Raw genomic sequence first — 123029 nt, 5'->3', positions numbered from 1 at the left:
ACGCCTTAGGCAAAACAACTGTTTTAAAACATCATATTAAATTAAAACCAGGGACACAGCCTATTTACATACCCGCCTACAGTTACTCACTATAAATTAGCAATAGTAGATAAACTGATCACTGAAATGTTATCACAGGATATCATTGAACATAGTAAAAGTGAGTGGAACTTGCCTTTGATTTTGGTGCCAAAGTCAGATGGAACTATGCGCCCAGTTATTGATTATAGGGAATTGAATAAGCACACCATTCGTGACAGGTTACCATTACCAGTTATCGGTGATATTTTGAGAAGTTTAGGAACTGAAAATAAATATTTTAGCACAATAGATATCAAATAAGCTTTTTGGCAAATAGAGGTAAATGAAGACTCAAGAGAGTTCACAGCATTTTCTACTCCAACGGGACATTATGAGTTCAAGAGAATGCCATTTGGGTTATTTTATAGTCCATTAACTTACATGAGATTAATGAATACTATTCTAGATGGCTTGTTAGGAAACACTGCCAGTGTATTTCTAGATGACATTTTAATAGTTTCTCGGACTGCAGTGGAGCACTTTAAGAAATTATATATTCTCAAGACTAGTAGAAGCAGGATTGATAGTAAAACTTGAAAAATGTAAGTTCTTGCAAGACAGTGTAATCTATTTGGGACATAAGATAGACAGACATGGACTTAGTACTGTGAATTCAAAGATTGAAGCAATTTTAGGAAGGGATACCGGACAGAATGTCAATGAAAGCCAAAATATCAAGATAGGATGTAATGTCAGTGGAAGACAAAAGATCACGATGGGATGTAATTATAGTGGAGGAAAAAATATCATGTACTTTAATGCTCGTAGTATTAGGAACAAATTTCAAGAAATACAGGCGTATGTCAAAAGCGAAAATCCCGATATGATAGGAATAACTGAGACATGGTTAAATGGTACAGAGTTCGAAGCTGAATTTAATATTGCGGGATTTAAACACTTTCATCAGGATAGAAAGCACAAGAAAGGTGGGGGTGTTCTGTTGTACGTTAAAAACAATGTCCATGCTTGTGTTTCAGAGAAAGTGAAACAGGATGCATATGATAGTGTGTGGGTTGAGTTAACCCAAACAAATGGATAAAAAATGAATGTAGGTGTAATATATAGGCCAAAGACATTATCATTAGCAGACGACAAACTGTTATTTCAAGAACTGTCTAGTTTCTGCAACCGGGATTTATTGATAATGGGTGATTTCAATTTTACTGAAATTGATTGGATGACCCTTGAACATGGCCATATAGGTAGTCGCTTGATTGATTTTCTTAGTGACAATTACTTAGTTCAGCATATAAAAGAGCCCACAAGATATGGAAACTTCTTCGATCTATTGATCACTAGCCGCGAAAGCATGGTAACTGATGTAGAAGTCGGTGAAACTGTTGCAAATAGCGATCACAACTTAGTTAGATTCAAACTCCTAATTTTTTTTAGAATAGATACTTGTGTTTCTAATATACCCGATTTCAGTAAAACTCATTTCATAGGAATACGTCAGGAGCTTCAGCTTAGAGATTGTGAAGCAAAATAAAGCGAAAGACCTGTAGATCAGATGTGTGAAATGTTTCAAAATACGCTCACTCAGATGATTCATACTTACATTTTTTTTTTAAGGACAGACGTCCCCCAAATCAGGCTCGCCCAAAGTGGCTCGACAAAGAAACTGAAAAAAGTATTGCTAAAAAGAGGCAGGCTTATAAGAAATATAAGTGCTCGGGTGCATCTATTGACTATGAAAGTTATGTATCAATACAGAGGGATTTAAAAAAAAGAAAAACGAAAACGACAATACGAAATGAATATCGCTAATAAATGCAAAGAGAATCCCAAAGAATTCTATAGTTACATTAGAGATAGAAAAGTTGTTAGGAATCACATTAGTCCACTATTATCTGCTGACGGTCAACTTGAATATTCAAATAAAGGAATGTGTAATATTTTAAACAATTATTTTAGCTCGGTATTCGTAAACGAATCACCTCAAAGTGAACTCCAAACTGAAACCTGTGAAAAGTCTTGGGTAATCTTACTCACTACGGTAAATATAACAAAAGAAAAAATTAAAAGGTGTATAGACAAACTCAAAGTTAATAAAACAGCAGGGTCTGACGGTTGGCATCCAAGAATCTTAAAGGAAATGAAAAATGAGATTGTTGTTCCATTAGAAATTATTTTCAAGAAATCCATCATATCCGGAGATGTCCCAAAAGAATGGAATCTAGCTAACGTTACTCCCATATTCAAAAAAGGTGAAAAAAAAACTATAGGCCTGTAAGTTTGACTTCAATCGTAGAAAAAATGATGGAAACTAGCATCAGAGATGCTATCGAACATCATTTAGAAAGTAACTGTTTGATAAATGATAGCCAGCATGGTTCTAGACGGAAACGTTCTTGCGTGACTAACTTACTCGAAGTCTACAACACAGTTATCTCGAATTATGACAAAAGAAATAATATAGATTTAATATATCTAGACTTTGCAAAACCTTTTGATACCGTCCCCCACGAAAGACTACTTACTAAATCAGCTTAACACGGAATAAGTGGTAGCCTATTAAGTTGGACTAGTATTGAGTGAATGATCGAAAACAGAGAGGTGTTTTAAATGGAAAAACTACTAGATGAAAAAATGTTACAAGTGGAGTTCCTAGGGATTCCGTTCTTTGGCCACTTCTATTCATAGTATATATAAATGATATAGACCATTACTAGGTCATTAGGGAGAATAGATACTATACTCCCTATGAATTTGTTTCTTTGACAGTACTTCGATATACTTACGAAGGTATTCGCAGCATTGATAATCAAGATGTGCTAGATAATATGGAAATTATCTAAACTTGCGCAAGAGTTGAAGAGACCTATATTCGTACCAACATTCACATAGGGGGGGGGGGGCACACGGTAGCCCAGTGGATACCGCCTTGAACTCATGATCAGGTGGTCATGAGGTCAAGTCCTGAAACCCTCTGTGGACTTACTAAGTTGGTTCTCGACAGCCCTGGCCAGGTTGGTTGGCGATCCAACATCGGCCTAAAACCCACACCAGGTCAGGCCATAGGCCTACACCTGAGGATGGTGAGCTGGTGAGCAAGTGGGCATTACAACGGAGAGTCTAGTCACATTGCCGGGAGCCCCTGATGTTCTATTAACTGATATTGGGTTACATGCTTGCTTGATAAAGGGGCTGTGAAATATTTCAGAGATTAGGTGTATGGTTGCCATATCGGCCTTCGCTCATGGATATGGCGCCTCATTTCCTCCAGTTATTATCTTCTGTCTACGTGAATCAAATCTCCTTTTTATTCTGATCTCTGTTAATTCTTATACACAGCGCCCTCTATGAAGTTCTTCTAAGGAATCTCTCGAGAGACGTATACAAGATCCTACGTGAGCTTTGCAGTGACATAGTGGTTTTCTTAATACAATGATCTTTAATTTTATATTTAAGATCTTCCCCAAAGTGCGTGATCTTACTTTCCTAAACCAGTTGAATTTTCTCCTCCACCGTTTCACCAATCAGATTCTTTGTTTCAAGTCTTTACGGCAATATTGTTTACTTAGAATAATCTCGAGTCTCTGCATAATTCTCACTTAGGTTACAAAGAAATGTCATCTCAACAACATACAAATATACATTCGAGCTCGCGGTCTGTTATTTACAAGGAATATCTTATTACCTACACAAAGCGGAAAAGCGAACTCGGAAAGCTCGCTCGGGCTGTTATTAACAAACAACCTACTTGTAAGATGCAACACCCGTCTTCTACCCCTCTTTCTACCACCTTTTCTACCAGCTTCTTACAGGGCGATATAATATTTTTTACCTGTCTCGCAAATACTTTGGGTATTTATAAACATGCTTTCTTTGTATAGTAATTTTACCAAATTTTTTCTGAATCATATTTTTCACGAAGAAAATAATTTTTTTGTTTCCTTCAGTTCAAATGCAACAATTTGTTCAAGAGGATAATATTCGTTGTCATCATTATCATCTATGGATACATGACATAATTTCATTTTTGGCATAAACATCGCACTTTGTTAAAAAAAAACCTCTGTTTTTCTAAATCTTCTGTTTATCATCAAAGCTCGGTATCAGATGTCCTTTCCAAGTTTGTTTTGCCTTTTCTATATAGGTTTGAACTTTACCATTAGGACGCTTTTGTTGTTGTTGTTGTTGTTGTTGCTTACATTTTTCAACTATTATTCTTGCAAACATGTTCGTTTTCATCATTAGTTTATTATCATTTGTATTTTTTTTGTAGTTCTCCTCCATTCTTCCAATTATCTGATATTTATTTTTCATCCCGTGGACCAATTTATTGATCTCTTAATAGATGTCTATTGAGCTGTGAAAGATCATCATCGTTTGTTGCCAATGAGTGAATTAATTTCCTTTCCAGTGACCCATTGTTTGAATTCATAATTTTATTTTCACTATCTGGTGCGTCCTTATGCGTATTACCATAAATATATATAATATGAAATTTATGATATATAATATATAATATATAATAATATATATAATATATGATATATAATAATATATATATAATAATATATATAATATATAATATATAATAATAATATATAATATATAATATATAATATATGATATATAATATATAATATATAATATATAGTATATAATACATAATATATAATATATAATACATAATATATAATATATGATATATAATATATAATGTATAACATATAATATATAATATATAATACAAAATACATAATACATAATACATAACATATAATATATAATATATAATATATGATATATAATCTATAATATGTTATATAATCTATAATATATAACATATAATATATAATATAATGTATATGATAATATATGATATACAATATATGATATATAATATATAATGTATAATATATAATGTATAATGTATAATATATGATATATAATAATATATAATGTATAATGTATAATATATAATATATAATATATAATATATAATATATAATATATAATATATGATATATAATATACAATATATAATATATAATATATAGTATATAATATATAGTATATAATATATAATGTAAAATATATAATGTATAATATATAATATATAATATATGATATATAATATATAATATGAAATCTATAATATATAATATATAATATATATTATGTAATATATAATATATAATATATAGTATATAATATATTATATATAATATATAATATATAAAATATAATATATAACATATAATATATAATATATAATATATAATACATAATATATAATATGTAATATATAATATACAATATATAATATATAGTATATAATATATAATGTATAATACATAATATATAATATATAATATATAATGTATAATATATAATGCATAATTTATAATATGTAATACATAATATATAATATATAATATATACCATATAATATGTAACATATGATATATAGTATATGATATATAATATATAGTATATAATATATAATGTATGATATATAATATATAATATATAATATACAATATACGATATATGATATGTAATATATAATTTGTATAATATATAATATATGATGTATAATATATAATATATGATATATGATATATAATATACAATATATAATATCTAACATATAATATATAATATATAATGTATAATATATAATATATAGTATATAGTATTTAGTATATAATGTATGATATATAATATATAATATATGATATATGATATATGATATATGATATATAATATATAATATATAATATATGATATATGATATATAATATATAATATATAATATATAATATATAATATATAATGTATAATGTATAATGTATAATATATGATATATTATATATAATATATAATATATAATATATAATATATGATATATGATATATGATATATAATATATGATATATAATATATAATATATAATATATAATGTATAATATATAATATATAATGTATGAAATATGATATATAATATATGATATATAATATATAACATAATATATAACACATAATGTAATGAATACATATAATATAATATAAAACACGTTCTTCCACTTACTAAAATGTTGTGTTATCAGTAATTGTCAAAGATATATTTTTTATTTTTTCCAGATCATGAGTGTACGCCTTATCATACATTCAAATCAGGTGGTTGCTAAGGTCGTTATATCGCCTCGCAACTCGCCGTATATATAGCAGTGGAAACGATTCGAGCATCAGTCTTGGTGGGGTCTTCAGACGGACACCATGGCGCGCTTGTTCCTAATCACGATCCTTTCCTTCGCCTTGGCTGCTCGTGCGGGTAGGCTTACAAAACTACTGCTGAATGCTGCTGTTCAAAGCAGAATCAGCATCGACACTTTTTGTTATGAGCTTAGTTACTCGAAAATATATTCTATGATAGAGGGAAGGGTCTAGGGTGCCTTTTAATGTGGTCTCAAGTGACACTTTTCTCAATACTTTCTTTCAGCCACCTATGAAGGAGTGCGTTGCTCCACAGAGTGCCCGGTAACTGGCACTCAAAAGCTCAGCTACGCCCCTGGACACACTTATGTTTACCAACAGCATGGGGAGTCCAACCTTCGTTTCGAGAATGTGGAGAACGCAAACACCCGGGTCGAATGGAACTCCAAGGTCGAACTGTCGATGCTCACGCCCTGCGACGTGGCCATCACCATCAAGGAGTTCCAGATGAACGGAAAGGACGCGAGCGTCGTGCCAGAGATGGGCAAGGTGTCTGAGCGTCCCCTCATGATGGCCATCATGGACGGGCGAGTGCAGCACGTGTGCGTCGACCCCGAGGACGACACGTGGTCCGTCAACGCCAAGATGAGTGTGGCCTCCTACCTCCAGAACACTCTTCCCTCCTTCTCTGAGGTCAACAAGGAAACCACCATCACAGAGGTAAGGCTAACTACAGCTCTACTCTTCAATTTTTCAGTCAACTACATCGGAGATTGCTCCTCTCCAAGATCTAACAAGATTGTAGCTCTGACCGATCTCATTCTTCTTTCCTCAGAGAGACATCCAGGGTAAGTGCCCCACCAGCTACACCCTGACTCCCGTCTCCGAAACTGATGTGCAAGTGGTCAAGGAGAAGGACAACAAGAGGTGCGAGGACCGTTTCTACCGTCCGTCTGAAACGATGAACAACCTACCCTGGCTCAACATGCCTCTTCCTCTCGAGGAATCCAGCTCGACTTGTCAGCAAAACATCCAGAGTGGTCTCTACACCTCCATCGAGTGTACTGACACCAACATCCTCAAACCCATGTACGGCGTCTACAAACACATCAAGGCTGTACAAAAGGCCACCCTTCAGTTCGAGTCCCAGGTAGAGGTGGACCCTGCCCTCCTCACCTTCTCGTCCGACCACCTGGTTAAGAAAGAGCTCAAGTTCGACTTCACCACTCCCAAGAAGAGGGACACTGTTGTTCCCAGACTCGACGCGATCACCAAAGACATTTGCGCCAAGGTCGAAAACACTGTCGAGTCTGAGACAGCCGCCCTTGTCTACCATGGAATGACTCTGCTCCGCCATGCTCCTGATTCTCACGTCAAGGCTATCCTCGACAATATTCGTGCTGGCGCCTACTGCCCCAACTGGCACAAGCTCGAACAGATGTACCTCGACGCCATCGCCTTCCTCAGTGAGTCTGGAGCCGTTCCCGTTATAGTGGAAGAGATTTCGCAAGGAAGGGCCTCCTCAGGAAGAACTGCCCTTTACGCCGCAGCCCTTCACATGATGCCCCGTCCCAATGCCTTCGCCATCAAGTCACTCGCCCCTCTAGTCACGATGGACCATCCCCCTAAGACCGTCCTTTTGGCAGCTGCTTCCATGGTCAGTACCTACATCCGCCAACACCCTAGATACAGAGAGGAAGGGCTCGTCGATGAGATCATCATGCTGGCCACCAGTAAGCTTGCCGAGACATGCCACGGAGCTACACCCGAGGAACGCGAACATGCCAAACTCCTCCTTAAGGCACTTGGTAACGTAGGATACATCCCCGAACCTGTATCTTCCACAATCAAGCAATGCATCCATGATGTCAGTGTTGAAACTTCGGTTCGCGTCGTGGCCGCCCAGGCCTATAGGAAAGTGCCCTGCAACTTATGGGTAAGTTCCAAAACAATGGCTTTCTTCACACATTATTTACTTATTTCAATCCAGTTATGAAAGAGGAAGACGCACACTCAGCTTTACCCACCTTTTCTAGTACCCACGTGAGTTGTTGCACCACTACTATGACAAGAAGGAAGAAACCGAAATACGATCAGCAGCCTACCTTAATGCAATCCGCTGTATTGACGATATGACTGAGATGAGACACATCATCGACTCTGCAATCAAGGAAACCAACATTCAGGGTACGTTATATCAGATTTCAGGGTTACATGCATAAATTTTATGAAATGGTGTTCTTTAGCAATTCTAGGTTCACTTTTCTTATCCACAAATAGGACACTATATCTTCTTGTTGTGTCCTTCAGTCATTTATCCACGCTGTTGAGGAACTTGCTTCCTGAACCCGGCCGACGTAGTACTTGTACCCGTATGTACATACATACATATATATATATATATATATATATATATATATATATATATATATATATATATATATATATATATATATATATATATATATATATACATATCCAAAGTAGACCACTTGCATGTACATATATATATACATGTACATATCCATATACATATAAAATATACATATATATATACATATACATATACATATACATGTATATGTATATATATATATATATGCATATAATTGCATATACACGAATATATATATAGTTATACATAAGCGTACATCTATACAATGTGTATGTAGACTATATATGTATGTATGTACAACATTTATGTATACATGTATGTGTAAATGAGTGTAAAACATATCGAGTTAACATGAAAATTGTATTATATTTTTTTTTACAGTGCGCAGTTTGGTGCTCACTCATCTGAAGAATCTTCAGGAAACAGATTCTCCTAACAAGGACCACCTCCGTTACCTCCTCTCCAGTACTGTCCTCCCCGGTGACTACAGTGAAGACATCAGAAAGTTTTCGAGAAACACGGAACTCTCTTATTTCTTCCGAACTCTTGGTCTGGGAGCCGAAATCGACTCCAATCTCGTCTATTCCCGCAAGTCGGTCCTTCCACGCTCCCTTAACTTCAACGTCACGGTCGACACACTTGGAAACATGATGAACTTGGCGGAAGTAGGTGCCAGGGTTGAGGGCTTCAACTCACTTGTGGATGATGTATTTGGTCCCAAAGGATATCTGAAGTCTACTCCCTTCAACCATATCATCGGAGACATTTCGAACTTTGTTCAAGGCAGAGGATTCAAAATTGCTGATTATTTGATGGAAACATTCAGGTCTAAGAGGAGCGTCGAATTCCCAGCTGTCGAAACTTTCCTGGAAACCAACGTGCGCTCTCGCAAACACGAAGACAAACAGCCCCATGTTGACCTGTACCTCCGTCTCTTTGGTCAGGAAGTCTCTTTCGCCTCTCTGAACTCTGAACTCAAAAACATCGACGTGGATATGATTATTAGTGATTTATTCGCCTTCTTGGACCAAGCTATGTCCAAGACTCAGATAAAGACGGCCAGGACTCTTCCTTTCGATTTGGACTACACCATTCCTACCATGCAAGGAATCCCACTTCACTTGGACCTGGGTGGAGCAGCAGTTCTTAGTCTGGACGTGGATGCTGAGGTCGACGTAAAGAATATAATTTCCAGTGACAACCCACAGGCCTTCATAGAACTTGTACCAGGCTTAGATGTAGAGCTCGACGGCTTCGTTGGATTCAAGTCTGTACTCAAACATGGCATCAAGATGAAGAACAATCTCCACATCTCCCATGGTGGAAAGATCAGGATCGATCTCAAGAAGGGAGAAGCCCTATCTATCAAGTGGGACCTCCCCGAAAAGTGGGACATCATTTCATTCAAGAGTCAAACTTATATGCTCAATGAAAAGATCCAAGTACTAAACGAAAACCCAGAGCATAAAATCCTTCCTGAAGGTATCAACGATGTTCGTCTTGTGGAAAAGAATGAGTGCACCGATTTCTTTGAAAACCCACTCGGTCTTCGGTTCTGCTATATCCTCAATCTCCCCGATCCTCTTCATAGCAATTCCATGCCATTTGGCAAACCACTTGAATTCAGTCTTACTGCAGAAAAAGCCGAAGCTTCGATGGAAGGCTACGCAATTACGGCAACCTTGACCAACGAAGTTGAGAACAAAGCTATCGACTTCGTCGTAGATACTCCTGGATCTTCCATCCCTCGTGAATGTAAGGCCAAGATATCCTATACGAAGCAAGACAACTCTCATATTGCACTTGTTTCCATCACTTCCACACTCTTGGAGTATTCTGCTCAGACCACCTTTGTCAACGATGCTGAGAACAAGGCCCTGGAAATGTTGTGGAAGTACAAGCTAATAAATATGGCCGACGAATACGCCCACGCTTTCAAGACTGACCTCCAGATCAAAAGAACGGATAATCACAAGAAGCTGGGTCTCATTCTTTACTACAGCCCCAGTTGGACCTTCCAGCCTGAGTCGCAAATATTCGAAGCGTCTTGGCTTACTGCTACTCAAGACAAATTAACTAATATCGATGTCACAGTCAGAACCAACAACATCTTGAGGGATTTCATTCAAATTGATATTGAAGGTAGGCTGATTTGATTCTAAATTTCTATGAATATGATACAAAATAATCCATTTATACAAATGGAGTCACAGTCACATCTTTTCTGTTTTCTTTGCAGCCGGTATAGATGTGCGATTCTCTTATCTCCTTCACATACCGAGCATAGACAACATTCGCAAATGGGAAGTAGATATTGAAGTATTAGCCTGGAAACTACACGAACACATCAGAACTATAGAAGAGTCTGAAGACAGTGCCCAATGGTCCACCAAGTGTAGCCTAATGAAGGGAGAACGCACGTATATTGGTATTGAAACTATTACTAAGAAGAGCGGTACTTTCCCCATGAACTTCAACATTGATATGGATACCACAGGTGAGGCTATTGTATGGTAAACTGGTAGACTACTCTATTGCCTTGCTGAAGGTGAAAGTACATTCCGAGAAGTAGAAAGTCATCATGACATTCCTTCAATTTTTTTTTCATAGTTATCCTGGGTGAGGTCGAACTGCGATCACTTAATAAGGTGCAACATGGTGGAACAGAAATGAAAGTCACTTGGGATCTTGAAAATAGAAAGACCACTGAGCAAATCATTTATATTTTGGCATCATTCATGAAGAATGAGGCTGAGAAGTTATCCTACGAAACCAAACTACAGGTAAAGCATTTTCATATTAACGATTATGCAAATATATGTCTACAAATCTTTTGAATTTGTTTAGAGGTGCTAGGGAATATTTGACCAAAATGTCGATAACAGCTGTAATTCATGAACTAGAATATGACGTTATTTCCTAAATGTGATCGAGTTTCCATTTTTTTTTCTCTCTTAGTTCCACATACCCAAACTAACTGAACGTTTGGATATTGTTGGACATATCGATCCCGTTGAGGAATCCAAGTACGACGTCGTGACCACTTTTATGCACAATGACCAAGTTGTATACGAAGTCAAGGGCCCTGTCACGCTGATCCTGAATAACAAGAAGTGGCTTCAGGAGATGGAGCTTGAAATCACAGGGTTCAGCGAGGGACCTCATAAATTTACAACTGTTATGGAAAATTCAAACAAAGTTAAAAAAATGGTCGTCGATTTGAGGGACCCCACCGGCATTCTTCTCAACTCCATGGTTGATAGGACACTCATTTCTGAGGAGGAGAGTGACATAAAAACTAGCTTTGCATTCTTCTTGCTAACAGACACCAAGGCAGATTTCCATCTATCTAAGGATACGATTCATATCAATTTTAACAGTGTCATGTTCCCACAAGAAAGCTACCGACAAAGGATTAAAGGTTTCATAGATCAAGACTTTAGGGGTAAAGTTATTAAATCTGACCTTCTTTGGGATGCCGAAAATGATGAGTCAAAGAAGATCAGCATCGAGACTAATTACAACTTCCCTGAAGGCGGTCCTCTCACTATGCAGTAAGTTGATTAAAAGTGCAGGTTTGATGATCATCTTAAAGATCACCTTTCTTGTGCAATATAATCAAGAGCAAAGGTAGTTTTCCCTTAATGTCTTCTCTCCATCTGTTTCTCTTTACAGTGGCGGTGTTGTTTGGAGAGGCGAACCCCATCAGTACAACCTGAAGGTGCAACTAGCTTCACCTCTTCGTATATTTGAAGGCCATAATGAAGTTGATTTGGTTTGGACCACACCTGCCCAGCAAACTTTGAATATCCGAGCTCTCCTCGACAAGCACACTCATTCTAACGACAAATCATCTATGGGAACTCTCATTCACTTCAAGACAATACATGACAACATCTACGAATGGAAAGGAGAATATAATGATGAGTACTTGCATGAACCTATGAACTACAAACTGGATGCCGGTCTCACACTGAAGTCACCTGAGATTGAAGAAATTGTTTCCGTAATCCATGCGCATTACAAAAATACTGAAAATGAAAGAGAAGTCCTTTTCAAGGTATGCAACTCTGCATGTTCTAGACCTCGTCGAATGTAATTTCCTTCTCTAATTACTTGTGTATAAGTCCCCATCTAATACCCCTCTTATTTCTTCCTTGCACAGGCTGATATCTCTAAGAGCAAACTGCCGGAGCCCATAGTGGCCATCTTGAGCAAATTTACGGAAAACACTTTCGAGGCCAAAATTACTTTCGACTACGCAGGTAAGATTAGTAGTATCGAGTCCGAGAAGAAGGAAGACGGTTCCATGCGTCTTGAAATGGTTAAGAACGACGAAACGTACTTCAACATAAGGATTTCCCAGCCTGAACCTCTTGCATGGAACGTGCAAATCGAGACACCTTCCCGCACTCTGGAGGCCTTGACCAGATTGGATTCGACCAAGGCATCAGTCCAACTCTGGACCAACAAGGAAAAGAGTGAAGACAAATTTGAGGTTTCCGGTAATGTGGTGACCAAAGAAGTTCGAGGCACACAAGGAACACGAATTGAAGGTAAAGTCAGCTACCCTGGCCTGTCCAAGGATATCCTGGTTTCTGCTGAGTATGGATTCTCCCCACTGGCCGTAGTAGGCTCTCTCGAGCTGGACATCTTCCAGACTCATGATGATATGATCGTCCTGACTCTGCAGGGGACCAAGAAATCAGAAGGAAGCTACAAAACCGAAGTATCCGTATCTGCAAAGGTAAGCTCATCATACAAGTGAAACTCTTAGTTTTTTTTGTTTTGTTTTTTGTTTTTTGAAAAATAAAATTCAGTATAACTTTCACCCGTAATTACTAATGTATGTTCTTTTCCTATCAATTCAGGCTCTGAAGTTCAGCCCTACAATAGTTCTTGACACTGCACTGACACCCTCGACAAAAGGCATTGAACTACACTATACATATGATCCCGCAGTACCACGAAAATCCATTGCCCTGAAGTACCAAAGAGTCGTCCCAGAAGAAGGTATTCTATCGGCCAAACTGAAAACACCTTCCATTGACATGGAAATTTCCACCAACCTACGATCCGAAGAGACAAATCACTGTCATGGACTCAACCTTGACACACATTATGTCCTGCAGTCTCAGGAATACGAAATCAAGAGCCACCTCTGTTATCCCGCTCATGCAGAAATTGTGGCTTTCAAGAAAGGCGACGAAAATAATAAAAAGTACTTCTTGAACGCCGGATGGAGGAGTCCTGGCAAAATTGAATTGGACCTTAAGGTCGAAAAACCCTGGGAGAATCAACTCGACAGGTTTGCTAATGTCGTTGGTATCAAGGCCGAGCTAACGTCCCCCATTACTCTGGATCTGGAGGGTCATTATCACCACGAAGAAGTAGAAGAAAACATGGTTTGTATCTACGTGCTCCGATAATAGTATCTTTTGATGATATGTAGAAATTTATTCTATATTGTCCTATTTATCTGACCATCTTACTCTCTTATTGCAGAAGGAGATTATGGAAACGATTAAAACTCAAGTAGAAACTTTCATTCAGTGGTGGCAATCCATTTATCATCAACTGGAAGAAGATGCTGCAAGCCAAAGTGTAGAATTGCCTATTGTTGAAGCGGACAAGGTTTTGCTTTATTTCCGCGACGAATTTTTGCACATTTATGAGGACCTTCGTAAGGATGAAGTGATTCCCGACTTTTATCACGTTTTCCAAGTTTTAATCAACGAATTACACACAATCATAACTCAGTCTCACGAGGCTTACCATTATGCCAGCGAGGTCATAACTCAAATCTACACCGAATATGCGGAATTTATGTCCAAAATCTCAAAAGCTTACCAATCTGAAATAATGGAAACCCTTGTGCAAACCAGAACGGGTGAGTAAAAGAATGTGCAACAACTCTTAGTGAATGCTTGCAAATGTCTCTTTAAGATAATCGATCTCGGTAAAATGCTTAAAATCACGATTTTCTTTTCCCAGTTCTAATTCAACTGAAGGACCTGTACGAGAAAAACCAACTGACCCCAGAGACCATGATGAAGACTCTTATAGGCACCTCCCTATGGGAGAAGATCGAGGAGTTAGCGAAAAGATTGCAGGAGGAATATCCACAAGAATACCAAGCTATCGTCGATGTGTGGAATGTCGTCAACGGTGAATATAACCCAGTCGATAAAATGAACAACATCAAGACTTTGTATCACAAGGAATGGGAAACTGTCATCGACATCCTGGGTCATGTTATACAAGACATCAAAATTGATGCTAACAAAGTATACAGAAGGCTTATGCAGAGACCATTAATCCGCAAGTTCATCGAGTCGTTCCTTCACAGCTTTGGATTCGTAAGTGTTACTTCACTGGTTCTAAAATTTTTGGAGTAACGAGATTAAATGTGAACACTGTATTTGTTTTAAGCGTGAATATTGATTTTCATTTTGTAAGCTCAACTCTCATTCTCTTCCAGGAAAACATCCCTCAAGCAGAAGAAGTGCTTCGTTTCCTGTACCAACTTCTCGAGGAAACTCTTCAACTCAACTATAGCAAGAAGGAAGGAAGACTTCACTTGGTTCTTCCTCTCAACCGTCCTGTGTATTCTTTAACAACGGTCCCCTACGGAGTTTCTCCTAGACTTCCTGTATGGAAGAACTTGATTGGCCTCTTCCAAACCTTGATTCCTATGCAGTACAAGTTCTTCAATGCCCTCACATCTTCTCCTGCAATATACTATGGAGATGGGAAAATGTACACCTTCGATGGAATGATGCTGAAACTGCCCGTGACCCCATGTCAATATATCCTGACTACTGATGGCTACGATCATGTTACTGTCAGAGTCTTGCCTGAGAACAAGTACGAATTTGGAATCACTGTCGACAATGGGCGGCACAAGATTATCATCGACAGCGAGTACAAGGTTTACTTCGACGATCAGGAGCAAACAGAAGAAAGAGCGTCAATCGACTCCTACGCCACTGTTTCGCAACATACCGACGAGGTGACTGCAAGAGGAAGAAGCCTTTACCTGATCGTGTCCAAATCCTCGCCAACCTTCCAGCTCTATGCCAGCGCTGAGCTTCTGGGTCGCCTGGAAGGTCTAATGGGTACTTTGAACAACTTCCAGGGTGACGACATGATGATGTCCAACGGCGAACTTGCACCCGATGCCCCTACTTTCCTCAAGAGCTGGCAAGTGGACTCATGTTAAGCCTTTTGCTTCACACCTATGATGGAAGTCAGTAATGATCAGCGTTAAATATCATACACAAAAAGATACCTTGCCATTTAAATTATTAATCAATAGGCGAAATAGAAAATATATAAATGTACATAAAAACTAAAACCAGCAAATAAAAAAACGAATAAATACTTTGTATATAATCCTTTTAGCCTAATGTCGTGCATGCCGAAAGGTTTCTTATAAGCTGATTGTTGAGAAGAAGTGTATTTTGGTCACTGAGACGATACATTGAGAGCACAATTGCCAGATATATAAATATATTTCATACCGGAAATAATCTTAATATACTTTCATAGACGTGATTCAGTCTGATACTACTTTACCATTCTTAAGCATTTTTGACGGCCTTAGTTTTATTTTCTATATAGTAAATACGTAGTAGATTTTTCAACAAAGCACACTATCATCCTTCATTAACATCCACGTTAGTCAATTTGATTATAATATTCATATCTCTAGAATCTTACCTCCATCTTTGGCTTTAGAATACAATAAATGCAATAAAGTTGTACTACAACTACATAAGAACATAAGAATGAAGGAGACTGCAAGAGACAATAAGGCCTACACTAGGCAGCTCCATATCCATCACCACCTATCATCCCCATCAATAAAGCTGTCTAACCGCTTCTTAAAACAACTAATAGTTTCAGCGCTTACTACATGGTTACTAAGTTTATTCCATTCGTTGACTACCCTATTAGTAAACCAATTCTTGCCTATTTCCTTCTTAGATATAAATTTGTCCATTTTAAATCCATTACTGCGAGTCCTGCCCTGTTGTTTTATTATTATGACTTTGTTTGCGTCACCCTTATTAAAGCCTTTGATCCACATGAACACCTCTATTAGATCACCCCACACTCTGCGTCTTTCCAGAGAGTGTAGGTTAAGGTGCCAAAGCCTCTTTCGTAAGGCAAATTTCTGAGTCCATGTATCATTTTGGTCATTGTTTTCTGTACTGATTCTAGTGAATTGATGTCCATTATATAGGACGGAGACCAAAATTGTACCGCATAGTCAAGGATGGGTCTAACTATCTCTAGATAGAGTTTAATAGTTACTTCTGCACTCCTGTTCGTTACCGTCCTAGCAATGAAACCTAATGCTTTGTTTTCTTTACTCCTGGCGCTAATGCACTGTTTCCTGGTTGTAAGGTCCGGACTCACTAGCACTTCCAAGTCTCTCTCGTGTTCAGTTTTCTCTAAAAGAACATAACATAAGAACATAAGAATGAAGGAGACTGCAAGAGACAATAAGGCCTTAGCTCCATATTCATCACCACCTGTCATCCCCATCAAAAAATTGTCTAATCGTTTCTTAAAACAACTGATAGTTTCAGCGCTTACTACATGGTTACTAAGTCTATTCCATTCGTCGACCACCCTATTAGTAAACCAATTCTTACCTATTTCCTTTTTAAATCTAAATTTGTCCAGTTTATAACCATTACTGCGCGTCCTGCCCTGTTGTTTTAGTATTATGACCTTGTTTGAGTCACCCTTGTTAAAGCCTTTGATCCACTTGAACACCTCTATTAGATCACCCCGCACTCTGCGTCTTTCGAGAGAATATAAGTTAAGGTGCCTAAGCCTCTCTTCGTAAGGCAAATTTTTGAGTCCATGTATCATTTTGGTCATTCTTCTCTGTACTGATTCTAGTGAATTGATGTCCATTCTATAGGACGAAGACCAAAACTGTACCGCATAGTCAAGGATGGGTCTAACTATCGCTAGAGAGGGTTTAATAATTACCTCTGCATTTCTATTCGTTACCGTCCTAACAATGAAAACTAATGCTCTGTTTGCTTTATTCATGGCGCTAATGCACTGTTTTATGGTTTTAAGGTCCGGACTGTAAGAGGCCGGTAGATAGAGTGTAGACAATTGAGTAGATCGAGGGGTAGAAGGACAGGAAGGAAACATTTCTTTCGGCCGACGTGCCCGTGCCGTCCCGTCCCGTACCGTCCGTTCCCGGCCGCGGACGGGCTAGGTAATGTTAGCCGATTGCTGTTTTCTGTCCAGGATGGCAGGAGGTAAGGTGCCCACTTCTTGCGGCCGACGTACGCCGGACGCGGACAGTGGCGGAACACACCTTCGGACGGGCTTAGTGATGTCGGCCGACTGCTGTTGTCTGTCCACAATGTCCGGGGGTGGGGTGCCCACTTCTTTCGGCCTACGTGCCACGGCCCGACCCGTACCGTCCCGTCCCGTCCCGGCCGAAAACGGACTAACGGATGTCGGCCAAGTGCTGCTGTCCGTCCACGGTGGCCGGGGGTGGGGTGCCCACTTCTTTCGGCCGACGTGCCCTGGCCGAGGATCGTGGCGGAACACACCGCAGACGGGCTAATTGATGTCGGACGACTGGTGTTTTCTATCCACGGTGTCCGGGGGTGGGGTGACTACTTCTTTCGGCCAACGTGCCCCGGCCATTCCCATCCCGTCCCGTCACGGCCGCGGACGGGCTAAGTTATGTCGGGCGACTGCTGTTGTCTGTCCACGGTGGCCGGGGCTGGGGTGCCCACTTCTTTCGGGCGACGTGCCCCGGCCGCGGACCGTGGCGGAGCACCCCTTCGGACGGCCTGAGTGATGTCGGCCGACGGCTGTTCTTTGTCCACGGTGTCCCGGGGTTGGGTGCCCACTTCTTTCGGCCGACATACCCGGGCCGTGGACCGTGGCGGAGCACCTCTCTGACGGGCTAATTGATGTCAGCCGACTGCTGTTGTCTGTCCACGGTTGCCGGGGTTGGGGAGCCCACTTCTTTAATGCCGACGTGCCCCGGCCGCAGACAGTGGCGGAGCACACCGCGGATAGGCTAAGTGATGTCGGCCGACTGCTGTCGTCTGTCCACCATGGCCGGGGGTCGGGTACCCACTTCTTTCGGCCTACGTCACCCGTCTGCGGACCGTGGCGGACCACCCCTTTGGATGTGCTGAGTGATGTCGGTCGACTGCTGTTGTCTGTGCACGGTGTCCAGGGGTGGGGTGCCCACTTCTTTCGGTCGACATGCCCCGGACGCGGACGGTGGCGGAGGACACCACGGACGGGCTATGTGATGTCGGCCGACTACTGTTGTCTGTCCACGGTGTCCAGGGGTGGGGTGCTCACTTCTTTCGGCCGACGTGCCCCGGCCGCAGACCGTGGTGGAGCACAGCGCGGACGGCTAAATGATGTCGACCGGGGGTGGGGCAGGGAAAAAAATACTTTTTTTTTCAGAGCCATTTTTATTCTTTTTTTTTTTTTAATTTGACCAGAGCCATTTTTTTTAATTACCAGAGCCATTTAGATACTTCCAGAGCTATGTTTTTGCAGGTTCGATTTCCTTCAAACTATTGGAAGTCTAACTCATTACTCATGTCGGAGCGAGTTTGCATATGGTGGGGTGATGTTGGCCGACTGCTGTTGTCTGTCCACGGTGTCCGAGGGTGGGGTGCCCACTTCTTTCGGCCGATGTGCCCCGGCCGCGGACCGTGGCGGAGCACACCTTCGTACTGGTAAGTGATGTCGACCGACTGGTTTTGTCTGTACACGGTGTCCGAGGGTGGGGTGCCCACTTCTTTCGGCCGACGTGCCCCGGCCCGGCCCGTCCCGTCCCGCCCGTTCCCGGCCGCCGACGGGCTAGGTGATGTTGGCCGACTGTTGTTGTTTGTCCACGTTGGCCGGAGATAGGGTGCCCACTTCCAACTTCCTTCGGTCGACGTGCCCCGGCCGCGGACATTGGCGGAGCACACCTTCGGACGGGCTAAGTGGTGTCAGCCGACTGCTGTTGTGTATCCACAGTGTGCCCGGACGGTCCCGTCCCGTCCCGGCCGAAAACGGACTAACGGATGTCGGCCGACTGCTGTTGTCCGTCCACTGTGGCTGGGGGTGGGGTGGCCACTTCTTTCGGCCGACGTGCCACGGCCGTGGATCGTGGCGGAGCACACCGCAGACGGGCTAAGTGATGTCGGACGACTGGTGTTTTCTATCCACGGTGTCCGGGGGTGGGGTGCCCACTTCTTTCGGCCGACGTGCCCCGGCAAGGCCCGTCTCGTCCCTTCATGGCCGCGGACGGGCTCATTTATGTCGGCTGACTGCTGTTGTCTGTCCACGGTGGCCGGGGCTGGGGTGCAAACTTCTTTCGGGCGACGTGCCCCGGCCACGGACCGTGGCGCAGCACCACTTCGGACGACCCGAGTGATGTCGGCCGACGGCTGTTTTCTGTCCGCGGTGTCCGGGGGTGGGGTGCCCACTTCTTTTGGCCGACATGCCCCGACCGCAGACCGTGGCTGAGCACCCCTCGGATGGACTAATTGATGTCAGCCGACTGATGTTGTCTGTCCACGGTTGCCGGGGGTGCGATACTCACTTCTTTAATGCCGACGTGCCCCTGGATAGGGACGGGACCACGTACGGACACAGTTGGGTGCACATTTCTTTCGGCCGACGTGCCACGGCACGGCCATGCCCGTCCCGTCCCGTCTCGTTTGTCCACGGTGGCTAGGGGTGGGGTGCCCACTTCTTTCGACCGACGTGACCCGTCCGCGGACCGTGGCGGTGCACCCTTTTTGATGGGCTGAGTGATGCCGGCCGACCGCTGTTGTATGTCCACGGTGTCAGGGGGTGGAGTGCCCACTTCTTTCGGCCGACATGCTCCGGCCGCGGAACGTGGCGTAGCACCCCGCGGACGGCTAAGTGATGTCGACCGACTGCTGTTGTCTGTCCACGGTGGCCAGGAGTGGGGTGCCTACTTCTTTTGGCTAACGTGCCCCAGTAGCAGACAGTGGCGGAGTACACAGCGGACGGGCTAAGTGATTTCGGCCGAGTGCTGTTGTCTATCCACGGTGTCCGGGGGGTGGAGTGCCCACTTCTTTCGGCCGACATGCCCCGGCCGCGAACTTTGGCGGAGCACAACGCGGACGGGGTAAGTGTTGTCGGCCGAGTGCTGTTGTCTGTCCACGGTGGCCAGGGGTGGGGTGCCCACTTCTTTCGGTCGACGTGGCACGGCCGTGGACCGTGGCGGAGCACCCCTTCGGATTGGCTAAATGATGTCGGCCGACTGCTGTGGTCTGTCCACGGTGTCCGGGGTGGGGTGACCACTTCTTTCGGCTGACGTGCCCCCGCCCGGCCAGTCCTGTCCCGTCCCTTCCCGGCCGCGGACGGGCTAAATGATTTCGGCTGACTGCTGTTGTCTATCCAGGGTGGCCGGGGGTGGGGGTGCCCACTTCTTTTGGCCGAAGTGCCCCGGCTGCGGACCATGGCGGAGCACCCCTTCGGACGGGCTCAGTGATGTCGACCGACTGCTATTGTCTGTCCTCGGTGTCCGGGGTTGGGGTGCCCACTTCTTTCGGCCGACGTGTCCCGGCCCCGGAGTAACACCCCTTCGGACGGGCTAAGTGATATCGGCCGACTGCTGTTTTCTGTCCACAGTGCCCGAGTGTGGGGTGCCTACTTCCTTCGGCCGACGTGCCCCATCCCGTCCCGTCCCATCCCGTCTTGGCCGAAGACGAGCTAAGTTATGTCGGCCGACTGCTGTTGTCTTTCCACGGTGTCGGGGGTTGGGTGCCCACTTCTTTCGGCCGAAGTGCCCCGGCCGCGGACCGTGGCGGGCACCCCTTCGGACGGGCTAAGTGATGTCGGCCGACTGCTGTTGTCTGCCCACTGTGTCCAGGAGTGGGGTGCCCACTTCTTTCGGCCGACGTGGACAAACCCGGTCCGGCCCGTCCCGGCTGCGGACGCGTTAAGTGATGTCGGCCGATTGTTGTCTCTCCACGTTGGCCGGGGGTGGGGTGCACACTTGTTTTGGCCGACATGCCCCGGATGCGGACCGTGGCGGAGCACCCCTTCGGACGTGCTAAGTTATGTTGACCGACTGCTGTTCTCTGTTCACGGTGTCCAGGGGTGGGGTGCCCATTGCTTTCGGCCGACGTTCCCCGGCCGCAAACCGTGGCGGAGCAACTCTTCGGACGGGCTAAGTAATGTCGACCGACTGCTGTTGTATGTCCACGGTGTCCGGGGGTGGGGGTACCCACTTCTTTCGGCCGACGTGCCCCGTCCCGGCCGTCCCGTTCCGTCCCTTCCCGGCTGCGGACGGGCTAAGTGATGTCGGCCGCCTGGTGTTGTCTGTCCACGGTGGCCGGGGTGGGGTGGACACTTCTTTTGGCCGACATGGTCTGACTATGAACCGTGGCAGAGCACCCCTTCGGACAGGATAATTGATGTTTACCGACTGCTTTTGTCGTTCGACGGTGTCCGGGGGTGGGGTGCCCACTTCTTTCGGCCGACGTGCCCGGCCCGGCCCGGCCCGGCCCGTCCTGTCCCGGCCGCGGACGGGCTAAGTGATGTCGGCCGACTGCTGTTGTTTGTCCACGGTGGCCGGGGTTAGGGTGCCCACTTCTTTCGATCGACGTGACCCGGCCTCGTACCGTGGCGGCACACCCCTTTGGACGGGCTGAGTGATGTCTGCTGCCGGCTGTTGTCTGTCCACGATGTCCGAGGGTGGGGTGCCGACTTTTTTCGGCCGACATGCCCCGGCCCCAGCCCGTGGCGGAGCAACCTGCGGACTGGCTATGTGATGTCGACTGACTGCTGTTGTCTGTCTACGGTGGCCAGGGGTGGGGTGCCTACTTCTTTTGGCTAACGTGCCCTGGTCGCAGACAGTGGCGGAGCACACAGCGGACGGGCTAATTGATTCGGCTGACTGCTGCTGTCTATCTACGGTGTCCGGGGGGTGGGGTGCCCACTTCTTTCGGTCGACATGCCCCGGCCGCGAACCTTGACGGAGCACACCGCGGACGGGCTAAGTGTTGTCGGCCGAGTGCTGTTGTCTGTCCACGGTGGCCGGGGGAGGGGTGCCCACTTCTTTTGGTCGACGTGCCCCCGCCGTGGACCGTAGCGGAGTACTCCTTCGGACGGGCTAGGTGATGTCGGCTGACTGCTGTGTTCTGTTCACGGTGTCCGGGTGTGGGGTGCCCATTTCTTTCGGGCGAAGTGCCCCGCCTCGCCCCGGGCCGTGCCATCCCATCATGGCCGAAGAAGAGCTAAGTGATGTCGGCTGACTGGTGAGGGCTCTCCACGGTATCCGGGGGTTGAGTGCCCACTTCTTTCGGCCTCGAACCGTGGAGGAGCACCCCTTGGGGTAAGTGATGTCGGCCGACTGCTGTTGTCTGTCCACGGTTTCCGGGGGTGGGGTGCCCACTTCATTCAGCCGACGTGGACCAACCCGGCCCGGCCCGTCCAGTCCCGTCCCGTCCCGGTCGCGGACGGGCTAAGTGATGTCGGCCGACTGCTGTTGTCTGTCCACGGTGGCCGGGGGTGGGGTGCACACTTCTTTCGGCCGACGTGCCCCGGCCCGGCCCGTCCCGTCCCGGCCGCGGACGGACTAAGTGATGTCGGTCGACTGCTGTTGTCTGTCCACGGTGGCCGGGGGTGGGGTGCTCACTTCTTTCCAACGACGTGCCTCGGTCGCGGACCGTGGCGGAGCACCCCTTTGGACGGGCTAAGTTATGTCGATTGACTGGTGTTGTCTGTCCACGGTGTCCGGGGGTGAGATGCTCACTTCTTTTGGCTGCGTGCCCCGGCCCTGGTCGTCCCGTCCCGGTCGCGGACGAGCTAAGTGATGTCGGGCGGTTGCTGTTGTCTGTCCATGGTGGCCGGGGGTGGGGTGCCCACTTTTTTTGAACGACGTGCTCCGGCCGTGGACCTTAGCGGAGCACCCGTTCGGACGGGCTAAGTGATGTCCACCGAATGGTGTTGTCTGTCCACGGTGTCCGGGGTGGTGTGCCCACTTCTTTCGGCCGACGTGCCCCGGCCCGGCCCGGCCCGTCCCGTCCCTTCCCGGCCGCGGACAGGCTAAGTGATGTCGGCCGACTGTTGTCTGTCCACAGTGGCCGGGGGAGGGGTGCCCACTCCTTTCAGCCGACGTACCCCGGCCGCGGACCTTGGCGGAGCACCCCTTCGGACGAGCTAAGTGATGTCAACTGACTGCTGTTGTTTGTCCACGGTGGCCGGGGGTGGGGTGCCCACTTGTTTCGGCTGACGTGACCCGGCCGCGGACCGTGGCGGTGCACCCCTGCGGACGGGCTGAGTGATGTCGGCCGACGTCTTTTGCATGTCCACAGTGTCCGGGGGGGGGGGTGCCCACTTCTTTGGCCGACATGCTCCGGCCGCGGACCGTAGCGGAGCACCCCGCGGATGGGCTATGTGATGTCGACCGAGTGCTGTTGTCTCTCCATGGTGACCAGGGGTGGGGTGTCTACATTTTTCGGCCAACGTGCCCCGGCTGCAGACAGTGGCGGAGCACACAACAGACGGGCTAAGTACTTTCGGCCGACTGCTGTTGTTTATCCATGGTGTCCGGGGGGGTGCCCACTTCTTTTGGCCGACATGCCCCGGCCGCGAACCTTGGCGGAGCACATTGCGGACGGGCTAAGTGTGGTCGGCCGAGTGCTGTTGTCTGTCCACGGTGGCCGGGGGATGGGGTGCCCACTTCTTTCGTTCGACGTGCCCCGGCCGTGGACCGTGGCGGAGCATCCCTTCGGATTGGCTAAATGATGTCGGCCGACTGCTATTGTCTGTCCACGGTATCCGGGGGTGGGGTGACCACTTCTTTCGGCCCACGTGTCCCTGCCCGGCCCTTCCCTTTCCGTCCCGTCCCGTCCCGTCCCTTCCCGGCCACGGACGGGCAAAATTATTTCGGGTGACTGCTGTTGTCTGTCCATGGTGGCCGGGGGTAGGGTGCCCACTTCTTTCGGCCGACGTGCCCCGGCCGCGGACCGGGGCGTAGCACACCGCGGACGGGCTAAGTGATGTCGGCCGACTGTTGTTTTCTGTCCACGGTGTCCGGGGGTTGGGTGCCCACTACTTTCGGCCGACGTGCCCCCGGCCCATCCCGTCCCGTCCCGGCCTCGGACCGTGGCGAAGCACCCCGCTGACGGGCTAAGTGATGTCGGGCGACTGCTGTTGTCCACGGTGGCCGGTGTGTGTGTGTGTGTGTGTGTGTGTGTGTGTGTGTGTGTGTGTGTGTGTGTGTGTGTGTGTGTGTGTGTGTGTGTGTGTGTGTGTTTGTGTGTGTGTGTATTTACTTAGTTGTATTTACCTAGCTGTATTGTATAGGAAGGGGAGTTATACCTGTGGTGACCTGCCTGTCTTTGTATCTCGCAACATCTAGTTTGTTGATAAATGATGGAGACTGACTCTGGATGGCCCAGGGTGGCCGGGTTGCCCGCGGAACTTGTAGCTTAAATACTCTTGATAGGACTCGGAATTTCAACTTCACAAATGCTTACTTGGCATGGCTGCGTACCGGCACCGGTCCGCGCGGACCACCACTTTGAGTAGAACTGGTTTAGACTGATTGCTGGTCTACGTCACGGTAGTGGGGCGGGCCGGGCCGGGCCCGACCGACCGTCCTCGAGGAGCAGGTAGGGGGATTGTAGGTTGGTGTGGTCGGCGTATTATTTGGACGCCAACCCAGAGGTTGATTCTGTTTTTCCATATTTCGCGTGCGCTCCCCCTAGACTCCGCAGTGGCCGAGAACTCCCGAAGGGGTTAAGTGATGTTGAGCGAGTGCTGGGTGACGGTGGTGGGCATACCTCGATAGTTGGCGGGAGGCCGGCAAGGTAGCGGGGGAGTGGATCGAAGCTGGCTCAGCCGGCTCGTTCCGACGTGAGCCTCGTTGGGCCCAATTTTGGGACTGTTGGCCAAGATTGGGACATGGAGGGCCGGTTAAGCCCAACTTCTCGGCGTGACGGAGGACGAAGTGAAGGCGAATTTCCACTTCATATGAGGTCGGCAAAAGAAATCCGGGACCCGACATCCGCAACTCTGGCATCTTGCGTATGAAAGTGAAGGGCGAAATAAAAGTGAAGGGCCTCACCCGAAGGGGCCCGAGGGCCGATCCGCCTCGCGGCCGGCGCAAGCTCGTGACTTGCACACCCCACCGTGGATGGTGAGTACCAAAAGCAGACATGTTGGGACCCGAAAGATGGTGAACTATGCCTGGCCAGTACGAAGCCAGAGGAAACTCTGGTGGAGGTTCGTAGCGATTCTGACGTGCAAATCGATCGTTGGAGCAGGGTATAGGGGCGAAAGACTAATCGAACCATCTAGTATCTGGTTCCCTCCGAAGTTTCCCTCAGGATAGCTGGTGCTCGCTACAGAGTTTCATCCGGTAAAGCGAATGATTAGAGGTCTTGGGGACGAAACGTTCTCAACCTTTTCTCAAATTTTAAATGGTGAGAGGTCGGGTTTGGTTGACTGAAGCCTCGACAGTGAATCTGGAGTACCTAGTGGGCCATTTTTGGAAAGCAGAACTGGCGCTGTGGCATGAACCAAACGTCGAGTTAAACAATTATTTTAGCTCGGTATTCGTAAACTAAACACCTCAAAGTGAACTCCAAACTGAAACCTGTGAAAAGTCTTGGGTAATCTTACTCACTACGGTAAATATAACAAAAGAAAAAATTAAAAGGTGTATAGAGAAACTCAAACTTGATAAAACACCAGGGTCTGACGGTTGGCATCCAAGAATCTTAAAGGAAATGAAAAATGAGATTGTTGTTCCATTAGAAATTATTTTCAAGAAATCCATCATATCCGGAGATGTCCCAAGAGAATGGAAGCTAGCTAACGTTACTCCCATATTAAAAAAAAGTGACAAAAAGAAACCAAATAACTATAGGCCTATAAGTTTGACTTCAATCGTAGGGAAAATGATGGAAACTATCATCAGAGATGCTATCGAACATCATTTTGAAAGTAACTGTTTGATAAATGATAGCCAGCATAGTTTCAGACGGAAGCGTTCTTGCGTGACTAACTTACTCGAATTCTGGAACACAGTTATCTCAAATTATGACAAAAGAAACAATATAGATTTAATATATCTTGACTTTGCAAAAGCTTTTGATACCGTCCCCCACGAAAGACTACTTACTAAATTAGCTTCACACGGAATAGGTGGTAGCCTATTAACTTGGACTAGTAATTGGATGAATGATAGAAAATAGAGAGTTTTTTTAATGGAAAAACTTCTAGATGGAAAAATGTTACAAGTGGAGTTCCTGAGGGTTCCGTTCTTGGGCCACTTCTATTCATAGTATATATAAATGATATAGACCATGGACTAAAATCTAGTTTCCAAATTTGCTGATGATACAAAACTGTGCGGAGTGGCAAATGATCACTTAAACCAATTAGATATTCAAGAAGATTTAGGTAAATTACACCAATGGTCTGAAAAGTGGCTAATGAAATTTAACACGAGTAAATGCAAGGTAATGCACATAGGTAAAAATAACAGTAAGTACGATTACAAGCTATTTGGAAATTCATTAACAAATGTGAATAGTGTAAAAGATCTCGGCGTAATTATCAGTAACGATCTAAAATCATCCAAGCTGTGTATTTCAGCCTCTGAGAAAGCAAATAAGATTCTAGGACTGATTGCGCGATCTTTTGACTTCAAAAGCCCATCACTCATCAACAAGCTATATAATAAATTGTTAGTTCGTCCACATTTGGAATATGCTGTTTCTGTATGGTCACCGAATCTCATTAAAGACATTGACAGACTGGAAAATGTACAACGACGAGCCACAAAACTGATTCCAAGTATGAAAAATAAATCATACGAAAATCGACTAAAACATATGAATCTGTTTTCCCTAAAAAAGCATAGACTCAGAGGTGAGCTGATACAGGTCTTTAAAATTCTAAAGGGAATTGACAACATCAAAAGTGACAAAATTTTCACACTGAATGAGAGTCAGACAAGAAACAATGGTCTCAAACTGCCCGGAAATAGATTCAATTTGGAAGTGGGTAGAAACAATTTCGCCAACCGTTTAGTTAATGAATGAAATAAACTTCCTGCAGAGGCAGTGCAATGTAGTTCAGTTCGAAGCTTTAAGAATCATTTAGATAAACACATAAGCAAGATGCTGTAGTGATTATAATTTATTTTATATTATTTGTTTTTGTTTTGTTATAATTCGTTTGTTTGATTCTCATTTATTATTAGTCATATGTCAATTTATTATTATTTTCTAATTACCTGTTTGTTTATTACTTAACTATGCCTATGTATTTATTTATGGATTTTATTTGTCATTTACATTATTATAGTTTTTATCTATTCATTCATTATTATCATGATTTTTTTTCGCATCCGACCTAGAAATGGACCAAAAAGTCTCTTGTCGGCATGCTCAGCTTTTGTAATCTTTTGTAATACTTTGGAGAAACCATGCTGTGTGTCACGAATTAAATTATGTCGCTCGATGTGTTCTCTGTGTCTATTTTCTATTATTGATTCAAGCATTTTACCTATAACTGGTGTCAAACTGATTGGCCTGTAGTTGCATATAGACGATATATCTCCCTTCTTAAAAACAAGAACAACGTTTGCCTGCCTCCAAGCAGTAGGCACAAAACCAGTGTCTACCGATTTATGTAATATTTCAGTTAACTGGTCGCAGATTTCAAATTTACACTCCATAAGCATTCTCGGAAAAAATTCGTCAGGTGGAAGAAATATATATCTAAATATCATTGATATTAGACAATGATGTTAGAGCATGTTATTCTACTCCTAGGTATACACACATTTTTTGGATTTAACGTCAACATCATTTACTAAATAATTTGGAAATTATTGAAACTCGCACAAGAGGGTCCCGTGTGGTAGCCCAGTGGATAACGTCTTGTGCTCGTGAACAGGTGGTCGTGAGCTCAAGTCCCGAGACCCTCTGCGGGCTTGTTGCATTGGTTCTTGTCAGCTCTGGCCAGAATGGGAGGCAATCCAACGTCGGCCTAAAAGCCCACACCAGATCAGGCCCAACAGAGAGTCCACTGTAGCCACGTTGCCAGGAACCAAGGAAAAAAAAATGTACTTGGTCCTTCTTTGAACCAGAGCTGGTCTTGAAGTCTTCGTGGGCTGATGGGGACGTGTGGAGCAGCCGCAACTGTGGTCTACCGCTAAAAGCTGTTAGAACAGTGTCAAATAGTCACTTCGGATTTTGAGGCAGCGGTGAATTGTGTAATTCCTTTGGGTAACTGCTGCAATTGGTCGCTATCAAGTTTTCGGGACCCCCTCAGCTGAATAAAAGTGCCTGCCAGAATGATATTTCAAACGAGCTAAAACGAATAGAAATACAATATCTTATAAAATCCTCTTTGCCCATTTATCTTCCTATTTCACTTATATGGGGAAAGAATATTTTTGGTACGCAGAATAAAACATATATGCATATACATATATGTGTGTGTCTATGATGTGCTTGTGTATGAATCACTTCAGGGGCGAGGTAATGAGTATACGATTAAAGATAATTGTTTTAGTTGCCACAACACACACACACACACACACACACACACACACACACACACACACACACACACACACACACACACACACACACACACACACACACACACACACACACACACACACACACACACACACACACACACACACACACACACACACACACACACACACACACACACACACACACACACACACACACACACACACACACACACACACACACAGAGAGAGAGAGAGAGAGAGATAGAGATGTAAAGTATGCTAAAACATATGCACATTATTTTAATACGTAGTAGACTTAAAAACAAGCCACTCTATTATCCCTCGTTACCATCCATGTTAGTTAGTTTGATTATAATTTTTGTATATCTAGATTTTTACATTCATCTTTTGACTTTAGAATAAAACTATGTAATACGATTTTTGTCTTTTTTGTGTCTTTTCAGGCAGACAAAGAAGAACTGATTAGCGATCTGCAAGATCCAACATATATATTTTCAATCAGTACTCTAGAATATTCTTAGCCTTTCTAGAATATGTTCTAGGATGTTTTCAATATGTTTAGATTATTCTAGAACCTACTTTAAAATACTCTGTATCATTCTAGAAAATAGTTGTAGATTCTAGAAAATTCTCGAATATTATACATATTTCTATTGTACTCTAGAAAGTTTTAGAATGTTCTGGAAATGTATACTTTGAATAGAATGTCTAAAATGTTCTAGAAACTTCTGAAAAATAGTATAACATTCTGGAAACTTTAAGAGGGTTTCTGAAATATAAGGAAATTCTTCTAAATATGAAAAATTTCTTGCTTGATCTGGTCAGTTCAAGAATTTTCTTATTAAGATAAAAAGTCTTTAGAACATATAAGATTAATTCTTTAATTGTCTTAATTTATTTGCAATATTTCAAAAGCAATTAGATAGGCAATTAAGATTTTGCAAAGGTCCTTACCGGATATGAAAACCAATAGCAACCCATACTATAATAAAAGAAGGCAAAAATGTAAATTTATTGTTCTAACCACAACAGCAAATTTTTAGGATTTTTTTTTTTTTTTTTTTTTTTTTAGAAGGAGATAACTGGAGAATTATGGTTTGGGGCCAAAGACAAGACAAAAGTGAAATGGTGTTACCCAGTGCAATAAGAAGTAAAGTTGTACTACAACTATCTTAAGCTCGTCTGGTGGAAGAGACATATATCTAAATATCTTAATATTAGAAGAGAATGTAAGAGTATACTATTCTATTCCTAGGATTACACATACTTTTGGATTTGACTATAACACACTTTACTAGGTAATTAGGGAGAATATATACTATACTCCCCATGAATTTGTTTCTTTGACAGTACTTCGATATACGAGTATTCGCAGCATTGCTAATCAAGATGTGCTAAATAATATGGAAATTATCTAAACTTGCATAAGAGTTGAAGAGACCTATATTCGCACCAACATTCACAGAGGGGGGGGGGGCACACGGTAGCCCAGTGGATACCGTCTTGAACTCATGAACAGGTGGTCATGAGGTCAGGTCCTGAAACCCTCTCTGGACTTACTAAGTTGGTTCTCGACAGCCCTGGCCAGGTTAGTTGGCGATCCAACATCGGCCTAAAAACCCACACCAGGTCAGGCCATAAGCCTACACCTGAGGATGGTGAGCAGGTGAACAAGTGGGCATTACAACGGAGAGTCTAGTCACATTGCCGAGAGCCCCTGATGTTCTATTAACTGATTTTGGGTTACATGCTTGCTTGATAAAGGGGCTGTGAAATATTTCAGAGATTAGGTGTATGGTTGCCATATCGGCCTTCGCTCATGGATATGGCGACTCACTTCTCCCAGTTATCATCTTTTGTCTACCTGAATCAAATCTCCTTTTTATTCTGATCTCTGTTAATTCTTATACACAGCGCCCTCTCTGAAGTTCTTCCGAGGAATCCCCCGAGAGATGTATACAAGATCCTATGTGATCTTTGCAGTGACATAGTGGTTTTCTTAATACAATGATCTTTAGCTTTATATTTAAGATTTTCCCTAAAGTGCGTAATCTTACTTACCAGTAGAATTTTCTCCTCCTCCACCCTTTCACCAATCAGATTCTTTGTTTCAAGTCTTTACGGCAATATTGTTTACTTAGAATAATCTCGAGTCTCTGCATAATTCTCACTTAGGTTACAAAAAAATGTCATCTCAACAACATACAAATATACATTCGAGCTCGCAGTCTGGTATTTACAAGTACTATCTTATTACCTACACAAAGCGGAAAAGCGAACTCGGAAAGCTCGCTCGGGCTGTTATTTACAAACAACCTACTTATAAAATGCAACACCCGTCTTCTACCCCTCTTTCTACCCTCTTTCCTACCAGCTTCTTACAGGGTGATATAATATTTTTTGCCTGTCTCACAAATACTTTGGGTATTTATAAACATGTTTTCTTTGCATATCAATTTTACCACATTTTTTCTAAATCATATTTTTTACGAAGAAAATAAAAATTTTATTTCCTTCAGTTCAAATGCAACAATTTGTTCAAGAGGATAATATTCGTTGTCATCATTATCATCTATGGATACATGACATAGTTTCATTTTTGGCATAAACATATACCGCACTTTGTTACAAAAACAAACCCCTCTTTATTTTCTAAATCTTCTGTTTATCATCAAAGCTCGGTATCAGATGTCCTTTCCAAGTTTGTTTTGCCTTTTCTATATAGGTTTGAACTTTACCATTGGCACGTTTCTGTTGTTGTTGTTGTTGCTTACATTTTTCAACTACTATTCTTGCAAACATGTTCATTTTCATTGTCAGTTTATCTGTAATTTTTTGTAGTTCTCCTCCATTCTTCCATTTTTCTGATCATTTTGAGTATCACTGAATAGATCAAGGCTTTCAGTTTTGTTATCGTTATTATTCATCTCGTGGATCAATTTATTGATCTCTTGATAGATATTGTCTAATGAGCTGTGAAAGATCATCATCGCTCTTGGCCAATGAGTGAATTAATTTCCTTGCCAGTGACCCATTGTTTGAATTCATAATTCTATTTTCTCTATCTGGCGTGTTCTTATGCGTATTTGATATTTGTGAACATACTTCGTTGCAATGGTATCATCTACTACAAAATGACATCATATTGCATCTTGTTGAGCTTGCTCTCTCACTTCATTTCTGTTTTAACCACTACAGCTTCGTTTACTTTCTTAGTTTTCCTACCTTTCTTTATATTCTGACTATGTCATATTGCTAGACCTAAGATATCTCTAAAAAGGGTTTTTTAATATCTTTATGATTATTTAGTTTGCCCATTCCATTGTATTTTCTCCCTCTCGCCTGCACTATTTGATGACAAACTACGGGAATTTCACTCCTTATCAAAGTAAACAGTTGAAATTCAAAACGTACAAGATACCTACCACTAAAGATCAGTTGTTACATTTATACCCTCACCACTATTTAAAAACCAAAAGAAATGTATTGATAAGTATCTCCAAGCAATCGGGGCTTGCAATGACGTCGCCACAAACCTGGCTCAGTTATTTAATGCTAGCAACATGGAATTATTATGCAAACCAGGTACACAGACAAACTTTTTAAAAAACGAAAGAGAGAAAGAGAGAGAGAGAGAGAGAGAGAGAGAGAGAGAGAGAGAGAGAGAGAGAGAGAGAGAGAGAGAGAGAGAGAGAGAGAGAGAGAGAGGTTAGGTTAGGTTAGGTTAGGTTAGGTTATATATATGTATATATATGTTATATATATATATATATATATATATATATATATATATATATATATATATATACGTACCCAATGTGTGTGTCCTATCTGAGAGTTGACACACACACACACACACACACACACACACACACACACACACACACACACACACACACACACACACACACACACACACACACACAAAAATATATATATATATATATATATATATATATATATATATATATATATATATATATATATATATAGTCACGTACCTAATGTTCACGTGTTTTCTTTCTTTCTTGTGATGATCGTAAGTTGTCTGCAAGCACACAGTTTTCATCCCCCCTCCTTATTGGTCAGCTGTGTAGACCAGTTGACACACCCAGAAGGTCAACATGGTCAGATCAGCTGCTGTCTTTTGTTGTCTTTGCCCTCACGTCAAGTAAGCGTTAGTATTGGAGCGTAATTTTCCAAGTAGTAATTTTGGTTATATTTCTTTTATTTGTATTTCACCATTTCTCTTTTATGTAATGCAATCAGGTTTCCTACAGCTTGTTCTTGTAACACAGCTACCATATTTCAGTACACTGCGACGTACTCGATTTTTTTTGTATTAATATCTTAAGTGAATTTAACTTGAATACGTATGGTAACATTTTCTATCGGCGGCAGGCTGCGCATATCGAGTTACCTAGTAAACCCTATCATACTTCTCAGACATCTCATCTCAAACACATTCAAACTCCTCTATTCCTCTCTTATGTTCCATGTTTCTGCCCCATACAGTGCTGTCGGTACAATCACTCTTTCATACAATCTCCTCTATTTCTTATTACACTTTTTAGTCCACCAAGGCATTTACTCGCTTCTCTCAATCTACATTCTACCTCCACCTCCACTCCTCCCTTTCCTGCCACATTCGCACCCAAGTATCTAAAACTATCCACTTCCTCCAGTCTACCTCCCCTAATACTCACTTCCAATATGCTGCCACTTTCACCCCTTGTACATCTCATCACCTTATTTTTACCCATATTCATCTTCAACTTTCTTCTTTCACACACTTTCCCAAACTCCGTCACTAACTTCCTCAGTCCCTCCTCTGATCCTGCTACAAGCGAAGTGTCGTCCGCAAACAACAGCTGGCTTACCTCCCACTATTCTCCATTTTCTTTAACCATCTCCAATCTCTGACCCACCACCCTTGCATTTACCTCTCGCACCACCCCATCAATGTATAAATTGAACAGCCAGGGTGACAACACATCCCTGACGAAGTCCCACCTTTACCTTCAACCACTCACTTTCTCCATTTCTAATCCTGACACACGATCCATAAAAGCCCCCAAAAATCCTTACCTTTTCCTATAGCTTTCTCACATATCTGTTTACCACAAAAATCTGATCTACGCAACCTTTACCTGTCCTAAACGTACACTGTTCCTCACCAGTTACTCCCTCTGTTCCTCTCCTATAATACATATAATATAAAATATACCGGTATATTATATATAATATAATATATATAATACATATAACATAAAATATATAGTACATATAATATAAGATAAATAATACATATAATATAAAGTATGTAATAAATATAATATCGCATATTAAATATTATATATTATATATTACATATTATATATCATATATTACATATTATATATCATATATTACATATTATATATCATCTACTATAATAAAGTAGTAGCCTCTGTCTGTCTCTTTGTTTCTATGTTTGTTTGTTTACAAACTCCTCCTAGGGTTTTGGAGATAGACCACCATAACCATATACATTCTGATACCCTATCACTCCAGGTACTTGGATAACTATATTTTATTTTAAAGAATCATTTTGGTTAGTGTCAAGGGTTAAAGTTAGGTGGTTTATGGTGTGGGAAAACGTCACTACTGTAGTATTCCCTTAAGTTACGTAGCATTTTTGTGACATAGGAATTAATATGATTATACAAACCATTGTATGTGTTCATAAACATTATTTATATTTGTGAAATTAATGTTGCTACAAACCATGATATCTTTTGTAAGAGGAAAGCATGTAAATGTAAAATGATTCTATAATTTTACCAAAATGTTGAAATATTGGTTATTTTCAGTTAACTTTAGTGTGGGCGGAAATTGTTTATTCACAAACTCCTCCTAGGTTTTTGCAGATAAACCCCTATAACCATGTATATTCTAAAGATAAATAAACGAGATACATTTCTTTATCTTTTAGTTGTAGACATTTATTGTCAATCCACACACACACACATACACATGCCCATACACACGCACGCAAAAGAATGTATACATATGATATTTGTGTTTGTGTATGTATGTATTTTCAAACTAGGATTTCCGAACTTTGGGGGGGGAGCGCACACCTGGAAGGGGGAGTGCTTAAAGCTATATTTCATTAAAAAAGTAATAATGATATTGGTTAGGGTTAAGGGTTAAAGTTAGGTTGGGTATGGTTAGGTTAGGAATTATTCACGAATTCGCAGCAATGCGCGGGTAATTTGGCTAGTATATCATATATAATATATCATATATTATATATTATATTTTACATATCATATATTATATATTATATATTATATATTATAAATTATACATTATATATTGTATATTATATATTATATATTATATATTATATATCACATATTATATATTATATATTATATGTTATATATTATATATTATACATCATATATTATATATAATTTATTATATATTATATATTATATATTATATACTATATATTATATATTATATATTATATATGATATACTATATATTATATATCATACATTATGTATTATATACTATATACTATATATTATATGTTATATATTATATATTACATATTATATATTATATACCATATATCATATATCATATATGATATATCATATATCATGAATAATCCCTAACCTAACCATACCCCACCTAACTTTAACCCTTAACCCTAACCAAAATATTTTTCTTAATGAAATATAGCTACCTAAGTACCTGGATTGATAGGGTATCAGAATATTTATGGTTATGTGGGTCGATCTCCAAAACACTAAGAATTCGTGAAAAAAAAAACAGACAGACAATGAGAGATATTTATCCACGTACCTTGGGTTATAAGGTTTCAGAATATATATGGTTATAGGGGTCTATATGCAAAAACCTAGGAGGAGTTCGTGAATAATCCTTAACCCAACCATTGTAGTGGATTATTAATACTACATGGTGAACGGTACTCGCACGTAAGAGAAGAACTCCAACAAACTTTAGATATTTTACAGGTCGCCCGCCAGCGATAAAATCAAATAAAAATAACCAATTCTTTAACATTTGGTAAAATTATACAATCATTTTTCATTTACATGCTTTCTCCTTACAAAGGCTATCAAAGTTTCTGGCAACATTAACTTCACAAATATAAATAATATTTATGGACACATACAATGGTTTGTTTAATCATAGTAATCTTTATGTCACAAAAATGCTATGCATGTTAAGGGGACACTACAGTAGTGGTGTGTTACCACACCATACCCCCACCTAAATTTAACCCCTAAACCTAAACAAAATTTCTAATGAAATATAGATATTCAAGTACCTGGATATGGGGGTCTATCTACAAAACCCTACGAGGATTTCGTGAACAAATAAACAAACAGGCAGACAGCAGAAGCTACTACTTTATTATAGCATATAATATGTAATATATAATATATGATATATAATATATAATATATAATATGTAATATGTAATATATAATATATAATATATAATATATGATATATAATACATAATATATAATATATAATATATAATATGTAATATATAATATATAATATATAATATGTAATATATAATATATAATATATAATACATAATATATGATATATATAATACATAATATATAATATATAATATATAATATATAATATACAATATACAATATACAATATATAATATATAATATATAATATATAATATATAATAAAAATATATAATATATAATATATAATATATAATATATAATATATAATATATAATATGTAATATATAATATATAATATATAATATATAATATATAATATATAATATATAATATATAATATATAATATATAACATATAACATATAATATATAATACATCATATATTATATATCATATATATCATATATATCATATATCATATATCATATATCATATATCATATGCCATATAATATATCATATATAATATATGATATATTATATATAATATATCATGCACAATGTACAATGCAGAATGTATAATGTATTATATACAATAAATGACATATAGCTCATAATGTATAGCATACATAATATATATTATGATAGTCACTTATCATTGCCCTCTATCAGAATAAGGACCTTTATCATATGTTTACCCATATCGGTTGCCAAGGTCCTTGTTCCACATAGTAACTCTTGGAGACGATGACAGAGGTATAAATACTTGCAAGGAAGTCCACAACAGCAGTCGTGGTGCAGTCTTCAGACAGACGCCATGGCGCGATCACTCTTTCTCCTCACGACCCTTTGCTTTGCCTTAATTGCTCATGTTTGTAAGTTCTTTTGGCTATCCTGAAGATTTTTTTCTTCTATCCTCTCAATAACAGTATAGAGTTTGCTTATAAACCACACACTTCGAATGCAAGTTGTGCCGATATTTTCAGTCATGTATTCGAAAAGGTTGGCGCAGTTTAATCTTGTGACTAGAATGTACAGAAACACAATTGTTCCTTTTCCATTCACACAGATTCCTACGACGGAGTGCGGTGCTCCACAGAGTGCCCGGTAACTGGAAGCCCCAAGCTCAGCTACGCCCCTGGACACACCTATGTTTACCAACAGCATGGGGAATCCAACCTTCACTTCGAGAATGTGGAGAACGCAAACACCCGAGTCGAATGGAACTCCAAGGTCGAACTGTCGATGCTCACGCCCTGCGACGTGGCCATCACCATCAAGGAGTTCCAGATGAATGGAAAGGACGCGAGCGTCGTTCCAGAGATGGGCAAGGTGTCTGAGCGTCCCCTCATGATGGCCATCATGGACGGGCGAGTGCAGCACGTGTGCGTCGACCCCGAGGATGACACGTGGTCCGTCAATGCCAAGATGAGTGTGGCCTCCTACCTCCAGAACACTCTTCCCTCCTTCTCTGAGGTCAACAAGGAAACCACCATCACAGAGGTAAGGCTCACTACAACTCTACTCTCTATTTTCTTTTTATTCAACGACATCGGTGATTGCTCCTCTCGAAGATCTATTATGTTGGTAGCTCTGACCGATCTCATTCCTCTTTCCTCAGAGAGACATCCAGGGTAAGTGCCCAACCAGCTACACCCTGACTCCCGTCTCCGAAACTGATGTGCAAGTGGTCAAGGAGAAGGACAACAAGAGGTGCGAGGACCGTTTCTACCGTCCGGCTGAAACGATGAACAACCTACCTTGGCTCAACATGCCTCTTCCTCTCGAGGAATCCAGCTCGACTTGCCAGCAAAACGTCCAGAGTGGTCTCTACACTTCCATCGAGTGTACTGACACCAACATCCTCAAACCCATGTACGGCGTCTACAAGCACATCAAGGCTGTACAAAAGGCCACCCTTCAGTTCGAGTCCCAGGTAGAGGTGGACCCTGCCCTCCTCACCTTCTCGTCCGACCACCTGGTCAAGAAAGAGCTCAAGTTCGACTTCACCACTCCCAAGAAGAGGGACACTGTTGTGCCCAGACTCGACGCGATCCTCACAGACATTTGCGCCAAGGTCGAAAACACTGTCGAGCCCGAGACAGCCGCCCTTGTCTACCATGGAATGACTCTGCTCCGCCACGCTCCCGATTCTCACGTCAAGGCTATCCTCGACAATATTCGTGCTGGCGCCTACTGCCCCAACTGGCACAAGATCGAACAGATGTACCTCGACGCCATCGCCTTCCTCGGTGAGTCTGGAGCCGTTCCCGTCATGATGGAAGAGATTTCGCAAGGAGTGGCCTCCCCAGGAAGAACTGCCCTCTATGCCACAGCCCTTCACATGATGGCCCGTCCCAATGCCCTCGCCATCAAGTCACTCGCCCCTCTAGTCACGATGGATCATCCCCCCAAGACCGTCCTTTTGGCAGCTGCTTCCATGGTCAGTACCTACATCCGCCAACACCCTAGGTACAGAGAGGAAGGGATCGTCGATGAGATCATCATGCTAGCCACCAGTAAGCTTGCCGAGACATGCCACGGAGCCACACCTGAGGAGCGCGAGCACGCCAAACTCCTCCTCAAGGGTCTTGGCAATGTCGGCTACTTCCCTGAAGCTGTAGCTGCCACAGTCAAGCAGTGCTACCATGACATCAACGTGGAAACTTCCGTTCGCGTGGCGGCCGCCCAAGCCTTTAGGAAAGTGCCCTGCAACTTGTGGGTGAGTCCCAGTGCAGTACCCTCTTTACACTACACCCGTTTTTGTTTTCAATCTGAACACAAAGTAGGAGGGTGCGTTCTCACTTTTCCATTTTTTTTTATTCCAGAATCCACATGAGATGTTGAACCATTACTATGACATGAAGGAAGAGACCGAAATCCGAGCAACCGCTTACCTGAATGGCGCTAGATGTGTCGAAGATATGGCGGAAGTAAAGCGCATTATTGACTTTGCAAGGGAGGAGACAAATATCCAGAGTAAGTTCAATGTGCGCGTTATAGCTTTCTATAATAATTTCTTTATTCAATAACCCCTCCTCTCCATCTACTCATATAGTAAATAAAGAGGATGAGAAGTATATGTCAAGAGCCTTGTACGTGCCGCTGTAGCCTTCACTTTGGTCAATGTATTTGCTTCCCACACCATCTTACGAAAAGGATAAAGTGCCTCTTTCACTCGAGGCTTTATATAGGTTCTCAAAACTTTATGCCAGGTGTGCCTAGAAGAATGCATGTTTTTTCTGTACCCTTAGTCAATTTCTATAGAAAATGTCTCTCTATTTGTTGTACTGTTCCCCCTTTGCCCAGGGACCCATAGTTCTCCCTTATCATGGAGAGCTGCCTTGGTTCAGCCCAAACCAATGGAAGATGATAGATCTCATCCTTCTAATGCAGCATTTTGCCCTCGATCTATCCTTCAAGATTAGTGTTGAATTCGATGTCTTCCATGTACAATTTTTCTTATATCATATCACATAGGGGTAACCCATAGAATGCAGCAGGAAAACGACTTAAATTATATTTTTGTCAGATACTTTAAGCAACCTATCTCCAGTACCCCACAACACACCCATCCAAAACGCATATGTACACTGATCACAAAACAAACGTCCTTAACTTGATAAAAAAAAAGTCACTACCTCACCAGATATATACCTATAAGGGAGATCACTCTCAAAACATGCAAGGGTTGCACTAGTACGCCTACGATCAGCTAATCACTCGGCAGTGTAAAATTTATCTGGCAATAGACACCAAGTAACCTAGGTGCCATCATCACACAGAAAATACAACACCCTCATCTTACACTTTTCTAGATTCAGTCGAGATAAATCCACAAAATATTTTCACTAAGTGAGCTTTAGGATGAGTCGGTGAGCAAATTCGGTTTCCTAGGCCCATCGGGTTTTCTGCAAAAGAGAACTGGGGCGATGAATTGATTGATACAACTGACTTTTCCCTTATATTCATCTGTAGTCATACAGTCTTCCCTTCCTTCATATTTGATTTCATCTCCCTACGTATTGCTCCACTCCCAGAATGTGGTCAGTCCCGATAGAATCATAATCACTAGATATATAGTTTTAGTCAGTAGAACCCGTGAATACAGTGGCTTGCCCCTTTTTAATTGCTTGCTGAGTATGGATGGATATATACTTTATGAATTTACCTATATACGTGTGTACACATGTATCTGTGTATGTATGTATGTATGTATGCATGTATGTATGTATGTATGTACGTATGCATGTATGTTTGCATATATGATAATGTGCGCGTGTATATTAACAAAATGTACGTATGTGTATAAGTGTACGTGTGAATTTATTTGTGCCATATCCTTATTCATTCTGTATAAAATTACAGACCTATTCTATATTTCGTTTCAGTACGCAGCTTGGTACTTACTCATCTGACTAACCTTCAGGAGACTGATTCACCACACAAGGAGCACCTCCGTTACCTCCTCTCCAACATTGTTCTTCCTGCTGACTACAGTGAAGACATCAGAAAGTTCTCCAGAAATACAGAAATCTCCCATTTCTTCCGCACTATCGGTTTGGGAGCTGAAGTCGATTCCAATCTCATCTATTCCCGCAGGTCTACTCTTCCACGATCTGTCAACTTCAACGTAACTGCTGATATCTTTGGAAACATGATGAACTTGGCTGAAGTAGGCTTGAGGCTAGATGGCTTCAACTCACTTCTGGAAGAAGTCTTTGGTCCTAGAGGATATCTGATGTCTACTCCTTGGAACAAGGTGATCATGGACATCGCCGCCTTTGGTCAAGATAAGGGATCCAAGGTTGTCCAGCATTTGGCCAGCTCACTTAGAGCCAAGAGAAATGTAGAATTCCAGGTTGCCGAAGACTTCGTTGACTCCAAAGTGCGTTCTCGTAACCACCAGGAAAAACAACCTATGATTGATCTAGCTCTTCGTCTTTTCGGGCAGGAGATCTCTTTCGCTTCTCTCACATCTGACCTTAAGAATATCGACGTTGACCAAATCATCGGTGATTTCTTCGCTTACATGGACCACAACATGGAATCTATGTCCAAATACCTCATAAATACTGCCAGGACTCTTCCCATCTCCTTGGAATATACAATCCCAACTATGCAAGGAATACCACTTCATGCTGACCTGTGTGGTGCTGCAGTTCTTGGCCTTGATATGGATTCCGATGTCGACATCAGACAAATCTTATCCGGTGAGAACCCACACGCTTCCTTGAAATTGATGCCTAGCCTATCTGTTGAGTTGGACGGTTTCGTTGGCTTCAAATCTGTACTCAAGCATGGCGTTAAGGTTAAGAACAATCTCCACATTTCAAATGGTGGAAAGCTTGACATCGATTTAAATGGTGGACTGAATATCAAATGGAGTATACCAGAAAAATGGGATCTCATTTCATTCAAGAGCGAAACCTATATGGTCAACGAAGAGATTGAAATACTGAACGAAAACCCAGAACACAAAATCATCCCTGAAGGCATCGTCGACGCTCGTTTGGTAGAGAAGGACGAGTGCACTGACTTCTTTGATAGCCACCTGGGTCTTCGCTTCTGTTATAAACTCAACTTGCCCAACATCATCAGCAGCACCTCTGTACCATTTGGTCATCCAATTGAGATCAGCCTGACTGCAGAGAAAACCGAGGCTTCCATGGAAGGCTATAGACTGGCAGCCTTATTGACCAATGAACCCGACAACAAAGTCATCGACTTCACCATTGACACTCCAGGATCCAGTGCTCCTCGCGGCGCATCTGCCAAGGTCTCCTACGACAGGAAAGAAAACACCCAAACTCTCTTCGCTTCCATCACCTCCTCTTTCTTGGAGTATGCTACTCAGACTACGCTTACCACCGATGCTGACAAGAAGGCCCTGGAAATGTTCTGGAAGTATAAGATCATGCATGAGTCCGGCGAATATGCCTATGGTTTGAAAACAGATATGATGCTGAAAACAGAAGATCCTCACAGGAAGCTTGACTTCAACATTTACTTCAGCCCAAGCTGGGAATTCCCTGCCGAGTCTCAAATGTTTGAGGCCTCTGTCCTTTCTGAGATGCATGAGGGTAACACCGGCATTGATGTAGCAGTTAGATCTCATAACGCACTGAGGAACTTCATCGTATTGGACTTTGAAGGTAAGTATTAAGTTTTATAATTGAAGAAAATTTCTGTTTTATAGGTATAGTAAAATGACAAAGCTTTTTTGCGGTAATCTTAAAACAAGTGGTTCATTTTACAGCCGGATTTGATTTCCATTCCACGCCCCGCATTTACTTCCCACTTATCGACAAGCTGCGTAAGTGGAACGTCAATGTCGAAATTATCGATTGGAAACTCCACCAACATATCGCACCCACAGCAGAGGCCGAAGACAGTGCAGAATGGTCCGCTAAATTCAGCTTGATGAAGGGAGAGCATGTCTACTTTGACATCGAGTCCCTCGCTAAGAAGAACGGCATCTTCCCCGCCAACTTGAACGTTGATGTGGAAACAACAGGTAAGATTACCAAGCCTACGGACATCCATTTGAAATGGAATTGATAGTTTAATTGATACACACTGTGGCAACTTATTTTGTAACATCTGTCCTTAGCCATTGTGGGAGACATTGACCTGAAGTCCCTTAACAAGCTGCATTATGACGGCATGCTATTGGAAACCTCTTGGGAACTTGAAAACAGGAAGACTGAGGAAAAGATCGCCCATGCATTGCTGTCAATCACGCGAAAGGAGGAAGGGAAGCTGTCTTTCGAAAATAAACTGGAGGTAAGCCCTCCTTATTTTCAAACTAATAGTTTTCTAATAGATAATCTAGCCTTTCTAAGGTTTGTTGATGAGCTACTCATATAATGTCAATCCTTTAGAATTCAGTGGATAAAGAACCATCCTTATTCACAGTGTTTGTAACTGTACTCGTATTTCTCTCTATTTAGTTGCAGGCACCCAAGCTTATGGAAAGACTGGACGTCGTGGTTCACATCGACGAGGTCGAAGAGTCCAAGTATGATCTCACAGGCACTGCTGTGTACAATGAGCAAATGACGTACGAGGCTAAAGGTCCTGTCACACTGGAGCTTAAGAAGAAATGGCTCCAGGAGATGGATCTTGAGATCTTAGGATTCAGCGAAGGACCACATAGATTGACAACTGCTATAGAAACTTCGCCCAAAAAGAAAAGAGTCCTTCTTCAATTAAGTGACTCCACCGGTATTCTCCTCAACTCTATGATCGACAGAACAATCATCTCTGAAGAAGAGAGTGATATCAAGACCAGCTTTGCCTTCCTCAAACTTACAGATACCAAGGCAGATTTCCATCTTTCCAAGGAAGCACTCCACATCAACTTTAACAGTCTTCTCTTCCCTCAAGAAGAGTACCAACGCAGGATTAAGGGCGTTTACGATCGAGATTTTACCACTAAAACTATCAAGGCTGAGGTCTTCTTCGACGCTGAAGGTGATACTTCAAAAATGATTGGCACTGAAAGTAACTACGATCTCGCAGAGGATGGACTCTTCAATATGCAGTAAGTAAAAATAAATCAATAAATATATAAATGAATAAGTATATAGATAAATCAATAAATAGATAAATAAATCAATCAAATAAAAGATGAATAAAAATATATACATTATACATTTTCTGTTATATGTTTCACATTTTTTTCATTGATCTTTTTTATAGTGGTAACTTGGTTTTGATGGGAGAAGCTCATCAGTACAACCTGCAAGTTCAGCTAGCTTCACCTCTTCGTATGTTTGAGGGTCACAACGAAGTTAGTTTGATCTGGACCACACCTGACCAGAGAACTTTCACTTTCCAAACTTCCCTAAATAAGAATACCCTTGCTTATGAAAAGTCTTCTATGAATGGTCTAATCTATTTTAAGACTCCTGATGAAAATAACTACGAGTGGAAATGGGATTATGTTTTTGAAAACTTACCCGAACCTCTCAACTATAAATTAGATGCCATGGTGACTCTTAAATCTCCTCAAATTGAAGAAGTCGTTTCCCAGATCCACGCCTATCATAAACTGACTCCAGAGGCAAGGGAAGTGTCATTCAAGGTAAGAAGGATTTCGTGCCTCATACTATCTGAGATGTGTGTTTATTTCTTCTTGTCTAAACAAATGTTAACGATTTATTTCTGTATTTTATTTTTATTGGCAGACGGAGATCTCCCAGAACAAATTGACCGAGGCAATGTTGCTTGATATCTTCGGTAATCTCATGGAAAACTCTTACGAGGCTAAGATCGCCTTCAATCATGCAGACAAGCAAACAAGTATCGAGTCACACGGTACACGGACGTCTGACGAAGAGAGCTGGGTGAAGTCTGGAACGATCACCATTGAGGCTGTCCTGCCCTTCGAAGCCATCAGTACCTTCAAGGCCAGTTCTGCGAAGAATGATGACGGATCCATGCATCTTGAAATGACCAAGAACGACGAAACCTATTTCAACATCAGGGTTAATCACCCAGAACCTCTTTTGTGGAACGTGCGTGTCGAGACACCTTCTCGTACTTTGGAGGCTGTAAGTAGTTTGGATTCGTCAAAGCCTTCAGTTGAGGTTTGGACCAACAAGGATAAAAGTGAAGACAAAATCGAGGTTTCCGGTAATATGATTAGCCAGGAGGTGAAAGGCACTCAGGGAACTCGTATTGAAGGTAAAATCAGCTACCCTACCCTATCTAAGGACATCATGATTTCAGCAGAGTATGGATTCTCACCACTAACTGTAGTTGGCTCTCTGGAACTAGATATATTCCAGTCCCATGAAGACATGGTGGTCCTGACACTTCAAGGCATGAAGAAGGCAGAAGGAAGCTACAGGACGGACGTGACCATGTCAACAAAGGTAAGCCTTTTTAGGCAAAGACAACACGTAGATTTTTTTTAAGTAACCTTCAACATGGGTCAATTTTTCACGACAAAGTCAACTCCAGGGTTTGTTATATTCTTTCTATTCAAGAGTATTTATGTCATATCTAATGATGTTTTGTATTTCCAATTAAATCAGGCTCTCCTGTATGACCCGAGGGTAATATTGGATACCGCATGGACAAAATCAACAAAGGGCATCGAATTGCACTACCTGTACGATCCTTCAGTTCCTGAGAAAATGATTGCTCTCAAATATCAAAGAACCATGCCAGAGGAAGCTGTTCTTTCGGCAAAGTTGAGGACACCATCCATTGATATGGAAATCTCCAACATCTTGCGACCTGAGCAGACAATTCACTGCCACGGTTTTAATCTGAATACCTACTGGAGTTTACAGGCTCAGGAGTACGAAACTAAGAGTCACTTCTGCTATCCTGCTCACGTGGAAGCTGTAACCTTCAAGGTTGGTGAAGAACAAAACAAGAAATATCATTTGAACGCTGGCTGGAAGAGCCCTGGTAAGGTTGAACTTGACATTCGCGTTGAAAAGCCATGGGAGAACCCTCTCATGAGATTTGCCGATGTCGCTGGAATTAGGGCCGAGCTCACTTCCCCCGTTACTCTTGATTTGGAAGGTCACTATCATCATGAAGAAGTTCAAGAAAACATGGTTCGTATTTGCAGTGAAATAGAAGTTCATTGTTTGAAAATCCACCAAAGAAACATTCCTTTTCATTTAATATTTCTATCTAATTACAGAATGAAATCCTGGAAATCATCAGATCTCAAGTAAACACCTTCCTAGGATGGTGGGAATCCACTTACCAGCAGTTGCAAGCTGATGCGGCAAGCCAGAGTGCCGAACTGCCCGTCATTGAGGCGGACAAGGTCTTCCAGTATTTCCTTAGCGAATTCGCACATATCTACGAAGACCTTCGCACGGACGGTCTGATCCCCGACCTTGTTCACATCTTCCAAGTTGTTATAAGCGAAGTTCAAACGCTTGTATCTATGTTTAGGGAAGTTTACCATTATCTTGATGAATCTGTAGTCAACATCTACAGCGAATATGTGGATCTCATGTCGAAAATCACAAAAGCTTACGAATCCGAGATCATGGAAAGTCTGATGGAAATAAGGACGGGTAAGTTTAAGTTCCATTAGGTAATTCCCATCCTTTGCCACACCCTAGATAAGATAGTTGATTGTAGGAAGTTTCGTTATAATCACTGTTATTTTTATTTCCCCAGTCCTGCTTCGCTTGAGAGAATTGTACGAGATGAACCAATTCACTCCAGAGGAAATCGTGCGTGCCCTCAAGGAGACTCGCTTCTGGGAGAAAATTGAGGGAATGCTACTTAGGCTGCAGGAGACACATCCTCAGGAATATCAAGCAATCATCGATATCTGGACTACAATGGAACACAGATTAAACCCAGTTGAGATGATTGGAATGCTTAAAGAAAACTTCCCTGAACAATGGGAAGCTCTGACTTACGTCACAAGACACATCGTTGAAGACGTCAGGAAGGATGCCCATATCATATATCGGCAAATCATGAGGAGACCATTCATCCGTCAGACTGTCGACTGGTTCCTTCACAGCTTTGGATTTGTAAGTGCTGTTTTGCTCTGTATATTCTCTCACGAAAAGATTAGACATGAAAGTAAGTTTGCTTTGGCTCATTCCTCTTTTGATTTTCTTTACAGGAAAATATCCCTCAAGCAGAGGAGGTACTTCATTTCCTGTACCAGCTTCTTGAAGACACCTTACAACTGAACTACAATGCCAAGCAAGGAAAACTTCATCTGGTGCTTCCTCTTAACCGCCCTGTGTATTCCTTAACAACTGTGCCTTACGGAGTCAGCGTCTCTTCTGGAGTTCCCGTATGGAGGAATTTTGTAGGCCTCATGCAAACCATGATCCCTATTCAGTACAAGTTCTTTAACGCCCTCACATCTTCTCCTGCAATCTATTATGGAGACGGGAGTCTCTACACCTTCGATGGGAAAATGATCAAACTGCCCGTGACTCCATGCCAGTACATCCTGGCTACTGACGGTTACGACCATGTCACTGTCAGAGCATTACCAGATAATAAGTATGAATTTGGAATCACTCTCGGTAACAGGCTGCACAAGATTGTCATCGACAGCGAGTACAAGGCTTATTTGGACGACCAAGAGCAAACAGAAGAGGAACAATCTATCTACCCATATGTTACCGTTTACCAACGCCCCGCTGAGGTCATCGTAAATGCCAGAAGCCTTTACCTGTCTGTGTCCAAAACCTCACCAACCTTCCGACTCTATGCCAGCGTTGAGCTTCTGGGTCGCCTGGAAGGTCTGATGGGCACCTTGAACAACTTCGAAGGCGACGACATGATGATGCCCAACGGTGAACTTGCACCCGACGCCGCCACTTTCCTTAGTAGCTGGCAATTGGACTCGTGCTAATCACGCTAGGTGTCGCATCGACTCTGGACACGAGTCGCGATTATTATAATATCAAATATCATGTTTTCGCAAAAATATTTTCTCATGTAACATTTGGAAATACCAAATGCTGTTCAAATAGAGCATACGAGCAACCAGAAAAAACGAACAAAAATAAAATGCATTGTTTATACACTTAGCTCTTTTATAACCTAAAATGGACAGTTTCAAGGACCTAGGAGACGATAGATATGTCTCGCATTCCGTCCAAAACATACAAAACATTCTCGAAAAAATTGTGATCTTATTTTCTTTTCTTCTAAATACGTAAACTCGATGAAAAAAAATCATATGCATAGAAGATGTTGAGTGAGGAGTCAACAATTTATGAGTCTTGCAACGGTCCACCGACTGTGAATTAGAGTCTAGGGCAAGAGCTGACCTTACAAATGGTGTAAGGTCTTAAGTAAACACAATATAGTTTAATATCAACTATTCTTAACTTAATCCTTACACATATAAACAAAAAACAATAACAAGTGAAAATGTAAAGCAATTAACATTCCTTAATCAGTGAACGAGTGCAAAATGTAAGATACGTAATAACCATAATAACAACTACATGTCAAAATAAACCACAAAAGAACAAGATATATTTTATCGTCAGGGCGGAGTATAGGTTTGCTGATCACCTGGGGAGGAAGGATACCTTTCCAACCATAGGTGAGTTGAGACTACTTTTTTAGTGGTCTCGTGTGACATTTATATGTTTTTGAAGCCCGTAGCTAGGTATGAGTAGTATCTAACGCACAACGAGGTGATTAGGGGAAACCTAGCGACGGCTCAGCAGGTTGGTCGCTTGAATGGCTGTAGAAAAAATCTTGAGGAAGCAGCAAGGTGGTTAGGGAAAACCCATCGATGGTTTGGTAATTCGATGGTAGACGGGGATGGTACAGAATAATCACACCGAACAAAATTTCTTCACGAGCAATGATTTTTCATATATTTCGACCTAGTGTTGAAGTCAATTCCGAAGCACATGGTTTATGCCACATGATTAGATATTTTTTCAGGACCAAAATACTATTTCCATTATCTCGTGACCCGCAAGGTGTTGTCTGCCGTGTTGTCACGTACTGAATCAAAACATTCAGAATATACCGGAAGCTATCCACTACCCCGATTATGTTAAGATGGACTATTCTAAATGCATATTGCTTTTTTCATTAAATGGTAGGTGATATGAGTAATTGTTATACATGTAAAGAAAAGAAGAGACTTCTTAAACGATGTGGCATCTCAGGTCAGGCAACGTTTCCCATGCTCCCACCCCAGGAATTTCCGTGAAGTTGGGGGGGCGGGGCGGTGATGTATTAATTACATGGAGAAGTTGAATGCGGGTCTTCGGGCCGCTTGCAGTCTATTCAATTATAGCGGTCATACATGCAAATATAAAGAAAACGGTGTTTCCCTCATTTTCTTTGGAGATGGTTTAGACGTGGCTACGCTGCTGGTTTTGCCGGCCACATCCTATGGGTCACCAGATAATGGAAGAAGTATAACAGATATATTTTCACAATGTCACTACCATGCCTCTCAGGGAAAAGGTTTCCTTAATGTTGTTTAGAAGTCTGCAGACAAAATGCACACTTCAGACTTATATTTGATCCATAACCCTATCCAGTCTCTATTATATTAGTATGCCATTTCATATCATATAAACCCCTGGTAGAGCACAACTCTGCCAGTTACTGAAAGCCGCCAGGTTAGGTTAGGTTATGTGTGTGTGTGTGTGTGTGTGTGTGTGTGTGTGTGTGTGTGTGTGTGTGTGTGTGTGTGTGTGTGTGTGTGTGTGTGTGTGTGTGTGTGTGTATCTGTGTGTCTGTGTGTTTGTGTATTCACCTTGGTCCTTGGGTCAAGTGCCGGAATCCTGATCGACAGGTATTTCCCTCCCGGAAGAGAGCTCAGAGCTCGTATGATCGATCTATGGGTAATGTTGTGACTTTACACACACACACACACACACACACACACACACACACACACACACACACACACACACACACACACACACAAGGAAACAAGGAAGAACCCACCAACTATAGACCAGTATCACTAACAAGCACTATAGCCAAAATTTGTGAGAAAATCATCAAGAATAGATGGGTAAAACACCTGGAAGATAACAACATATTAAACCCAAGACAATTCGGGTTCAGACAAGGTAGATCATGCACCACAAACTTGATATGTTTCTACTCAAGACTAATAGACATAGTGCAAGAAAGAAACGGATGGGCTGATTGTGCATTCCTAGACTTACAAAAAGCATTTGACAAAGTACCACACAGAAAACTACTAAAAAAAACTGGAAAACAAAGGAGGAATACAAGGGAACCTACTAAAATGGATGGAGGACTTCCTGACTGGAAGAAAAATGAGAGTAGTACTCAGAGAAAAATATTCAGATTGGAAAGAGGTGATCAGTGGAGTACCGCAAGGATCTGTACTGGCTCCAATAATGTTTGCTATCTATATGAATGATATGGACGAAGGCGTGAACTGTTACATGAGCTTCTTTGCTGATGACGCCAAACTGTTAAGGAAAGTAGAGACTGATAAGGACTGTGAAGCACTGCAAGAAGATCTGAATAGGGTATGGAACTGGAGTCAGAAATGGGAGATGGATTTTAATACTAAGAAGTGTAGCATAATGGAGTTTGGAAAAAGCAAAAATAGAATATCAAGAAATTATATAATTGGAGCCAAGGAAGTAAAGAAAGTAGGATCCGAAAAAGACTTGGGAGTTATTATCACAAACGACTTGTCCTATGATACACAGATTAACAAAATTGTCGGGGAGACTTACAACTTGCTAAGATCAATAAAAGTGGCTTTTGTTTACCTGGACGAAGACATGATAAAAAAAAAATTGGTTACATTGATAAGGCCTAGACTAGAGTATGCGGCGACATTGTGGTCCCCCAGTACCAAAAAGAACATAAAGAAAATAGAAATAATCCAAAGAGCAGCTACAAAAATGGCACCTGCAATTGCAAACCTATCATACGAGGAAAGATTGGCTAAACTGGAGCTACCGACACTGGAGCAAAGAAGAGAGAGAGGAGACCTACTGACCATCTACAGAATCATGAAAGGCACAGAGATACTTGATAGAGAAGAATTACTAAACTGGGACAAGAGAAACACAAGAGGACATGGAAGGAAATTAAGAAAACATAACTATAGAAGAGAAATGAAGAAAAACAATTTTCCACATAGAGTTTTAGACACTTGGAACAAACTGGATAATGAAATAGTAAGCGCAAAAACCATTCACGAGTTTAAAAGCAAACTAGACACTGAGAGATACAATGGCGGGACAACACGAGCATAGCTCCCCTTCCCGCAAAATACAACTAGGTAAATACAACTAGGTAAATACACACACACACACACACACACACACACACATCTCCCCGCCCACGAGAGTTGGAGTAACGACTCGAAGCGCAGCGATACTAAAATAATTTCAGTCCTGGGTGGGATTCGAACCCGGACCTCCGTAGTGGCAGCCGGGAACTATACCAAGTAAGCCACGAGTTGTGTGTGTGTGTGTGTGTGTGTGTGTGTGTGTGTGTGTGTGTGTGTGTGTGTGTGTGTGTGTATGTATGTATGTATGTATGTATGTATGTATGTACATACATGCATACGTTTTGTGTCATCATGACATTTGGAAATGTACTCTCCTACTGGGATTCGAACCCTCGCCGTAGCGTCTTGCATATTATAAGACGAAGGCCGTACGATCGTGTCACGACGACCCTTCAAATTGGAACGACTTAATTCACGGCCTCTCATTCCACCGAGGGCGCACATGTGAACACGGTATGTACTGTATTGGATCAAATCCTTTATGGATTTGATGCAATACGGTACACCTTTATGCCAACTCAGAACCCTCGCATACCGCTTTAGTGTTTATCTCCCTCACCACCCTATCCATATACCCGCTGAACAGCCACGGCAACACTACAGAACATTGGCGGCCCACATTCACCTCAGGCTATTTAATCACTCTCTTCATTCCGGACCCTCACACAAGCATTGCTACTAGTGTAGAAAAAAAGGGCATTCGTCAACACTTTCCTCCATTTCTCTTCACTCAGAGAGGGTAGAGAGTTTCATCTATTGGTGGCTCAGTAACTGTCACCCGAACACCAGCCAGGGAAAGCTGGCTGCTCGGAGGGACAGTCACGTGTAACTTCTTGAAGAACTCGGTCCATCAAGCTCTACATCTATCCATTTCTGACATTAGTTGTCTATTAGTTCTTGGGACAGTGCACACCTGTGTCACATATTTGGAGCAGAACTTCTACAGTGCTCGATGACCACAATGCTTCATGGGAGGTATGCCAGGAACATGAAATGCAAAAGACTATGGGAGTTACCTCTGTGCTCTTGGGAAATGACTCGGATTAGATGGACCAGATTGATGACATGCTTGGGTTAGGTAAACACAAGAGAGATGGCATACGTCCAGTGAAAAAGAAATTAAAGTCTCAAGCCATGGCAAATGAAACAATCAGCAAGTCTTGGATGTTAGGTTAAGAAGAAAAGTTTAAAAAACATTTAGCTTGGGAAAGATGCAACTTAGCCTCTTCGATAAGATGACGTCTGCGTCGGCGTCATGAGGCACGAGTGTGTATACGAGGATCCCTGCGTCGGCGTGTTGGTTATATTTATTTTGTAGTTGTAGTGAGTTACTCCCTCATTCTGTGAACTGGTTTCATTATGTTTTCTGTGTTTATTATTACTTAGAATGAAAGAGAACGAGTAATACAATAGTAACTTTATATCTTATAACGCGAGCAGTGTAATACATCGTACATTAGGCATTCGATGCTGCGCGCAAGAATTTGAATCAAGAGATACAAGTATACTAGGCCCTGTGTTAGAATGGGAAATGGAAAGAGCAAGTAGTTTGAGGCAAAGGTGGGGTTGTGTCAGGGGTGTGTCGTGTCACCATGGCTGTTCAATATGTACATGGATGGGGTGGTGCAGGAAGTAAATGCAAGGGTAATGAACAGGCGACGGGAGATTGTTTAAAAATGGAGAAAAGTGAGGGGGGGTGTGAGCCAGTTGTTGTTTGCTGACGACAATGCGCTTGTAACAGGATCACAGGAGATATTAAGGGAGTTAGTGACTGAGTTTGGAAAGGTATGCGATAGGAGAAAGTTGAAGGTGAGTGTGGGTAAAAGTACTAGATGTACTAGAGGATGGCAGTGAGTTGGAAGTAAGTCTAAAATGAGAGAGGTTGGAGCAAGTGGATAGGAGGAAAGGAGTAGGAGATAAGTTGTAGATTGAGAGAAGCAAGTAAACGCCTTGAGGGACTAATAAGTGTCAAGAGAAAGACATTTGGGAATGGATGCAAAGAGGAGGTTGTATGAAGTGGTGATTGTGCCGATAATATATAATATATAATATATAATATATAATATATAATATATAATATATAATATATAATAATAATATATAATATGTAATATATAGCATATAATATATGATATATAATATGTAGTATATGATATATGATATATAATACTTAATATATAATATATAATATATAATATATAATATATAATATATAATATATAATATATAATATATAACATATAATATATAACATATAATATATAATATATAATACATTATATATTATATATCATATATATAATGTATATGATATATCATATATCATATACCATATAATATATATATTATATATTATATATTATATATAATATATCATGCACAATGTACAATGTACAATGCAGAATGTATAATGTATAATATATAATAAATAACATATAGCTCATAATGTATAGCATACATAATATATATCATGATAGTCACTTATCATTGCCCTCTATCAGAATAAGGACCTTTATCATATGGTTACCCATATCGGTTGCCAAGGTCCTTGTTCCACATAGTAACTCTTGGAGACGATGACAGAGGTATAAATACTTGCAAGGAAGTCCACAACAGCAGTCGTGGTGCGGTCTTCAGACAGACACCATGGCACGATCACTCTTTCTCCTCACGACCCTTTGCTTTGCCTTAATTGCTCATGTTTGTAAGTTCTTTTGGCTATCCTGAAGATTTTTTTCTTCTATTTTCTCAATAACAGTATAGATTTTGCTTATAAACCACACACTTCGAATGCAAGTTGTGCCGATATTTTCAGTCATGTATTCGAAAAGGTTGGCGTAGTTTAATCTTGTGACTAGAATTTACAGAAACACAATTGTTCCTTTTCAATTCACACAGATTCCTACGACGGAGTGCGGTGCTCCACAGAGTGCCCGGTAACTGGAAGCCCCAAGCTCAGCTACGCCCCTGGACACACCTATGTTTACCAACAGCATGGGGAGTCCAACCTTCACTTCGAGAATGTGGAGAACGCAAACACCCGAGTCGAATGGAACTCCAAGGTGGAACTGTCGATGCTCACGCCCTGCGACGTGGCCATCACCATCAAGGAGTTCCAGATGAACGGAAAGGACGCGAGCGTCGTTCCAGAGATGGGCAAGGTGTCTGAGCGTCCCCTCATGATGGCCATCATGGACGGGCGAGTGCAGCACGTGTGCGTCGACCCCGAGGACGACACGTGGTCCGTCAATGCCAAGATGGGTGTGGCCTCCTACCTCCAGAACACTCTTCCCTCCTTCTCTGAGGTCAACAAGGAAACCACCATCACAGAGGTAAGGCTCACTACAGCTCTACTCTCTATTTTCTTTTTATTCAACGACATCGGTAATTGCTCCTCTCGCAGATCTAACATGTTGGTAGCTCTGACCGATCTCCTTCCTCCTTCCTCAGAGAGACATCCAGGGTAAGTGCCCCACCAGCTACACCCTGACTCCCGTCTCCGAAACTGATGTGCAAGTGGTCAAGGAGAAGGACAACAAGAGGTGCGAGGACCGTTTCTACCGTCCGTCTGAAACGATGAACATCCTACCTTTGCTCAACATGCCTCTTCCTCTCGAGGAGTCCAGCTCGACTTGTCAGCAAAACATCCAGAGTGGTCTCTACACTTCCATCGAGTGTACTGACACCAACGTCCTCAAACCCATGTACGGCGTCTACAAACACATCAAGGCTGTACAAAAGGCCACCCTTCAGTTCGAGTCCCAGGTAGAGATGGACCCTGCCCTCCTCACCTTCTCGTCCGACCACTTGGTCAAGAAAGAGCTCAAGTTCGACTTCACCACTCCAAAGAAGAGGGACACTGTTGTGCCCAGACTCGACGCGATCCTCACAGACATTTGCGCCAAGGTCGAAAACACTGTCGAGCCCGAGACAGCCGCCCTTGTCTACCATGGAATGAATCTGCTCCGCCACGCTCCCGATTCTCACGTCAAGGCTATCCTCGACAATATTCGTGCTGGCGCCTACTGCCCCAACTGGCACAAGATCGAACAGATGTACCTCGACGCCATCGCCTTCCTCGGTGAGTCTGGAGCCGTTCCCGTCATGATGGAAGAGATTTCGCAAGGAGTGGCCTCCCCAGGAAGAACTGCCCTCTATGCCACAGCCCTGCACGTGATGGCCCGTCCCAATGCCCTCGCCATCAAGTCACTCGCCCCTCTAGTCACGATGGATCATCCCCCCAAGACCGTCCTTTTGGCAGCTGCTTCCATGGTCAGTACCTACATCCGCCAACACCCTAGGTACAGAGAGGAAGGGCTCGTCGATGAGATCATCATGCTGGCCACCAGTAAGCTTGCCGAGACATGCCACGGAGCCACACCTGAGGAGCGCGAGCACGCCAAACTCCTCCTCAAGGGTCTTGGTAATGTTGGCTACTTCCCTGAAGCTGTAGCTGCCACAGTCAAGCAGTGCTACCATGACATCAACGTGGAAACTTCCGTTCGCGTGGCGGCCGCCCAAGCCTTTAGGAAAGTGCCCTGCAACTTGTGGGTGAGTCCCAGTGTAGTAGCCTCTTTACGCTATACCCGTTTTTGTTCTCAATCTGAACACAAAGTAGGAGGGTGCGTTCTCACTTTTCCATTTTTTTTTATTCCAGAATCCACATGAGATGTTAAACCATTACTATGACATGAAGGAAGAGACCGAAATCCGAGCAACCGCTTACCTGAATGGCGCTAGATGTGTCGAAGATATGGCGGAAGTAAAGCGCATCATTGACTTTGCAAGGGAGGAGACAAATATCCAGAGTAAGTACAACGTGCGCGTTATAGCGTTCTATAATAATTTCTTTATTCAATAACCCCTCCTCTCCTTCTATGCATATAGGAAGTAAATAAGATGAGAAGTATATGCCAAGAGGCTTGTGCGTGCCGCTGGAGCCTTCACTTTGGCCAACGTGCTTGTTTACCAGGCCATCACGTCTCTCTATTTGTTGTGCTATTCTACCTTTGCACAAGGACCCATAGTTCCCCCTTATCATGGAGAGCTGCCTTGATTTAGCCCAAATCAATGGAGGATAGTTGATTTCATCCTTCCAAAGCAGCATCTTACCCTCACTCTATCCCTTTTTAATGTTTTTTTTCTATGTGTTTCTGTATATTTTTTACAATGATCACAAAATGAACACCCCTAATTTGATCAACAAATTTAATACTTGACTGAAGACCCCAGATATCAACCTACAAATGAAATCCCTCTCAAAACACACAAGCATTGCACTAGTACACCTACGCTCAGTTAATCACTCGGCACTAAAACAGTACCAGTGTAGAATTTGTCTGGCAATAGACGCCAAGTGCCCTAGGTACCATCATCACACAGAAAACTCAACATATCATCTTTCACTTTTTTAGATTTTCTCCAGATAACTCCACAAAATGTTTTCACTAAGTGAGGCATGGGAGGAACCTGCGACGAAATTCGGTTTCCAAGGGGCATTGGGTTTTCTGCATAAGAGAACTGGGCTAATGAATTGATTAATACAGTCTTCTCTTCCATCATTTTTGTTTCATCTCCCTGTGCATTGATCCACTCCCAGAATGTGGTCAATCCCCACAAACTCATTATCATTATGTATAAAGTCGAACCCGTGAATACCGTGGTTTGCCCCCTTTTTGATTGCTTCCTGGGTATGGATGGACATATACTTTATGAATTTCCATATGTACGTGTGTGCACATGTATATATGTATATATGCATGTACGTGTTTATGTATGTATGTACGATTATGTACGTATTTATATTGATAGAATATGCGAGTGTGTATAAGCGTGCGTATGGTTTTATTTGTGCCATATCCTTAATTATTCTGTATAAAATTACAGACCTATTCTATATTTCGTTTCAGTACGCAGCTTGGTACTTACTCATCTGACTAACCTTCAGGAGACTGATTCACCACACAAGGAGCACCTCCGTTACCTCCTCTCCAACATTGTTCTTCCTGCTGACTACAGTGAAGACATCAGAAAGTTCTCCAGAAATACAGAAATCTCCCATTTCTTCCGCACTATCGGTTTGGGAGCTGAAGTCGATTCCAATCTCATCTATTCCCGCAGGTCTACTCTTCCACGATCTGTCAACTTCAACGTAACTGCCGATATCTTTGGAAACATGATGAACTTGGCTGAAGTAGGCTTGAGGCTAGATGGCTTCAACTCACTTTTGGAAGAAGTCTTTGGTCCTAGAGGATATCTGATGTCTACTCCTTGGAACAAGGTGATCATGGACATCGCCGCCTTTGGTCAAGATAAGGGATCCAAGGTTGTCGAGCATTTGGCCAGCTCACTTAGAGCCAAGAGAAATGTAGAATTCCAGGTTGCCGAAGACTTCGTTGACTCCAAAGTGCGTTCTCGTAACCACCAGGAAAAACAACCTATGATTGATCTAGCTCTTCGTCTTTTCGGGCAGGAGATCTCTTTCGCTTCTCTCACATCTGACCTTAAGAATATCGACGTTGACCAAATCATCGGTGATTTCTTCGCTTACATGGACCACAACATGGAATCTATGTCCAAATACCTCATAAATACTGCCAGGACTCTTCCCATCTGCTTGGAATACACAATTCCCACTATGCAAGGAATACCACTTCATGCTGATCTATGTGGTGCTGTAGTTCTTGGTCTTGATGTGGATTCCGACGTGGACATCAGACAAATCTTATCCGGTGAGAACCCACACGCTTCCTTGAAACTGATGCCTAGCCTATCTGTTGAACTGGCCGGTTTCGTTGGTTTTAAGTCTGTACTCAAGCATGGCGTTAAGGTTAAGAACAATCTTCACATTTCAAACGGTGGAAAGCTTGACATTGATTTAACTGGTGGATTGAATATCAAATGGAGTATACCAGAAAAATGGGATCTCATTTCATTCAAAAGCGAAACTTATATGGTCAACGAAGAGATTGAAATACTGAACGAAAACCCAGAACACAAAATCATCCCTGAAGGCATTGTCGACGCTCGTTTGGTAGAGAAGGACGAGTGCACCGACTTCTTTGATAGCCACCTGGGTCTTCGCTTCTGTTATAAACTCAACTTGCCCAACATCATCAGCAGCACCTCTGTACCATTTGGTCACCCAATTGAGATCAGCCTGACTGCAGAAAAAACTGAGGCTTCCATGGAAGGCTATAGACTGGCAGCCTTATTGACCAATGAACCCGACAACAAAGTCATCGACTTCACCATTGACACTCCTGGATCCAGTGCTCCTCGCGGTGCATCTGCCAAGATCTCCTACGACAGGAAAGAAAACACCCAAGCTCTCTTCACATCCATCAGCTCCTCTTTCTTGGAGTATGCTTCTCAGACTACTCTTACCACCGATGCTGACAAGAAGGCTCTGGAAATGTTCTGGAAGTATAAGATCATGCATGCATCCGGCGACTACACCTATGCTTTCAAAACAGATACGATGCTGAAAACAGAAGATCATCACAGGAAGTTGGACTTCAACATTTACTTCAGCCCAAGCTGGGAATTCCCTGCCGAGTCTCAAATGTTTGAGGCCTCTGTCCTTACTGAGATGCATGAGGGTAACACCGGCATTGATGTAGTAGTTAGATCTCATAACGCACTGAGGAACTTCATCGTATTGGACGTTGAAGGTAAGTATTAAATTTTATAACTGAAGAAAATTTCTGTTTTATAGGTGTAGTAAAATGACAAAGCTTTTTTGCGGTAATCTTAAAACAAGTGGTTCATTTTACAGCCGGATTTGATTTCCATTCCACGCCCCGCATTTACTTCCCACTTATCGACAAGCTGCGTAAGTGGAACGTCAATGTCGAAATTATCGATTGGAAACTCCACCAACATATCGCACCCACAGCAGAGGCCGAAGACAGTGCAGAATGGTCCGCTAAATTCAGCTTGATGAAGGGAGAGCATGTTTACTTTGACATCGAGTCCCTCGCTAAGAAGAACGGCATCTTCCCCGCCAACTTGAACGTTGATGTGGAAACAACAGGTAAGATTACCAAGCCTACGGACATCCATTTGAAATGGAATTGATAGTTTAATTGATACACACTGTGGCAACTTATTTTGTAACATCTGTCCTTAGCCATTGTGGGAGACATTGACCTGAAGTCCCTTAACAAGCTGCATTATGACGGCATGCTATTGGAAACCTCTTGGGAACTTGAAAACAGGAAGACTGAGGAAAAGATCGCCCATGCATTGCTGTCGATCACGCGAAAGGAGGAAGGGAAGCTGTCTTTCGAAAATAAACTGGAGGTAAGCCCTCCTTATTTTCAAACTAATAGTTTTCCAATAGATAATCTAGCCTTTCTAATTTTGTTGATGAGCGTATTAGCTACTCATATAATGTCAATCCTTTAGAATTCAGTGGATAAGCAAACATTCTTACTCATAGTACTAATAACTGCGCTTATACTCCTCTCCTTTCAGTTGCAGGCACCCAAGCTTATGGAACGACTGGACATCGTGGTTCATATCGACGAGGTCGAAGAGTCCAAGTATGATCTGACAGGCACTGCTGTGTACAATGAGGAAATGACATACGAGGCTAAAGGTCCTGTCACACTGGAGCTTAAGAAGAAATGGCTCCAGGAGATGGATCTTGAGATCTTAGGATTCAGCGAAGGACCACATAGATTGACAACTGCTATAGAAACTTCGCCCAAAAAGAAAAGAGTGCTTCTTCAATTAAGTGACTCCACCGGTATTCTCCTCAACTCTATGATCGACAGAACAATCATCTCTGAAGAAGAGAGTGATATCAAGACCAGCTTTGCCTTCCTCAAACTTACAGATACCAAGGCAGATTTCCATCTTTCCAAGGAAGCACTCCACATCAACTTTAACAGCCTTCTCTTCCCTCAAGAAGAGTACCAACGCAGGATTAAGGGCGTTTACGATCGAGATTTTACCACTAAAACTATCAAGGCTGAGGTCTTCTTCGACGCTGAAGGTGATACTTCAAAAATGATTGGCACTGAAAGTAACTACGATCTCGCAGAGGATGGACTCTTCAATATGCAGTAAGTCAAAATAAATAAAGAAATATATAAATGAATAAGTATATAGATAAATCAATAAACAGATAAACAAATCAATCAAATAAAAGATGAATAAAAATATATACATTATACATTTTCTGTTATATGTTTCACATTTTTTTCATTTATCTTTTTATAGTGGTAACTTGGTTTTGATGGGAGAAGCTCATCAGTACAACCTGCAAGTTCAGCTAGCTTCACCTCTTCGTATGTTTGAGGGTCACAACGAAGTTAGTTTGATCTGGACCACACCTGACCAGAGAACTTTCACTTTCCAAACTTCCCTAAATAAGAATACCCTTGCTTATGAAAAGTCTTCTATGAATGGTCTAATCTATTTTAAGACTCCTGATGAAAACAACTACGAGTGGAAATGGGATTATGTTTTTGAAAACTTACCCGAACCTCTCAACTATAAATTAGATGCCATGGTGACTCTTAAATCTCCTCAAATTGAAGAAGTCGTTTCCCAGATCCACGCCTATCATAAACTGACTCCAGAGGCAAGGGAAGTGTCATTCAAGGTAAGAAGGATTTCATGCCTTATACTATCTGAGATATGTGTTTATTTCTTCTTGTCTAAACAAAGGCTAACGATTTATTTCTGTATTTTTTATTGACAGACTGAGATCTCCCAGAACAAATTGACCGAGGCAATGTTGCTTGATATCTTCGGTAATCTCATGGAAAACTCTTACGAGGCTAAGATCGCCTTCAATCATGCAGACAAGCAAACAAGTATCGAGTCACACGGTACACGGACGTCTGACGAAGAGAGCTGGGTGAAGTCTGGAACGATCACCATTGAGGCTGTCCTGCCCTTCGAAGCCATCAGTACCTTCAAGGCCAGTTCTGCGAAGAATGATGACGGATCCATGCATCTTGAAATGACCAAGAACGACGAAACCTATTTCAACATCAGGGTTCATCACCCAGAACCTCTTTTGTGGAACGTGCGTGTCGAGACACCTTCTCGTACTTTGGAGGCTGTAAGTAGTTTGGATTCGTCAAAGCCTTCAGTTGAGGTTTGGACCAACAAGGATAAAAGTGAAGACAAAATCGAGGTTTCCGGTAATATGATTAGCCAGGAAGTGAAAGGCACTCAGGGAACTCGTATTGAAGGTAAAATCAGCTACCCTACCCTATCTAAGGACATCATCATTTCAGCAGAGTATGGATTCTCACCACTAACTGTAGTTGGCTCTCTGGAACTGGATATATTCCAGTCCCATGAAGACATGGTGGTCCTGACACTTCAAGGCATGAAGAAGGCAGAAGGAAGCTACAGGACGGACGTGACCATGTCAACAAAGGTAAGCCTTTTTAGGCAAAGACAACACGTAGATTTCTTTTGAAGTAACCTTCAACATGTGTCAATTTTTCATGACAAAGTCAACTCCAGGATTTGTTATATTCTTTCTATTCAAGAGTATTTATGTCATATCTAATGATGTTTTGTATTTCCAATTAAATCAGGCTCTCCTGTATGACCCGAGGGTAATATTGGATACCGCATGGACAAAATCAACAAAGGGCATCGAATTGCACTACCTGTACGATCCTTCGGTTCCTGAGAAAATGATTGCTCTCAAATATCAAAGAACCATGCCAGAGGAAGCTGTTCTTTCGGCAAAGTTGAGGACACCATCCATTGATATGGAAATCTCCAACATCTTGCGACCTGAGCAGACAATTCACTGCCACGGTTTTAATCTGAATACCCACTGGAGTTTACAGGCTCAGGAGTACGAAACTAAGAGTCACTTCTGCTATCCTGCTCACGTGGAAGCTGTAACCTTCAAGGTTGGTGAAGAACAAAACAAGAAATATCATTTGAACGCTGGCTGGAAGAGCCCTGGCAAGGTTGAACTTGACATTCGTGTTGAAAAGCCATGGGAGAACCCACTGATGAGATTTGCCGATGTCGCTGGAATTAGGGCCGAGCTCACTTCACCCGTTACTCTTGATTTGGAAGGTCACTATCATCATGAAGAAGTCCAAGAAAACATGGTTCGTATTTGCAGTGAAATAGAAGTTCATTGTTTGAAAATCCACCAAAGAAACATTCCTTTTCATTTAATATTTCTATCTAATTACAGAATGAAATCCTGGAAATCATCAGATCTCAAGTAACCACTTTCCTAGGATGGTGGGAATCCACTTACCAGCAGTTGCAAGCTGATGCGGCAAGCCAGAGTGCCGAACTGCCCGTCATTGAGGCGGACAAGGTCTTCCAGTATTTCCTTAGCGAATTCGCACATATCTACGAAGACCTTCGCACGGACGGTCTGATCCCCGACCTTGTTCACATCTTCCAAGTTGCTATAAGCGAAGTTCAAACGCTTGTATCTATGTTTAGGGAAGTTTACCATTATCTTGATGAATCTGTAGTCAACATCTACAGCGAATATGTGGATCTCATGTCGAAAATCACAAAAGCTTACGAATCCGAGATCATGGAAAGTCTGATGGAAATAAGGACGGGTAAGTTTAAGTTCCATTAGGTAATTCCCATCCGTTGCTACACCCTAGATAAGATAGTTGATTTAAGGAAGTTTCTTTATAATCACTGTTATTTTTATTTCCCCAGTCCTGCTTCGCTTGAGAGAATTGTACGAGATGAACCAGTTCACTCCAGAGGAAATCGTGCGTGCCCTCAAGGAGACTCGCTTCTGGGAGAAAATTGAGGGAATACTACTTAGGCTGCAGGAGACACATCCTCAGGAATATCAAGCAATTATCGATATCTGGACTACAATGGAACACAGATTAAACCCAGTTGAGATGATTGGCATGCTTAAAGAAAACTTCCCTGAACAATGGGAAGCTCTGACTTACGTCACAAGACACATCATTGAAGACGTCAGGAAGGATGCCCATATCATATATCGGCAAATCATGAGGAGACCATTCATCCGTCAGACTGTCGACTGGTTCCTTCACAGCTTTGGATTTGTAAGTGCTGTTTTGCTGTGTATATTCTCTCACGAAAAGATTAGACATGAAAGTAAGTTTGCTTTGGCTCATTTCTCTTTTGATTTTCTTTACAGGAAAATATCCCTCAAGCAGAGGAGGTACTTCATTTCCTGTACCAGCTTCTTGAAGACACCTTGCAACTGAACTACAATGCCAAGCAAGGAAAACTTCATCTGGTGCTTCCTCTTAACCGCCCTGTGTATTCCTTAACAACTGTGCCTTACGGAGTCAGCGTCTCTTCTGGAGTTCCCGTATGGAGGAATTTTGTAGGCCTCATGCAAACCATGATCCCTATTCAGTACAAGTTCTTTAACGCCCTCACATCTTCTCCTGCAATCTATTATGGAGATGGGAGTCTTTACACCTTCGATGGGAAAATGATCAAACTGCCTGTGACTCCATGTCAGTACATCCTGGCTACTGATGGTTACGACCATGTTACTGTCAGAGCATTACCAGATAATAAGTATGAATTTGGAATCACTCTCGGTAACAGGCTGCACAAGATTGTCATCGACAGCGAGTATAAGGCTTATTTGGACGACCAAGAGCAAACAGAAGAGGAACAATCTATCTACCCATATGTTACCGTTTACCAACGCCCCGCTGAGGTCATCGTAAATGCCAGAAGCCTTTACCTGTCTGTGTCCAAAACCTCACCAACCTTCCGACTCTATGCCAGCGTTGAGCTTCTGGGTCGCCTGGAAGGTCTGATGGGCACCTTGAACAACTTCGAAGGCGACGACATGATGATGCCCAACGGTGAACTTGCACCCGACGCCGCCACTTTCCTTAGTAGCTGGCAATTGGACTCGTGCTAATCACGTTAGGTGTCGCATCGACTCTGGACACGAGTCGCGATTATTATAATATCAAATATCATGTTTTCGCAAAAATATTTTCTCATGTAACATTTGGAAATACCAAATGCTGTTCAAATAGAGCATACGAGCAACCAGAAAAAACGAACAAAAATAAAATGCATTGTTTATACACTTAGCTCTTTTATAACCTAAAATGGACAGTTTCAAGGACCTAGGAGACGATAGATATGTCTCGCATTCCGTCCAAAACATACAAAACATTCTCGAAAAAATTGTGATCTTATTTTCTTTTCTTCTAAATACGTAAACTCGATGAAAAAAATCATATGCATAGAAGATGTTGAGTGAGGAGAGGAGTCAACAATTTATGAGCCTTGCAACGGTCCACCGACTGTGAATTAGAGTCTAGGGCAAGAGCTGACCTTACAAATGGTGTAAGGTCTTAAGTAAACACAATATAGTTTAATATCAACTATTCTTAACTTATTCCTTACACATATAAACAAAAAACAATAACAAGTGAAAATGTAAAGCAATTAACATTCCTTAACCAATGAATGAGTGCAAAATGTAAGATACGTAATAACCATAATAACAACTACATGTCAAAATAAACCACAAAAGAACAAGATATATTTTATCGTCAGGGCGGAGTATAGGTTTGCTGATCACCTGGGGAGGAAGGATACCTTTCCAACCATAGGTGAGTTGAGACTACTTTTTTAGTGGTCTCGTGTGACATTTATATGTTTTTGAAGCCCGTAGCTAGGTATGAGTAGTATCTAACGCACAACGAGGTGGTTAGGGGAAACCTAGCGACGGCTCAGCAGGTTGGTCGCTTGAATGGCTGTAGAAAAAATCTTGAGGAAGTAGCAAGGTGGTTAGGGAAAACCCATCGATGGTTTGGTAATTCGATGGTAGACGGGGATGGTACAGAATAATCACACCGAACAAAATTTCTTCACGAGCAATGATTTTTCATATATTTCGACCTAGTGTTGAAGTCAATTCCGAAGCACATGGTTTATGGCACATGATTAGATATTTTTTTCAGGACCATCGAGGTACATAAACACATAATGGCCTGTGAAACCTACAAGCACTGTGTGCATAAGTCATGTTAACACTGAAGAAGCTGAAACGAGACCCATGGCTAGTCATTTGAAGTAATAGTGTCTCGTACGGGTATTGAAGGCCGTCAGGGGTCTAGGCTCTGGAGCAAGGAGAATTTGGAAATATCCCGACATAGGGTCCAAGGTCGTGAAAACTACGTCGTTTTCACCGACGAAGTGTAAGAGATCTTGCAATACAGGGATAGGATGTCTATATGGGATAGTTAACTTATTCAATTCCCTTAAGTCTACTGCTGGACGGAAGGAACCATCGTGTTTAGGGACAACAGAGGGAAATTCCATTAATTGATTGACGGTTCAATAATATCCTGAGTAATCATGTCTTGGACAAGGTTATCTACAATTATGCGTTTGCTGTATGGCATTCTGTATGCGGGAATGTAACGTGGTTTTGAGTTCTCACGAAAGGATATGTGATGCTGAATGAGGTAACTCCAAGGGGTTCACCTGGAGTGGCAATAGTTTGTCTGAACTTTTTGCAAAGTGCAACCAAGTCTGCTTGTGCACAAAGAAATCGTGTAGGGTTGAAATGTGATGCATCAATTAGTTCCAATGCCATGGGCACGTCGGAAGTTATAGTACAAACTTGAGAAGTAGGTAATTGGTCATCCATGACTTCGATGCGTGAGAGATATGTTTCAAAATAGCAAATGTTTGTACCAACTGTGAGATGGAGGGGTGCATTAGTGTCATTGGCAATACAAGTGCAAGTGTGACCTTTCTTTGACGTTGAGGTGATGGCTGAAAGGCAAAGGATGCCACTGACACGGCAAGCTCCTAGCATAGAGAGTACACCGGTGTCTGAGGCTGATGAGCACTGTGTGTGTGTTTTTGAATGCAGATAACACTTCTGAGACTGGAATGGATGTGGTGTTGAATTCCTCAATGAGGGGCAAGAATTTTTCCTCAGTCGATGAAAAACCAAAGGTATTTAATGTGCGTTTATTCCTGAGTTTAGCTGATTTGGTTATGCGGGAGGAGTCAGTACATCTGTTACGTTTTGAATGCATGTCCACAGCTATCAGTAATGTGAAAGAGGTAGAGTCCTGGGGAAGGTTTGGAGTAGTCAGTCTGCTTTGTGACCTCAGCTTGAGAACTCGTCCTCTGTTGAGACACCAGCTAGCGAAACTTTGTATTAAGTTGATTACTTCTTATGAAGTTTATATCTTCAAATAGTGACTAGTGATTGTGTTGTGTTTTTGTAGTTGTATACGGATAGCGCTATACAGTTACAGGTATAATATAAAGTGTAATGTAATGTTCTAGTAATTTAGAATCAAAACAGTACTCCAAATGTAAGAGTAATAGTATAAGGTAAGCTTCGTGTGTTTAGTTTATTTAGTGACCGCTTTTGTTTTCTTTTGTTGTCTTATATTTTCTCTGCCATTTGTATTGCCGAAGGAGGAGCGAAATGGTTTGTGAAGGTTCTGTGAACCTGGAGGACCGTCTCAGGAAGTGTGAGGAAGAAATTCGTCTTCTCAGGAGTGCGCTCTGTGAGAAGAGTGAATCTTCCCCGCAGCCCAAAGAGCGTTCCACATCTTTTACTTCTGACACTGCCGTGAGGGAGTGGCGCTCCGTGGGGTCCCGTTTGTCGAGCCCGCGTTCGGTAAGCGGGTCCCCTATGGAGCAACCGCTGGCTCTAGCCAATCGTTTTGCTCTGCTGGAGGATAAGGTAGCTGAAAATCAGGATGGTGGGGGACTCCATGGTGCGAGGCTATGACGATATACTGCAGCGGAAGACTAAACGACGTTGCAAGCTTGTATGTCAACAGGGCCGTGGGATCGCTGATTGTACCCAGACCATCAGGGAGCAAAGGCGGACGAATACGGTTACGATTGTTCATACGTGAAGTAACGATGTGGGTGGGGTGAGATCAGAGGAACTTGTTTGGAATTACAAGGTCCTTCTTCAGGAGATGAAGGAGCGTGGGAGCCGTCACGTAGTCTGTGGGATCCTTCCGAGGATCTACGCTGGCACGTGTTGGAACAGTAGAGCCATAGGGACCAATGAGAAGATATCACGATTGTACACGCAACTGGGATACCACTTTCTTGATCTTTGGTATCTCTTTTCCAGGCGTCATGACCTTTATGCTTCTAATGAGATCCACCTTACTCGCAGAGGCAAAGATGTTCTTACAAACCTCATTGTGGGAGTTTGTAATGAACAAATTCTTTTTTTGGGGTAGGAACTCAAAGGGAAGGGGAAATAGAGTGTATTGGGGAAAACAGACTAGGATATAGTAATATTGTAGAGCAATATTATATATTTTTTCGCATCCGACCTAGTTATGAACCAAAAGGTCTCCTGTCGGCATGCTCCGCTTTTGTAATCCTTTGTTAAACACTGGAAAATCTATTGTATGAGGGTGATGGAATAATTTGTACTAGCAGCTAGTGCATCCTTGTGTGATGAAGCGGACTGAATTTGAAGAGAGGAAGTACAAGCAACTGACAAGGGTCATGGTCTGACTGTGCCTGCTCGGCCATATGAATGTGATTTACTTTACGAGGAGTTGCTGATGGCAATGCAGGGAGGAAATGGTTTGTATAAATTATACCTTTTTGAGCAGAGTGAACATCAGCTACATAGGAAATAGCTGGAATAGATGGGCACCGAACTCTGAAGCTAATGTCTAGGGAGAATTTACCGACGGTAAGGAGTGGTGCACCATCTACATTGCAAAGGTTGACGTCGGTGGTTCCAAAATGGTGACACGCTTTCTTGCAGTGCGGAATTTATGGAAACTCTGAATTGACATTATGTTGACTAGGGAACCCGTGTAGAGAAAGATTTTCACTTTGGTGTTACTAGAAGTTGCATTTAATGTTTATGAAAGGGAAGACATGTCTGGGATATCGAGGGTATGAAGAGGTAGGGTTGACGAGGGAACTTCAGGGTATGGACTGATTGGCCTTGATGCGCGCTGAATCTTGGTGTTCGTTAGTCATAATGATGCATTACGTGAGTGTCTTCCGGGAGAGTAATCTGGGGAGTTTGGTCTGTGTTGCCTCTGTGCTAACAGCACACGACAACGATGACTCGTGAGGAAACATGTTCCTTGATAATCGCAGTGACGGTTTGGTTGTGAAGGTTGTCTATGGTAACATGTGTTTCCAAGGTGTCCTGGTTTGTGACAGTGTGTACAAACCAGTTGTATTCTTGATGGAGAGCATTGGCATGAGCGATGTCGAGTGCGAGATGTATGTCTTGACTTCATGTTATGTGGTGTGGACTGTGTGACTTGGGCTATTGTGTGGCTGGGTGTAATGGGTACTGACTGGCTCTGGATCTGGGTGATTATGCTGTTATTGTCAGAGAATTTCCTCGAGAATTCGTCTAGCGTGATAACTGATGTGAATGAAATAGTACCAGCTTTCAGAAGTGTGCCTAGATAAAATTGGGATAGTAGTCGAAACTACGCCAAAAGTGAGACTGCGTGTTCCAATAAAACTTTGTTGTCTAAGACCCATTCGGAGTTTTTGAGGCTCTCTCTCAGTTTGCTTTTAAATATGGAAGCAATTTTGACAACTTTCTCTTTAGTGTGGTGTGGACTAAGTATGTCATAGCTAATGAGTATAGAGGGGAAGGGATCCAAGTGGCTCAAGATGATGCAAAGGACTTCTTAAAGTGCTATACGAGATCATGATAAGACTTAGTTTCCTCAAAAAGTTCAAACTGAATGACATCACCAGCTCATATGTTATATTGGTCTATTCTTGATGCTAGAATGGATATTTTACCTTTGTCTTCTGTGTTGTTTCTACCTGTTACTTCTGATTCAACCTCAGAGAGGAAATTGTGTACAGGAATGTTCCTCCCGTTTAATATAGGTAGTATTATCTCATCATCAATAACGGTGATAAGATTCTGTGTTGTCGTGATGTTTTCTGCGGTAGGTGAATTATCCGAAGAGCTGTTAGCAGAAGAGAGGACATGTTTGGTGTTTTGCAATTCAGAACAGAGCGACTGCGTGTACAAGGTCCGTATATCGTGTTAGAAAGAGGTTTGGACAACTTCATTAAAAAATAAAGAATAAACACACATGCACAGAGTAATTTATATTCCATGAGTCTCACTGTTTTGGGTGATTAGGGCGAGTCTTTGTTTGTAGGTTAGCGCGTTGGTTGCTGCTGGCAAGGTTGAATCTCGTCGGCTGGTACGATGCGCTGATGGAGACTGGACGATGCAGCGAAGAAGGGTTGCCTCGTAAGTATGATGCTTAGCGATACAGCATAGATTGTGGGTGTGGCTATGTTCGACCAGAGTGTAGATCTCTGGCGTATCTTCTCAGCAAGTGGAATCCGCTAGGGAGCCTCTTAAGAATGTAGTGTTGAAGTTCGAATCCGTAACCGCTGCCGCCAGAATGCAAACTTGTGTTGGTCTACACTGGTTGGAGGAGTTGTAGATAAACTTCGTGGTTTCTGGTCTTTATTGTGTTGCCTCCGTGACTAATCTCTCCATCAGCGGAGGTGACGAAGAAAATGGTGGCGGTTGCCAACAATATGTTTTACAGCTAGAAATCAAATGGTGGTGGTTGCCAACGATATATTTTACATTTATTATTGTATAATCATCTGTCAGATTATCTACATTAATATACAGTACGGAACTGAGTATGGACACTATTTATTTCAACTCTATATAATTTCTATTTATAAAAAGTGATGAATTATAATAACTAGTAATATTTATATGGTTGAATCTGCCGGTTGCGTATACAGGTAACCTCGGCGGGTGAACCCCAGGTCAAGCCAACTTCACCGCGAGTCAGATCACACAATAGAGGCCACACTGAACCTTCCTACTACCACCAAGATCTGACGTTGTGTAGCTAATGCATGCGCCTGCGGGTGTGCACGCTAGTATACAATGAATCAATGAAACATAATCTACAGCCATTTCTTGCAACAAATATATAATGTATAATCTATAATATATATGATATATAATGTATAGTATATAATATATAATATTTAGCTTATGATATATAATATATAATATATAATATATAATATATAATATATAATATATAATATATAATATATAATATATAATGTATAATATATAATATATAATATATAATGTATAATATATAATATATAATATATAATAATATACAATATATATCATTTAATACAAAATATAATATATAACATATAGTATATAATATATAATATATAATATATGATATATAATATATAATAAATAATATATAATATATAATATATAATATATAATATATAATATATAATATATAATATATAATATGTAATATATAATATATAATATATCATATTTAATATATAATATATAATATATAATATACAATATATAATATATAATATATAATATATAATATATAATATATAATATACAATATATAATATATAATATATGATATATAATATATAGAATATATAACATATAACATCTAATATATGGTATATAATATATATATAATATATAATATATAATATATAATATATAATATATAATATAATATATAATATATAATATATAATATGTAATATATAATATATAAAAATAGTATATAATATATAACATATAATATATAATATATGATATATATGATATAATATATAATATACAATATAAAATATATAATATATAATATATAATATATGATATATAATATATAATACATAATATATAATACAAAATTTATAATATATAGTATATAATATATAATATATGATACATAATATATGATATATGATATATGATATATAATATATGATATATAATATATAATATATCATATATCATATATCATATATAATATAATATATATATATATAATATATATATAATATATGACATATAACATATAATATATGATATGATATATGATATATCATATGTGAAATATAATATATGATATATGATATATCATACATGATATATCATATATCAAATAAGATAAGTAATATGTATTATATAATATATAATACATAATATATAATATATAATATATAATACATAATATATAATATATAATATATAATATATAATATATAATATATAATATATATATAATATATAATATATGACATATAACATAATATATATATGATAAATAATAAATAATACATAATATATAATACATAATATATAATATATAATATATAATATATAATATATATGATATATGATATATAATGTGTAATATATGATATATGATATGTGATATGTGATATATGATATATATGTAATATGTAATATATTATATATAATATATAATATATAATACATAATATATAATATATAATATATAATATAATATATAATATATAATATATAATATATTTATAATATATAATATATAATATATAATATATAATATTTAATATGATATATAATATATGACATATGACATATAATATACAATGTATAATATGTAATATATAATATATAATATATAACATATAATATATAATATATAATATATAACATATAATATATAATATATAATATATAATATATAATATATAGTATATAATATATAATATATAATGTATAATCTAAAATATATAATATACAATATATAATATATAATATATAATATAAAATATATAATATATAATATATAATATAATATATAATATAACATATAATATATAATATGATATATGATAAATAATAAATACCATATGATATATGTAATATATAATGTAATGTAACATATAATATGGTATATTAAACGTGACTCCACGTACTCACTAAACGTCATGTTATCAGTAATTGCCAGAGATGTATTTTTTTATCATTCTCCAGATCATGAGTGTACACCTTATCATACATTCGAGTCCGGTGGTTGCTAAGGTCGTTATATCGCCTCGTAACTCGCCGTATATATACCAGTCGAAGCGATGCGAGCATCAGTCTTGGTGGGGTCTTCAGACGGACACCATGGCGCGCTTGTTCCTAATCACGATCCTTTCCTTCGCCTTGGCTGCTCGTGCGGGTAAGCTTACAAAACTACTGCTGAATGCTGCTGAACAAAACAGCTTATGAACGTAGTTACATGAATACATACTCTTTCATATAGGGAAGGGTCTGGGGTGCTTTTTAATGTAGTCTCAATTAACAGTTTTCTCTATCTTTTCTTTTAGCCTCCTACGAAGGAGTGCGTTGCTCCACAGAGTGCCCGGTAACTGGCACTCAAAAGCTCAGCTACGCCCCTGGACACACCTATGTTTACCAACAGCATGGGGAGTCCAACCTTCACTTCGAAAATGTGGAGAACGCAAACACCCGGGTCGAATGGAGCTCCATGGTAGAACTGTCGGTGCTTACGCCCTGCGACGTGGCCATTACCATCAAAGAGTTCCAGATGAACGGGAAGGACTCGAGCGCCGTGCCAGAGTTGGCCGAGGTGTCTGAGCGTCCTCTCATCATGGCCATCAGCGATGGGAAGGTGCAGCACGTGTGCGTCGATCCTCAGGACAACACGTGGGCCGTCAACGCCAAGATGAGTGTGGCCTCCTACCTCCAGAACACTCTCCCATCCTTCTCGGAAATCAACAAGGAAACCATCATCACAGAGGTAAGGCTCACTACAGCTATATTCTCCAATTTTTCAGTCAACGACATCAGGGATTGCTCCTCTCCAAGATCTAACAAGATTATAGCTCTGACCTATTTCATTTCTCTTTCCTCAGAGGGACATCCAGGGTAAGTGCCCCACCAGCTACACCCTGACTCACGTCTCTGAAACTGATATGCAAGTGGTCAAGGAGAAGGACAACAAGAGGTGCGAGGACCGTTTCTACCGTCCGTCTGAAACGATGAACAATCTACCTTGGCTCAACATGCCTCTTCCTCTCGAGGAGTCCAGCTCGACTTGCCAGCAAAACATCCAGAGTGGTCTCTACACCTCCATCGAGTGTACTGACACCAACATCCTCAAACCCATGTACGGCGTCTACAAACACATCAAGGCTGTACAAAAGGCCACCCTTCAGTTCGAGTCCCAGGTAGAGGTGGACCCTGCCCTCCTCACCTTCTCGTCCGACCACCTGGTTAAGAAAGAGCTCAAGTTCGACTTCACCACTCCCAAGAAGAGGGACACTGTTGTTCCCAGACTCGACGCGATCCTCACAGACATTTGCGCCAAAGTCGAAAACTCTGTCGAGTCTGAGACAGCCGCCCTTGTCTACCGTGGAATGACTCTGCTCCGCCACGCTCCCGATTCTCACGTCAAGGCTATCCTCGACAACATTCGTGCTGGCGCCTACTGCCCCAACTGGCATAAGATCGAACAGATGTACCTCGACGCCATCGCCTTCCTCGGTGAGTCTGGAGCTGTTCCCGTCATGATGGAAGAGATTTCGCAAGGAGTGGCCTCCCCAGGGAGAACTGCCCTTTACGCCGCAGCCCTTCACATGATGCCCCGTCCCAATGCCTTCGCCATCAAGTCACTGGCCCCTCTAGTCACGATGGACCATCCCCCTAAGACCGTCCTTTTGGCAGCTGCTTCCATGGTCAGTACCTACATCCGCCAACATCCTAGGTACCGAGAGGAGGGACACGTCGATGAGATCATCATGCTGGCCACCAGTAAGCTTGCCGAGACATGCCACGGAGCTACACCCGAGGAACGCGAACATGCCAAACTCCTCCTTAAGGCACTTGGTAACGTAGGATACATCCCCGAACCTGTATCTTCCACAATCAAGCAATGCATCCATGATGTCAGTGTTGAAACTTCGGTTCGCGTCGTGGCCGCCCAGGCTTATAGGAAAGTGCCTTGCAACTTATGGGTAAGTTCCAAAATAATGGGTTTCTTCACACATAATTTACTTATTTTAATCCAGTTATGAAAGAGGAGGACGTACACTCACCTTTACCCTCCTTTTCTAGTACCCACGTGAGTTGTTGCACCACTACTATGACAAAAAGGAAGAAACCGAAATACGATCAGAAGCCTACCTCAATGCAATCCGCTGTATCGACGATATGACTGAGATGAAACACATCATCGACTTTGCAATCAAGGAAACCAACATTCAGGGTACGTTATATCAGACTTCGGGGTTACATGCATTAGTTTTTATGAAATTGTTTTTTTTTTTTTTTTTTTTTTTTTTTTTTTTTTTTTTTTAGCAATTCTAGGTTCGCTTTTCCTTTCCACTTCCTGTTGCGTCTTTCAGTCATATTTCCACGCTGGTGAGGAATGTTCTGTTTTTGCAACTTTTTGGTTTAAAGTTTATCTATTTTGCAACATAACGAATATATTTTGGGCGAAATCCTTTTATTTGATAGACAATGTTGCAATCTGACATGCTCTATGAAAACTAATAAAGTTTCATGTTATATGTTATTAAAGTACTAATTATTTCTTGCAGTCAAGGCAGACCAATTTTCACTATAGTTAATTTGATTCACAGTACGTTTTGTTATTAATCAGCACCCACTACCACCTTGTTGGCACTTGTATCCTGACCCCGGTCAACGGAGTGATGTCTTGTAATCGTATACACATATACATATACATATTCATATACATATACATATACATGTACATATACATATACATATACATATACACATACATATAAATGTACATCTACATATGAATATGATTATACATACACATACATCTACATAATGTGTATGTACACTATGTATGTATATGTACAACATTTAAGTATGTGTAAATGAATGTAAAATATATCGAGTTCACATGAGCATTGTTTTATATTTTTTTTACAGTGCGCAGTTTGGTGCTCACTCATCTGAGCAATCTTCAGGAAGCCGATTCTCCCAACAAGGATCACCTCCGTTACCTCCTCTCCGGTACTGTCCTCCCCGGTGACTACAGTGAAGACATCAGAAAGTTTTCGAGAAACACGGAACTCTCTTATTTCTTCCGAACTCTTGGTCTGGGAGCCGAAATCGACTCCAATCTCGTCTATTCCCGCAAGTCGGTTCTTCCACGCTCCCTTAACTTCAACGTCACGGTCGACACACTTGGAAACATGATGAACTTGGCGGAAGTAGGTGCCAGGGTTGAGGGCTTCAACTCACTTGTGGATGATGTATTTGGTCCCAAAGGATATCTGAAGTCTACTCCCTTCAACCATATCATCGGAGACATTTCGAACTTTGTTCAAGGCAGAGGATTCAAGATTGCTGATTATTTGATGGGAACATTCAGGTCTAAGAGGAGCGTCGAATTCCCAGCTGTCGAAACTTTCCTGGAAACCAACGTGCGCCCTCGCAAACACGAAGACAAACAGCCCCATGTTGACCTGTACCTCCGTCTCTTTGGTCAGGAAGTCTCTTTTGCCTCTCTGACCTCTGACCTCAAAAACATCGACGTGGATATGATTATTAGTGATTTATTCGCCTTCTTGGACCAAGCTATGTCCAAGACTCAGATAAAGACGGCCAGGACTCTTCCCTTCGATTTGGACTACACCATTCCTACCATGCAAGGAATCCCACTTCACTTGGACCTGGGTGGAGCAGCAGTTCTTAGTCTGGACGTGGATGCTGAGGTCGACGTAAAGAATATAATTTCCAGTGACAACCCACAGGCCTTCATAGAACTTGTACCAGGCTTAGATGTAGAACTCGACGGCTTCGTTGGATTCAAGTCTGTACTCAAACATGGCATCAAGATGAAGAACAATCTCCACATCTCCCATGGTGGAAAGATCAGGATCGATCTCAAGAAGGGAGAAGCCCTATCTATCAAGTGGGACCTCCCCGAAAAGTGGGACATCATTTCATTCAAGAGTCAAACTTATATGCTCAATGAAGAGATCCAAGTACTAAACGAAAGCCCAGAGAATAAAATCACTCCTGAAGGTATCAATGATGTTCGTCTTGTGGAAAAGAATGAGTGCACCGATTTCTTTGAAAACCCACTCGGTCTTCGGTTCTGCTATATCCTGAATCTCCCCGATCCTCTTCATAGCAGTTCCATGCCATTTGGCAAACCACTTGAATTCAGTCTTACTGCAGAAAAAGCCGAAGCTTCGATGGAAGGCTACGCAATTACGGCAACCTTGACCAACGAAGCCGAGAACAAAGCTATCGACTTCGTCGTAGATACTCCTGGATCTTCCATCCCTCGTGAATGTAAGGCCAAGATATCCTATACGAAGCAAGACAACTCTCATATTGCATTTGTTTCCATCACTTCCACACTCTTGGAGTATTCTGCCCAGACCACCTTTGTCAACGATGCTGAGAACAAGGCCCTGGAAATGTTCTGGAAGTACAAGCTAATGAATATGGCCGACGAATACGCCCACGCTTTCAAGACTGACCTCCAGATCAAAACAACAGATACTCACAAGAAACTGGGTCTCATTCTTTACTACAGCCCCAGTTGGACCTTCCAGCCTGAGTCGCAAATATTCGAAGCGTCTTGGCTTACTGCTACTCAAGACAAATTAACTAATATCGATGTCACAGTCAGAACCAACAACATCTTGAGGAATCTCATTCAAATTGATCTTGAAGGTATGCTGATTTGATTCTAAATTTCTATGAATATGATACAAAATAATCTATTTATACAAATGGAGTTAAAGTGACATTTTTCTGTTTTCTTTGCAGCCGGTATAGATGTACGCTTCTCTCATCTCCTTCACATGCCGAGCATAGACAACATTCGCAAGTGGGAAGTAGATATTGAAGTATTAGCCTGGAAACTACACGAACACATCAGAACTATAGAAGAGTCTGAAGACAGTGCCCAATGGTCCACCAAGTGTAGCCTAATGAAGGGAGAACACACGTTCATTGGTATTGAAACTATTACTAAGAAGAGCGGTACTTTCCCCATCAACTTCAATATTGATATGGATACCACAGGTGAGGCTAATGTACGGTATACTGTTAGGCAACTCTATTGCCTTGCTAAAGGTGGAAGTACATTCCGAAAAGTAGAAAGTCATCATGACATCCTTTCAAATCTTTTTTTATAGCTATCCTGGGTGAGGTCGAACTGCGATCACTTAATAAGGTGCAACATGATGGAACAGAAATGAAAGTCACTTGGGATCTTGAAAATAAAAAGACCACTGAGCAAATTATTCATATTTTGGCATCATTCATGAAGAATGAGGCTGAGAAGTTATCTTACGAAACCAAACTACAGGTAAAGCATTTTCATATTAACGATTATGCAAATATATGTCCAGAGGTGCTAGGGAATATTTGACCAAAATGTCGATAACAGGTGCAATTCATGACGTTATTTCTTATATTTGATCGAGTTTCCATTTTTTTTCTCTCTCTTAGTTCCACATACCCAAACTAACTGAACGTTTGGATATTGTTGGACATATCGATCCCGTTGAAGAATCCAAGTACGACGTCGTGACCACTTTTATGCACAATGACCAAGTTGTATACGAAGCCAAGGGCCCTGTCACACTGATCCTGAATAACAAGAAGTGGCTTCAGGAGATGGAGCTTGAAATCACAGGGTTCAGCGAGGGACCACATAAATTGACAACTGTTATGGAAAATTCAAACAAAGTTAAAAAAATGGTTGTTGATTTGAGGGACCCCACCGGCATTCTTCTCAACTCTATGGTTGATAGGACGGTCATTTCTGATGAGGAGAGTGACATAAAAACTAGCTTTGCATTCTTCTTGCTAACAGATACCAAGGCAGATTTCCATCTATCTAAGGATACGATTCATATTAATTTTAACAGTGTCATGTTCCCACAAGAAAGCTACCGACAAAGGATTAAAGGTTTCATTGATCAAGACTTTAGGGGTAAAGTTATTAAATCTGACCTTCTTTGGGATGCCGAAAATGATGAGTCAAAGAAGATCAGCATCGAGACTAATTACGACTTCCCTGAAGGCGGTCCTCTCACTATGCAGTAAGTTGATTAAAAGTGCAGGTTTGATGATCATCTTAAATACCACCTTTCTTGTGCAATATAATCAGGAGCAAAGCTAGTTTTCCCTTAATGTCTTCTCTCCACCTGTTTCTCTTTACAGTGGCGGTGTTGTTTGGAGAGGCGAACCCCATCAGTACAACCTGAAGGTGCAACTAGCTTCACCTCTTCGTATATTTGAAGGTCATAATGAAGTTGATTTGGTTTGGACCACACCTGCCCAGCAAACTTTGAATATCCGAGCTCTCCTCGACAAGCACACCCATTCTAACGACAAATCATCTATGGCAACTCTCATTCACTTCAAGACAGCGCATGACAACATCTACGAATGGAAAGGAGAATACAATCTTGAGTACTTGGATGAACCTATGGACTACAAACTGGATGCCGGTCTCACACTGAAGTCACCTGAGATTGAAGAAATTGTTTCCGCAATCCATGCGCATCACAAAAAGACGGAAAACACTTTCGAGGCCAAAATTACTTTCGACTACGCAGGTAAGCATAGTAGTATCGAGTCCGAGAAGAAGGAAGACGGTTCCATGCGTCTTGAAATGGTTAAGAACGACGAAACGTACTTCAACATAAGGATTTCCCAGCCTGAACCTCTTGCATGGAACGTGCAAATCGAGACACCTTCCCGCACTCTGGAGGCTATGACCAGTTTGGATCCGACCAAGCCATCAGTCCAACTCTGGACCAACAAGGAAAACAGTGAAGACAAATTTGAAGTTTCCGGTAATGTGGTGACCAAAGAAGTTCGAGGCACACAAGGAACACGAATTGAAGGTAAAGTCAGCTACCCTGGCCTGTCCAAGGATATCCTGGTTTCTGCTGAGTATGGATTCTCCCCACTGGCCGTAGTAGGCTCTCTCGAGCTGGACATCTTCCAGACTCATGATGATATGATCGTCCTGACTCTGCAGGGGACCAAGAAATCAGAAGGAAGCTACAAAACCGAAGTGTCCGTATCTGCAAAGGTAAGCTCATCATACAAGTGAAACTCTTAGTTCTCTTGGAAAAATTAATTCAGTACAACTTTTACCAGTAATTACTAATGTATATTCTTTTCCTATCAATTCAGGCTCTGAAGTTCAGCCCTACAATAGTTCTTGACACTGCACTGACACCCTCGACAAAAGGCATTGAACTACACTATATATATGATCCCGCAGTACCACGAAAATCCATTGCCCTGAAGTACGAAAGAGTCGTCCCAGAAGAAGGTATTCTATCGGCCAAACTGAAAACACCTTCCATTGACATGGAAATTTCCACCAACCTACGATCCGAAGAGACAAATCACTGTCATGGACTCAACCTTGACACACATTATGTCCTGCAGTCTCAGGAATACGAAATCAAGAGCCACCTCTGTTATCCCGCTCATGCAGAAATTGTGGCTTTCAAGAAAGGCGACGAAAATAATAAAAAGTACTTCTTGAACGCCGGATGGAGGAGTCCTGGCAAAATTGAATTGGACCTTAAGGTCGAAAAACCCTGGGAGAATCAACTCGAAAGGTTTGCTAATGTCGTTGGTATCAAGGCCGAGCTAACGTCCCCCATTACTCTGGATCTGGAAGGTCATTATCACCACGAAGAAGTAGAAGAAAACATGGTTTGTATCTACGTGCTCCGATAATAGTATCTTTTGATGATATGTAAATATCGATTCTATATTATCCTATCAATCTGACCATCTTACTCTCTTATTGCAGAAGGAGATTATGGAAACGATTAAAACTCAAGTAGAAACTTTCATTCAGTGGTGGCAATCCATTTATCATCAACTGGAAGAAGATGCTGCAAGCCAAAGTGTAGAATTGCCTATTGTTGAAGCGGACAAGGTTTTGCTTTATTTCCGCGACGAATTTTTGCACATTTATGAGGACCTTCGTAAGGATGAAGTGATTCCCGACTTTTATCACGTTTTCCAAGTTTTAATCAACGAATTACACACAATCATAACTCAGTCTCACGAGGCTTACCATTATGCCAGCGAGGTCATAACTCAAATCTACACCGAATATGCGGAATTTATGTCCAAAATCTCAAAAGCTTACCAATCTGAAATAATGGAAACCCTTGTGCAAACCAGAACGGGTGAGTATAAGAATGTGCAACAACTCTTAGTGAATGCTTGCAAATGTCTCTTTAAGATAATCGATCTCGGTAAAATGCTTAAAATCACGATTTTCTTTTCCCAGTTCTAATTCAACTGAAGGACCTGTACGAGAAAAACCAACTGACCCCAGAGACCATGATGAAGACTCTTATAGGCACCTCCCTATGGGAGAAGATCGAGGAGTTAGCGAAAAGATTGCAGGAGGAATATCCACAAGAATACCAAGCTATCGTCGATGTGTGGAATGTCGTCAACGGTGAATATAACCCAGTCGATAAAATGAACAACATCAAGACTTTGTATCCCAAGGAATGGGAAACTGTCATCGACATCCTGGTTCATGTTATACAAGACATCAAAATTGATGCTAACAAAGTATACAGAAGGCTTATGCAGAGACCATTAATCCGCAAGTTCATCGAGTCGTTCCTTCACAGCTTTGGATTCGTAAGTGTTACTTCACTGGTTCTAAAATTTTTGGAGTAACGAGATTAAATGTGAACACTGTATTTGTTTTAAGCGTGTATATTGATTTTCATTTTGTAAGCTCAACTCTCATTCTCTTCCAGGAAAACATCCCTCAAGCAGAAGAAGTGCTTCGTTTCCTGTACCAACTTCTCGAGGAAACTCTTCAACTCAACTATAGCAAGAAGGAAGGAAGACTTCACTTGGTTCTTCCTCTCAACCGTCCTGTGTATTCTTTAACAACGGTCCCCTACGGAGTTTCTCCTAGACTTCCTGTATGGAAGAACTTGATTGGCCTCTTCCAAACCTTGATTCCTATGCAGTACAAGTTCTTCAATGCCCTCACATCTTCTCCTGCAATATACTATGGAGATGGGAAAATGTACACCTTCGATGGAATGATGCTGAAACTGCCCGTGACCCCATGTCAATATATCCTGACTACTGATGGCTACGATCATGTTACTGTCAGAGTCTTGCCTGAGAACAAGTACGAATTTGGAATCACTGTCGACAATGGGCGGCACAAGATTATCATCGACAGCGAGTACAAGGTTTACTTCGACGATCAGGAGCAAACAGAAGAAAGAGCGTCAATCGACTCCTACGCCACTGTTTCGCAACATACCGACGAGGTGACTGCAAGAGGAAGAAGCCTTTACCTGATCGTGTCCAAATCCTCGCCAACCTTCCAGCTCTATGCCAGCGCTGAGCTTCTGGGTCGCCTGGAAGGTCTAATGGGTACTTTGAACAACTTCCAGGGTGACGACATGATGATGTCCAACGGCGAACTTGCACCCGATGCCCCTACTTTCCTCAAGAGCTGGCAAGTGGACTCATGTTAACCCTTTTGCTTCACACCTATGATGGAAGTCAGTAATGATCAGCGTTAAATATCATACACAAAAAGATACCTTGCCATTTAAATTATTAATCAATAGGCGAAATAGAAAATATATAAATGTACATAAAAACTAAAACCAGCAAATAAAAAAACGAATAAATACTTTGTATATAATCCTTTTAGCCTAATGTCGTGCATGCCGAAAGGTTTCTTATAAGCTGATTGTTGAGAAGAAGTGTATTTTGGTCACTGAGACGATACATTGAGAGCACAATTGCCAGATATATAAATATATTTCATACCGGAAATAATCTTAATATACTTTCATAGACGTGATTCAGTCTGATACTACTTTACCATTCTTAAGCATTTTTGACGGCCTTAGATTTATTTTCTATATAGTAAATACGTAGTAGATTTTTCAACAAAGCACACTATCATCCTTCATTAACATCCACGTTAGTCAATTTGATTATAATATTCATATCTCTAGAATCTTACCTCCATCTTTGGCTTTAGAATACAATAAATGCAATAAAGTTGTACTACAACTACATAAGAACATAAGAATGAAGGAGACTGCAAGAGACAATAAGGCCTACACTAGGCAGCTCCATATCCATCACCACCTATCATCCCCATCAATAAAGCTGTCTAACCGCTTCTTAAAACAACTAATAGTTTCAGCGCTTACTACATGGTTACTAAGTTTATTCCATTCGTTGACTACCCTATTAGTAAACCAATTCTTGCCTATTTCCTTCTTAGATATAAATTTGTCCATTTTAAATCCATTACTGCGAGTCCTGCCCTGTTGTTTTATTATTATGACTTTGTTTGCGTCACCCTTATTAAAGCCTTTGATCCACATGAACACCTCTATTAGATCACCCCACACTCTGCGTCTTTCCAGAGAGTGTAGGTTAAGGTGCCAAAGCCTCTTTCGTAAGGCAAATTTCTGAGTCCATGTATCATTTTGGTCATTGTTTTCTGTACTGATTCTAGTGAATTGATGTCCATTATATAGGACGGAGACCAAAATTGTACCGCATAGTCAAGGATGGGTCTAACTATCTCTAGATAGAGTTTAATAGTTACTTCTGCACTCCTGTTCGTTACCGTCCTAGCAATGAAACCTAATGCTTTGTTTTCTTTACTCCTGGCGCTAATGCACTGTTTCCTGGTTGTAAGGTCCGGACTCACTAGCACTTCCAAGTCTCTCTCGTGTTCAGTTTTCTCTAAAAGAACATAACATAAGAACATAAGAATGAAGGAGACTGCAAGAGACAATAAGGTCTTAGCTCCATATTCATCACCACCTGTCATCCCCATCAAAAAATTGTCTAATCGTTTCTTAAAACAACTGATAGTTTCAGCGCTTACTACATGGTTACTAAGTCTATTCCATTCGTCGACCACCCTATTAGTAAACCAATTCTTACCTATTTCCTTTTTAAATCTAAATTTGTCCAGTTTATAACCATTACTGCGCGTCCTGCCCTGTTGTTTTAGTATTATGACCTTGTTTGAGTCACCCTTGTTAAAGCCTTTGATCCACTTGAACACCTCTATTAGATCACCCCGCACTCTGCGTCTTTCGAGAGAATATAAGTTAAGGTGCCTAAGCCTCTCTTCGTAAGGCAAATTTTTGAGTCCATGTATCATTTTGGTCATTCTTCTCTGTACTGATTCTAGTGAATTGATGTCCATTCTATAGGACGAAGACCAAAACTGTACCGCATAGTCAAGGATGGGTCTAACTATCGCTAGAGAGGGTTTAATAATTACCTCTGCATTTCTATTCGTTACCGTCCTAACAATGAAAACTAATGCTCTGTTTGCTTTATTCATGGCGCTAATGCACTGTTTTATGGTTTTAAGGTCCGGACTGTAAGAGGCCGGTAGATAGAGTGTAGACAATTGAGTAGATCGAGGGGTAGAAGGACAGGAAGGAAACATTTCTTTCGGCCGACGTGCCCGTGCCGTCCCGTCCCGTACCGTCCGTTCCCGGCCGCGGACGGGCTAGGTAATGTTAGCCGATTGCTGTTTTCTGTCCAGGATGGCAGGAGGTAAGGTGCCCACTTCTTGCGGCCGACGTACGCCGGACGCGGACAGTGGCGGAACACACCTTCGGACGGGCTTAGTGATGTCGGCCGACTGCTGTTGTCTGTCCACAATGTCCGGGGGTGGGGTGCCCACTTCTTTCGGCCTACGTGCCACGGCCCGACCCGTACCGTCCCGTCCCGTCCCGGCCGAAAACGGACTAACGGATGTCGGCCAAGTGCTGCTGTCCGTCCACGGTGGCCGGGGGTGGGGTGCCCACTTCTTTCGGCCGACGTGCCCTGGCCGAGGATCGTGGCGGAACACACCGCAGACGGGCTAATTGATGTCGGACGACTGGTGTTTTCTATCCACGGTGTCCGGGGGTGGGGTGACTACTTCTTTCGGCCAACGTGCCCCGGCCATTCCCATCCCGTCCCGTCACGGCCGCGGACGGGCTAAGTTATGTCGGGCGACTGCTGTTGTCTGTCCACGGTGGCCGGGGCTGGGGTGCCCACTTCTTTCGGGCGACGTGCCCCGGCCGCGGACCGTGGCGGAGCACCCCTTCGGACGGCCTGAGTGATGTCGGCCGACGGCTGTTCTTTGTCCACGGTGTCCCGGGGTTGGGTGCCCACTTCTTTCGGCCGACATACCCGGGCCGTGGACCGTGGCGGAGCACCTCTCTGACGGGCTAATTGATGTCAGCCGACTGCTGTTGTCTGTCCACGGTTGCCGGGGTTGGGGAGCCCACTTCTTTAATGCCGACGTGCCCCGGCCGCAGACAGTGGCGGAGCACACCGCGGATAGGCTAAGTGATGTCGGCCGACTGCTGTCGTCTGTCCACCATGGCCGGGGGTCGGGTACCCACTTCTTTCGGCCTACGTCACCCGTCTGCGGACCGTGGCGGACCACCCCTTTGGATGTGCTGAGTGATGTCGGTCGACTGCTGTTGTCTGTGCACGGTGTCCAGGGGTGGGGTGCCCACTTCTTTCGGTCGACATGCCCCGGACGCGGACGGTGGCGGAGGACACCACGGACGGGCTATGTGATGTCGGCCGACTACTGTTGTCTGTCCACGGTGTCCAGGGGTGGGGTGCTCACTTCTTTCGGCCGACGTGCCCCGGCCGCAGACCGTGGTGGAGCACAGCGCGGACGGCTAAATGATGTCGACCGGGGGTGGGGCAGGGAAAAAAATACTTTTTTTTTCAGAGCCATTTTTATTCTTTTTTTTTTTTTTAATTTGACCAGAGCCATTTTTTTTAATTACCAGAGCCATTTAGATACTTCCAGAGCTATGTTTTTGCAGGTTCGATTTCCTTCAAACTATTGGAAGTCTAACTCATTACTCATGTCGGAGCGAGTTTGCATATGGTGGGGTGATGTTGGCCGACTGCTGTTGTCTGTCCACGGTGTCCGAGGGTGGGGTGCCCACTTCTTTCGGCCGATGTGCCCCGGCCGCGGACCGTGGCGGAGCACACCTTCGTACTGGTAAGTGATGTCGACCGACTGGTTTTGTCTGTACACGGTGTCCGAGGGTGGGGTGCCCACTTCTTTCGGCCGACGTGCCCCGGCCCGGCCCGTCCCGTCCCGCCCGTTCCCGGCCGCCGACGGGCTAGGTGATGTTGGCCGACTGTTGTTGTTTGTCCACGTTGGCCGGAGATAGGGTGCCCACTTCCAACTTCCTTCGGTCGACGTGCCCCGGCCGCGGACATTGGCGGAGCACACCTTCGGACGGGCTAAGTGGTGTCAGCCGACTGCTGTTGTGTATCCACAGTGTCCGGGTGTGGGGTGCCCACTTCTTTCGGCCGACGTGCCACGGCCCGGCCCGGACGGTCCCGTCCCGTCCCGGCCGAAAACGGACTAACGGATGTCGGCCGACTGCTGTTGTCCGTCCACTGTGGCTGGGGGTGGGGTGGCCACTTCTTTCGGCCGACGTGCCACGGCCGTGGATCGTGGCGGAGCACACCGCAGACGGGCTAAGTGATGTCGGACGACTGGTGTTTTCTATCCACGGTGTCCGGGGGTGGGGTGCCCACTTCTTTCGGCCGACGTGCCCCGGCAAGGCCCGTCTCGTCCCTTCATGGCCGCGGACGGGCTCATTTATGTCGGCTGACTGCTGTTGTCTGTCCACGGTGGCCGGGGCTGGGGTGCAAACTTCTTTCGGGCGACGTGCCCCGGCCACGGACCGTGGCGCAGCACCACTTCGGACGACCCGAGTGATGTCGGCCGACGGCTGTTTTCTGTCCGCGGTGTCCGGGGGTGGGGTGCCCACTTCTTTTGGCCGACATGCCCCGACCGCAGACCGTGGCTGAGCACCCCTCGGATGGACTAATTGATGTCAGCCGACTGATGTTGTCTGTCCACGGTTGCCGGGGGTGCGATACTCACTTCTTTAATGCCGACGTGCCCCTGGATAGGGACGGGACCACGTACGGACACAGTTGGGTGCACATTTCTTTCGGCCGACGTGCCACGGCACGGCCATGCCCGTCCCGTCCCGTCTCGTTTGTCCACGGTGGCTAGGGGTGGGGTGCCCACTTCTTTCGACCGACGTGACCCGTCCGCGGACCGTGGCGGTGCACCCTTTTTGATGGGCTGAGTGATGCCGGCCGACCGCTGTTGTATGTCCACGGTGTCAGGGGGTGGGGTGCCCACTTCTTTCGGCCGACATGCTCCGGCCGCGGAACGTGGCGTAGCACCCCGCGGACGGCTAAGTGATGTCGACCGACTGCTGTTGTCTGTCCACGGTGGCCAGGAGTGGGGTGCCTACTTCTTTTGGCTAACGTGCCCCAGTCGCAGACAGTGGCGGAGTACACAGCGGACGGGCTAAGTGATTTCGGCCGAGTGCTGTTGTCTATCCACGGTGTCCGGGGGGTGGAGTGCCCACTTCTTTCGGCCGACATGCCCCGGCCGCGAACTTTGGCGGAGCACAACGCGGACGGGGTAAGTGTTGTCGGCCGAGTGCTGTTGTCTGTCCACGGTGGCCAGGGGTGGGGTGCCCACTTCTTTCGGTCGACGTGGCACGGCCGTGGACCGTGGCGGAGCACCCCTTCGGATTGGCTAAATGATGTCGGCCGACTGCTGTGGTCTGTCCACGGTGTCCGGGGTGGGGTGACCACTTCTTTCGGCTGACGTGCCCCCGCCCGGCCAGTCCTGTCCCGTCCCTTCCCGGCCGCGGACGGGCTAAATGATTTCGGCTGACTGCTGTTGTCTATCCAGGGTGGCCGGGGGTGGGGGTGCCCACTTCTTTTGGCCGAAGTGCCCCGGCTGCGGCCCATGGCGGAGCACCCCTTCGGACGGGCTCAGTGATGTCGACCGACTGCTATTGTCTGTCCTCGGTGTCCGGGGTTGGGGTGCCCACTTCTTTCGGCCGACGTGTCCCGGCCCCGGAGTAACACCCCTTCGGACGGGCTAAGTGATATCGGCCGACTGCTGTTTTCTGTCCACAGTGCCCGAGTGTGGGGTGCCTACTTCCTTCGGCCGACGTGCCCCATCCCGGCCCGTCCCATCCCGTCTTGGCCGAAGACGAGCTAAGTGATGTCGGCCGACTGCTGTTGTCTTTCGACGGTGTCGGGGGTTGGGTGCCCACTTCTTTCGGCCGAAGTGCCCCGGCCGCGGACCGTGGCGGGCACCCCTTCGGACGGGCTAAGTGATGTCGGCCGACTGCTGTTGTCTGCCCACTGTGTCCAGGAGTGGGGTGCCCACTTCTTTCGGCCGACGTGGACAAACCCGGTCCGGCCCGTCCCGGCTGCGGACGCGTTAAGTGATGTCGGCCGATTGTTGTCTCTCCACGTTGGCCGGGGGTGGGGTGCACACTTGTTTTGGCCGACATGCCCCGGATGCGGACCGTGGCGGAGCACCCCTTCGGACGTGCTAAGTTATGTTGACCGACTGCTGTTCTCTGTTCACGGTGTCCAGGGGTGGGGTGCCCATTGCTTTCGGCCGACGTTCCCCGGCCGCAAACCGTGGCGGAGCAACTCTTCGGACGGGCTAAGTAATGTCGACCGACTGCTGTTGTATGTCCACGGTGTCCGGGGGTGGGGGTACCCACTTCTTTCGGCCGACGTGCCCCGTCCCGGCCGTCCCGTTCCGTCCCTTCCCGGCTGCGGACGGGCTAAGTGATGTCGGCCGCCTGGTGTTGTCTGTCCACGGTGGCCGGGGTGGGGTGGACACTTCTTTTGGCCGACATGGTCTGACTATGAACCGTGGCAGAGCACCCCTTCGGACAGGATAATTGATGTTTACCGACTGCTTTTGTCGTTCGACGGTGTCCGGGGGTGGGGTGCCCACTTCTTTCGGCCGACGTGCCCGGCCCGGCCCGGCCCGGCCCGTCCTGTCCCGGCCGCGGACGGGCTAAGTGATGTCGGCCGACTGCTGTTGTTTGTCCACGGTGGCCGGGGTTAGGGTGCCCACTTCTTTCGATCGACGTGACCCGGCCTCGTACCGTGGCGGCACACCCCTTTGGACGGGCTGAGTGATGTCTGCTGCCGGCTGTTGTCTGTCCACGATGTCCGAGGGTGGGGTGCCGACTTTTTTCGGCCGACATGCCCCGGCCCCAGCCCGTGGCGGAGCAACCTGCGGACTGGCTATGTGATGTCGACTGACTGCTGTTGTCTGTCTACGGTGGCCAGGGGTGGGGTGCCTACTTCTTTTGGCTAACGTGCCCTGGTCGCAGACAGTGGCGGAGCACACAGCGGACGGGCTAATTGATTCGGCTGACTGCTGCTGTCTATCTACGGTGTCCGGGGGGTGGGGTGCCCACTTCTTTCGGTCGACATGCCCCGGCCGCGAACCTTGACGGAGCACACCGCGGACGGGCTAAGTGTTGTCGGCCGAGTGCTGTTGTCTGTCCACGGTGGCCGGGGGAGGGGTGCCCACTTCTTTTGGTCGACGTGCCCCCGCCGTGGACCGTAGCGGAGTACTCCTTCGGACGGGCTAGGTGATGTCGGCTGACTGCTGTGTTCTGTTCACGGTGTCCGGGTGTGGGGTGCCCATTTCTTTCGGGCGAAGTGCCCCGCCCCGCCCCGGGCCGTGCCATCCCATCATGGCCGAAGAAGAGCTAAGTGATGTCGGCTGACTGGTGAGGGCTCTCCACGGTATCCGGGGGTTGAGTGCCCACTTCTTTCGGCCTCGAACCGTGGAGGAGCACCCCTTGGGGTAAGTGATGTCGGCCGACTGCTGTTGTCTGTCCACGGTTTCCGGGGGTGGGGTGCCCACTTCATTCAGCCGACGTGGACCAACCCGGCCCGGCCCGTCCAGTCCCGTCCCGTCCCGGTCGCGGACGGGCTAAGTGATGTCGGCCGACTGCTGTTGTCTGTCCACGGTGGCCGGGGGTGGGGTGCACACTTCTTTCGGCCGACGTGCCCCGGCCCGGCCCGTCCCGTCCCGGCCGCGGACGGACTAAGTGATGTCGGTCGACTGCTGTTGTCTGTCCACGGTGGCCGGGGGTGGGGTGCTCACTTCTTTCCAACGACGTGCCTCGGTCGCGGACCGTGGCGGAGCACCCCTTTGGACGGGCTAAGTTATGTCGATTGACTGGTGTTGTCTGTCCACGGTGTCCGGGGGTGAGATGCTCACTTCTTTTGGCTGCGTGCCCCGGCCCTGGTCGTCCCGTCCCGGTCGCGGACGAGCTAAGTGATGTCGGGCGGCTGCTGTTGTCTGTCCATGGTGGCCGGGGGTGGGGTGCCCACTTTTTTTGAACGACGTGCTCCGGCCGTGGACCTTAGCGGAGCACCCGTTCGGACGGGCTAAGTGATGTCCACCGAATGGTGTTGTCTGTCCACGGTGTCCGGGGTGGTGTGCCCACTTCTTTCGGCCGACGTGCCCCGGCCCGGCCCGGCCCGTCCCGTCCCTTCCCGGCCGCGGACAGGCTAAGTGATGTCGGCCGACTGTTGTCTGTCCACAGTGGCCGGGGGAGGGGTGCCCACTCCTTTCAGCCGACGTACCCCGGCCGCGGACCTTGGCGGAGCACCCCTTCGGACGAGCTAAGTGATGTCAACTGACTGCTGTTGTTTGTCCACGGTGGCCGGGGGTGGGGTGCCCACTTGTTTCGGCTGACGTGACCCGGCCGCGGACCGTGGCGGTGCACCCCTGCGGACGGGCTGAGTGATGTCGGCCGACGTCTTTTGCATGTCCACAGTGTCCGGGGGGGGGGGGTGCCCACTTCTTTGGCCGACATGCTCCGGCCGCGGACCGTAGCGGAGCACCCCGCGGATGGGCTATGTGATGTCGACCGAGTGCTGTTGTCTCTCCATGGTGACCAGGGGTGGGGTGTCTACTTTTTTCGGCCAACGTGCCCCGGCTGCAGACAGTGGCGGAGCACACAACAGACGGGCTAAGTACTTTCGGCCGACTGCTGTTGTTTATCCATGGTGTCCGGGGGGGTGCCCACTTCTTTTGGCCGACATGCCCCGGCCGCGAACCTTGGCGGAGCACATTGCGGACGGGCTAAGTGTGGTCGGCCGAGTGCTGTTGTCTGTCCACGGTGGCCGGGGGTGGGGTGCCCACTTCTTTCGTTCGACGTGCCCCGGCCGTGGACCGTGGCGGAGCATCCCTTCGGATTGGCTAAATGATGTCGGCCGACTGCTATTGTCTGTCCACGGTATCCGGGGGTGGGGTGACCACTTCTTTCGGCCCACGTGTCCCTGCCCGGCCCTTCCCTTTCCGTCCCGTCCCGTCCCGTCCCTTCCCGGCCACGGACGGGCAAAATTATTTCGGGTGACTGCTGTTGTCTGTCCATGGTGGCCGGGGGTAGGGTGCCCACTTCTTTCGGCCGACGTGCCCCGGCCGCGGACCGGGGCGTAGCACACCGCGGACGGGCTAAGTGATGTCGGCCGACTGTTGTTTTCTGTCCACGGTGTCCGGGGGTTGGGTGCCCACTACTTTCGGCCGACGTGCCCCCGGCCCATCCCGTCCCGTCCCGGCCTCGGACCGTGGCGAAGCACCCCGCTGATGGGCTAAGTGATGTCGGGCGACTGCTGTTGTCCACGGTGGCCGGTGTGTGTGTGTGTGTGTGTGTGTGTGTGTGTGTGTGTGTGTGTGTGTGTGTGTGTGTGTGTGTGTGTGTGTGTGTGTGTGTGTGTGTGTTTGTGTGTGTGTGTATTTACTTAGTTGTATTTACCTAGCTGTATTGTATAGGAAGGGGAGTTATACCTGTGGTGACCTGCCTGTCTTTGTATCTCGCAACATCTAGTTTGTTGATAAATGATGGAGACTGACTCTGGATGGCCCAGGGTGGCCGGGTTGCCCGCGGAACTTGTAGCTTAAATACTCTTGATAGGACTCGGAATTTCAACTTCACAAATGCTTACTTGGCATGGCTGCGTACCGGCACCGGTCCGCGCGGACCACCACTTTGAGTAGAACTGGTTTAGACTGATTGCTGGTCTACGTCACGGTAGTGGGGCGGGCCGGGCCGGGCCCGACCGACCGTCCTCGAGGAGCAGGTAGGGGGATTGTAGGTTGGTGTGGTCGGCGTATTATTTGGACGCCAACCCAGAGGTTGATTCTGTTTTTCCATATTTCGCGTGCGCTCCCCCTAGACTCCGCAGTGGCCGAGAACTCCCGAAGGGGTTAAGTGATGTTGAGCGAGTGCTGGGTGACGGTGGTGGGCATACCTCGATAGTTGGCGGGAGGCCGGCAAGGTAGCGGGGGAGTGGATCGAAGCTGGCTCAGCCGGCTCGTTCCGACGTGAGCCTCGTTGGGCCCAATTTTGGGACTGTTGGCCAAGATTGGGACATGGAGGGCCGGTTAAGCCCAACTTCTCGGCGTGACGGAGGACGAAGTGAAGGCGAATTTCCCCTTCATATGAGGTCGGCAAAAGAAATCCGGGACCCGACATCCGCAACTCTGGCATCTTGCGTATGAAAGTGAAGGGCGAAATAAAAGTGAAGGGCCTCACCCGAAGGGGCCCGAGGGCCGATCCGCCTCGCGGCCGGCGCAAGCTCGTGACTTGCAAACCCCACCGTGGATGGTGAGTACCAAAAGCAGACATGTTGGGACCCGAAAGATGGTGAACTATGCCTGGCCAGTACGAAGCCAGAGGAAACTCTGGTGGAGGTTCGTAGCGATTCTGACGTGCAAATCGATCGTTGGAGCAGGGTATAGGGGCGAAAGACTAATCGAACCATCTAGTATCTGGTTCCCTCCGAAGTTTCCCTCAGGATAGCTGGTGCTCGCTACAGAGTTTCATCCGGTAAAGCGAATGATTAGAGGTCTTGGGGACGAAACGTTCTCAACCTTTTCTCAAATTTTAAATGGTGAGAGGTCGGGTTTGGTTGACTGAAGCCTCGACAGTGAATCTGGAGTACCTAGTGGGCCATTTTTGGAAAGCAGAACTGGCGCTGTGGCATGAACCAAACGTCGAGTTAAACAATTATTTTAGCTCGGTATTCGTAAACTAAACACCTCAAAGTGAACTCCAAACTGAAACCTGTGAAAAGTCTTGGGTAATCTTACTCACTACGGTAAATATAACAAAAGAAAAAATTAAAAGGTGTATAGAGAAACTCAAACTTGATAAAACACCAGGGTCTGACGGTTGGCATCCAAGAATCTTAAAGGAAATGAAAAATGAGATTGTTGTTCCATTAGAAATTATTTTCAAGAAATCCATCATATCCGGAGATGTCCCAAGAGAATGGAAGCTAGCTAACGTTACTCCCATATTAAAAAAAAGTGACAAAAAGAAACCAAATAACTATAGGCCTATAAGTTTGACTTCAATCGTAGGGAAAATGATGGAAACTATCATCAGAGATGCTATCGAACATCATTTTGAAAGTAACTGTTTGATAAATGATAGCCAGCATAGTTTCAGACGGAAGCGTTCTTGCGTGACTAACTTACTCGAATTCTGGAACACAGTTATCTCAAATTATGACAAAAGAAACAATATAGATTTAATATATCTTGACTTTGCAAAAGCTTTTGATACCGTCCCCCACGAAAGACTACTTACTAAATTAGCTTCACACGGAATAGGTGGTAGCCTATTAACTTGGACTAGTAATTGGATGAATGATAGAAAATAGAGAGTTTTTTTAATGGAAAAACTTCTAGATGGAAAAATGTTACAAGTGGAGTTCCTGAGGGTTCCGTTCTTGGGCCACTTCTATTCATAGTATATATAAATGATATAGACCATGGACTAAAATCTAGTTTCCAAATTTGCTGATGATACAAAACTGTGCGGAGTGGCAAATGATCACTTAAACCAATTAGATATTCAAGAAGATTTAGGTAAATTACACCAATGGTCTGAAAAGTGGCTAATGAAATTTAACACGAGTAAATGCAAGGTAATGCACATAGGTAAAAATAACAGTAAGTACGATTACAAGCTATTTGGAAATTCATTAACAAATGTGAATAGTGTAAAAGATCTCGGCGTAATTATCAGTAACGATCTAAAATCATCCAAGCTGTGTATTTCAGCCTCTGAGAAAGCAAATAAGATTCTAGGACTGATTGCGCGATCTTTTGACTTCAAAAGCCCATCACTCATCAACAAGCTATATAATAAATTGTTAGTTCGTCCACATTTGGAATATGCTGTTTCTGTATGGTCACCGAATCTCATTAAAGACATTGACAGACTGGAAAATGTACAACGACGAGCCACAAAACTGATTCCAAGTATGAAAAATAAATCATACGAAAATCGACTAAAACATATGAATCTGTTTTCCCTAAAAAAGCATAGACTCAGAGGTGAGCTGATACAGGTCTTTAAAATTCTAAAGGGAATTGACAACATCAAAAGTGACAAAATTTTCACACTGAATGAGAGTCAGACAAGAAACAATGGTCTCAAACTGCCCGGAAATAGATTCAATTTGGAAGTGGGTAGAAACAATTTCGCCAACCGTTTAGTTAATGAATGAAATAAACTTCCTGCAGAGGCAGTGCAATGTAGTTCAGTTCGAAGCTTTAAGAATCATTTAGATAAACACATAAGCAAGATGCTGTAGTGATTATAATTTATTTTATATTATTTGTTTTTGTTTTGTTATAATTCGTTTGTTTGATTCTCATTTATTATTAGTCATATGTCAATTTATTATTATTTTCTAATTACCTGTTTGTTTATTACTTAACTATGCCTATGTATTTATTTATGGATTTTATTTGTCATTTACATTATTATAGTTTTTATCTATTCATTCATTATTATCATGATTTTTTTTCGCATCCGACCTAGAAATGGACCAAAAAGTCTCTTGTCGGCATGCTCAGCTTTTGTAATCTTTTGTAATACTTTGGAGAAACCATGCTGTGTGTCACGAATTAAATTATGTCGCTCGATGTGTTCTCTGTGTCTATTTTCTATTATTGATTCAAGCATTTTACCTATAACTGGTGTCAAACTGATTGGCCTGTAGTTGCATATAGACGATATATCTCCCTTCTTAAAAACAAGAACAACGTTTGCCTGCCTCCAAGCAGTAGGCACAAAACCAGTGTCTACCGATTTATGTAATATTTCAGTTAACTGGTCGCAGATTTCAAATTTACACTCCATAAGCATTCTCGGAAAAAATTCGTCAGGTGGAAGAAATATATATCTAAATATCATTGATATTAGACAATGATGTTAGAGCATGTTATTCTACTCCTAGGTATACACACATTTTTTGGATTTAACGTCAACATCATTTACTAAATAATTTGGAAATTATTGAAACTCGCACAAGAGGGTCCCGTGTGGTAGCCCAGTGGATAACGTCTTGTGCTCGTGAACAGGTGGTCGTGAGCTCAAGTCCCGAGACCCTCTGCGGGCTTGTTGCATTGGTTCTTGTCAGCTCTGGCCAGAATGGGAGGCAATCCAACGTCGGCCTAAAAGCCCACACCAGATCAGGCCCAACAGAGAGTCCACTGTAGCCACGTTGCCAGGAACCAAGGAAAAAAAAATGTACTTGGTCCTTCTTTGAACCAGAGCTGGTCTTGAAGTCTTCGTGGGCTGATGGGGACGTGTGGAGCAGCCGCAACTGTGGTCAACCGCTAAAAGCTGTTGGAACCGTGTCAAGTAGTCTCTTCGGATTTTGAGGCAGCTGTGGATTGTGTAATTCCTGTGGGTAACTGCTACAATTGGTTGCTATCAAGTTTTCGGGATCCCCTCGGCTGAATAAAAGTGCCTGCCAGAATGATATTTCAAACGAACTAAAACGGATAGAAATACAATATCTTGAAAAAAATCCTCTTTGCCCATATCTCTTCCGACTTTACTTATATGGGGAACGAATCTTTTTGGTACACAGAATAAAACATATATGCCTATACATATATGTGTGTTTCTGTGATGTGCTTGTGTATGAATCACTTTAGGAGCGAGGTAATGAGCATATGATTAAAGATATTTGTTTTAGTTGCCACAACACACACACACACACACACACACACACACACACACACACACACACACACACACACACACACACACACACACACACACACACACACACACACACACACACACACACACACACACACACACACACACACACACACACACACACACACACACACACACACACACACACACACACACAGAGAGAGAGAGAGAGAGAGAGAGAGAGAGAGAGAGAGATAGAGATGTAAAGTATGCTAAAACATATGCACATTATTTTAATACGTAGTAGACTTAAAAACAAGCCACTCTATTATCCCTCGTTACCATCCATGTTAGTTAGTTTGATTATAATTTTTGTATATCTAGATTTTTACATTCATCTTTTGACTTTAGAATAAAACTATGTAATACGATTTTTGTCTTTTTTGTGTCTTTTCAGGCAGACAAAGAAGAACTGATTAGCGATCTGCAAGATCCAACATATATATTTTCAATCAGTACTCTAGAATATTCTTAGCCTTTCTAGAATATGTTCTAGGATGTTTTCAATATGTTTAGATTATTCTAGAACCTACTTTAAAATACTCTGTATCATTCTAGAAAATAGTTGTAGATTCTAGAAAATTCTCGAATATTATACATATTTCTATTGTACTCTAGAAAGTTTTAGAATGTTCTGGAAATGTATACTTTGAATAGAATGTCTAAAATGTTCTAGAAACTTCTGAAAAATAGTATAACATTCTAGAAACTTTAAGAGGGTTTCTGAAATATAAGCAAATTCTTCTAAATATGAAAAATTTCTTGCTTGATCTGGTCAGTTCAAGAATTTTCTTATTAAGATAAAAAGTCTTTAGAACATATAAGATTAATTCTTTAATTGTCTTAATTTATTTGCAATATTTCAAAAGCAATTAGATAGGCAATTAAGATTTTGCAAAGGTCCTTACCGGATATGAAAACCAATAGCAACCCATACTATAATAAAATAAGGCAAAAATGTAAATTTATTGTTCTAACCACAACAGCAAATTTTTAGGATTTTTTTTTTTTTTTTTTTTTTTTTTTTTTCTTAAGAAGGAGATAACTGGAGAATTATGGTTTGGGGCCAAAGACAAGACAAAAGTGAAATGGTGTTACCCAGTGCAATAAGAAGTAAAGTTGTACTACAACTATCTTAAGCTCGTCTGGTGGAAGAGACATATATCTAAATATCTTAATATTAGAAGAGAATGTAAGAGTATACTATTCTATTCCTAGGATTACACATACTTTTGGATTTGACTATAACACACTTTACTAGGTAATTAGGGAGAATATATACTATACTCCCCATGAATTTGTTTCTTTGACAGTACTTCGATATACGAGTATTCGCAGCATAACTTGCATAAGAGTTGAAGAGACCTATATTCGCACCAACATTCACAGAGGGGGGGGGGGCACACGGTAGCCCAGTGGATACCGTCTTGAACTCATGATCAGGTGGTCATGAGGTCAAGTCCTGAAACCCTCTCTGGACTTACTAAGTTGGTTCTCGACAGCCCTGGCCAGGTTGGTTGGCGATCCAACATCGGCCTAAAAACCCACACCAGGTCAGGCCATAAGCCTACACCTGAGGATGGTGAGCAGGTGAGCAAGTGGGCATTACAACGGAGAGTCTAGTCACATTCCCGAAAGCCCCTGATGTTCTATTAACTGATTTTGGGTTACATGCTTGCTTGATAAAGGGGCTGTGAAATATTTCAGAGATTAGATGTATGGTTGCCATATCGGCCTTCGCTCATGGATATGGCGACTCACTTCTCCCAGTTATCATCTTTTGTCTACTTGAATCAAATCTCCTTTTTATTCTGATCTCTGTTAATTCTTATACACAACGCCCTCTCTAAAGTTCTTCCAAGGAATCCCCCGAGAGATGTATACAAGATCCTACGTGATCTTTGCAGTGACATAGTGGTTTTCTTAATCCAATGATCTTTAGCTTTATATTTAAGATTTTCCCCAAAGTGCGTAATCTTACTTACCAGTTGAATTTTCTCCTCCTCCACCCTTTCACCAATCAGATTCTTTGTTTCAAGTCTTTACGGCAATATTGTTTACTTAGAATAATCTCGAGTCTCTGCATAATTCTCACTTAGGTTACAAAAAAATGTCATCTCAACAACATACAAATATACATTCGAGCTCGCAGTCTGGTATTTACAAGTACTATCTTATTACCTACACAAAGCGGAAAAGCGAACTCGGAAAGCTCGCTCGGGCTGTTATTTACAAACAACCTACTTATAAAATGCAACACCCGTCTTCTACCCCTCTTTCTACCCTCTTTCCTACCAGCTTCTTACAGGGTGATATAATATTTTTTGCCTGTCTCACAAATACTTTGGGTATTTATAAACATGTTTTCTTTGCATATCAATTTTACCACATTTTTTCTAAATCATATTTTTTACGAAGAAAATAAAATTTTTATTTCCTTCAGTTCAAATGCAACAATTTGTTCAAGAGGATAATATTCGTTGTCATCATTATCATCTATGGATACATGACATAGTTTCATTTTTGGCATAAACATATACCGCACTTTGTTACAAAAACAAACCCCTCTTTATTTTCTAAATCTTCTGTTTATCATCAAAGCTCGGTATCAGATGTCCTTTCCAAGTTTGTTTTGCCTTTTCTATATAGGTTTGAACTTTACCATTGGCACGTTTCTGTTGTTGTTGTTGTTGCTTACATTTTTCAACTACTATTCTTGCAAACATGTTCATTTTCATTGTCAGTTTATCTGTAATTTTTTGTAGTTCTCCTCCATTCTTCCATTTTTCTGATCATTTTGAGTATCACTGAATAGATCAAGGCTTTCAGTTTTGTTATCGTTATTATTCATCTCGTGGATCAATTTATTGATCTCTTGATAGATATTGTCTAATGAGCTGTGAAAGATCATCATCGCTCTTGGCCAATGAGTGAATTAATTTCCTTGCCAGTGACCCATTGTTTGAATTCATAATTCTATTTTCTCTATCTGGCGTGTTCTTATGCGTATTTGATATTTGTGAACATACTTCGTTGCAATGGTATCATCTACTACAAAATGACATCATATTGCATCTTGTTGAGCTTGCTCTCTCACTTCATTTCTGTTTTAACCACTACAGCTTCGTTTACTTTCTTAGTTTTCCTACCTTTCTTTATATTCTGACTATGTCATATTGCTAGACCTAAGATATCTCTAAAAAGGGTTTTTTAATATCTTTATGATTATTTAGTTTGCCCATTCCATTGTATTTTCTCCCTCTCGCCTGCACTATTTGATGACAAACTACGGGAATTTCACTCCTTATCAAAGTAAACAGTTGAAATTCAAAACGTACAAGATACCTACCACTAAAGATCAGTTGTTACATTTATACCCTCACCACTATTTAAAAACCAAAAGAAATGTATTGATAAGTATCTCCAAGCAATCGGGGCTTGCAATGACGTCGCCACAAACCTGGCTCAGTTATTTAATGCTAGCAACATGGAATTATTATGCAAACCAGGTACACAGACAAACTTTTTAAAAAACGAAAGAGAGAAAGAGAGAGAGAGAGAGAGAGAGAGAGAGAGAGAGAGAGAGAGAGAGAGAGAGAGAGAGAGAGAGAGAGAGAGAGAGAGAGGTTAGGTTAGGTTAGGTTAGGTTAGGTTAGGTTATATATATATATATATATATGTTATATATATATATATATATATATATATATATATATATATACATATATACGTACCCAATGTGTGTGTCCTATCTGAGAGTTGACACACACACACACACACACACACACACACACACACACACACACACACACACACACACACACACACACACACACACACACATATATATATATATATATATATATATATATATATATATAGTCACGTACCTAATGTTCACGTGTTTTCTTTCTTTCTTGTGATGATCGTAAGTTGTCTGCAAGCACACAGTTTTCATCCCCCCTCCTTATTGGTCAGCTGTGTAGACCAGTTGACACACCCAGAAGGTCAACATGGTCAGATCAGCTGCTGTCTTTTGTTGTCTTTGCCCTCACGTCAAGTAAGCGTTAGTATTGGAGCGTAATTTTCCAAGTAGTAATTTTGGTTATATTTCTTTTATTTGTATTTCACCATTTCTCTTTTATGTAATGCAATCAGGTTTCCTACAGCTTGTTCTTGTAACACAGCTACCATATTTCAGTACACTGCGACGTACTCGATTTTTTTTGTATTAATTTCTTAAGTGAATTTAACTTGAATACGTATGGTAACATTTTCTATCGCCGGCAGGCTGCGCATATCGAGTTACCTAGTAAACCCTATCATACTTCTCAGACATCTCATCTCAAACACATTCAAACTCCTCTATTCCTCTCTTATGTTCCATGTTTCTGCCCCATACAGTGCTGTCGGTACAATCACTCTTTCATACAATCTCCTCTATTTCTTATTACACTTTTTAGTCCACCAAGGCATTTACTCGCTTCTCTCAATCTACATTCTACCTCCACCTCCACTCCTCCCTTTCCTGCCACATTCGCACCCAAGTATCTAAAACTATCCACTTCCTCCAGTCTACCTCCCCTAATACTCACTTCCAATATGCTGCCACTTTCACCCCTTGTACATCTCATCACCTTATTTTTACCCATATTCATCTTCAACTTTCTTCTTTCACACACTTTCCCAAACTCCGTCACTAACTTCCTCAGTCCCTCCTCTGATCCTGCTACAAGCGCAGTGTCGTCCGCAAACAACAGCTGGCTTACCTCCCACTATTCTCCATTTTCTTTAACCATCTCCAATCTCTGACCCACCACCCTTGCATTTACCTCTCGCACCACCCCATCGATGTATAAATTGAACAGCCAGGGTGACAACACATCCCTGACGAAGTCCCACCTTTACCTTCAACCACTCACTTTCTCCATTTCTAATCCTGACACACGATCCATAAAAGCCCCCAAAAATCCTTACCTTTTCCTATAGCTTTCTCACATATCTGTTTACCACAAAAATCTGATCTACGCAACCTTTACCTGTCCTAAACGTACACTGTTCCTCACCAGTTACTCCCTCTGTTCCTCTCCTATAATACATATAATATAAAATATACCGGTATATTATATATAATATAATATATATAATACATATAACATAAAATATATAGTACATATAATATAAGATAAATAATACATATAATATAAAGTATGTAATAAATATAATATCGCATATTAAATATTATATATTATATATTACATATTATATATCATATATTACATATTATATATCATATATTACATATTATATATCATCTACTATGATAAAGTAGTAGCCTCTGTCTGTCTCTTTGTTTCTATGTTTGTTTGTTTACAAACTCCTCCTTGGGTTTTGGAGATAGACCACCATAACCATATACATTCTGATACCCTATCACTCCAGGTACTTGGATAACTATATTTTATTTTAAAGAATCATTTTGGTTAGTGTCAAGGGTTAAAGTTAGGTGGTTTATGGTGTGGGAAAACGTCACTACTGTAGTATTCCCTTAAGTTACGTAGCATTTTTGTGACATAGGAATTAATATGATTATACAAACCATTGTATGTGTTCATAAACATTATTTATATTTGTGAAATTAATGTTGCTACAAACCATGATATCTTTTGTAAGAGGAAAGCATGTAAATGTAAAATGATTCTATAATTTTACCAAAATGTTGAAATATTGGTTATTTTCAGTTAACTTTAGTGTGGGCGGAAATTGTTTATTCACAAACTCCTCCTAGGTTTTTGCAGATAAACCCCTATAACCATGTATATTCTAAAGATAAATAAACGAGATACATTTCTTTATCTTTTAGTTGTAGACATTTATTGTCAATCCACACACACACACATACACATGCCCATACACACGCACGCAAAAGAATGTATACATATGATATTTGTGTTTGTGTATGTATGTATTTTCAAACTAGGATTTCCGAACTTTGGGGGGGGGGAGCGCACACCTGGAAGGGGGAGTGCTTAAAGCTATATTTCATTAAAAAAGTAATAATGATATTGGTTAGGGTTAAGGGTTAAAGTTAGGTTGGGTATGGTTAGGTTAGGAATTATTCACGAATTCGCAGCAATGCGCGGGTAATTTGGCTAGTATATCATATATAATATATCATATATTATATATTATATTTTACATATCATATATTATATATTATATATTATATATTATAAATTATACATTATATATTGTATATTATATATTATATATTATATATTATATATCACATATTATATATTATATATTATATGTTATATATTATATATTATACATCATATATTATATATAATTTATTATATATTATATATTATATATTATATACTATATATTATATATTATATATTATATATGATATACTATATATTATATATCATACATTATGTATTATATACTATATACTATATATTATATGTTATATATTATATATTACATATTATATATTATACACCATATATCATATATCATATATGATATATCATATATCATGAATAATCCCTAACCTAACCATACCCCACCTATCTTTAACCCTTAACCCTAACCAAAATATTTTTCTTAATGAAATATAGCTACCTAAGTACCTGGAGAGATAGGGTATCAGAATATTTATGGTTATGTGGGTCGATCTCCAAAACACTAAGAATTCGTGAAAAAAAAAAAAAACAGACAGACAATGAGAGATCTTTATTCACGTACCTTGGGTTATAAGGTTTCAGAATATATATGGTTATAGGGGTCTATATGCAAAAACCTGGGAGAAGTTCGTGAATAATCCTTAACCCAACCATTGTAGTGGATTGTTAATACTACATGGCGAACGGTACTCGCACGTAAGAGACGAACTCCAACAAACTTTAGATATTTTACAGGTCGCCCGCCAGCGATAAAATCAAATAAAAATAATCGATATTTCAACATATGGTAAAAATATACAATCATTTTACATTTACATTCTTTCTCCTTACAAAGGCTATCATATTACTGGCAACATTAATTTCACAAATATAATTAATATTTATGGACTCATATAATGGTTTGTTTAATCATAGTAATTTGTCACAAAAATGCTATGCAACTTAAGGGGACAGTACAGTAGCGGTGTGTTACCACACCATACCCCACCTAACTTTAAACCTTAACCCTAACCAAAATATTTTTTTAATGAAATATAGATATTCAAGTACCTGGATATGGGGGTCTATCTACAAAACCCTACGAGGATTTCGTGAACAAATAAACAAACAGGCAGACAGCCAGAAGCTACTACTTTATTATAGCATATAATATGTAATATATAATATATGATATATAATATATAATATATAATATGTAATATGTAATATATAATATATAATATATAATATATGATATATAATACATAATATATAATATATAATATGTAATATATAATATATAATATATAATATGTAATATATAATTTATAATATATAATATATAATATATAATATATAATGATATATGATATATAATATATAATATATAATATATAATATACAATATACAATATACAGTATAATATATAATATATTGTATATAATATATAATAAAAATATATAATATATAATATATAATATATAATATATAATATATAATACAATATATAATATATAACATAATAAATATAATATATAACATATATGATATATAATATATAATATATAATATATAATATATATATATAACATATAACATATAATATATAATACATCATATATTATACATCATATATATCATATATCATATATCATATATCATATACCATATAATATATCATATATAATATATGATATATTATATATAATATATCATGCACAATGTACAATGCAGAATGTATAATGTATTATATACAATAAATGACATATAGCTCATAATGTATAGCATACATAATATATATTATGATAGTCACTTATCATTGCCCTCTATCAGAATAAGGACCTTTATCATATGTTTACCCATATCGGTTGCCAAGGTCCTTGTTCCACATAGTAACTCTTGGAGACGATGACAGAGGTATAAATACTTGCAAGGAAGTCCACAACAGCAGTCGTGGTGCAGTCTTCAGACAGACGCCATGGCGCGATCACTCTTTCTCCTCACGACCCTTTGCTTTGCCTTAATTGCTCATGTTTGTAAGTTCTTTTGGCTATCCTGAAGATTTTTTTCTTCTATTTTCTCAATAACAGTATAGAATTTGCTTATAAACCACACACTTCGAATGCAAGTTGTGCCGATATTTTCATTCATGTATTCGAAAAGGTTGGCGCAGTTTAATCTTGTGACTAGAATTTACAGAAACACAATTGTTCCTTTTCCATTCACACAGATTCCTACGACGGAGTGCGGTGCTCCACAGAGTGCCCAGTAACTGGAAGCCCCAAGCTCAGCTACGCCCCTGGACACACCTATGTTTACCAACAGCATGGGGAGTCCAACCTTCACTTCGAGAATGTGGAGAACGCAAACACCCGGGTCGAATGGAACTCCAAGGTCGAACTGTCGATGCTCACGCCCTGCGACGTGGCCATCACCATCAAGGAGTTCCAGATGAACGGAAAGGACGCGAGCGTCGTGCCAGAGATGGGCAAGGTGTCTGAGCGTCCCCTCATGATGGCCATCATGGACGGGCGAGTGCAGCACGTGTGCGTCGACCCCGAGGACGACACGTGGTCCGTCAATGCCAAGATGGGTGTGGCCTCCTACCTCCAGAACACCCTTCCCTCCTTCTCTGAGGTCAACAAGGAAACCACCATCACAGAGGTAAGGCTCACTACAACTCTACTCTCTATTTTCTTTTTATTCAACGACATCGGTGATTGCTCCTCTCTAAGATCTAACATGTTGGTAGCTCTGACCGATCTCATTCCTCTTTCCTCAGAGAGACATCCAGGGTAAGTGCCCCACCAGCTACACCCTGACTCCCGTCTCTGAAACTGATGTGCAAGTGGTCAAGGAGAAGGACAACAAGAGATGTGAGGACCGTTTCTACCGTCCCTCTGAAACAATGAACAACCTGCCGTGGCTCAACATGCCCCTTCCTCTTGAGGTGTCCAGCTCGATTTGCCAGCAAAACGTCCAGAGTGGTCTCTACACCTCCATCGAGTGTACTGACACCAACATCCTCAAACCCATGTATGGCGTCTACAAACACATCAAGGCTGTACAAAAGGCCACCCTTCAGTTCGAGTCCCAGGTAGAGGTCGACCCTGCCCTCCTCAAATTCTCTTCCAACCATCTGGTCAAGAAACAACTCAAGTTCGACTATACCACACCCAAGAAGAGGGACACTGTTGTGCCTAGACTCGACGCGATCCTCACAGACATTTGCGCCAAGGTCGAAAACACTGTCGAGCCTGAGACAGCCTCCCTTGTCTACCATGGAATGACTCTGCTCCGCCATGCTCCTGATTCTCACGTCAAGGCTATCCTCGACAATATTCGTGCTGGCGCCTACTGTTCCAACTGGCATAAGATCGAACAGATGTACCTCGACGCCATCGCCTTCCTCGGTGAGTCTGGAGCCGTTCCCGTCATGATGGAAGAGATTTCGCAAGGAGTGGCCTCCCCAGGAAGAACTGCCCTCTATGCCACAGCCCTTCACATGATGGCCCGTCCCAATGCCCTCGCCATCAAGTCACTCGCCCCTCTAGTCACGATGGATCATCCCCCTAAGACCGTCCTTTTGGCAGCTGCTTCCATGGTCAGTACCTACATCCGCCAACACCCTAGATACAGAGAGGAAGGGATCGTCGATGAGATCATCATGCTGGCCACCAGTAAGCTTGCCGAGACATGCCACGGAGCCACACCTGAGGAGCGCGAGCACGCCAAACTCCTCCTCAAGGGTCTTGGCAATGTCGGCTACTTCCCTGAAGCTGTAGCTGCCACAGTCAAGCAGTGCTACCATGACATCAACGTGGAAACTTCCGTTCGCGTGGCGGCCGCCCAAGCCTTTAGGAAAGTGCCCTGCAACTTGTGGGTGAGTCCCAGTGCAGTAGCCTCTTTACACTACACCCGTTTTTGTTTTCAATCTGAACACAAAGTAGGAGGGTACGTTCTCACTTTTCCATTTTTTTTTATTCCAGAATCCACATGAGATGTTGAACCATTACTATGACATGAAGGAAGAGACCGAAATCCGAGCAACCGCTTACCTGAATGGCGCTAGATGTGTCGAAGATATGGCGGAAGTAAAGCGCATTATTGACTTTGCAAGGGAGGAGACAAATATCCAGAGTAAGTTCAATGTGCGCGTTATAGCTTTCTATAATAATTTCTTTATTCAATAACCCCTTCTCTCTATCTACTCATATAGTAAATAAAGAGGATGAGAAGTATATGTCAAGAGCCTTGTACGTGCCGCTGTAGCCTTCACTTTGGTCAATGTATTTGCTTCCCACACCATCTTACTAAAAGGATAAAGTGCCTCTTTCACTCGAGGCTTTATATAGGTTCTCGAAACTTTATGCCTGGTGTGCCTAGAAGAATGCATGTTTTTTTTTTGTACCCTGAGTCAATTTCTATAGAAAATGTCTCTCTATTTGTTGTACTGTTCCACCTTTGCCCAGAAACCCATAGTTCTCCCTTATCATGGAGAGCTGCCTTGGTTCAGCCCAAACCAGTGGAAGATGATAGATCTCATCCTTCTAATGCAGCATTTTGCCCTCGATCTATCCTTCAAGATTAGTGTTGAATTCGATGTCTTCCATGCACAATTTTTCTTATATCATATCACATAGGGGTAACCCATAGAATGCAGCAGGAAAACGACTTAAATTGTATTTTTGTCAGATCCTTTAAGCAACCTATCTCCAGTACCCCACAACACATCCATCCAAAACGCATATGTACAATAGTCACAAAACAAACGTCCTTAACTTGATAAAAAAAAAGTCACTACCTCACCAGATATATACCTATAAGGGAGATCACTCTCAAAACATGCAAGGGTTGCACTAGTAAGCCTACGAGCAGCTAATTACTCGGCAGTGTAGAATTTATCTGGCAATAGACACCAAGTAACTTAGGTGCCATCATCACACAGAAAATACAACACCCTCATCTTACACTTTTCTAGATTCAGTCGAGATAAATCCACAAAATATTTTCACTAAGTGAGCTTTAGGATGAGCCGGTGACCAAATTCGGTTTCCTAGGCCCATCGGGTTTTCTGCAAAAGAGAACTGGGGCGATGAATTGATTGATACAACTGACTTTTCCTTTATATTCATCTGTAGTCATACATTCTTCCCTTCCTTCATATTTGATTTCATCTCCCTGCGTATTGCTCCACTCCCAGAATGTGGTCAGTCCCGATAGAATCATAACCACTAGATATAAAGTTTTAGTCAGTAGAACCCGTGAATACAGTGGCTTGCCCCTTTTTAATTGCTTGCTGAGTATGGATGGATATATACTTTATGAATTTACCTATATACGTGTGTACACATGTATCTGTGTATGTATGTATGTATGTATGTATGCATGTATGTATGTATGTATGTACGTATGCATGTATGTTTGCATATATGATAATGTGCGCGTGTATATTAACAAAATGTACGTATGTGTATAAGTGTACGTGTGAATTTATTTGTGCCACATCCTTATTCATTCTGTATAAAATTACAGACCTATTCTATATTTCGTTTCAGTACGCAGCTTGGTACTTACTCATCTGACTAACCTTCAGGAGACTGATTCACCACACAAGGAGCACCTCCGTTACCTCCTATCCAACATTGTTCTTCCTGCTGACTACAGTGAAGACATCAGAAAGTTCTCCAGAAATACAGAAATCTCCCATTTCTTCCGCACTATCGGTTTGGGAGCTGAAGTCGATTCCAATCTCATCTATTCCCGCAGGTCTACTCTTCCACGATCTGTCAACTTCAACGTAACTGCCGATATCTTTGGAAACATGATGAACTTGGCTGAAGTAGGCTTGAGGCTAGATGGCTTCAACTCACTTCTGGAAGAAGTCTTTGGTCCTAGAGGATATCTGATGTCTACTCCTTGGAACAAGGTGATCATGGACATCGCCGCCTTTGGTCAAGATAAGGGATCCAAGGTTGTCCAGCATATGGCCAGCTCACTTAGAGCCAAGAGAAATGTAGAAATCCAGGATGCCGAAGATTTCGTTGACTCCAAAGTGCGTTCTCGTAACCACCAGGAAAAACAACCTATGATTGATCTAGCTCTTCGTCTTTTCGGGCAGGAGATCTCTTTCGCTTCTCTCACATCTGACCTTAAGAATATCGACGTTGACCAAATCATCGGTGATTTCTTCGCTTACATGGACCACAACATGGAATCTATGTCCAAATACCTCATAAATACTGCCAGGACTCTTCCCATCTCCTTGGAATATACAATCCCAACTATGCAAGGAATACCACTTCATGCTGACCTGTGTGGTGCTGCAGTTCTTGGCCTTGATATGGATTCCGATGTCGACATCAGACAAATCTTATCCGGTGAGAACCCACACGCTTCCTTGAAATTGATGCCTAGCCTATCTGTTGAGTTGGACGGTTTCGTTGGCTTCAAATCTGTACTCAAGCATGGCGTTAAGGTTAAGAACAATCTCCACATTTCAAATGGTGGAAAGCTTGACATCGATTTAACTGGTGGATTGAATATCAAATGGAGTATACCAGAAAAATGGGATCTCATTTCATTCAAGAGCGAAACCTATATGGTCAACGAAGAGATTGAAATACTGAACGAAAACCCAGAACACAAAATCATCCCTGAAGGCATCGTCGACGCTCGTTTGGTAGAGAAGGACGAGTGCACTGACTTCTTTGATAGTCACCTGGGTCTTCGCTTCTGTTATAAACTCAACTTGCCCAACATCATCAGCAGCACCTCTGTACCATTTGGTCATCCAATTGAGATCAGCCTGACTGCAGAAAAAACCGAGGCTTCCATGGAAGGCTATAGACTGGCAGCCTTATTGACCAATGAACCCGACAACAAAGTCATCGACTTCACCATTGACACTCCTGGATCCAGTGCTCCTCGCGGCGCATCTGCCAAGGTCTCCTACGACAGGAAAGAAAACACCCAAACTCTCTTCGCTTCCATCACCTCCTCTTTCTTGGAGTATGCTACTCAGACTACGCTTACCACCGATGCTGACAAGAAGGCTCTGGAAATGTTCTGGAAGTATAAGATCATGCATGCATCCGGCGACTACACCTATGCTTTCAAAACAGATATGATGCTGAAAACAGAAGATCCTCACAGGAAGTTGGACTTCAACATTTACTTCAGCCCAAGCTGGGAATTCCCTGCCGAGTCTCAAATGTTTGAGGCCTCTGTCCTTACTGAGATGCATGAGGGTAACACCGGCATTGATGTAGTAGTTAGATCTCATAACGCACTGAGGAACTTCATCGTATTGGACTTTGAAGGTAAGTATTAAGTTTTATAATTGAAAAAAATTTCTGTTTAATAGGTGTAGTAAAATGACAAAGCTTTTTTGCGGTAATCTTAAAACAAGTGGTTCATTTTACAGCCGGATTTGATTTCCATTCCACGCCTCGCATTTACCTCCCACTTATCGACAAGCTGCGTAAGTGGAACGTCAATGTCGAAATTATCGATTGGAAACTCCACCAACATATCGCACCCACAGCAGAGGCCGAAGACAGTGCAGAATGGTCCGCTAAATTCAGCTTGATGAAGGGAGAGCATGTTTACTTTGACATCGAGTCCCTCGCTAAGAAGAACGGCATCTTCCCCGCCAACTTGAACGTTGATGTGGAAACAACAGGTAAGATTACCAAGCCTACGGACATCCATTTGAAATGGAATTGATATTTCAATTGATACACACTGTGGCAACTTATTTTGTAACATCTGTCCTTAGCCATTGTTGGAGACATTGACCTGAAGTCCCTTAACAAGCTGCATTATGACGGCATGCTATTGGAAACCTCTTGGGAACTTGATAACAGGAAGACTGAGGAAAAGATCGCCCATGCATTGCTGTCGATCACGCGAAAGGAGGAAGGGAAGCTGTCTTTCGAAAATAAACTGGAGGTAAGCCCTCCTTATTTTCAAACTAATAGTTTTCCAATAGATAATCTAGCCTTTCTAAGGTTTGTTGATGAGCGTATTAGCTACTCATATAATGTCAATCCTTTAGAATTCAGTGGATAAGCAAACATTCTTACTCATAGTACTAATAACTGCGCTTATACTCCTCTCCTTTCAGTTGCAGGCACCCAAGCTTATGGAGCGACTGGACATCGTGGTTCATATCGACGAGGTCGAAGAGTCCAAGTATGATCTCACAGGCACTGCTGTGTACAATGAGCAAATGACATACGAGGCTAAAGGTCCTGTCACACTGGAGCTTAAGAAGAAATGGCTCCAGGAGATGGATCTTGAGATCTTAGGATTCAGCGAAGGACCACATAGATTGACAACTGCTATAGAAACTTCGCCCAAAAAGAAAAGAGTGCTTCTTCAATTAAGTGACTCCACCGGTATTCTCCTCAACTCTATGATCGACAGAACAATCATCTCTGAAGAAGAGAGTGATATCAAGACCAGCTTTGCCTTCCTCAAACTTACAGATACCAAGGCAGATTTCCATCTTTCCAAGGAAGCACTCCACATCAACTTTAACAGCCTTCTCTTCCCTCAAGAAGAGTACCAACGCAGGATTAAGGGCGTTTACGATCGAGATTTTACCACTAAAACTATCAAGGCTGAGGTCTTCTTCGACGCTGAAGGTGATACTTCAAAAATGATTGGCACTGAAAGTAACTACGATCTCGCAGAGGATGGACTCTTCAATATGCAGTAAGTAAAAATAAATCAATAAATATATAAATGAATAAGTATATAGATAAATCAATAAATAGATAAATAAATCAATCAAATAAAAGATGAATAAAAATATATACATTATACATTTTCTGTTATATGTTTCACATTTTTTTCATTGATCTTTTTTATAGTGGTAACTTGGTTTTGATGGGAGAAGCTCATCAGTACAACCTGCAAGTTCAGCTAGCTTCACCTCTTCGTATGTTTGAGGGTCACAACGAAGTTAGTTTGATCTGGACCACACCTGACCAGAGAACTTTCACTTTCCAAACTTCCCTAAACAAGAATACCCTTGCTTACGAAAAGTCTTCTATGAATGGTCTAATCTATTTTAAGACTCCTGATGAAAACAACTACGAGTGGAAATGGGATTATGTTTTTGAAAACTTACCGGAACCTCTCAACTATAAATTAGATGCCATGGTGACTCTTAAATCTCCTCAAATTGAAGAAGTCGTTTCCCAGATCCACGCCTATCATAAACTGACTCCAGAGGCAAGGGAAGTGTCATTCAAGGTAAGAAGGTTTTCGTGGCTCATACTATCTGAGATGTGTGTTTATTTCTTCTTGTCTAAACAAAGGTTAACGATTTATTTTTGTATTTTATTTTTATTGGCAGACGGAGATCTCCCAGAACAAACTGACCGAGGCAATGTTGCTTGATATCTTCGGTAATCTCATGGAAAACTCTTACGAGGCTAAGATCGCCTTCAATCATGCAGACAAGCAAACAAGCATCGAGTCACACGGTACACGGACATCTGACGAAGAGAGCTGGGTGAAATCTGGAACGATCACCATTGAGGCTGTCCTGCCCTTCGAAGCCATCAGTACCTTCAAGGCCAGTTCTGCGAAGAATGATGACGGATCCATGCATCTTGAAATGACCAAGAACGACGAAACTTATTTCAACATCAGGGTTAATCACCCAGAACCTCTTTTGTGGAACGTGCGTGTCGAGACACCTTCTCGTACTTTGGAGGCTGTAAGCAGTTTGGATTCGTCAAAGCCTTCAGTTGAGGTTTGGACCAACAAGGATAAAAGTGAAGACAAAATCGAGGTTTCCGGTAATATGATTAGCCAGGAGGTGAAAGGCACTCAGGGAACTCGTATTGAAGGTAAAATCAGCTACCCTACCCTATCTAAGGACATCATGATTTCAGCAGAGTATGGGTTCTCACCACTAACTGTAGTTGGCTCTCTGGAACTGGATATATTCCAGTCCCATGAAGACATGGTGGTCCTGACACTTCAAGGCATGAAGAAGGCAGAGGGAAGCTACAGGACGGACGTGACCATGTCAACAAAGGTAAGCCTTTTTAGGCAAAGACAACACGTAGATTTCTTTCGAAGTAACCTTCAACATGTGTCAATTTTTCATGACAAAGTCAACTCCAGGGTTTGTTATATTCTTTCTATTCAAGAGTATTTATGTCATATCTAATGATGTTTTGTATTTCCAATTAAATCAGGCTCTCCTGTATGACCCGAGGGTAATATTGGATACCGCATGGACAAAATCAACAAAGGGCATCGAATTGCACTACCTGTACGATCCTTCGGTTCCTGAGAAAATGATTGCTCTCAAATATCAAAGAACCATGCCAGAGGAAGCTGTTCTTTCGGCAAAGTTGAGGACGCCATCCATTGATATGGAAATCTCCAACATCTTGCGACCTGAGCAGACAATTCACTGCCATGGTTTTAATCTGAATACCCACTGGAGTTTACAGGCTCAGGAGTACGAAACTAAGAGTCACTTCTGCTATCCTGCTCACGTGGAAGCTGTAACCTTCAAGGTTGGCGAAGAACAAAACAAGAAATATCATTTGAACGCTGGCTGGAAGAGCCCTGGTAAGGTTGAACTTGACATTCGTGTTGAAAAGCCATGGGAGAACCCACTGATGAGATTTGCCGATGTCGCTGGAATTAGGGCCGAGCTCACTTCCCCCGTTACTCTTGATTTGGAAGGTCACTATCATCATGAAGAAGTCCAAGAAAACATGGTTCGTATTTGGAGTGAAATAGAGCTCATTGTTTGAAAATCCACCAAAGAAACATTCCTTTTCATTTAATATTTCTATCTAATTACAGAATGAAATCCTGGAAATCATCAGATCTCAAGTAAACACTTTCCTAGGATGGTGGGAATCCACCTACCAGCAGTTGCAAGCTGATGCGGCAAGCCAGAGTGCCGAACTGCCCGTCATTGAGGCGGACAAGGTCTTCCAGTATTTCCTTAGCGAATTCGCACATATCTACGAAGACCTTCGCACGGACGGTCTGATCCCCGACTTTGTTCACATCTTCCAAGTTGCTATAAGCGAAGTTCAAACGCTTGTATCTATGTTTAGGGAAGTTTACCATTATCTTGATGAATCTGTAGTCAACATCTACAGCGAATATGTGGATCTCATGTCGAAAATCACAAAAGCTTACGAATCCGAGATCATGGAAAGTCTGATGGAAATAAGGACGGGTAAGTTTAAGTTCCATTAGGTAATTCCCATCCTTTTGCTACACCCTAGATAAGATAGTTGATTTAAGGAGGTTTCGTTATAATCACTGTTATTTTTATTTCCCCAGTCCTGCTTCGCTTGAGAGAATTGTACGAGATGAACCAATTCACTCCAGAGGAAATCGTGCGTGCCCTCAAGGAGACTCGCTTCTGGGAGAAAATTGAGGGAATACTACTTAGGCTGCAGGAGACACATCCTCAGGAATATCAAGCAATTATCGATATCTGGACTACAATGGAACACAGATTAAACCCAGTTGAGATGATTGGAATGCTTAAAGAAAACTTCCCTGAACAATGGGAAGCTCTGACTTACGTCACAAGACACATCGTTGAAGACGTCAGGAAGGATGCCCATATCATATATCGGCAAATCATGAGGAGACCATTCATCCGTCAGACTGTCGACTGGTTCCTTCACAGCTTTGGATTTGTAAGTGCTGTTTTGCTGTGTATATTCTCTCACGAAAAGATTAGACATGAAAGTAAGTTTGCTTTGGCTCATTCCTCTTTTGATTTTCTTTACAGGAAAATATCCCTCAAGCAGAGGAGGTACTTCATTTCCTGTACCAGCTTCTTGAAGACACCTTGCAACTGAACTACAATGCCAAGCAAGGAAAACTTCATCTGGTGCTTCCTCTTAACCGCCCTGTGTATTCCTTAACAACTGTGCCTTACGGAGTCAGCGTCTCTTCTGGAGTTCCCGTATGGAGGAATTTTGTAGGCCTCATGCAAACCATGATCCCTATTCAGTACAAGTTCTTTAACGCCCTCACATCTTCTCCTGCAATCTATTATGGAGATGGGAGTCTTTACACCTTCGATGGGAAAATGATCAAACTGCCTGTGACTCCATGTCAGTACATCCTGGCTACTGATGGTTACGACCATGTTACTGTCAGAGCATTACCAGATAATAAGTATGAATTTGGAATCACTCTCGGCAATAGGCTGCACAAGATTGTCATCGACAGCGAGTACAAGGCTTACTTGGACGACCAAGAGCAAACAGAAGAGGAACAATCTATCTACCCATATGTTACCGTTTACCAACGCCCCGCTGAGGTCATCGTAAATGCCAGAAGCCTTTACCTGTCTGTGTCCAAAACCTCACCAACCTTCCGACTCTATGCCAGCGTTGAGCTTCTGGGTCGCCTGGAAGGTCTGATGGGCACCTTGAACAACTTCGAAGGCGACGACATGATGATGCCCAACGGTGAACTTGCACCCGACGCCGCCACTTTCCTTAGTAGCTGGCAATTGGACTCGTGCTAATCACGTTAGGTGTCGCATCGACTCTGGACACGAGTCGCGATTATTATAATATCAAATATCATGTTTTCGCAAAAATATTTTCTCATGTAACATTTGGAAATACCAAATGCTGTTCAAATAGAGCATACGAGCAACCAGAAAAAACGAACAAAAATAAAATGCATTGTTTATACACTTAGCTCTTTTATAACCTAAAATGGACAGTTTCAAGGACCTAGGAGACGATAGATATGTCTCGCATTCCGTCCAAAACATACAAAACATTCTCGAAAAAATTGTGATCTTATTTTCTTTTCTTCTAAATACGTAAACTCGATGAAAAAAATCATATGCATAGAAGATGTTGAGTGAGGAGTCAACAATTTATGAGTCTTGCAACGGTCCACCGACTGTGAATTAGAGTCTAGGGCAAGAGCTGACCTTACAAATGGTGTAAGGTCTTAAGTAAACACAATATAGTTTAATATCAACTATTCTTAACTTATTCCTTACACATATAAACAAAAAACAATAACAAGTGAAAATGTAAACCAATTAATATTCCTTAATCAATGAACGAGTGCAAAATGTAAGATACGTAATAACCATAATAACAACTACATGTCAAAATAAACCACAAAAGAACAAGATATATTTTATCGTCAGGGCGGAGTATAGGTTTGCTGATCACCTGGGGAGGAAGGATACCTTTCCAACCATAGGTGAGTCGAGGCTGCTTTTTCACTGGTCTCGTGTGACATTTATATGTTTTTGAAGCCTGTAGCTAGGTATGAGTAGTATCTAACGCACAACGAGGTGGTTAGGGGAAACCTAGCGACGGCTCAGCAGGTTGGTCGCTTGAATGGCTGTAGAAAAAATCTTGACGAAGCAGCAAGGTGGTTAGGGAAAACCCATCGATGGTTTGGCAATTCGATGGTAGACGGGGATGGTACAGAATAATCACACCGAACAAAATTTCTTCACGAGCAATGATTTTTCATATATTTCGACCTAGTGTTGAAGTCAATTCCGAAGCACATGGTTTATGCCACATGATTAGATATTTTTTCAGGACCAAAATACTATTTCCATTATCTCGTGACCCGCAAGGTGTTGTCTGCCGTGTTGTCACGTACTGAATCAAAACATTCAGAATATACCGGAAGCTATCCACTACCCCGATTATGTTAAGATGGACTATTCTAAATGCATATTGCTTTTTTCATTAAATGGTAGGTGATATGAGTAATTGTTATACATGTAAAGAAAAGAAGAGACTTCTTAAACGATGTGGCATCTCAGGTCAGGCAACGTTTCCCATGCTCCCACCCCAGGAATTTCTGTGAAGTTGGGGGGGCGGGGCGGTGATGTATTAATTACATGGAGAAGTTGAATGCGGGTCTTCGGGCCGCTTGCAGTCTATTCAATTATAGTGGTCATACATGCAAACATAAAGAAAACGGTGTTTCCTTCATTTTCTTTGGAGATGGTTTAGACGTGGCTACGCTGCTGGTTTTGCCGGCCACATCCTATGGGTCACCAGATAATGGAAGAAGTATAACAGATATATTTTCACAATGTCACTGCCATGCCTCTCAGAGAAAAGGTTTCCTTAATGTTGTTTAGAAGTCTGCAGACAAAATGCACACCTCAGACTTATATTTGATCCATAACCCTATCCAGTCTCTATTATATTAGTATACCATTTCATATTATATAAACCCCTGGTAGAGCACAACTCTGCCAGTTACTGAAAGCCACCAGGTTAGGTTAGGTTATGTGTGTGTGTGTGTGTGTGTGTGTGTGTGTGTGTGTGTGTGTGTGTGTGTGTGTGTGTGTGTGTGTGTGTGTGTGTGTGTGTGTGTGTGTGTTTGTGTGTGTGCGTGTGTCTGTGTGTCTGTGTGTTTGTGTATTCACCTTGGTCTTTGGGTCAAGTGCCGGAATCCTGATCGACAGGTATTTCCCTCCCGGAAGAGAGCTCAGAGCTCGTATGATCGATCTATGGGTAATGCTGTGACTTTACACACACACACACACACACACACACACACACACACACACACACACACACACACACACACACACACACACAAGGAAACAAGGAAGAACCCACCAACTATAGACCAGTATCACTAACAAGCACTATAGCCAAAATTTGTGAGAAAATCATCAAGAATAGATGGGTAAAACACCTGGAAGATAACAACATATTAAACCCAAGACAATTCGGGTTCAGACAAGGTAGATCATGCACCACAAACTTGATATGTTTCTACTCAAGACTAATAGACATAGTGCAAGAAAGAAACGGATGGGCTGATTGTGCATTCCAAGACTTACAAAAAGCATTTGACAAAGTACCACACAGAAAACTACTAAAAAAAACTGGAACACATAGGAGGAATACAAGGAAACCTACTAAAATGGATGGAGGACTTCCTGACTGGAAGAAAGATGAGAGTAGTACTCAGAGAAAAATATTCAGATTGGAAAGAGGTGATCAGTGGAGTACCGCAAGGATCTGTACTGGCTCCAATAATGTTTGCTATCTATATAAATGATATGGACGAAGGCGTGAACTGTTACATGAGCTTCTTTGCTGATGACGCCAAACTGTTAAGGAAAGTAGAGACTGATAAGGACTGTGAAGCACTGCAAGAAGATCTGAATAGGGTATGGAACTGGAGTCAGAAATAGGAGGTGGATTTTAATACTAAGAAGTGTAGCATAATGGAGTTTGGAAAAAGCAAAAACAGAATATCAAGAAATTATATAATTGGAGCCAAGGAAGTAAAGAAAGTAGGATCCGAAAAAGACTTGGGAGTTATTATCACAAACGACTTGGCCTATGATACACAGATTAACAAAATTGTCGGGGAGACTTACAACTTGCTAAGATCAATAAAAGTGGCTTTTGTTTACCTGGACGAAGACATGATAAAAAAAAAAATTTGGTTACATTGATAAGGCCTAGACTAGAGTATGCGGCGACATTGTGGTCCCCCAGTACCAAAAAGAACATAAAGAAAATAGAAATAATCCAAAGAGCAGCTACAAAAATGGCACCTGCAATTGCAAACCTATCATACGAGGAGAGATTGGCTAAACTGGAGCTACCGACACTGGAGCAAAGAAGAGAGAGAGGAGACCTACTGACCATCTACAGAATCATGAAAGGCACAGAGATACTTGATAGAGAAGAATTACTAAATTGGGACAAGAGAAACACAAGAGGACATGGAAGGAAATTAAGAGAACATAGCTATAGAAGAGAACTGAAGAAAAACAGTTTTCCACATAGAGTTTTAGACACTTGGAACAAACTGGATAATGAAATAGTAAGCGCAAAAACCATTCACGAGTTTAAAAGCAAACTAGACACTGAGAGATACAATGGCGGGACAACACGAGCATAGCTCCCCTTCCCGCAAAATACAACTAGGTAAATACAACTAGGTAAATACACACACACACACACACACACACACACACATCTCCCCGCCCACGAGAGTTGGAGTAACGACTCGAAGCGCAGCGATACTAAAATAATTTCAGTCCTGGGCGGGATTCGAACCCGGACCTCCGTAGTGGCAGCCGGGAACTATACCAAGTAAGCCACGAGTTGTGTGTGTGTGTGTGTGTGTGTGTGTGTGTGTGTGTGTGTGTGTGTGTGTGTGTGTATGTATGTATGTATGTATGTATGTATGTATGTATGTATGTACATACATGCATACGTTTTGTGTCATTATGACATTTGGAAATGTACTCTCCTACTGGGATTCGAACCCTCGCCGGAGCGTCTTGCATATTATAAGACGAAGGCCGTACGATCGTGTCACGACGACCCTTCAAATTGGAACGACTTAATTCACGGCCTCTCATTCCACCGAGGGCGCACATGTGAACACGGTATGTACTGTCTTGCATCAAATCCATAAAGGATTTGATGCAATACGGTACACCTTTATGCCAACTCAGAACCCTTGCATACCGCTTTAGTGTTTATCTCCCTCACCACCCTATCCATATACCCGCTGAACAGCCACGGCAACACTACAGAACATTGGCGGCCCACATTCACCTCAGGCTATTTAATCACTCTCTTCATTCCGGACCCTCACACAAGCATTGCTACTAGTGTAGAAAAAAAAGGGCATTCGTCAACACTTTCCTCCATTTCTCTTTACTCAGAGAGGGTAGAGAGTTTCATCTATTGGTGGCTCAGTAACTGTCACCCGAACACCAGCCAGGGAAAGCTGGCTGCTCGGAGGGACAGTCACGTGTAACTTCTTGAACCACTCGGTCCTTCGAGTTCTACATCTATCCATTTCTGACCTTAGTTGTCTATTAGTTCTTGGGATAGTGCACACCTGTGTCACAAATTTGGAGCAGAACTTCTACAGTGCTCGATGACCACAATGCTTCATGGGAGGTATGCCAGGAACATGAAATGCAAAAGGCTATGGGAATTACCTCTATGCTCCTGGGAAATGACTCGGATTAGATGGACCAGATTGATGACATGCTTGGGTTAGGTAAACACAAGAGAGATGGCATATGTCCAGTGAAAAAGAAATTAAAGTCTCAAGCCATGGCAAATGAAACAATCAGCAAGTCTTGGATGTTAGGTTAAGAAGAAAAGTTTAAAAAGCATTTAGCTTGGGAAAGATGCAACTTAGCCTCTTCGATAAGATGACGCCCAAGTCGACGTCATGAGGCACGAGTGTGTATACGAGGATCCCTGCGTCGGCGTGTTGGTTATATTTATTTTGTAGTTGTAGTGAGTTACTCCCTCATTCTGTTAACTGGTTTCATTATGTTTTCTGTGTTTATTATTACTTAGAGTGAAAGAGAACGAGTAATACAATAGTAACTTTATATCTTATAACGCGAGCAGTGTAATGCATCGTACATTAGGCATTCGATGCTGCGCGCGAGAATTTGAATCAAGAGATACAAGAGTGCTAGACCCTGTGTTAGAATGGGAAATGGAAAGAGCAAGTAGTTTGAGGTAAAGGTGGGGTTGTGTCAGGGGTGTGTCGTGTCACCATGGCTGTTCAATATGTACATGGATGGGGTGGTGCAGGAAGTAAATGCAAGGGTAATGAACAGGCGACGGGAGACTGTTTAAAAATGGAGTAAAGTGGGGGGGGGTGAGCCAGTTGTTGTTTGCTGACGACAATGCGCTTGTAACAGGATCACAGGAGATATTAAGGGAGTTAGTGACTGAGTTTGGAAAGGTATGCGATAGGAGAAAGTTGAAGGTGAGTGTGGGTAAAAGTACTAGATGTACTAGAGGATGGCAGTGAGTTGGAAGTAAGTCTAAAATGAGAGATGTTGGAGTAAGTGGATAGCTTTAAGAATTTGGGATCGCATGTGGAAGGAAAGGGAGGAATGGAGTAGGAGATAAGTTGTAGATTGAGAGAAGCAAGTAAACGCCTTGAGGGACTAATAAGTGTCAAGAGAAATAGACATTTGGGAATGGATGCAAAGAGGAGGTTGTATGAAGTGGTGATTGTGCCGATAATATATAATATATAATATATGATATATAATATATAGTATATAACATATAATATATAATATATAATATATAATATATAATATATGATATAATATATAATATATAATATATAATATATAATATATAATATATAATATATAAGATATAATATATAATATATAATAAAATATATAATATATAATATATAATATATAATATATAATATATAATATATAACATATAACATATAACATATAATATATAACATATAATGTATAATATATAATACATTATATATTATATATCATATATATCATGTATATGATATATCATATACCATATACCATATAATATATAATATATGATATATTATATATAATATATCATGCACAATGTACAATGTACAATGCAGAATGTATAATGTATAATATATAATAAATGACATATAGCTCATAATGTATAGCATACATAATATATATCATGATAGTCACTTATCATTGCCCTCTATCAGAATAAGGACCTTTATCATATGGTTACCCATATCGGTTGCCAAGGTCCTTGTTCCACATAGTAACTCTTGGAGACGATGACAGAGGTATAAATACTTGCAACGAAGTCCACAACAGCAGTCGTGGTGCGGTCTTCAGACAGACACCATGGCACGATCACTCTTTCTCCTCACGACCCTTTGCTTTGCCTTAATTGCTCATGTTTGTAAGTTCTTTTGGCTATCCTGAAGATTTTTTTTCTATTTTCTCAATAACAGTATAGATTTTGCTTATAAACCACACACTTCGAATGCAAGTTGTGCCGATATTTTCAGTCATGTATTCGAAAAGGTTGGCGCAGTTTAATCTTGTGACTAGAATGTACAGAAACACAATTGTTCCTTTTCAATTCACACAGATTCCTACGACGGAGTGCGGTGCTCCACAGAGTGCCCGGTAACTGGAAGCCCCAAGCTCAGCTACGCCCCTGGACACACCTATGTTTACCAACAGCATGGGGAGTCCAACCTTCATTTCGAGAATGTGGAGAACGCAAACACCCGAGTCGAATGGAACTCCAAGGTGGAACTGTCGATGCTCACGCCCTGCGACGTGGCCATCACCATCAAGGAGTTCCAGATGAACGGAAAGGACGCGAGCGTCGTTCCAGAGATGGGCAAGGTGTCTGAGCGTCCCCTCATGATGGCCATCATGGACGGGCGAGTGCAGCACGTGTGCGTCGACCCCGAGGACGACACGTGGTCCGTCAATGCCAAGATGGGTGTGGCCTCCTACCTCCAGAACACTCTTCCCTCCTTCTCTGAGGTCAACAAAGAAACCACCATCACAGAGGTAAGGCTCACTACAGCTCTACTCTCTATTTTCTTTTTATTCAACGACATCGGTAATTGCTCCTCTCGCAGATCTAATATGTTGGTAGCTCTGACCGATCTCATTCCTCTTTCCTCAGAGAGACATCCAGGGTAAGTGCCCCACCAGCTACACCCTGACTCCCGTCTCTGAAACTGATGTGCAAGTGGTCAAGGAGAAGGACAACAAGAGGTGCGAGGACCGTTTCTACCGTCCGTCTGAAACGATGAACATCCTACCTTTGCTCAACATGCCTCTTCCTCTCGAGGAGTCCAGCTCGACTTGTCAGCAAAACATCCAGAGTGGTCTCTACACTTCCATCGAGTGTACTGACACCAACATCCTCAAACCCATGTACGGCGTCTACAAACACATCAAGGCTGTACAAAAGGCCACCCTTCAGTTCGAGTCCCAGGTAGAGATGGACCCTGCCCTCCTCACCTTCTCGTCCGACCACTTGGTCAAGAAAGAGCTCAAGTTCGACTTCACCACTCCCAAGAAGAGGGACACTGTTGTGCCCAGACTCGACGCGATCCTCACAGACATTTGCGCCAAGGTCGAAAACACTGTCGAGCCCGAGACAGCCGCCCTTGTCTACCATGGAATGAATCTGCTCCGCCACGCTCCCGATTCTCACGTCAAGGCTATCCTCGACAATATTCGTGCTGGCGCCTACTGCCCCAACTGGCACAAGATCGAACAGATGTACCTCGACGCCATCGCCTTCCTCGGTGAGTCTGGAGCTGTTCCCGTCATGATGGAAGAGATTTCGCAAGGAGTGGCCTCCCCAGGAAGAACTGCCCTCTATGCCACAGCCCTGCACGTGATGGCCCGTCCCAATGCCCTCGCCATCAAGTCACTCGCCCCTCTAGTCACGATGGACCATCCCCCCAAGACCGTCCTTTTGGCAGCTGCTTCCATGGTCAGTACCTACATCCGCCAACACCCTAGGTACAGAGAGGAAGGGATCGTCGATGAGATCATCATGCTGGCCACCAGTAAGCTTGCCGAGACATGCCACGGAGCCACACCTGAGGAGCGCGAGCACGCCAAACTCCTCCTCAAGGGTCTTGGCAATGTTGGCTACTTCCCTGAAGCTGTAGCTGCCACAGTCAAGCAGTGCTACCATGACATCAACGTGGAAACTTCCGTTCGCGTGGCGGCCGCCCAAGCCTTTAGGAAAGTGCCCTGCAACTTGTGGGTGAGTTCCAGTACAATAGCTTCTTTACACCATATCCGTTTTTGTTTTCAATCTGAACACAAAGTAGGAGCATGCGTACTCACTTTTCCATTTCTTTTATTCCAGAATCCACATGAGATGTTAAACCATTACTATGACATGAAGGAAGAGACCGAAATCCGAGCAACCGCTTACCTGAATGGGGCTAGATGTGTCGAAGATATGGCGGAAGTAAAGCGCATCATTGACTTTGCAAGGGAGGAGACAAATATCCAGAGTAAGTACAACGTGCGCGTTATAGCGTTCTATAATAATTTCTTTATTCAATAACCCCTCCTCTCCTTCTATGCATATAGGAAGTAAATAAGATGAGAAGTATATGCCAAGAGGCTTGTGCGTGCCGCTGGAGCCTTCACTTTGGCCAACGTGCTTGTTTACCAGGCCATCACGTCTCTCTATTTGTTGTGCTATTCTACCTTTGCACAAGGACCCATAGTTCCCCCTTATCATGGAGAGCTGCCTTGATTTAGCCCAAATCAATGGAGGATAGTTGATTTCATCCTTCCAAAGCAGCATCTTACCCTCACTCTATCCCTTTTTAATGTTTTTTTCTATGTTTTTCTGTATATTTTTTACAATGATCACAAAATGAACACCCCTAATTTGATCAACAAATTCAATACTTGACTGAAAACCCCAGATATCAACCTACAAGTGAAATCCCTCTCAAAACACACAAGCATTGCACTAGTACACCTACGCTCAGTTAATCACTCGGCACTAAAACAGTACCAGTGTAGAATTTGTCTGGCAATAGACGCCAAGTGCCCTAGGTACCATCATCACACAGAAAACTCAACATATCATCTTACACTTTTTTTAGATTTTCTCCAGATAACTCCACAAAATGTTTTCACTAAGTGAGGCATGGGAGGAACCTGCGACGAAATTCGGTTTCCAAGGGGCATTGGGTTTTCTGCATAAGAGAACTGGGCTAATGAATTGATTAATACAGTCTTCTCCATCATTTTTGTTTCATCTCCCTGTGCATTGATCCA

General features: G+C 42.4%; 5 protein-coding genes and 1 pseudogene across 5 annotated transcripts; all 6 read left to right on the top strand.

Annotated features, from left to right (window-relative positions):
- Positions 1-6246: 6246 nt before the first annotated feature.
- Positions 6247-16019, top strand: LOC143019584 (vitellogenin-like). Its single transcript, XM_076175362.1, has 14 exons — positions 6247-6367; positions 6536-6969; positions 7085-8185; positions 8286-8436; positions 9026-10786; positions 10884-11141; positions 11255-11427; positions 11603-12198; positions 12320-12704; positions 12810-13391; positions 13516-14049; positions 14150-14534; positions 14639-15003; positions 15126-16019. The coding sequence occupies exons 1-14, from the start codon at positions 6313-6315 to the stop codon at positions 15864-15866; spliced, it is 7521 nt and encodes a 2506-aa protein (XP_076031477.1). The 5' UTR covers positions 6247-6312; the 3' UTR covers positions 15867-16019.
- Positions 16020-37486: 21467 nt separating this feature from the next.
- LOC143019458 (vitellogenin-like) lies at positions 37487-48034 on the top strand. Its single transcript, XM_076175093.1, has 15 exons — positions 37487-37544; positions 37739-38172; positions 38291-39391; positions 39498-39648; positions 41061-42824; positions 42929-43186; positions 43283-43455; positions 43623-44215; positions 44374-44758; positions 44862-44983; positions 45089-45551; positions 45714-46247; positions 46337-46721; positions 46828-47192; positions 47288-48034. The coding sequence occupies exons 1-15, from the start codon at positions 37487-37489 to the stop codon at positions 48032-48034; spliced, it is 7533 nt and encodes a 2510-aa protein (XP_076031208.1).
- A 6060-nt stretch (positions 48035-54094) lies between these two features.
- On the top strand, positions 54095-64334 carry LOC143019582 (vitellogenin-like). The gene is made up of 15 exons (XM_076175360.1): positions 54095-54152; positions 54347-54780; positions 54899-55999; positions 56106-56256; positions 57358-59121; positions 59226-59483; positions 59580-59752; positions 59927-60519; positions 60677-61061; positions 61161-61282; positions 61388-61850; positions 62014-62547; positions 62637-63021; positions 63128-63492; positions 63588-64334. The coding sequence occupies exons 1-15, from the start codon at positions 54095-54097 to the stop codon at positions 64332-64334; spliced, it is 7533 nt and encodes a 2510-aa protein (XP_076031475.1).
- Positions 64335-72374: 8040 nt separating this feature from the next.
- On the top strand, positions 72375-81953 carry LOC143019583 (vitellogenin-like). The gene is made up of 13 exons (XM_076175361.1): positions 72375-72459; positions 72608-73041; positions 73157-74257; positions 74358-74508; positions 75210-76970; positions 77067-77324; positions 77438-77610; positions 77754-78349; positions 78471-79350; positions 79455-79988; positions 80089-80473; positions 80578-80942; positions 81065-81953. Exons 1-13 carry the CDS (start codon positions 72405-72407, stop codon positions 81803-81805), a joined length of 7434 nt encoding a protein of 2477 aa, XP_076031476.1. The 5' UTR covers positions 72375-72404; the 3' UTR covers positions 81806-81953.
- Positions 81954-103388: 21435 nt separating this feature from the next.
- On the top strand, positions 103389-113951 carry LOC143019457 (vitellogenin-like). The gene is made up of 15 exons (XM_076175091.1): positions 103389-103446; positions 103641-104074; positions 104193-105293; positions 105400-105550; positions 106969-108732; positions 108837-109094; positions 109191-109363; positions 109539-110131; positions 110290-110674; positions 110778-110899; positions 111005-111467; positions 111631-112164; positions 112253-112637; positions 112745-113109; positions 113205-113951. Exons 1-15 carry the CDS (start codon positions 103389-103391, stop codon positions 113949-113951), a joined length of 7533 nt encoding a protein of 2510 aa, XP_076031206.1.
- Positions 113952-120089: 6138 nt separating this feature from the next.
- The window catches only part of LOC143019378 (vitellogenin-like), a 31659-nt pseudogene continuing 28719 nt past the window's right edge, over positions 120090-123029 (top strand).

This window comes from Oratosquilla oratoria, chromosome 37 (assembly GCF_046742065.1).
Source record: "Oratosquilla oratoria isolate Oo_2021 chromosome 37, ASM4674206v1, whole genome shotgun sequence".
NCBI classification, from domain to species: domain Eukaryota; kingdom Metazoa; phylum Arthropoda; class Malacostraca; order Stomatopoda; family Squillidae; genus Oratosquilla; species Oratosquilla oratoria.
This window is presented reverse-complemented; position numbering and strand designations above follow the sequence as displayed.

Bases quoted from the DNA above. Each gene is read 5' to 3' on its own strand.
- LOC143019584 (XM_076175362.1), top strand. From the start codon at position 6,313: ATGGCGCGCTTGTTCCTAATCACGATCCTTTCCTTCGCCTTGGCTGCT. The intron at 6,368-6,535 runs GTAGGCTTACAA...ACTTTCTTTCAG, and splicing joins CGCCTTGGCTGCTCGTGCGG to CCACCTATGAAGGAGTGCGT. The intron at 13,392-13,515 runs GTAAGCTCATCA...CTATCAATTCAG, and splicing joins AAGTATCCGTATCTGCAAAG to GCTCTGAAGTTCAGCCCTAC.
- LOC143019458 (XM_076175093.1), top strand. From the start codon at position 37,487: ATGGCGCGATCACTCTTTCTCCTCACGACCCTTTGCTTTGCCTTAATT. The intron at 39,392-39,497 runs GTGAGTCCCAGT...TTTTTATTCCAG, and splicing joins AAGTGCCCTGCAACTTGTGG to AATCCACATGAGATGTTGAA. The intron at 44,216-44,373 runs GTAAGTAAAAAT...TCTTTTTTATAG, and splicing joins GATGGACTCTTCAATATGCA to TGGTAACTTGGTTTTGATGG.
- LOC143019582 (XM_076175360.1), top strand. From the start codon at position 54,095: ATGGCACGATCACTCTTTCTCCTCACGACCCTTTGCTTTGCCTTAATT. The intron at 59,122-59,225 runs GTAAGTATTAAA...TTCATTTTACAG, and splicing joins CATCGTATTGGACGTTGAAG to CCGGATTTGATTTCCATTCC. The intron at 63,022-63,127 runs GTAAGTTTAAGT...TTATTTCCCCAG, and splicing joins TCTGATGGAAATAAGGACGG to TCCTGCTTCGCTTGAGAGAA.
- LOC143019583 (XM_076175361.1), top strand. From the start codon at position 72,405: ATGGCGCGCTTGTTCCTAATCACGATCCTTTCCTTCGCCTTGGCTGCT. The intron at 77,325-77,437 runs GTGAGGCTAATG...CTTTTTTTATAG, and splicing joins TATTGATATGGATACCACAG to CTATCCTGGGTGAGGTCGAA. The intron at 77,611-77,753 runs GTAAAGCATTTT...TCTCTCTCTTAG, and splicing joins CTTACGAAACCAAACTACAG to TTCCACATACCCAAACTAAC.
- LOC143019457 (XM_076175091.1), top strand. From the start codon at position 103,389: ATGGCGCGATCACTCTTTCTCCTCACGACCCTTTGCTTTGCCTTAATT. The intron at 105,294-105,399 runs GTGAGTCCCAGT...TTTTTATTCCAG, and splicing joins AAGTGCCCTGCAACTTGTGG to AATCCACATGAGATGTTGAA. The intron at 109,095-109,190 runs GTAAGATTACCA...ATCTGTCCTTAG, and splicing joins CGTTGATGTGGAAACAACAG to CCATTGTTGGAGACATTGAC.